The sequence below is a fragment of the Telmatherina bonti genome, assembly GCF_933228915.1.
Source record: "Telmatherina bonti genome assembly, chromosome: 16".
NCBI classification, from domain to species: domain Eukaryota; kingdom Metazoa; phylum Chordata; class Actinopteri; order Atheriniformes; family Telmatherinidae; genus Telmatherina; species Telmatherina bonti.
In genome coordinates this window covers 26,287,191-26,422,377 of record NC_136614.1, presented here as the reverse complement: position 1 = coordinate 26,422,377, position 135,187 = coordinate 26,287,191, and the positions used below count along the sequence as shown (strand labels likewise).

At 39.2% G+C, this 135,187-nt stretch overlaps 9 protein-coding genes across 15 annotated transcripts; 3 read left to right on the top strand and 6 right to left on the bottom strand.

Moving 5' to 3' along the window:
* The first annotated feature begins 1,738 nt into the window (after window positions 1-1,738).
* On the top strand, window positions 1,739-6,716 carry yy1b (YY1 transcription factor b). 2 transcript variants are annotated; one of them, XM_079255026.1, is made up of 5 exons: window positions 1,739-2,437; window positions 3,946-4,096; window positions 5,636-5,696; window positions 6,132-6,290; window positions 6,458-6,716. In XM_079255026.1, the coding sequence occupies exons 1-5, from the start codon at window positions 1,897-1,899 to the stop codon at window positions 6,638-6,640; spliced, it is 1,095 nt and encodes a 364-aa protein (XP_079111152.1). In that variant the 5' UTR covers window positions 1,739-1,896; the 3' UTR covers window positions 6,641-6,716. The 2 variants fall into 2 exon arrangements, with proteins under 2 accessions (XP_079111152.1, XP_079111151.1); XM_079255025.1 differs by having other exon boundaries at window positions 3,934-4,096.
* An 11,429-nt stretch (window positions 6,717-18,145) lies between these two features.
* On the bottom strand, window positions 18,146-24,451 carry lrfn5b (leucine rich repeat and fibronectin type III domain containing 5b; the record flags this gene model as incomplete). The annotated part of the gene is made up of 5 exons (XM_079255896.1): window positions 18,146-18,841; window positions 18,969-19,269; window positions 20,126-20,459; window positions 22,877-23,051; window positions 23,561-24,451. The coding sequence occupies 5 exons, from the start codon at window positions 24,449-24,451 to the stop codon at window positions 18,146-18,148; spliced, it is 2,397 nt and encodes a 798-aa protein (XP_079112022.1).
* Window positions 24,452-35,506: 11,055 nt separating this feature from the next.
* Window positions 35,507-49,660, top strand: LOC306767052 (methylmalonate-semialdehyde/malonate-semialdehyde dehydrogenase [acylating], mitochondrial-like). The gene is made up of 12 exons (XM_079254957.1): window positions 35,507-35,666; window positions 35,956-35,997; window positions 37,756-37,830; window positions 38,267-38,428; window positions 38,525-38,603; window positions 43,425-43,727; window positions 43,994-44,115; window positions 44,216-44,405; window positions 44,571-44,752; window positions 45,466-45,645; window positions 47,856-47,954; window positions 48,058-49,660. Exons 1-12 carry the CDS (start codon window positions 35,628-35,630, stop codon window positions 48,160-48,162), a joined length of 1,578 nt encoding a protein of 525 aa, XP_079111083.1. The 5' UTR covers window positions 35,507-35,627; the 3' UTR covers window positions 48,163-49,660.
* Window positions 49,661-49,936: 276 nt separating this feature from the next.
* On the top strand, window positions 49,937-59,538 carry entpd5b (ectonucleoside triphosphate diphosphohydrolase 5b). The gene is made up of 14 exons (XM_079255003.1): window positions 49,937-50,036; window positions 52,829-53,049; window positions 53,448-53,527; window positions 53,807-53,950; window positions 54,420-54,495; window positions 54,929-54,964; window positions 56,278-56,366; window positions 56,460-56,542; window positions 56,875-56,981; window positions 57,278-57,379; window positions 57,643-57,786; window positions 58,071-58,127; window positions 58,312-58,427; window positions 58,805-59,538. The coding sequence occupies exons 2-14, from the start codon at window positions 52,836-52,838 to the stop codon at window positions 58,886-58,888; spliced, it is 1,332 nt and encodes a 443-aa protein (XP_079111129.1). The 5' UTR covers window positions 49,937-50,036; window positions 52,829-52,835; the 3' UTR covers window positions 58,889-59,538.
* Window positions 59,539-59,626: 88 nt separating this feature from the next.
* znf410 (zinc finger protein 410) lies at window positions 59,627-70,774 on the bottom strand. The gene is made up of 12 exons (XM_079255001.1): window positions 70,555-70,774; window positions 70,330-70,404; window positions 70,193-70,244; window positions 69,963-70,095; window positions 67,251-67,436; window positions 66,272-66,493; window positions 64,045-64,204; window positions 62,709-62,890; window positions 62,135-62,224; window positions 61,864-61,983; window positions 60,706-60,825; window positions 59,627-59,759 (listed from the first exon to the last, which is right to left on the bottom strand). The coding sequence occupies exons 3-12, from the start codon at window positions 70,223-70,225 to the stop codon at window positions 59,659-59,661; spliced, it is 1,347 nt and encodes a 448-aa protein (XP_079111127.1). The 5' UTR covers window positions 70,226-70,244; window positions 70,330-70,404; window positions 70,555-70,774; the 3' UTR covers window positions 59,627-59,658.
* A 5,876-nt stretch (window positions 70,775-76,650) lies between these two features.
* On the bottom strand, window positions 76,651-79,830 carry cipcb (CLOCK-interacting pacemaker b; the record flags this gene model as incomplete). The annotated part of the gene is made up of 4 exons (XM_079255137.1): window positions 79,701-79,830; window positions 78,907-79,093; window positions 78,634-78,818; window positions 76,651-77,550 (listed from the first exon to the last, which is right to left on the bottom strand). Exons 2-4 carry the CDS (start codon window positions 79,013-79,015, stop codon window positions 76,651-76,653), a joined length of 1,194 nt encoding a protein of 397 aa, XP_079111263.1. The 5' UTR covers window positions 79,016-79,093; window positions 79,701-79,830.
* Window positions 79,831-81,040: 1,210 nt separating this feature from the next.
* LOC306767553 (snake venom vascular endothelial growth factor-like) lies at window positions 81,041-90,377 on the bottom strand. Of its 5 annotated transcripts, none has more exons than XM_079255619.1 (7): window positions 90,254-90,377; window positions 85,677-85,710; window positions 85,388-85,584; window positions 85,223-85,299; window positions 85,089-85,118; window positions 84,945-85,013; window positions 81,041-81,444 (listed from the first exon to the last, which is right to left on the bottom strand). In XM_079255619.1, the coding sequence occupies exons 1-7, from the start codon at window positions 90,317-90,319 to the stop codon at window positions 81,408-81,410; spliced, it is 510 nt and encodes a 169-aa protein (XP_079111745.1). In that variant the 5' UTR covers window positions 90,320-90,377; the 3' UTR covers window positions 81,041-81,407. The 5 variants fall into 5 exon arrangements, with proteins under 5 accessions (XP_079111745.1, XP_079111748.1, XP_079111746.1 ...); XM_079255622.1 differs by having other exon boundaries at window positions 84,959-85,013; XM_079255620.1 differs by having other exon boundaries at window positions 84,945-85,010.
* Window positions 90,378-94,255: 3,878 nt separating this feature from the next.
* actr10 (actin related protein 10) lies at window positions 94,256-103,264 on the bottom strand. The gene is made up of 13 exons (XM_079255790.1): window positions 103,091-103,264; window positions 100,956-101,028; window positions 100,775-100,857; window positions 100,444-100,552; window positions 99,880-99,987; window positions 98,540-98,607; window positions 98,313-98,392; window positions 97,730-97,765; window positions 96,703-96,782; window positions 96,538-96,611; window positions 96,283-96,364; window positions 95,198-95,399; window positions 94,256-95,113 (listed from the first exon to the last, which is right to left on the bottom strand). The coding sequence occupies exons 1-13, from the start codon at window positions 103,165-103,167 to the stop codon at window positions 94,932-94,934; spliced, it is 1,254 nt and encodes a 417-aa protein (XP_079111916.1). The 5' UTR covers window positions 103,168-103,264; the 3' UTR covers window positions 94,256-94,931.
* A 7,196-nt stretch (window positions 103,265-110,460) lies between these two features.
* naa30 (N-alpha-acetyltransferase 30, NatC catalytic subunit) lies at window positions 110,461-120,651 on the bottom strand. 2 transcript variants are annotated; one of them, XM_079254967.1, is made up of 5 exons: window positions 119,656-120,651; window positions 119,011-119,134; window positions 118,716-118,771; window positions 116,827-117,002; window positions 110,461-110,584 (listed from the first exon to the last, which is right to left on the bottom strand). In XM_079254967.1, the coding sequence occupies exons 1-4, from the start codon at window positions 120,481-120,483 to the stop codon at window positions 116,865-116,867; spliced, it is 1,146 nt and encodes a 381-aa protein (XP_079111093.1). In that variant the 5' UTR covers window positions 120,484-120,651; the 3' UTR covers window positions 110,461-110,584; window positions 116,827-116,864. The 2 variants fall into 2 exon arrangements, with proteins under 2 accessions (XP_079111093.1, XP_079111092.1); XM_079254966.1 differs by lacking the exon at window positions 110,461-110,584 and having other exon boundaries at window positions 113,376-117,002.
* Between the last annotated feature and the right edge of the window lie 14,536 nt (window positions 120,652-135,187).

Sequence of the window (135,187 nt, the reverse complement as noted above, 5' to 3'; positions counted from 1 at the left end):
CAGTGAAATGTCATGAACTGTATTAGTGTAAAAATGGTAATATGGGGAAGTGATAATAAGAACATGATAGTAATGATAATGATAGTTTTATTATCAAACATTATTTTAAGTCACTTTTTTATATTTTATAATTCTTGTTTTGACTGGGTGATACTTTCAGGCATATCCCCTTCTTTTCTCTCATCATCTGACCTAAACAATTCTTTTTTTTTTTTTGTTAAATAATCCTTTTATTCAACACAGTTATGTGTGAAACCATGGTAAACAACAACAAAAACAAAAAAACATGAGCTTCAACTTGAATTCAAGTGGAATTGACTCCTTTGGATATTGCAATCTTCTAAACTAAAAAAAAGGGAACAAAATAAATAATACATCAGAGTATTTGTGATCATGTTGTTAATAAAAAATGTTTATTGGCTGCAAGGATATGGTGAAGTGCTGTTCATTTCATTCTCCTTTTATGACAAAGTGTTTCCTGTTTAAAGTAAAATGAACGAACACACCAAATTTAAAGTGAATTTAAAAAAAACTGTGAACAAAGTCTTGGATAAATTAAGCAGTCTCTTTCCTTCTGTTTTTTTTTTTTTTTTTTTGTTTGGTTTGTTGGTTTTTTGTTTTTTGTTTGGTCAGCACCAGAACCAGTTTGGTTCTGGTGCTGACCAAACACAGCTGGAGATGCAGAGTAATTTGTTTTGCCAAATAGATTAATCGATGGTTTTTTGTTTGTTTGTTTTTTTTTTATCAACAATAAAAAATTTCTAAGTACATTAATCACAAATTGGTTGTGAAACCATTTAGTGGAGAGATTTATCGATTTACAACAAATTATATGCAACAGCGTGAGTGAACTTATAGAAATTAATTATATTTTATTTGGATGCGTAAAACTTTTGTATATAAATGGAGAAGTGCAGTTATTTCTTCAACTTTATGTTTAGCATGCTGAATTAACTAGAACATAAAAACCTGGGGAGGTTGGAACTGCAAGCAGACCTGTCAAGCACACAGAATCTGTGTCTATGAAGCTACACTGTTGTTAGTCATGCAACATTAGGTCAAGCATTGTCCTACTGACATAACAATTTCCCTCTTGGGAAGACTTCCCCTTATTGGAAGTAAAAAAAAATTATACACCCTTGCATCAGTAGTGCCTGTATTTTGTATTGAGAAACAAACACACACATTTGTATGTAAATATATATATATATATATATATATATATATATATATATATATATATATATATATATATATATATATATATATATATATATGTATTTTTTTTTTCAAGTTAGTTAGAAAATAACCACTAAATACAGAATAAAAGTAATAAACCAACGTTCCTACACTAGACATGGTGTAGGAATCTGCGTTGGATGTAAAAAATTAAAAAAAATAGAAGTCTGCAGAAGCTATTTTAATACTTTCTTGCATAGCTGCTATTGATAAATATAACAGCAAATGTGATTAAATGTGAAATTGCTTCATCTGCTTGAAAAAAACTAACAAATTACTCGGAAGTTCTCTCTACTGACGACTATACCATTTATCATTTAACGCATATGTGCACATTTGTTTATAAATGTTCAGCAGATGAGCGCTTGTGAACAAATGTGTTTAATATATCACGTCTACAATGTTTGGAAACCCCCTCTGGAACCTCCAGCGACACAGCAGCACTAATCTCGCCGAAGTCTCGCGGTGTTTGCATGACGGAGCATAGTGGCGACGAGAGCTGGTGTGGGACGGAGTGAGGAGAGTTGTTATCGAAGAAGAGGGTGAAGAGAGACAGGCAAGAGCAACGCCGGGGGTGTGTGAGTGTGTTTGTAAGATCCACCAAAAAAAGGAGCACAACACGGCGTGAATGAGAGAGGCAAACTGGCGGATTTCAATATGGCATCCGGAGATACGCTGTACATTGAGACAGACGGCTCGGAGATGCCGGCCGAGATCGTGGAGCTCCACGAGATAGAGGTGGAGACTATACCGGTGGAGACTATCGAGACCACCGTGGTCGGCGGGGACGATGACGACGACGACGGGCAGCCCATGATCGCGCTGCAGCCACTTGTCACGGACGACCCGAGCTCGATCCACCACCACCAGGAGGTGATCCTGGTGCAAACCCGGGAAGAGGTGGTCGGTGGGGATGACTCGGACCTGCATACGGACGGCGGTGGTGCATTCGAGGACCAGATCCTCATCCCGGTACCGGCTCCGGGGGTTGAGGACGAGTACATCGAGCAGACTTTAGTGACTGTAGCCGGGAAGAGCTCGGTGGGTCGAATGAAACGGGGAGGCGGCACCGGTGGGAAGAAAACGGGCAAAAAGAGCTATTTAAGCGGCAACGAGGCTGGTGGAAGAAAATGGGAACAGAAGCAGGTGCAAATAAAGACACTGGAGGGGGAATTTTCTGTGACAATGTGGGCATCGGGTAAGTAGCGTCGGCCCGACGGTGTCTCTTCAGCTCCGTTGCATGAGGCCTCTCATTACCAGGGCGTTGTCCTGCTGCACCAGTCTATTTCCTGGAGTGCTCTGTCGCGCCGTTGCAAAAAAAGCGGCATATATTGCAATGTTTCGATGCAAAACCCCTGTCTTAGCATATCAAAATGTTTTTGTTTTGAAGGGAGGCCATGTTTAAGGTGTTGCTGGGCGCCGCCATATTCCCAGAGACTAGTAAGTATGGCGGCGGCCCCGAAAAAATGGCGATAGACGCGGCCAGGCGGAGATGGCGGCGGCGCTCCGGGTTGAGAGGCAGCTGGCTCCGCTTATATCCACAGGCCTTACACTGAGGCCCACTTACTTCATATTAACAATTGATATTGCACGGGGGGTTTCTTATAAGCTTGTTAAATGTTTATCCTGGTGCAATTTAAAGTAAATTTCTGTTTATTTTTTATTTTATTTAGCCGCTAGCTCCGGCTATTGCTGGTAGTGGGATCAGGTAACTTTACACTCCAACAGCTGGCTACGTACAGCTGTATGGTAGTCATATGTTAACCCTTTACCATTGTAAATAACAAAATAATAATAGTATGAGAGCTTGTATTTACGTTGTATTCTGTTATATCACAACACTGTAAAAGAGCGAGTGTAACCTACTTAGTGAAATAAGTGTACCAGTTCATGTTGTTTGTCTATTTTTAGTGCTCTCTGCTGGTTGATTGAGAGTAATGTTTACACGTGACTGCATTTTGTTGCTAAACACTACGTTAAATATATCTATAATTTCGCCTAAATGCTCCCTATATATACTTGCTTTACAAATTTGATTTAAAAAAAAAACTGGATTGGAGGTCTTACAAATTACTTTGTTGTAAACCATATATTTATTCCCTTTATGCAAAAATAAGTATTCTTCATTACTTAATACCCACTGAAAAATTTAATATCAGTCTTTTAAAGTTATTGGTTACAATTAAAGTTCTGCACTGAAATCAAGTAAAACCATTTTCAGGAACCTCTCTTGCTACAAGTTGTGATGCATGATAATTACAGTCGGCTGTCTGATTCGTGCTAAATTAGAATAGCCCAGTCTGGAGAATAAACAGATTAAATCTGCTGCTGTTTTTTCCATTAATCAATTGATTGATGAGAAATAATGTGGAGAAATTGAGAAATATCACTGCAGACATTGGGCATTTGAATAAGTGGCAGACCTTTAACTTATTGATTAATCTACATACATTGTGACACAGTGGTTTGATAATCTTGTTTTAAAATCCCCCCCCCCCCCCCCCCCCCCCACTCTCAATATCACTGAGTAATGTGTGCAATGTTTTTTCCCATGTATTCCTGAAGTCAGTACAGAAGTGGTTCTAAATGTAACAGGATAGCCGATTCTGCAGCAGGTGTTTTCAGCTCCCCCGGGGTTTATAGCCAGGGTACCACCAATATGTTATCGGTTCAGTCTCTGTAATGTGTTTTTAGATGACAATAAAGACATTGACCATGAATCGGTGGTGGAGGAGCAGATTGTGGGGGAGAACTCCCCTCCAGACTACTCTGAGTACATGACGGGAAAGAAGCTGCCCCCTGGTGGCATTCCAGGCATCGACCTGTCAGACCCCAAACAGCTGGCTGAGTTTGCCAGGTGAGTAAAGGATGATGTGTGTGTGTGTGTGTGTGTGTGTGTGTGTGTGTGTGTGTGTGTGTGTGTGTGTGTGTGTGTGTGTGTGTGTGTGTGTGTGTGTGTGTGTGTGTGTGTGTATGTGTCCCCGTCCAAATCTTTGCATCCTTTGCTCCTGGCAGTTAACAGAGTTGTGTACACTATCAACAGAGTTCTGATTAATATACACAGGAACCTGCTCCTTTGTTACTGGAGTTTTATAGGTCAAAGCTAGGTTTAAAAAGGTTTTGTCAAATGTTTGAACATCGTTTGAAGAAATGTGTGGTGGGGAAGCATCGAGGAAATTAAAGGCAGAAAGATTAAAATAATACATCTTTCTGAAATCTGGTTCATGTTATAGCAAAAACTAAGCAATAGTTACAGCTTAAGTTTGAAATAAAATGTATCCTTACCAATTACAAGGGAGTGGAAAAACAATCTAGAAAGATGCATATTATCAGATTACTTTATATTTTGATCAATTTTGATTTAAATTAATCTAAAACAGAAAGTTCTAACATTTCTATGAGAGTGGTTATTTTTAAGGGAAAGGTGACTTGCAGTGTATCAGTGACAAAAGCAGTCCTTTATAAGCAACTTCTGTAGCCTCAGAAAGATTTTAAAAGGAATTTTATTAATTTATTCTATGAAATAGACCATTTATAGTTTATTTTGAAAATAATTCAAACATTTTTTTTTAAATTGTTGTATTAATTATCAATTCCAGTTTTCATTTTTTACTGTCTCACTTTGATGTAATTTCCAGATTAATTGCGATGCAACCCTTCAGACTGAGGTTGCTTTGGAAAATCTAGCCCTGCATCTGATTTAGGACCATATATTAAATTTGTGCTTTTCAGTATCTCATAGAATAGCAGAAGAAGACCACATGCAAAAAACAAACAAAGAAAAATGATTTTGGCCAATTTTGCTTGCAGAATGTGATCATCGCCTAAAAAATGTATTTTAATCAATTTTTAGGTTTTTGTATCTAACAATAGTGCAAATAAATTTGCTAAACCAGCTGTGACACTGCCAACTCAATTTCAGATAGCATCCATCTTCGTCTGTAAAATAATTAACTTGTACTTTAAACCTGCTCGTCATTGTTGGTAAAAATTGTACACATGACCCACTTCATCTCTGCATCAAATGCTATTAATACTTTTATATTTCCGATTTCTCATTCGTAAAATATAATAGTTCACCAAGAAAGCCATTAAACTAAAACCTTTGTTGTGGGGAAATTGAATTGAAAATAGTAATAATTTGTTCGTATGACTGGCACCACTGCTGTAACCAGCAAATGTGACAAGTCAGAGGATTGACGTGTTTTTCAAACTAACGTCCTTCACTTGCAGAAATAAATTCAGGCGTTTAATTGTGATATTTTAGCTGCAACAAGTTGTCTTCTTTATTTAAACAATCATCTTTAAACTTGAGCTTGTTCCTAACATGGGAACTTTAGTTAGAAGAATACTGTTGCTTATTTCTTGCTGATTAAAACCCTCATACTCTCTTCAGAATGAAGCCCAGGAAGGTCAAAGAGGACGACGCTCCACGGACGATAGCTTGCCCTCATAAAGTGAGTCTTGCACTGCCGTCCCACACTGGAATCCTGTCACTACTTTAGCTAAATTAAATTAATCCTTCCTGAAAGGTTTAAATGTGTCACCCATTGTTGGTTTGTCACGTTACACTAAAGCTTATTTAAAAGCAAAGATAACACTTGAGTGCATTGATTTTGATGTTGTACAAGAACAATCAGGCCTTATCTGAGCTAGTCAATGTAAATTGGTTTTTCTGTGCTCTTTATGGCTGCTAACAGTACATCACCAATTCAGAATGGATTTTTAACAAAAAAAAAAAAGCTTCACGAAATGCTAAGAGCCTTTAATACTGATACAGATACAAAACAATGCAACCCCTTTGCGTACCACTTAAAGCATTTACAGCTTTGCTGCAAAGAACCTTACATTGTATGTCTTGTCTTGTCTGTGCTGCGCGTCTTTTGATTCAGGGCTGCACAAAGATGTTTAGGGATAACTCGGCCATGAGGAAGCATCTTCATACCCACGGACCCCGTGTGCATGTCTGTGCGGAGTGTGGCAAGGCTTTTGTTGAGAGCTCCAAGCTTAAACGTCACCAACTCGTTCACACAGGGGAGAAACCCTTCCAGGTAGGCCTCATTCTCTCCGACACTTCTACTATATATCATTCGAATTATGCCCAGAAGAAATAGACAATAAGCGCTACTGTCATGAAAACATGATCTTAAGTGCATAAATCAATTATTTTTGATCCATTTGAATCTTTTTTTGGCTCACTGGCATTTTTCTTTCCTAGTGTACCTTCGAAGGCTGCGGGAAAAGGTTTTCTCTGGACTTCAACCTGCGCACACATGTGCGGATCCACACTGGAGACCGGCCCTATGTCTGTCCTTTTGACGGCTGCAATAAGAAATTCGCCCAGTCAACCAACTTAAAGTCTCACATTCTCACACACGCCAAAGCTAAAAATAACCAATGAAAGCCCCTCCATCAGCATCCAGCCACAAAGACGAAAAACAGAGCCCTCTGGCGGCACATGCAAAACGTCTTTTGCAGATGGAATGAAAAGCTTGAGACTTTTTGATTTTTATATATATATATATATATATATATATATATATATATATATATATATATATATATATATATATAAAACATTCTGACAGATTAAAAGACAAAACACTGAGAATCAGCTGGTTTTCCTGAGCCCCTTTTTCTTCTGCTGTCATTGGATGAGGAACACAGTGAATACTCCCCAAAGCCACGGCCAACATAAGTCCCTGTTTATCCAATGGCACTCAGTTGCCAGAAGATGGAACCCATGGACATACATCAGAGACTTATTTTTACCAGAGAGATCAGAGAAGCGGCAGTTTATTAGTATTTTTATTTTGTTGCATTGCTGTTATTTCCCTCCAAGTGTGCATATTGTACACTTGCCTCAGGCTGTGTTAAGTAAAATTGTAATTTCTTTTTTTTTTTTTTTTTTCCCTTCAGCATTATAAAGTCATACTGAGATGAAAAAAATGGCCTCGGCCTCGTTCAACCTGGTTTACGCGTATGAAAAGTTGAAGAACAGTTGTATGTTTGCATTTCCACACCTTTTGGTTGTATTTTTCTCTAACCACAAAATAATCTTGTATACCTGTATTGTATGGCTGTATTAAAAATTAAGTAGACATAGATAGAGGTGTGATTTAAAGTGTTAACCAATTAAACTTTTAGTCATGAGTTGCTTTATATTTTCTATTAACTGTCTTTACACAGCTGAATGAATAATATAAACGTACTCGGAGCCTGTCACAGTTGAAGTATGTGAAGCTTACATCGAACCGACTGCGAGACCATCACCTCTTTGTTTAGAATGTAATGTACAGATGTCAACCATTAACTTCCTTCGTTGATATTTACACCATGTATCTCAACTGCCCACAATAAAATGGGTCATTCCAACTCTGTTGAACGGCATAAAAAGTTTTAAGTGCATCCTTTTTTCTTTTTGACAAGATCATCTTACATGTAAGTTGCATAAACTGCACACTGCATTAACTGTGGATGTGGCCGACTGTATTCTGTCACTGCTGGTTTATTTTTTTCTTTCATTTGAAGCTCTAAAACAGGTTTTTCTATCTTTACTCATATTAATGTTCTTATTAAAGCTCTTTAACCATAAAAATTTTTTCAGTAGATAGCAGAAGACACGGAAGGAAAAAAAAAAGCTGAATAATTAGCAGGGAAAATAACTGAAATATAATGTTATTGTTACTGGACAAAACATAATCCCAGCTTTCTTATAACCAAATTTCATTCATACAGATAATATGAGAGATCCCTCAACAACATGTTTAAACAAGCCTCTCTTTAAATACTAATAAATTTTAACTTCATAATTTTCTCCTGTGAAATTTATAAGTAATTGTGGGAAATGAATCTGGTTCCGCTGGGATCTGGTCTTCTGCTTGGGGAGATCCATTGGAGCTTCATTCTTTTATTTTCTTCTTAAGCATAGAAAACACTGGAACATGCTTTATAAAGTAATATTCTGTAGACCTACAAAGTAGTTGGAGCATATAAAAGGATGGATGTTTTTGCTTCCCTACTTAGACATTTACCCCCGCGAACAGACCCCAGATAAGCAGTACACTATGGATGGATGGAATATTCTGTTCCACAGTTCCTTGCAGTCACAACCTTTAAAGCATTGCTGCATTATATTTATCCAGTTGTGCTAACTGGGATTTGAGTGAATAAGCATGACTTTTAGCAACATTTTAAATTACCACATTTGATTGCTTTATACAGAATTAGGAATGCAACAAACAATTTGGAGAGTTTAATGCAGGGATCCTCACCCCTGTTCCTCAAAGGCCGATGACCTGCAAGCTTTCAAAGTTTCCCCGCTGCAACGCACCTGATTCAAATCAAAGTGTATTTAGCAGACATGTGGAGAGCTTGTCTGAGTCAGAGTCAGGTGTGCTCCAGCTGAGACACTTGGAAATTCTGCACGACACCAGCTCTCGAGGACCAGGACTGAGGATCCCTGGTTTAACATCTGTAGTTTGATTACTACAGACAACATCACAGACTAAATGTTTGATTGTCACCCCAGCATCATCAAGAATACAGAGAAAATCTCCTCCCGTCTTTTCTTAATCCTGTTACCTTTTCCAGTGAGGAATGAAGTTTTTAAACAACCCGACTAAACCCGGATGTCACTGTTTTGCAGCGAGGAGATTCTAAACTCCAGCCTGCTGACCAACAAGGACTTCGGTCATTAGTGTTGCCAGAATGGGTTTACTCCTGATGTTCTGCCATCTTAAATTAAATCGTCCATCCTTGGATTAGTTGGCCCCATTAAGAACAACCAACCTGGTCAGATTTTACCTTTTCCCTTCCCCAGTGTCTTTTAAGGATTGCTATTGTTGATATTTCAAGAGCTGCTAAATTTTAAGACTCTTCAAATGTTATAGCACCAAGAACTTCTTTAAGTAACTGCTTTGGCTCTGGCCTGCAAAGTACTTGGAGCCTCTATAAAGAAACCCAGAAGCCTGCAATTTCCATTTAACTGTCTCCAAAATGTATGGTAAAAAATGCACATCTGCTGTGCAGAAATGCAAAGTAAAACCTACGATGACTGCAGAGGAGCTGCAGGGTTGTTTGCAAAAAACATTCTCTGCAAGCTATCACCACAGGGAAACCACGACTGCAAACTCATCACAAAACCCAGTGTATAAAGCATGCAAAGCAGCATCTCGATATGTCAAATATGTCAGCATTTGATGAAAATAATATTGTTTCAAACTGCACTGCGTTGGAGTGGTGTGGCAGCTAGTGGAGCAGCGCAGGAACGTCTGTGTGGAAAGCATCAGAAATGGATTCTACTAAAGAGCACCAAATTCTGGGTGAAACTGTCACATGATATATAGAGAAAAATAAACTGAATAGATGCTGGCTTTAACAACAAGACTCCCCTCTGAGGTGCTTTTGGAACCTTCAGAGTTCCCCTGATTTAAACATCATTAGAAAATCTACAGGTATGTCTTTAAAATGCTGAACACACAAAGCAGCCTAAAAATATCTCAGAACATGACGTGTTCTGCAAGACGGTGACTGAATATTAAGCCAACATCTTGTTAAACTTTTGCACAACCAAATGCAACTGATACAGATATGTCAATAGTTTATACAATAATGCTATTAATACAGATGCATCCCATAATAATATAGAATATTTTTTCGCATGCTACTGCTATATATTACTAATGTAATGATCTGATATATGTTTTAGTTAATTGAGTTTTGTATTGTGGCTTAGCAGCTTTCTGTACCCCAGGATATTAAGGCTTTTCCCCTTTGAGTCTCTGTCTTGTGAGAAACATATTCCAGAGACAGACTGCATACATATTTCAATTAGGAATTAGAGAAACTAGATATAACCATCCACAAAGACATCCTGTGTCAGTTTTAATTCATATTTAACTCAGGATAATGTTCTAAAAGCTGCATCTCTGCAGAAGGATTTCCTTCCTCTCCTCTCAGATCTCCACTGGCAATTTTTAAGTTCCTTCCTATAAGTCTTTCCCCTTTTCTGCTCAAGCAGCAGGATTAGCACAACTGTCTATGTCAGCGTCCTCCTAAGATCCTGCTCTTTGGCCTGATCCCCCCCTGCTGCCGACTCCCAGACCAGCTCCAACAACTGCCCTCTTCAGGCAGCAGTCGGTACTGACCTGATAGCAACGCTGTCCATGGTGCTGATCAGCAGGCAACTTGTGTCTGTCTTTGTAGTTTTTTCTTCAGTCTCCGTGGTTGAAAACTTCTATCCTGACTGAGGAAATCAGGCAATGTAGCTAAAGTGGATTATTTATGTCTTATTGTGTTTTTAGACTCCAAACAGGTCAGTGTTCCTGCTTTAAATTCAGAACGAGGGTCACCTGTTCTTTTTCTTTTTGGTTTTTTTTTAACCTGAGAACCAACTTTGACTGAAACGACATGTAAAGCCACCCTCCTTGTTTTGTTAATGTGACTAAAGAAGAGAGTCAGGGTATGTTAAAGCTTTTTCTCCCTCTGCTTCTTCTCTAAGTCAGAATTTATTTACAGCACTGCTTGTTTTGATTGACAAAGGCAGGGGAGAGTGAATGCACTACTTGTTATGCAGCTGAAGTCTGTCAAGCCTCCAACACCTGCTCTCTTTCAGATGCTTATTTCATTATGGCTTTTCTCTCCCCCAGGAGTCGAGGCACTTGTTTCTTTTTTAAATCCTGAGTCGCATGTTTACCTGGATGTTATTCGCTTTCTCCCCGTCTCTCTTCCCATATCTCCCTGTCTCTCTGCTTCGGCCAAGTCTTGGCTTATTTGCAGCTGAGTGGGATCTCACCCACCATCTCAGAGCCTGAATTTTCTTTCATTAGCTTGCCTGTCTCTTCTGTGTTGCTCTGACTGCAAGCAAACAAAGGTTTATCACACTGCAGAGTACCAGGCGGACTGAGCAGCGAGATAAGACTAAACCCCTTCGTCTGTGAGTGGAGACTAAATCAGGAAATCCACAGATCTGTCCACAGCTCTCTTCAGCTTAACATTTATTTTACATTTCTTAATAACACCCCTGAAAGGACTTTGCTCCTGCTTGTCAAATGCTGAATCTGATCATTTATCAGTTGAAGATGTGACAAATGTGAATAATTTATTCATTTTTTTTGCAAGAAGTATTCAATTATAGGTACATAAACTCCATTCTGCTTGTACAGAGCTGTACAATTGGGCTTTTATGTAGGTTATACCTTGAAGTACATCCTTGATTATATAATGAAAGCCTGTCAGTGACTATCATGCTTAACTCCTCCAATTCTCCTTCGCAAGCCAATTTGCTGCTAAGACAAGCTGAACAGTGATAACTCCATTCCATCCAATCTGTAGGTCAGATCTGTTCTAGACACATTTAAATCTCTTGAAGTGTCTTTTATTCAGCACTGGGCACAGCAAGAGATGCTATTTCCATGCAGAAAATATGTTGCCAAGGTAACAGAGGAGAGAGTGAGAGCATGTGAGAGAGAAAGAGGCTGAGATACCCCCCGAACACCAGGACTGCTGCTGCAGATGTTAAAGCGCGACGCTCTGCCCTGCTAACATCCAACATGCCCACAACCTCACATCTGAGGGGCCCGTGTTTGAATCCTTTTAAAATGTCAAGGCAGCTGGGTTTTTTATTTATTTATTTATTTTAATTTATTCTTTTTTTTTTTCTGCTCAGGTGTCACAGAGCACAAAATGGTACAGGGTGTAGTTCACCTTCCAGTTTCCAGTTCTTCTGTCACACCTTTATCAGTTCTCTCTGAGCTTGTCTCTGCCTAAATATAGAAAGCTTTCCTCCCCTCTGCCTCACTTTCACTCTTTTTCAGTCAGTGTACTTCCTTCCTTCCTTCTCCTCTCTGCGCCTGACGGGCTCAGATTTACAGTAGCTCACGTACAATGTTATGATTGACTACACTACACTGATGCCAAAACAGATTGTACAAAGACTACAATGGCAGATTTTCAGATCAGTAAATCGTTGCATGACTGCACTTAATGCTATGCTTAAATTGATATCCATATATTTTGATAATCAGCTCATGTCATTGATTCTTTATGTGAAAAGGTCTGAAATTCACTTGCTTCTGTTGCTAAAATGCAAAGATAAGATTTCTTTTATATCAATTTTTTCCTTCATTTTTCTCTTTGCTTATTTATGTTTTTGGGGTGTAGAAAGTTAAACTAAGCAAATTTACTTTGTATTTCATGCAGCTTTATGCTTCTAGTTGACAAATTTCTGAGGGAACACATTTATCCAACATTTATCTCTTTAGTTTTCACATTCTTTCCACATCAAAAACATACATCTGATCAGAAAAACAAACCTGTAAAAGGGGTTGAAGGCATTTTTCTATGGTTTCTTAAGTTTTATTTGGATAAAAACAACCTGAATTCTTCTATTTATGAGTGCCAGAATTTATTGTGGACTTATTTCTATTGTGTAAGTCTCTTTTCTCTTTTTCAAAATGTGTCGACAGCATGGAAAATGAGAGCCAGGTTTCAGATATACAACCCGGCTTTTTTAGTTTCTGGTCTGTTCTTCGCTTTCAGTTGCTTTGAGTTACGTCTGCCTCGGTTTCTCTCACATCAGATATGACCTGCCAATCACAGATCGACCTTTGTTTGATTAATGTTTCATTTCAACATCCTCATCACGTCCTCTTGCCTCCACCAGGCCACTGAAGGTGAACTCTTGTCAAAAACAGCAAAGCCATTCCATCTCCAGTTTTTAAATCACCCAACTGCACGGCTGTGTGGCGATGCGATCGTCAATGCAAAGGCTGTCGAGGTTTAATTAATATACTTTCACACCCTTGTATATGAAGAGCTGCCTGACATTCTCAGTTTCTCATATTGCGGCTCTGTCTGATCAGCTGTAGCGGATGACAGCAGCTCAGATGATCGCTGTGGGCGCCCCTGCACCATTTCTCTTTTCTTTCCATACCCTCAACTGCCAACATGGGAGACATATATGACCAATCAGTGTGAAATTCATGTCTAACACGGACTGATATCTCATCTTAACAAGCACACTTGCATCACTCTGAGCAATAGATAAGATTAGCACACATAAACACTGTCATTTCTTAATCCTTCTGTGAACTGGTTAAGGAAGACCTACAGGCAAGCAGATTACTCTCAGAGAGAAAATGCAGCCATTCATGCAGTTGCATCTACATGTTTGGAGCTATTTGGCGTCTTTGTAATGGGAGTCAAAATAATGTGGCCCTTGACCTCCCAACAACTTCCCATCCTCTATTATCAGAAGGCTGAAGTGATAACAAGATTAGCACTTTGAGTAAATCACTGTGATTGAGATTTTAAGTGTCCCCCTTCACCAGCTATTGATAAATAGTTGAGAGCTGACTGGCACATCTGCTTGGCAGCTGCACTGGTGTTTTAGTCATTTCCAACTCTGATAAATCAATGAGAGATCCATCATTCCGGAGAAGGAGAGCAAATCATTTCTATAAGAGATAGCAGCTATCAGGCAAATGGGCAGAAAATGGTTCCTAATGGTGCCTGGTACGTCTGGCGTAAACTGCAGCCAGCCTCCTTGCCGTCCATCACCCTGAGGCATATGTAACAGAAAGACTGGAGGTTGCTAGAGAGGAGAGGAAGAGGAAAAGGCATCTGTTTGTTTAGCGTGGGAACCCCTCCAGGGGGCAACATGATAATCTGGCGTCACGTCAAACCAAATCTTCTGGGATGATGCTGTGATGAGGGAGTCACTCTGCCAGACACTCACTCCCACCCACCCACCCTGTTATTGTGTGACCTTCACTCAGCACAATTTGTCCAGTTTCTAATGATATTCCAAAAAAAAAAAAAAAAAGAAAAAAAACTTGCTCATTCTCTCCCTCAGCTTTTTCAGAATCCTGCTGGTAATTGACTCAAAAGCTGAGATCATAAAAAATGAATGACTCAAACATTTCTTCAAACCGCTGAAATGAGCAAAGCCGTGAAAGGAGTGGGAGAGGAGAAGTTTTCAGGGTGAGAAGTTAGCATCAGAACAGGATCTTTTGGCAAAGCCGGTTTTCAGCTTGGAGTTTGACGTGACAGTTGTTGCTGAGTAAATGGGAATAACCTTTGTGACCATTTCAGTTGTCTCCTCTCTTGTCCAGACTTCTGCGTTCCCAGAAACGGTAATCACATTCACTATTAATGAGCCATGATGTTCAGTCTAAACCCATTTACTCCTCTCAATAATGCATAATCTTTGGAATTGCCTGTGCATATTTTATACAATACCACCTCCTCCTCCGTGCTCTCCCCTCCCCAAAAAGATACCAGTGATGTTTAGGTTGTGTTCACTACACAGCCCTGGGCTCTCTTCATGCATTCTCCCAGGAACAATGCTTGCCAGAGAAATGATGTCTCATGTGTGACTTTGACTAACACTGCCTGCTGCATGGAGATAATAAAACACTGAGCTGTAGCACAGAGAGCAGAAGGTGCTGACACACTTGTTCAAGATCCTCAGTTTTATTCAATTAAGCCTTCCTATTACCCCTCTCTAATGATGACACTAATAGGCTCTTCAGTATGTTGAAGTGGGCACAGTGATTTTTTAAATAAGACAATTGACCACAAATTGTATAAGTCAGTGTCCAAATGTGATTTCCCCTCACATGATTGTCACTAAAGTTCATGTATGATTAAAAAAAGAAAAAGTTTTAAATCTTGTCCACATGCTTGGTATATGTATTATGCTAAAATTATCAGTTAAATTAGCCATCAATGTTTTCTCTGTTGATATTTTATCTACAGATCCCCCACCTACTTTCCTAAGAAAAGAAAACTGAAATAACCAGTCTTTTCAAATTTACTGTTAAGTTTGTGGAGGTAATAAAATGATAAACTAACACAAGTTGCAAGGAGAAGTCAGCAAAAGCTAGTTAGAAAAAAAAAAAACATTAGCTAAGGCAGCAGCTCTCAGATAGCTGGAGCACACTGGCTACTTGCTAGATGTTAGCCAAGAAGCACACTGAGCAAGAACTGGAAGGTAGTCAAGGAGCTACCCGGGTTAGCTATTAGCAGATGAGCCAGGGGCTCGGGAGTCATATCAGCACGAGACTATGGACATTAGCTGCTTGGCTAGCTCAGGAGGTAGGACTTTGTATTCCTAGAATCTCCATCCACATATGCTCCATTTCTAGAATTATGGCAAACAATAGAAAGTGAATAAGTCACTATCTTAATACTTCTATTTCATGACATTTAACTTCCCCATCTTGAGTAAAGCTGTCTGGTGTAAACACAGTTGGGGATATGTATGCAGGGCCAGATTAACATATTTGCAGAGAGCAGACTCATGAACAAATCATTTTTAGGCAATGATTTTTTTATCAATCTCAAAAATCTTGGAAATTTTGAAGATGGTGGGGTGATTAATGCAGGAGTGGGGCATAAAAGCGGTCAGTTGTTGCATCAGTTTAAGTTGTTTAGATGGGAACTTGTCCTGTCAGAACAAAGTGAAACTCACACCAAATAAAAAGCCTGTTAACAGCAGGAGCAGAAAATGTATCTGGGATTAGAGGGGTGGTAATGGGAGGGATTTTCTGGCTTGATCAAAAGCATGGCAAGACCCCTGCAGTTGAGAGTGGTGAGTCAGTGTGATGCAAGACAGTAGACCAGAGAGGAGAAGGGCGGTGCCAGGAGGAGGAAAGCCAGACAAAGGCCCGGAAACACATTATTATGGTTTTAAAAATGGGTCAGCTTCATGCAGTTTTGTGAAGGGCACATTGTGGTTGGATGTGGCCAAAAGGTTCACTGCTCTGCTCGTTGCCTGACCTCCAGCTGAGGTCTATCACCCACACTCACCCCATTACTGCCTCCTCCCCATCGCTACCATCTTTGTGAGGGTTTGCTGAATACTAAAGTGCCAAAGGCTGCGCGGCTGCCTTTCAAAGGATGCTCTTTTTGTTGCACCCTGCTCTACATACTCACTTATTCCCCATGTTCTCTTCCTCTCTTGTCTCTCTACATCTCTGAGCATCTCGCTTTCTTCTCCACACCTCTATTTTTCCATCCTCACCCCTGCCTCCCATCCTCCTTGCCATATTTGTTTCACAAAACCTTCTATCTATTCCCCTCTGTTTTGTCTCCTCTCCTCCCCATGCTTCTTCTGTCTCACTCCAGAAATGCATCTATTATTAACAGACACCTATGGCTCTAGTCAACAACTGAACCAAGGTCCAGGCCAAGCTCCCAGCATTTTAATCACTTGTAATGAACAAAAAAAGAATGAATAAAAATGTTTCAATACAGCCTATTTAAATTAAAAGAATTCTTACATAATGTGTGTAGCTTATTTCAGCTGTATTTCTAACCCAACATGCTGTATCTTTTGCAGTATAAAATTGTGGGAGATCCCACTCTATTTAAAATTCAATCAGCCAACATCCATACACCAAAACACAAAGAGAACCAGAGCTTGTATTCCAACAGATAATGCATATCATGTCATTTCTATGATAATAACTGTGGCATTAGTTGCACATGAGTTACCACTGCGGAGGTTGTGTTTAACATATCCTGTGGCAGGTTTTTTTGCAGCGACTGCTTTTGGAGGGAACAGGCACGCTGCTGTTAGATGAGCGCTGAGATGTGCAAGCGAGAAGCATCCCCAGTGACTAGCACGGCCTCTTTTCATCATCTGCTTCCCTGCTCTCTTTGAACAAACACGAGGGCTCAGGGAGCTGTCAAAGGTCCACCACTTGCAGAGAAAGGGAGAATTAAGTTGCTGAAAGACTACTGAACACCTAAGTTTACAATCACTTTGGCTGACAAAGCTTGCACGAATGAGAAAGGGACGCAGCTATTGTTTTAATCTGAAACATTACACTGGACAGAGGGCTCCTCACTAATTTGTGATGTGGGAGAACTTGGGAAAACACACAAGTCAAGTTGAAAATGAGATAAATCTCACTGTGTCCCTTTTATCACTGGTTTATTTATACTGGTAAACATCAAACAGAAACAACAGCAAAATCAAGAGCGGACGTCCTCTCATTCCTGTAATTACCCTTTTTCGCTTACATCCACAAGTTATTTTACAATGGTTGTTTTCAGCATGACATAATGTCTGCAAGTAAAAAAATGGAAATGAACCATTCCGTTGGATCTTACCCACACATAATATCAGATTACCTGCCGCACCTGTCATGCCATTGGTGTTGCCTCTCAAATCAGTCATGACAGAAATCCTATCAGAGTTGAGTCTTTATGTAATTATGTGATAAAAATGTATTGATTCAAACCGGAGGGCAGTATTAGGCTGAGTCGACTTTGTGCCACAAAAATGCTGCATTGTGCTGTGTCTGGGAGGGTCGGGATGAAAAGCTGGAGCTCTGTCTGTCTACAACATTCTGGTCCCATGTCTCTGGGATAAAAGGAACATTCTTAATCTCTCCAAACCACCACCAAAGTAATTAAGTCACATCACCATCCGTCTGTGGAGCAAGAGACAGAAAAAAGCTCAGTCTTCAGAGATTGTTTCACCTTGAGTTACAGACAACGAGACTGTGAGCAGGATAACTCCATCCTCTGCGTGATGCTTTCTTTGTTATAATACAGTATGTCCAGGTTACTGCATTCAATACCACATGAACACTTATGGTTGCACTGAGATATATAGTATCTCACACAACTAAACATTTTTGTACATGACGTTTTATACATTGTGTTGTACCTTTCATCAAAGTTTGATCCAATGTTATAAAGAAGACTTTGAGAGGTTATACGGTAGAAAACCAATGTGAAACATTTCCCATCACCCTGTGTACCTGCCTTCCACAGGTCCCTCAATAAAGAGCACTAAAGCTCAAAACAAGGCATAAAATTCCTGTCTGTTCCACAACCGGCCGCAAATCCAATCCAAGAATACAAGAGGGCGCAGGTCATTAACTTCAAATCATAAAGTGCTCTCCAGCAGCCACTCAGACTTGGAGAGTTTGTCCCTGGCTCGGTGAATGTTTGTTGAGCTGTCAAGCTGCGGCAGCTCTCCGCTCATCGACAGGCTACGCTTTGAGCGTAGACTGGCTCCAGTTTTGGGGTAGGCCACATAGCAGCGCTCCCTGTATGAGTCTGCGTTGAGCGAGTGCCTGCGGTTCACCCTTACTCCGCCTGCAGGCACAGTCATATAGTGTCGTGATGCATGGTGGGGGCGTGGACCCCTGGGAGCAGCAGTCCATTTGGTAGGCTGCCCTGGCACAGCAATAGGGATGCCGGTAGCCATTTTAACATCTGATGAGTTATTCCGGTTCATGTTATTGAGCTCAACATCTGCCTGAGCTTCAGCTCGCCGTGCCTCTGAGGGTTTTGGTGGAGCATTGGAACGTTTGGGCCTTGGAGCTCCCGGGGAGGCTGGGTGCCAGCTGTGACTGCCAGCAGAGGTAGAGACCGTGCAATCAGGGACACAGGGTTTTGTGGTGGGTACAGTCACAGGTGGTCGTTGCTTGGCTGGTTCTGGGGGAGGGAGCGCAACTCTGAGGCAGTCTTTATCATTCTTCTCTGGACGCAACACCTGCTTAGAGAGAGACTTGGGTATCCCACAGCCCTGTAGCTGTCCATCACTGCTCAGGGATCGAATATCTCCCATCTCCAGTGCCTGAAATAACAGAAGACAGGTACAGCAAAAAGAAAGAATGAAAACTGATTCATTTCTAAGCCCTGATTAACAACCAATAAGAGTGTCAAACAAAAGGAAAAAAAGTTATGAATCCCGCCAAACTGACCTTATCCGCATCTCCTTGGTTACACACCCGATAGCGCACAATGAGGAAGATGATAAAAGCAAGCACAGAGGCCACAATAATCCCGCCGATGATGACCACAATGGTGCCACCAAGAAACTGGGACTGCATGAAATGGCATCTCAGGTACTGCGGCTCGGTAGTGAAGTGAACGCAACCTATCACCCTGGTAGCGGTCAGTGAAGTCACCTGATCATCATAGATGGCCAGCACGCACAAGTCATAGTGGGTACCAGCCGCCAGGTTGTTCACAAGAATGTCCTGACTGGCTGGGGGTATCATTCTGCGGAAGAAGAGCTTTGTGAGTTGAGGCATAGATTAGGGAGGTTTAAATGAAAAGGGACTGAAGCAAATCAGATTATCCAGCTTACTGTTGTAAGAATAAAATGACATGACAATCATTTATCTCTCAGGAGACTATTTAAGATGTGTCTAGACACAATCTTTTGTGACATTTGATTTATTCGTTTAACAATACCACTGATAAAGGGTTGTGTGGGAACATAAGAAGTCTCTGCTTGTTCCACAGCATCAGGAAAGTTGGAAGTCTTTCAAGTCTTCCAAATCCTGCCGCTAATAGTGAAACACCATATGTGCTACCTCAAAGTTATTTCTGCAAAAAGGCATCCGTGCAACGATTCTATCATGCATTAGAGATTATTACTAAATATGGCGTAAAAGCAGGTAGGGATGAAAGAATGCAACATGCGACTGTTCTTAAGAAAAGCTTGTCTGAAGCCTCTGGTGCTTTTTGTGAAGCACAGTAAGATGACTCTTTCATCTCTCTAAAGGGCCACAGCTTAGTGCTGACATTATGTTTTGATTTTGTTGATTAAGCATTATCAGGGTCTTGCACATAGTAAATAACACACAAAGGGGGGATTATGAGTCTAAGGATGAGAAGTCAGACACAGTGCATTATGTCTTCCTGATAGGATCAACAGATACCACAAATCATGCCGACAGTCTGGCCTAGCTTTTAATGATAAAAAATCCAAAGAGATTTTAGCTTTCACAGTAGACTATAAAGGTATGTAAAGGGTCATGGGATTAGAATGTAGTTCCATTTGAGTGAGTGCACTCCAGATTCACATTGTATGTTTCTTCTTTTTATGTCAGGTTACATCTTCTTTTCTTACCTGTACACCAGTGAATCATCATAGGTCCCATTATACTGGATTTGAAACATGCGGATCCCAGGAATACTCCTGTGGAAGTTAAATTTGACCAGGGCTGAGGTGGAAGTGGCCTCAGCAATTACTACTTTCTTCTCTTGGATTGTCTTTGCATTCCCCAGGGGCACTCCCCCAGCTTCTGCCCCCGTCTTGGTTACAGTGGCAATATCTGAGGATCCAGGGTCAGGCTCCTGCTCTCCGAGTGTGTTGTTTGTGATATGAGGGAGTTTAGCAATGACCAGATCCACTGTCTGCTGAGCCTCTCCAGCGGGATTGGAAGCAACGCAGGTGAAAGAACCTTAAAAAAAAAAAGTGAATTAATGAGATCAGCATCCTGCTCAACCATCTATATGGTGCTCATGTTACTGTCTGCACTGAAACTGCAGCAAATACGTCTAAACATAGCCAGTAAAGTGTTCTCTAATAGAGCAAGGCTGAGTTGAACTTACTCTTTGTGTCTTAATATGTATGTTTTATTGTTTCTTCTGTACAGCACTTTGGTCAACTTTGTTGTTTTTAACGGTGCTTTATAAATAAACTGGATTGGATTGGATTAATATTCTCAGCAAATTTATCTCCAATTTTCATTAACTTAGTATCGGATAGCATTAAAACATTTACCTCATAGCATGTTTGAATTCAGTAACCTGTCAACTTAGCTTCACATTTAGGTTTTTTTTGTTTTGTTTTGGGAAGGGAATATTGCATGGTGAAGCTCAGCTTTTTGGGGGGTACGTCCATTTAGGTACAATCATGTAACTGATACTGGTACTTTTTTGTACCACTACTTTTATATATACAGGGATGTTTTATCCACTATTATGTGTCAAGTTTAAGAGAATAAACTTGCTAAATCTGCAAATAGCCAACTGAGGCCAACTGAACTCCTTTTGTCAGATAATAAAGTGTTGACTAAAGTTATTGTCACTAGAGTGGCAAACATGATGTAGAACCTAGAGCTGATATTTCTAATATAAAGCTTTAACAGTCCTGCTCTAAATGGCATGCCTTCTGATCATATCCAGTGGATGGTTAATCATAAATCTAATGGGCCAGACCTCAACCCTTGAGCTTCTATTGTTCCACTTAACAGTGTGTCTGTCAAACATTTAACTGTAAAACTTGGCTGCTATATAGAACTGTTTGGACTAGGATTAAAGACAAAGAATTTCCCACCAACAGGACTGCTGTTAATACGTCAATTGTTCCATTTATATATACCTATAATAATAAAAAAGGCTTTAAATCTAAGAAAAAATTATGGCATGAAGTTGAAGTCACAAAGTGTCAGCACGGATGTATTCTCCTTTGAGTGGGACACTAAAGGACAGGATTAAATAAACAGTGCTAGAAAGCATGAAAATATTTATGGTATGTACAGTTTTTCTAAATAGGTGTGCATGGCACAACTGTAATGATACATAGTCATGGAGAAGATTAATAGCCCACTCTTGTTTTCCAAACAACTGTATCTTTAATTGTATCAGGAATTAAAATTAATATTAATTTTGGAAAACAAGCTTGGTCCAAAAAATGTTTCTGTAAGTGTAAGAAGTGTAAGGATAGGTAACATCCTCTCTAAAGTATTTCATAATGCATGAAAACATAATTCTAAAGGTTACATCATGGCACAGAAAAAAAAACTTTGAAAGCAAAAACAAAATGGCAAATTGACACTGACTCATGTTTTCAGTAACGGTGACATAGATTTGTAATGCCTCTTGTAGGACTAAATGAAATTGTAACTACCAATAATATTGTCCTGAATGTCCGACAGATGTCAGGAATCTTTATCTAGAACTTATTGCATAGACTATCATTCTAATTTAAGAAATAAACTATGTATTTAAAGATAAATGTCTTTCTATTTGGAACTCCTCAGGTTGCTTCATAAGGGCTGCTGAATGTATGAACTCCTTTGAGGTGGGGGGGAGAAGACTGTGGAGGTGAGATAAGCCTTACCTGATTTTTAAAGAATCAATAGCATGCTTTGTCACAAGTTCACAAGTTTATTTTATTGGCTTATTAGAATAAGATAATTTCTCTTCTCGATTAGAAAACATAGTTTTTCTCATATTATACTTTACTATGTCACCACTCATCACCTTCGGTCGAAAATACTTTGTTTTAGCTCTTGTGGCTTTAAGACCCCAAAAGGCCCCAAACTAATGTGATTGGTCAAGGCAGCTTTTTATCTTTCATTCAAAATGCAACAAGACAGGTAGTATGCTAAACCTCTGCATGGCGATGAAAACATGGCCAAGACAAGCTGAGGACTTCAAGGCTTTCTGTGGGGGATAACTCACTTTGATGAGGAGTTATGGATTTTTAATTTTACAAATGAAAAATTTTACAAATAAAAAATCACGTAACACACTTTAGAAGGGAGAAAACCTTCAAAAAGTTTCATATGGTACATTCCAGCTACAATTTTTCTATAGTATTTAATATGTTAACCTTTAACACAAGAAAACATGAGAGCAAGCATGTTTATAAAGGCTGTATGGCGGACATAAAACAATTCATAAAAGTTGAAGTCACCTTTCATTTCCTCGTGACTTTTATCAGCACGTAAACCTGCATGCTCCAACCATCTCCACTTTATCATCTGATGTCAAAAAAGTGCTTCAGCCCTATAGACTTATGTGCACACAAGCAAACAACTAATTTTGTTCAGTCAACAACACAAGCGCAGCCACCGGGATGTAAACAGACCTGAGTCCTTGACAGTGCTGATGAGGATGTCCAACGTTCCATCTGTGTGGACCGCGGCCCTGGAGGAGTTAGACATAAGGCGTCCGTCTGGTGCGATCCAGTGGATAATGGGGTCGGGGTCGCCCCTGGCTTTACAGCGCAGGGTCACACTCTGGCCCTCCAAAGCTCGCAGCTCCTGAGGCAGACGCAGCAGAGGCAGTTAAAGTGAGGACCACTTCACACTCATATGTTTTTTTTTTCCTGGTAAAAGTAAATTATCTCAGCAATTATGCAGAGAAGGTCTGCTGAATCTAAATGAGTTTACATGGCAAGAGTTGTTTGGCAAGATCGTTCTGTTTGGATGCTCAGCGACTAAATCACTACAAGCTCCCACTGTGTATCAAGAGCTTCACCTCCAATCCATCATAAACACAATAATAGCTTTATTAAAAATATAACTGAAAATTTAGCTATATAACTTCTGCAGAAGGTCTGCTGTGGGTCTTTTTTCAAGAGTTATATTCATCACAATAAAGTCTTAACTTCAGTTTCCCGGTGTGTTTAACAGCTGTTGTAGGACTGCTGTTTAAAAGCTAATATTTTTTATGACAGTCCAGGCAAACAAAACGTGCCACCCTGGATTAACTAAGACAGTATCTGTCTTAGACGATGTATCCGCTTGTGTAATGTCTTTACAGGTTATACCTGAGAGTGCCTGGTGATGAGAGGAGGGTCACAGAGGAACTCTTCCTCTGACACAGTCCAGAAGTAACGTCCAGCAAGATGTTGTGGTGATGCACACGTTTCCAGATCATCCTCCCTCCGCAACCTCCGCAGCCAAAGCAGCTCACAGTTGCACCTTAGTGGGTTCCCTCCAAAGCTTAACGCGAACGATGAAGGTCCCATTATCCCAGATGTAGCCAGGACCCCTGCCCTCTGGAAAACCGGGTCAGGAGGAAGCTTCTGGAGCTTGTTGGATGTCACATCAAGCCTTTTAAGCTTCTGCAACCCAGAGAATGTACCCTCTGGGATATAGCTGAGCATGTTATGGTCTAAATTGAGCGTATGGAGATTGGACATCCTCTGAATGGCAACCCATGGGGCGCTTTCCAAGTTGTTGTAAGATAGGTCCAGCTCCTCCAGTGCTGTTAGATCATTGAAGGCCCCGATGTGGATATGAGTGAGCTGGTTGTTGTTGAGGATGAGGTGGTGCAGCTTGGACATGCCACTGAAGGTGTCGTTGGTAATGCGGGTTAGTCGGTTGCTGTCAAGGTGAAGGGCTCGTAGGTTCTCGAGGTCTTTGAAAGCATAAGGCGCAATGGAGCCGATAGTGTTGCGAGAAAGGGTCAGGTCTACCAGCTTGGTCATGTTTGCAAAATCTTTGCGTTTAATGCTGGTTACAAAGTTATCCCCAAGCCGCATCTCCACCGTGTGTCTGTCGATGTTAGGGGGCACAAACAGCAGACCCTTCTTGTCACACAAAGTAGCCAAGTTGGGGTTAAGCATCTGGCAGACGCAGCGTTTGGGGCAGATTTGAACTTTGTGTGCCTTTATGGCCACACCAAGAACAATCAGATACACCAAAAATGACTCCATTTGGCTTCAAATCAGGTTAACAAACCTAGAAAAGAAAAAGAAAAAAAAGATCAGGGCAAACAGAGAAAAAGAGAAGCGTAAGTTAAAAATGCAAAGTGTAAAATCTTAGTCAGTATCGTTGTTAACAAAGTGCAGTATTTCTTACTGCACTTTCAGCAAGAAACCACCCTTTAAATGAGAAATTGGGACTTTCTCCCCAGTAAAGTTCAAGCTTTTACGCTAGATTTGAAACACTATCTGCCAGCTCAAAGCTCAGAATTGAAGTGAATCCAAATAGCGAGCAGGAAGCTGAGAAAGTCAATGCCTGAACAAACAATAAATGCTGTGCAATTAGACATGAAACTAATTAGTCACCTGCAGACTTGAGAGTGAAACATCCCCAGTAATCATGTATGGTCTTTGTGGCAGCTTTCCCTTTAAGCTTCTGCTCCCCTGATCATACTTTTTTGATATGATAATACCAGTCCTTTTATGTTTGTGTACAGAAGGATGAAAGTCTAGACTGGCAGTTCAGGGCCTCATAAGAATTAGACTGATATCTCACAGGATCATATCGCCAATAGGAAGGAATGATTGGGCCTGGTGCCTCAGTGAGGATGTGCTATGCCTTTCTATTGATTTTCTCTCTGCTCTCTCTGCTGCTACTCTTACTTATGACACAACTGAGATGGGGGATAAGAAGGAATCCATTTGAGGAATCCTAAGACATTGTCAGGGATATCGAATGTCATAAAACTAAGACCTCGGTGATCAGATCACAGACCTGCAGGTGTACCACACAATGTGTTTGAGGATGAGTGACATTAGATGTGATTATATTTACAGCTGAAATTTAGTGCCATTGTAGTTAAAGCATGCAATATTCACACCCCTGGGTATCCAATTACAGTACACAGACAGGAACGGCAATTCAAATAAATACAGAGAACAAGAGATCCAATCCCTCAGTTCTTGTAAAATCACAAAAGCCAGCTTTAAATACCAGAGAATGGCTGATTTATGATTACAGCTTCCAGTGGTTTGCTCATAATACCTCCACTGTCCATGTTGGGAGTTGGAAACTGTGCATATAAATCTTGCCTCAGTAAAAGCAAGCCACTTGAAAACCTTTGTGCTTCGAAAATTTCTTCTGCACCTGACACCGAGCTCATGGTGCGATAACCTTGCCAGTTTGATTATGAGGAAAATCTCATGAAGAAAAACCGCAGAGAGGACAGGAGTGACACACGCAGCCATGTGGGGGAGTAAAGGAAGTCTGGTGGCATCCGCTGACAACGGCTGCATTTTGACAGCTGGTTAAAAAGTATCGCAGCCTGACAAGGAGGCAGGAAAGAGGTCGCCTTTAAACTGAACATAATAGCAAAGGGGAGGATTATTATTGGAGAGCACGCTGACATTTTTATGAGCACTGCTGATGAAGCAGCAATGAATAAATGTCTTTTCCCTGACCCATTTTCTGTACGGGACAACTTCACCAAATCGGGAAAGATTTGTGGATTTTATTTAGCTGTGCAGTGGCGCATGGGGATGAGTTGGTGAGAAATGGAGTGTGGAGTCATTACCGAGCTTCGCCATGACTCTTCTTGGCCCGTCCGTGGCAAGTTTAGTATCTACTTTTACAGTCATGTAAAAAAGAAAAGAAAGAGACAGCACATCCTCCTTCAATTTTAAGGTTTTATGAATCAGGATTATTACAATGATTTTAAAAAATGAACTTGTCACTAATAATGCTGAAATTAGAGAAATTCATTCTCTGATAAACAATACATTACAAGGTTCACTGAGTCAGTCTTTAGTGAACAAAAAGTGTGAGAATACAGGAACAGTGAACAGAACTCCTGTTCTCAAGGGCCACAGCCCGACAAGTATTAGGAGTTTCCCTGCTGCGGCATGCTGGACTCAGATCACTGGGTAATTATCAGACTTGTGCAGAGCTTGCTGTCAAGTTCTGCACAAATATGCTAATTAAGTCTGATGTGTGTCAGGTGTGTTGCAGCAGGGAAACACTTGCAGAAGTTGCCTGCTTCTGTTTAAGCAAGCAGCAAAAACTGGAAGTGACCATTTTCTGTATGGCGTTATTCATCTCTTACATTTTTGTTTAGTTAATTTGCCTTTTTTACAACGTTGCTTCAGATCACTGAGTTTTGTTTGTCAGACTATTCTCATATGGGCTTCCACACAATGTAAGTATAGACTTTAACTGGACCATTACAACACACTGATTTATAATTGTCATTCTGTTTTGGATTTGTTGGTGTGTTTGTGATTATTATTTGGTAGCATGACCAGATTTCAGTCAAGCTTGACCTGTTGGACCGACAGCCTAACATTTGACTCTGGAATACTTTGGTACAACAGAGGAGTTCACAGTGGTCTCAGAGACTGCAAAGTGTCCAGGTCCTCTGGCTGAAAAACCAGCCCAAATGATCAGCCTTTCATCACCGTGCTTAACAATTGGAATGAAGTGTTTTTGCTGTGTTGGTTTGCAGTGCTGTGCATTATGACTAAGTTTTGTGATTTGTTCATTGGCGACTTTGCAAACCAAAGCTGCGTTGCCTGTTTTTTGTTTTGGTTTGTTTGTTTTATCCCTGGCAACTCTACCAAAGTCTGTTTTAATCATACAATCACAAGCTCTAATATTCAACATGCTAACTGAGGCCTGTAGAGTCTTAGATGTATCTCTTTCGATTTTTTGCAGATTTTCTGAGCATTGCAAAGTCTAACCTTGGGTTTAACTTGCTGGGATGCTCCCTTCTAGGAAGATTTCTAACTATCTTTAACACTTCAATCTTTTCAATGGTTGTTCTTACTTTAAAATGAAGGACTTCCAGTAGTTTGGAAATTACCTTATAAGCCATAAAAGACTGATGAGGAGCAATAGTTGCTTCTCTAAGATCATCGCTGATGTCTTTCTTCCTTGTCATTGTGCTTACATACACCTGAATGTTACAGGCTAGAAAATGGCCAAAACAGCAGCATTTATAGAGGAGGTCACAATACTAATTATCAATTAATCAAGTATTTGATTGGCTGTAGGCTACCTGGTTGCTACATATGCTCTCAATTAATTCAAAGGATGTATTTAAATTTTCTGGCACCTCTTATATGTTTTGGCTCAGTTTTTTGTAAATGACTGTAATTTGTTTTTATACAGCCAACATTTTATTAATGTATAACCAGATGATTATTATTTTAATGTTGGGATGTGTCAAATATCAAAATAAACCATTTAAAGAGGATTTACTTGTTAAATTTCTATAAATGTACACGCATGCATGTCCAATGACAGGAAATCTGATATGTTTTTTTAAGTGTGTGCATGTCTGTGTGCCAGTCACTTTCTATGACTGATTGGTACGGCTTCTGGTTGTGCAATGAGGCAGAGAGGACCTGCTATTTCTCAATCTGAACGGTTCTGAAAATGTGATATTAATTCACTCTGTGTAGATGAGACTGTTTTTCTTTCTTTCAGCTGAAAACTCAGCCAAACGTGAAAAGAGTGGTTGAAATGGTAATCCTTCCAAAATTCACTCTGTGAGGACAAAAGGACAACCTCCTCTGCACCTAGCAGCCCCTCGCTACTGAGACCTGGCAGGAAAGAAAATATCTGTTACCATCTCCTTAATTTGCATTTAATTATGGGGGCTCCACAGAGATTTGCATAACAGGTTGCACTCATCAGGTACATGAACAAATAAGTAGATAATCAATTAATGCATTCATCAATCACGCACTTCATCTTTAAATGTCACACCTCAAAAAACCATTACCATCCAGGTTGTGCTGTTCATTACAGTGAGTTGACTTGAGAGACTCAAGAAACAGACAATACATTGATGTATCAGCTACAATCTCATTCTTAGTCAATCAAATGTAGGTTTACTACCTCAGAGAAGGTATTTCCGCCCTCAGCGAAAAGGAACAGACTGACAGCCCACACCCACACTGGCACACCGGTGGGTGGATTTGTGCCTAATGGAGGCAGCTCACCACACAACAACCTCCAGCCACTGAGACATATTATCGCATGCAGCAGTGGTATGCTGTAGGAGAGGATATCTATGGCCTCCCTGGGGTAACATTCGCCAAGAAAAGCCTTATGCAGCATGTTGTTTGCCAATCGGCCGATGAGGTCATAAGGGGGTTTGTTTTCAGATGGTATAACTTATGCTGGAGCTCATATGAGGAAGCTTCTGCAATCCATGTCTGGGCAGGAAATCAGTGAAAGCAGTCTTGTGCAGGGAAGTTAATGAGATGTGTTTGTGGCTCCACGCAGGTCGACACAACAGCAAACTGCTGCGTCTCGGGAGCGTCTCACCCAGGTTAGTCAGAGAAGAACAGCCGGATGTCTGCTGCTGCCAAAAATAAGCTCCGTTGTGTCAAGGAGGTAAAATGATGCTGCAGCGGGATGGTAGAACGGTATCGACAAAGCAGTGAAACAGGTCCTTGGCCCATCTCCTTTATGAGGCCAAATGGAGCTGCTGCATGTGCTGAAGTGGATCATATTTTGACTGAGCGATAGAAATCCTATTTTGTCAAGTAAATGCTTGTATAGCCCAACTCCAAGCATCTTGGCCAAACACTGATGCTGTTATGGACCTTGTAACTAACTGTGTTTGTGATTTTTGCTTATGTGTTATGACACGGTTTTCCTGCAGTCTGCCAATGTTCAAGTGCAAAAGCCATTGGATGGCAGTCTTGATGTCATGGCAACACAGAAAACGTCAGTTTTGGGTGTGATGCAATTGCTGGCTGAATTTCAGACAACCTAAACTGATTTGAAAGTTCTGGTTGAGGTCCATGGCAGATCTCTAGCATCATTTATGACAGTCTTGGTGAGAAGAATGCACATTCAGATAATTTTGTGTTGAATTTAATGCTTCAGTCATTACACATTTCCCTTGTCTGGCATGTTATAAAAATCCAAATGAGTTGGTGGGAAATCTAATGCAGCTGAAATTATTTTCCAGTCCGAAAACCCTGCGTGCATTTGTGTGTGTTTGAGCCAGGGGGATAGAATACTAAGCAGAGACCACTGCATCAATAGAAGTGCTGTTCATCAGAATCTACATCTCCCCCCTTTAATTCCAAGTGCTTCCCTTCACACTGCACCACAAGATATTCAGTGCTGACTTGATCTGCTGGATATCTTGCAAGAGTTGAAAAAACTCTTCATCTTCTTCATGATGTGGTCCAGCTGAGCAGGCGACAAATTTACAGTCTGACATTGATATAAATTGAAGATCTTTTATGGTTTTTCATTCTTGTGCCATTGTGCTGTATCCTGGTGTGAAATTCCTTTTTTAGATTATTTTATATCACTGTTAGTTTTATATTATTTCCATGGCTTAGACTAGACAGCCATCTTCCATTTCCATGTTGGAACCATGTAGGAAAAAAGACTGAAAAATATGTCACCTTGTGGGAAATTGTCCACAGGGTTTAATCAGATCCAATAGTTCTTGTCTGATTACACAAGTCCTTTTATACGTTTCTCCATTCAAACGTTAAACACAGATGCATCCCATTGTAAATCCATGGATTCAATTTCCTCAATCTAACCTATGCCAGGTCAATCGGACAAGAGGCTTCCTATAAGACCTAATCCTAACTCCCTACCTTGGCCCTCCTCCCCAGTTTTCATGGATAAAGTGTCCATTTTCTTTTGAGGATCAAGGTATAGCAGTCATTAATCACTTCAAGGGTGATGAGGGCAATTTGGATGGCTAGATTTCCATGTCTCCCCGAGCTCCAAAAGTAACAGGTCATTGTATCCTTGCCAAAAAAAAAGCAGGTAGAGCCAAGAGAGGGAACTGAGATTAGGCTCTCTCCTTTTTCATTTGTCTTAAAACCCAAATGAGACCACAGCAATGCAATGAAGTGGATGCAAGTCGATGACCATTGGAAGGCAGTAACGTTAATAATTTAGGTTAAACGCCTCAGGATAAATGTTTGTTGCCATTAAACCATACATAAAAAAAGGAGACTAAATGTTGATAAACAATTGCGAGACAGAAATGGAAATTTGATGATTTTGTGAGGTTCACCCAGTAGCTTTTATGTAGTTGACTGGACGTGTTTCAAAAACTGCAAAAGGATCTCCATCCCCTGATTATGATCAAGAGGTTTTAATCTTGCAGCAGATGTTAAATATGTTAAATATTAAGTGCAGTTTTGAATAAAAAAAGAGTTAAAAACCATAGAGAAACCTCCTCTTTTGTTGATAATATATATGACACACTCCACAAGCAGCCTTTCTTGTGCTTACACATTACTTTATATCTGTAGGTTAACAAGGGCAATCAAAAGTACATTTATGTCTGTACATACCTGTTTTTTTCAGTGATACAAAACCCTTAGGAGATAGCCCTCTCTACAGCAACAAAATAGCTTAATAATAAAAAGAAAACTAATCATGAAACATTTCTCATATGGTGCACGCACAAGTGGAGCAATTGCACGTCTGTGCAAGTACGCATCAGTGATATCCCAGTTTCAAATCTTAATGAACGCACTTCTTCAGCAAAAAGAAAAGCTTATTTTGAGGAGTTGTGCAAATTTAGGTCAGTGAATGCAGAGCTGGTGTGCAGAATAGCCTGCTGCTGATGATCCACCTATCTCTTCTCTGCCATCAGTAAAAGGTAAAAGCAAAGGAAGCACCAGCACTGAGCACATTCTCACAGCAGCAAGAGCAAACAGGAGCAGCAAAATGAGGCGTGGGCTTGGTTTCACTGGTGTAGCAGTTACAATGGTGCCTTGGGCACTCATGAATAATGAGATATGTGATAAGTAACACTCCACAGAACACATGACCATTATCTGTCATTAGAAATAATGATATACATATATCCATCACATGAACCATGCTCCTCTCCTTAGAGAATTAATATCAGTTTAGCTATTTAAGTGGACTCTAACACAGCTTAGTGACTGTGTGTAATTTGCATATCAGCTATAATCACAGCAGATTGCATCCTCTGGGCAGCTAAACATACACAAAAACAGCTGAAATCAATAATATCCTGCATGTATCTGAAAGTAGACTGAATAATGGGCACATCAGTCACAATCCTCACTTTCACCTGTAGGAAAAAAAAAGACAGAAAAAAAGCAGCATAGAAGGCAGCCAAGTGGATACTAAAAATAAAATCGCTATCTGATGACGTTACTCTGCAAATAAGGAGAATTTTTTGACCTTGCGGTGCAGGTCCTGGACTGGTGGGTTACACAGCCACAACCCCTGTCATGATGAAGAAGTGGTGTTGGTGGTGGCGGGGGGCATTCAAATGGGTCCTGGGAGAACTACTTCAAGTCAATATTACGGCTCTTCATAACCAACCCTCCCCTCCTCCCCCCTCAAAAAAAAAAAAGAAAGAAAAGAGTTCAGAGCTGCAATTCCAAGTATCAATTATTGAATTTACCTTGCAGATGAAACATCAAGCCGAGTCAAAGGAGGGTGGGTTTGAGCTTATTTCCTCCCAGAGGTGCTGAGAACATACTAACAGTGGCTTGTTTAAAATGGGACCGACGGTGGCTCTTTGGAGATAATTCAGGTGTCCCGAAACAAGCGTCTGGGGTTCCTATAATAAATAATGGCCTGCGAAGCCAGCGATGCCCTTCAAGAAATCCATAACCAACAGATAAAGGACGATTCCTTTGCGATCCCTTCCCACCAGTGAAATGTCACTCAGACTTCCTCATCTGGAAAGAAAGAAAAAAAAAAGAAAGAAAAGAGAAAAGCGCAACCTGGAGGGTCCCGTTCTAGCTTTGAAGATGCAGCTGTGCGGGATCGCCTCTATTGCGCATCCGCCTGTGTGCGCCTCCGGAGAGAAGAGAAAACGCCTTTTGTAGCGACAGGCTGCCTTAATACACCGTGCTGTGAGTGGCTGGTGTTTGCGCTGAATCCGACCAGATGTTCGTCTCGCTTTCACGGGCTTTTGTTGGCGACGCGGAGCTCAGCCTGAGTTAATCCAGATTGACTGAGAGGTTGCTGCCATTGTCGGCTGTATCTTCCCTCTTTTGCCCCCGGACTGCTGTCAGCCACCGACCCAGCTCCATTTCTGACCAGAGGTGCTGTGCTCGGAATGGTAATCGGTGCGCTCTGAGCTGCACAGAGACCATTTGTGTGCATAGGCAGATGCAGTGCCTCCCAGCCTATCTCACAGGCAGGCATCATAATTTATTCATGTAGAGTGAACTCTGCTGCACGAAGATGCAGTGGACCTATAATATTCTCTAAGAATTAAAACGAGGGCTGGAATGGTGATCAGATTTAGAGATGCAGGCAATGGGGAAGAAAAGAAGAAGAAAAAAGAGCCAAGCAATAATCAGGCTACTAAAATCTATTCATTCCTTTGGATAAAACTTGAGCCTTCACATCTGGTTTGGGCAAAGCCAGAAAAAACAGCTTACAGTTCAACGTCCTTGTATGTATTATTGATTTTTTGGCAATAAAGTGTGGAATTGGCTGAAACTGGCTCCTGGCTCATTTGAGGTCTACCTGGAACACAACCAACAATTATCTGATAAATTCATCCTATATTGTTATATGCAAAGTGTAGCCAGTACATGCACAAGTATATTACAGTAAAGCAGCTCCAAAGTAATTTTGTGGGACTTTCTTTAATCTAATTTCTGAGAAATTATGACCAAGAACACACTAGGGGCCTCCACTTTAAAACAAGTGATTGTTGTCATCAGAGAACTCCCCCCCGAGGATTTCTACTTCAGATCAATAACTCAATCCAGTTACAACACATCCACTTTAAATCAATCAAAATAGCGTGTGGTTAAAGCATTTATCCAGAATTGGAAAGGCGTGAGCTGTTGAATAGCTGATTATACAATATGCATGTGCACAAACTGTGAAAACTGCACTCACTCTTTATTGTCTCACTCTTGCTGGGAGATCACTTGGCAGTCAGTAGATTTCCAGTGATTTATGAACATATTTTGACAGCCAGTAAAACCCACTATATTGAAAGATTTTTCCTCTGCTTTCTTTTGCTTTCTTTTGCAAAGTAGCGCTAGTATTCTGCTGTTAGAAAGTGTTAATGTCAAGGCCTGCATATGACCTCCTGTGAGTGTCTCAACAGCGTCATTGCCAGCTGACAGTTGGTGATATGAAATGACACTGACATGTCTTGCTTTTTCTTTCTTTTTTTTTTTTTTTTTTTTGCTTCTTTACTGTCGTAATTCACGCTGAGCCTCACTGAGGCATGTCATCCAAGAATTGCTTGTAGGTGAGGCTGTCTGCATGCTCGCCCGTGCGGCTCTTCTTCTCCAAGAACAGGGCCATGGTGTCCCGCCGGGGGTCAGCAATGCTGCGACTCCACAGGCTCTCTGTGATCCCCAGCAGCTCATGCACACCAGCAGAGATGACCTGCAGGATACACAGCGGGGTTGAGGCCTTTGATGAAACATGCTTAACGCTCTCAAACTCTTTTTAATAATGTAGCCCCAACTGAGACTGAGAAAATCAAGTCAAGGAGATCTTATTGAGACTCTTGTATAATAAAAACAGAGCAGAGTAATACATTTTAAAGCAAATTAATCAAATGATTTGTACGTTAAACATACAGTAAACAAGAATGTTATGGGATCCTTTACTGTCAGCTCACACGTATCAACGATCAGTGCTTACACTAAGCATAGCTGAATATCTCAAGACACTAATGGTCAATTTAGTCTTACCTCAAGGACATATATAAGAAGAATAACAGTTAACAACAGAGTAGGCTGTGATCTGGGGTGTCCCTGACAGTGATACTTGGTTATAAAACACAGCTTAACTGGATGTCACACTTTCAAAAAGTGCCAAACAGGATGTGTTATAGTACTGACTGGACCCAAAGAGAGCAGCTTTCTGCCGTCTCAAGTACAACACACTGGAGACTTACAGCTCAAGTGAAAATCCAACAATTATTTTCTCTAATTGACTGAAGTTGTCCAAAATGACATTTTAGGTGACGTACATCAAATGTTCTGGTGATTAAGCATAATGGTGTATAAAATGTAAAGTTTAATATGTGAACCAATCTGTTTAATAAAAAAACTCAAATTTGAGTTTATGTAATCAAATCAATGTAATCTTATCAAGCTGATGAAGATGATGGAGGATTCTTCACACCCTCTCCACAACACAGTGATGAAACAACAAAGTGTGTTAAATGACAGGCTTCTTCAGGTTCGCTGTAAGACTGAAAGATACATAAGATCATTCCTGCCAGCAGCCATCAGCCTCCGGAACAAGACCTCTGCTAGTTAATTATTATCTACTACAATATTGAATTAACCTTTGAGGATTAATAAAGTATTTTTCATTTCATTTCATGTCCTTTCTCATTACCTGCATGTCTTTGAAATCTGTGATTCCGAGTTTTGGTAAGTTGTTACAGTTCACATGAATCAGCTTCCTTCCAGTAATGAAATTCTTGGTGAAACAGGCCTGCAGCAAAAATGAAAAATCAACAACTGGAGGTGGACTGGTACTCATACGGTTTCTGGATTAAACCAACCAGTTTCAACCTACTTTGTAGTGAGAAAATCCCAAAGACTCAATCCATCTTGCAACGTCAAGGCAATCCCACTGCAGAAACGCCATGCTGTCCTCAAGCACGTTGCTATGGAAATAGCCAGGCACTGACCTATCTTTCCTATCACTAAATAGTGTTTTTTTTTTTTTTTCAGCCACTACAGCGAAATGTAGTCAGTTTATAAATTCTCTACTATATTGTGTAATAATTCAGTTTTAGATCTTGTTGTGGCGACTTTAAAACATTTTAAAAACTAAATTTCCAAATAAGAGCAAAATAAATAAAATAGAACTAAGAGCGCTACTCTTCTTTGCGTTCCTCACAGCAACCAATCAGAACTTCCTAATTTGGGGCGGTTAGTGAATTTCGTGCAGTGATTCGCTATTAAAAACGTAGGTCCCGCCTATAATTAATGGAATCAGCCAATAGGACAACGTACCATTTTCACAGATCAAAACATCATCTGCTGTGGTCTCAATTGATAAAAGACAGTGCTGTGCACATTTGTAGATCTGATAAAAGTGCAGCTTTGCATCTCTCCGTCCTGTCCTTTGGAAGCGTTTAGTGCTGAAGTTCTTCGTTCTCCGGGATTGTGGGTCGGCTGAAGGGCTTCAGAACAGACACCAGACTGACTCACCACAATGGCAGCAATCCTCCTTCGGTCCATATTAAACAAGCAGGTACAACAAATGTTTGCTCTTTTTACAGGACCGTAGGTTTTGCTTGTTGCTTATGCAACTCGGAACAGCTAACAAAGTCACACGCGTTGCACATTGTCCACTCCCCCTTTCTGCAAGAATTTATTGTTTTTCATCGATAGTAAGGTTTTATTGTCATAATATGCTTGCACTTAAGCATTGGTAGAATGTTTCTTGATGATCCAGAGTGGCCTAATTTGAGACTCTGGATATGACTTTAAGCTGTGTAGGAATTTGAGTTGGTAAATGTTATCATGTGTTTTCCCCCCAGGCCCCCCTTCAACTGGGTCGCATGTGCTACTCCTCCTCAGTGGTAAGAGGCACTGCTACATTCAACTTCTTTTGTAACTTCGCCATAAATAAATGTCAGGAGTTCAGCAGAGCCTCTGTGTTTTTTATTTATCTGTTTGGGGAAGAATAAATTGTCAAGTAATGAGATATGACAATTTCTGCAGTTTTTTTTGTTATTTTTTTTTTTTTTATATATATACTAAGTTGGTGGCTGCTGCACTGTTGTATATACAGACTATTTGGACTTCTCCATTGTAAATATACAATATGTTTAACTGGGAGTTAGAATTGTAAAGGACGGTCAGTTTTAGTTGGGTGGCGTTAAATGTTTTAACCAAAACCTTACTGGACCTCGAGTGGTATGTGAAACCTAAAGACTTGATAAACAATATAAAGGACCAGTATCTCTAATACTGATACCATTACATGTTGGCAATTCAGGTGGGATTTGATGCATCATCACTTTGCTCAGTATGAAGGAACCTTTCTTGACATTTAAGTGTTTTTGTCGTTTTGCTTTTTGATTGTTTGTTTAAACTCAGGATTGTATTTGGGCAAAATGTAAAACTAAATAAAAATAACAGTAACAGTGACATGACAAGGTTTAAATTTCACCCAGTTAATGCAAAAGAGTGATTACACTGACTCAAGTGCAATTTCTTTCAATTGCATAAAATGCATTAATTTAAACAGCACATTACAATAAGATAAAGATATTATGCTGTGGTCTAGCACTGTTAATACTTACGGAAATGGTAAAAGTAATACATAAACAGTTTAATTTAGAAAGTTAAATAAATCAGGTAATGACAAAGATTAATAAAATAATACTTTTACCACCATTATTTATGTAAATAGTCTTTAACATGCTGGTGTCAGTTGCAATAACCTGTGCCTCTGGGTTAGAGGTCTGGTTCTATAGGAGTGAAAGTAAAACTAAAATATCTGTATTGATATCAATACCAATTTTGTAAAATTATTATTAATACTTGGATTGATGCACCAACCTCTACTCGATCCCTGCTTTTGCTTTTGTCATTTGTTCTGTGGTTTGTCTTTGCAAATAAATTATGTCAATGCCCATCAAAATGCAGTTGGCTGAATAATCGAGATGATGAGGTCCGTGATAAACAACATATTGCATTAAACCACTACAAGAGACTGGCTTGTAAACTGGGGAAAATTACATTGCATTACCAACTCTTTTAGAATACTTATGGACTTTTCCATCACCCAGCTGAGTCACTAAATGCAGGTAGTGATAATTTATGCTCATTAGTGATATTACGGGAAACAGACAGTAATAAGATTATTTTGTATTGAAAAAAATGCATTAGAATAGTAGCCCACAGATTACCAAGTAAAGACCTCTTTACTATGCATCATTGTGTTCATTGTCTTGTCTCTGTTTTTTTTTAGCACATCCTCTAGACAAAATCTGTGACGCTATTTCTACATTACATTAAGCATCTTACCCAGCATTATGACCAATAAATCTTTAACAGGCCATCCAGCCAATGTATGGAAGTAATCAGCAAAATTACTATTAGTTCATCTGCAATCAGTCTGATGTAATATTTTGTTGAGTCGTTAGGCTCTGCTTAGTAATGTCTCCTCAAGCAAATGTTTGTGGGAAGTGAACACAACTCATTGCATGCACAGTGAAAAGCTTCAGAAAGTCAATGCGCTTGTTGTGGCGATTAATAGATAAACTCATTGAACTTATCAACGATTTAGCTAGTAGGAAGGGATTTAATTGTATTCTTCTTTGATCTCTCAGCCCACCACTAAGCTGTTCATCGATGGCAAGTTTGTGGAGTCCAACTCATCTGAATGGCTAGACATTCACAATCCTGTGAGTATTCATAGACCCAATGTTAAAACAAACTTCACAGGGGCTTGGAAATCAAGAAATGGCTGCAAATTACTTATGTAGTTTTGTGTTTGTGGAAGTGAATCTGGATTAAGATATTTATTCAAACAGCTTCATTTGTAAATAGATGAGGAAAAAAAGTCTACTTTTCACCACCTGCCATGTTATATAGCCTCTAAGAGTTCATCCTGGTGATGAACTTGTCAAGTACTGGCCTGTAGCAAGTCAGTAATGGGTAGATTCATAGCATGTACTAATATGCATTGCTCATCACACACTCTTTCAATGCAGTAAAAGACAGAAGACAAATATTTTGTAGTTCAGCATTAATGAAATGATGTCCTGGAAATGATGCCATGTAATTGCTTCTCTTCTTCTCAGTCAACTTGTCTGTTTGGACTGTCTCCTTGTCCTTAAGGCCACTAATGAAGTAGTGGGACGCGTTCCCAAAGCTACTCAGGAGGAGATGCTGGCAGCTGTGGATTCCTGCTGCAGATCCTTTAAGTCCTGGTCCGAAACCTCCATCCTCAGCAGGCAGCAGATCTTCCTGCGCTACCAGCAGCTCATAAAAGACAACATTGTAGGGAAATTTGTTAGTTTCTCATAAGTGTTTCAGGGTAAATGACTGCTTATTTTCTGAAGTAATCCTTGTTTGTATGTCACTCTAATATTTCAGAAAGAACTGGCGAAAATAATCACCTTGGAGCAGGGAAAAACTCTTGCTGATGCAGAGGGAGATGTATTTAGAGGACTACGTAAGTAAAATGATACATGGAGTTGAATTTAAGCAGTATGATTGGGTCTTGATGGGCCGGCTGGATAAGAGCGCTGCTGAATACATATCAGAAATTAAAATTCCCCTGTTGAAACTTTTGTCTGCAATATCTGAATGTACCAATACAAAGAGTACCTGTTTATCTAGAAGCCTGGGTAAAGGCTTGAAACTTAAGTAGTTTCTGGGCATCCATTATTTGTGTGTGTAACCACACACTCACAACAAAGGTGACTTGCACTATTGAATTAGTAAATAAGAAAGTGACTGGTTTGATTTTTGTCAGCATATAGAGACTTACTGTGCCTTTCATGGGTGCATGCTTGGATACATACACTGAACAGCCATTTCATAAAGTACACCTTAGAACAGGGTTGTCAAACCTCCATTCCTAAAGGGCCGGTATCCGGCAGGTTTTTGTTGTTGCCTTCGACCAACACAGCTGATTCAAATCAAATGGATCCAGCAGCTTCTTGTCAACATATTTATGGATTCGTTCAGGTGTGTTGGAGCATGGAGACAACAAAAACTTGCTGGATACCGGCCCTCGAGGACTGGAGTTTGACACCCCTGTCTTAGAAGGATGAGGTTCGACTCACTTTTTCCTTCAGAACTGCCTTAATGGTATAGAATCAGTACAATGTTGTAAAATACTCCTGAGAGATTGCTCCATTTTGACATGATAGCATCACAAATTTACTGCGGTTATGTCTGCTGCACATCCATGATGAGAATTTCCAGTGGTAAATGTGGAAGCCATTGTGTTATGTTCAAGAAACCAGCTGAAGAGGATTTGAACTTTGTGCTGGAACCCATCAGAAGATTGGTAGACTGTGGTCATAAAGAGATGGACATGATCAGCAGCAATAATCAGACACACTATGGTGTTTAATACTCAGTTGGTACCAAGGGGCCCAAAGTGCACCAAGAAAACATTCACCCTACCATCATCAGCCTGAATTGTTGGTACAAGACAGGATGGCTCCATTCTTTCATGCTAGTTTTTCACAAACTGAAACAATTGAAAGTATGCTTAATGACGTTTCTTTGCTTTAGTTGAAGAAGAAGCCTTAAAGTACAACAGCTCCATTTGCAGCCATATCTTTACGGCTTTGTTTAAATTAGCAGGCTTTAATTGGGCAGTGAGACAATTCACTAGGTTGGGCATCTTTTCCTTTCCAAGTTCAATTATTGCGCTTCGCACTTTCATGCAGACATAAACTTGGATGCAAATTGCATTCAATAACCCTTAAGCATATAATTATACACTGCCTGGCCAAAAAAAAAAGGTATAATCTGGATTTAACTAAGCAAATGGAGAAGAGCCTCCTATTGGATCAACAAAATTACTGGACGGGTGGTTATCTTCCTAGCTGGCTGGATGAAAATTATTTAACCTCAACCAATGCAATGAGCTGCGATGGAGCTGTCGAGGGTGTACCCCGCCTTTCGACTTCAATATTCTTCAGAAACGACTAAAATTGGGTCAATAACTGTCCATTACATTATTAATATTGGAAGGATAGTGGGGAACCAATATCTTAAGGAAAAAACGTGGTTGGAAAAAGATTCTGAAGGATCTTGATTGATGATTGCTTAAAGGTTTGGTGAAACCAAATTGAAGAGAAACCATAGAACTTAAGGCTCTGCTTAATAGCGAAAGTAAGAGCGTTGCCACACGCACAATGCAAAGAGAAGAAGGTGATGTGGTCTGATGAGTACAGATTTACCCTGTTCCAGAGTAATGGGATGCATCAGGGTATGAGAAGAGAGGCAGGTGAAGTGATGCAGCCATCATGCTTAGTGCCTACTGTACAAGCTGATGATCTGGGGTAGCTGTAGTAAGTCACGTCTAGGTTCAGCAACATCATGTGCCCAAAGAACGAGGTCACCTAATACCTGAGTATATATACTGACTGAGCAGGTTATTCCGTTAGTGGATTTTTTCTTCCTAGATGGCAAGGACATATTCCGTGATGACAGTGCCAGGATTCATCGGGCTAAAACTGTGAATAGGGAGCAAGAGAAATCATTTTCACACATGGAATGGCCACCACAGAGTCCAGACTGAACCCCATTAAGAATCTTTAGGATGTCCTGGAGAAGGCTTTGGACAGTGGTATGAGATACTGGTAAAAATGAATGGAACACTGGACAGAAATAGCTGTAGTGACATTGCAGAAGGTGGTTCAACAAAATATTAATAGTAAATGTACTTCTATAGCACCTTTTCAGTCATATTGACCACTCAAAGCGCTTTACATTATATGGCACATTCACACACACTCATACCACATCGACTCTACCATACCACTGAGACTCATCAGCACATCAAAGGGGCAACATGAGGTTCAGTGTCTTGCCCAAGGACACTTGTGCCTGCAGTCACGGGAAAGCCTGAAATCAATCCCCCAACTTTCCAGTGGAAAGATGACTGCTCTTCCTTCTGAGCTACAGCTGGATGTAACCTTTTTTTTTCTTTGGTGCTGACTTTTATTTGGCCAGGCCATGTATGCGAGAGCTCATCTGCGCTGGAAACTTAGTGGAAAACACTTGACTACCAGTTTTATTTTCAGACACTTAGATTTCCCTGCTGTATGGTCAGTTTGACCATAAACATATGGCACTGATCCTTTTGAAGACATCAATCCATCCCAAGGGATGTGTTGAACTGGTACAATTTATTGAAACCGTACAATCAAACCACTGACTTGCAGATGAGTCTGAATCCTGTAATTCCTCCATCATGGAACAATAATTACTGGGCTTCGCTATTGAGAATTTTAAAGTTTAATTTTAAGAACTATTCCTATTAAAGTCAGTGTTTTTTCATGCATACGAGTGTGTTTTGTGCTAAGGATGAAACATTTGGCAAATAGGACCTTGAAGTTTCTAAAACATCCAAAATGCCCAAAAGATGCCACATTTCCTAGCTGGAGACATGAAACATAAGACAAAATGCTGGTAAAGCCTGTTAGTTTTATATTTTTATTATTTTTTAAGTATATACTAAGTATTTACTGAGGGGTGGCAGTGGCTCAGGTGATAGAGATGCTTGTCTAGTGACCTGACAGTCTGTGATTCGAGTCCTGTTCTCCTACATCGCTGCAGCCCCAAAGCAGTCTGATTGTTCTCTGAAGGGTCCCAAACCTGAATAAGTGCAAAGAGTTACGTCAAGAAGGGCATCTGGCATAAAACAACAAGATGTATATATTTACTGATACTAGGGATGCACCAATACACTTTTTGTGGGTTCCGATCCGATACCAATATCTGAAATTTAAATATCTGCAGATGCCGATATTTACCAATAGCAAATCTGTTTATGTGAACATTATTGTGACTATGCTAATTATTGCTGTTATATCTGTGTAAGATTTCATTAGGTTGTAATAAATTACCCATCCTTTCTTAAGTTACTTCACCAATAAAGATATAATGCACATCTACTTCAGATAGCAAAGTAAAGATGTAGGGTTTTCTATTCCTTGAACTCTTAAAGCGTTCAAGGTCTAGAAAACTCTCAAAGGGAGGGAAAAGTAAACTTTTCTTTTTTTTCTTTATTTTTATTTTTTATTCATAAAGAAATGCTTTTCTCATTTAACATAGATAAACAAATGGGTAACGGCATTCCTGCAGAATGACACTGTTCAGTTGTGATGCAGAAGATTGACTTTATAACTTATTTTTCTATGCACTTTTTCAGTCATTGTAAAATTAAACATAATTGTCTCCCTCCCTTATTTAGGGGGACTTGTTTGCTTAGGCATCCTCAAGTAAGCAATAAGCATTTTGAGAAATTAAGAAAGTACTGTCGATTGCATTGAAAGGATCGTATATTTTGGAGACTAAAAGTCTGAGCTACTAAAGATTTTTTTTAATTAATTATTTTCTTCTTGGTGCATATCCCAGTTTAGGGATGCTCTAATTATTCTGGCTTGCTAACTTTTTATTATCAGCAGAAAGACAGACTGTTTGCAGGTGCACTGCCAGCATTGAAGATCTACTGCTGCACAGAGGGAAATGATGTTTGAAGTTTGTTCAAGTATTACTGCCGTTTGCCAGCATAAATAGATGGTTTGGCTTATCTGTTGAATAAGAGACTGTAAAGACATTAAAGAATGCATTCTGATGTGGATGATCAATCCTTTTACTGAGCAAATATGGATTATTATTACCATGTTACCTTTTTCTTCATTGAACATTTAATAATCTAAGCTTTGATGTATTTATTTTTTTGACAGGTCTAGACAATAACTATGCGAAAGTTACAATGTTATGGGCATTTAAAGGGCAGAAATATTACATTTACTTATGTGTTAAGACCATAATCTTAGTACATATCACTTTTAAGCATCTTTTGCAGCAATGATAGCCTAAAATCTTTTAGGGAATAATGCAACTCCTCATGCACTTAATAGGCTGCAGAAACTTCCTTTCATCCTTTCTCAGATCTGTGACTGAACAGGATCCTGCCTTACGGGTCCGCAGACAGTTCTTTTGATGACTGTTCTTTTGATTTGGCTTTTACTCTGACATATCAAGATTTTTTATACTTGAAATCCAAGCCCAGATGCTCCTTTACTGTTATTTGGGTGTAAGGTGACGACACCAGAAGCCTAGAAATACTGGCAAGTTCTCGCTGAGTCAGAGGTTTGGTATCACAGGACTAAAAGTTTTATTAGTTATTCTCTGAGGCTGAACATAGTAAAACATTAACTATATTTCTGTTACATTTTTCGTGGATGCACCCATTAGTTAATTGTGTAACTTGCATCTTTTCCATTTTATGTTTGCCCATCAGAGGTGGTTGAGCACGCATGCAGCATCACATCCCTCATGCTTGGGGAAACCTTGCCCTCTATTACCAAGGATATGGACACGTACACATACCGTCTACCACTCGGAGTTTGTGCCGGCATTGCCCCTTTTAACTTCCCAGCCATGATTCCCCTGTGGATGTTCCCCATCGGGATGGTGTGCGGCAACACATACCTGATGAAGCCCTCTGAGCGCGTCCCAGGTTGCACAATGCTTTTGGCCAAACTGCTTCAAGATGCTGGGGCACCAGATGGTACACTCAACATCATCCACGGGCAGCATGCAGGTAAGCGCACAACTTCCCATTTATTCAGAAGGTGTACATAGAGTGCATTTGTGGTAAAAATGTGGGGGGGGAGTTGAAGGTGTTATGATGGCTGAAACTAGATAGGAAATTTTTATAATATGTGCAGCTTCTATTAGAGCATTTTACAGGTGTTTCAAGCCGGGAGATTGAAGTCTTTTTATTTGTGCTCATATATTTTGCCTTAAAGGCCGAGGCATTGAAGAAAAATGAAGGTTTTACTACTTTTTCTTGTATCTTTTATGCAGCTGTGAACTTCATCTGTGACCATCCGGCAATCAAAGCCATCAGTTTTGTGGGCTCCAACCAGGCAGGAGAGTACATCTATGAGCGTGGCTCCAAAAATGGCAAGAGAGTGCAGTCCAACATGGTACTTGCTCTAATCACAATAAAAATATCATTTAGGGAGCTATTTTTTATGATAACCAACATATTTTAAATGATTATGTGTCCTAATTTTTTTTATTTAGGGGGCCAAGAATCACGGTGTGGTCATGCCTGATGCCAACAAAGAGAACACCATCAACCAGCTGGTGGGTGCTGCCTTTGGAGCGGCTGGTCAACGCTGCATGGCTCTCTCCACAGCTATCTTTGTCGGGGAGTCCCGGGAATGGCTTCCAGAGCTGGTGGAGCGCTCCAAATCACTGCGTGTAAATGCAGGTAATTTAGGATGCTGCATCACAACAAATAAATGTTTTGTTTTGTGTCTTTTTTTCTCCTCAACCATTTTAGGATGATATGCATTGTTAAGTATGGATTGTTTCATTTAAAATGTTGCCCTGAGATATGGCACCTTTTGTAACAGGCTAAAATGTTGTGCTTTAGGCGATCAGCCCGGGGCAGATGTGGGTCCCCTGATCTCACCTGAAGCCAAGGCCAGGGTGGAGTTTTTGATCCAGACCGGGGTGGACGAAGGTGCCAAGCTGCTGCTGGATGGGAGAAAGGTTCACGTCAAAGGATATGAAAACGGAAACTTTGTAGGACCCACCATCTTAAGCAATGTCACGGTACGCTTAGAATTTGAATGTACGTGAGAAAAAGAGTGAAATATCCACATCGTGTATTTCAGATATGTGTGCAAAATCTCCCGATAGAAGCAACAGACAATTTTATTCCTAAACTGGAGATCACAGTAGGAGGCAGAGAAAATGGAAAGGAAACAATATCATGCAGAACTTATTTGCAGATGGAGCAATAATACAAAACAATATCATTTTTTTGTTAGCTCAGTGTCTTTTTGAGCTTTTTCTCATTTAAATTAAATGTTCATTGTTTTTGCTGGCTCTTTTATCTGAATGTTCGAAGGAATCTCTGGGAGATGGAAGATCTTGTCTTATTTTAAAAAAAAAAAGCTGGAGATGATTTCCTGTTTGAAGTCTAACAGTCTAACCTTTCAGTGAAGTTGGGGGGTTTATGTAAATAGACAACTTGGCTCTCTCTGTACACTACAGACTTATAACACATAAATCTGAATAACACAAGTTCTCGCAGCGTGACTTCTTCCTTCACCCTTTAATGTTTCTACTTATAAGTGTTGTGTGTCAGGCTTTGTGGCTGTTTAAATAAAGATGTTCTGTTATGAAATGCATGTAATGTGTTTTTCCCTTACCATACTGGTGCTGCATGCTCTGGTAATAATACCTCAAAGAGCTTTGGTCATAGATTTTGGTTATTGCTGAAAAAAAAAATCCTGTTCAAATTATGCTTCTGTTGTTTTCAGCCGGACATGAAATGCTACAAAGAGGAGATCTTTGGGCCTGTTCTCGTCATCCTGGAGGCTGACTCTCTTGATGAAGCCATCTCTTTAATAAACTTAAACCCTTATGGAAATGGCACCGCTATCTTTACCACCAACGGAGCCACGGCACGCAAATACACACACGAGGTGGACGTTGGCCAGGTAATCCAATCCAATCCAATCCAATCCAACTTTATTTGTAAAGCACTTTAAAACAACCACAGTGGACCAAAGTGCTGTACAGAAGAATAAGACATAAAAGGTAAGAGATGTTTATGCAGGTTGAAGGTTTTGGGGGAGAGGGAAAAAAAAGCTTCCAGTGCCTCGAAGGCATTCTTTAAATCGGGAAGTAAACTTGTCACCTTTAGTGTTATTTTAGCTCTCAGTGAGTCACCTGTGTTAGACTGAATAACAGTTTTGTGTGTGGGACGTGCTCTATTTCAGAAGGAGGAAACGGAGTTCATTTGAGGTGGGAACATTTATTGGACTAACATCCTGTGGTACCTTGCTGACCTGAAACTGTCACAGTTATGACTTACCAACACCAGGCGAGGTTGGGGATTGCCAAAGCCTGGGGCAAATGTGCAGCAAGAGACTTATTTCAAGACTTATTTTTAACTTGTTTAAATGCGATAACTGTATTTAACTGTCGTTGTAACTGTGGGATTAATATTTTCCAGGACCTTATCCAAAATAAGTTAACTTTTTTTAATGACTTTATTGAACATTTTTGGCTGGTAGACAGCTGCTTGTCAAAAGCAAGAACAAATTTCCTATGATTACCACAGGATGAAATTATTTTGTGATTTTTTTTTTTTTTTCTTTTCATTATTGTCATATTGTTGTCATTTTTCAACAAAATAACTCTAAACAGAGACACTGATTGTCAGTGATTAATGACGTAAAGCTTGTTACTGTGTTTATTTACACTGCTGGTTGTAATTATATACAAAGCACCTGCAGTTTTATAATTTGTTGCTCATTTGCGTCAGCATGGGTTGACATGGGTATGACCCAGGGTTGGCCATATATGGCCCATGAGGGGTTCTGCCATGCAGGTTTTAGGTGTTTCCTTGCTTATGTTCACCTGGCTCAAATTATTGAGTCATTAACAAACTTTTGGAGAATTTGAGGATAAGTTGTTGAGGGGATCCATTTCAGTGGAGTCAGGTGCATAATAGTATGAAAACACTTTTAAAACCTGCAGGGCAAGTAGCCCTTGAGGACCACCTTTGGACACCCATGTCCAAGCAGGTCAAAAAAATGTGTTACTGCAAATCAGTCTGTAATCTGGGTATTTTTGTAGTTTCAAAGGCGCGTTACTAACTGTATATAGACCACAAAGTCTCTCGATGCAGCTAGATAAAAATCATTGCAGTTTGATTGCATAGTTTAAACTATGAAATTCTGTCTGTATGAGAAGTATGGTTGTGATTGGCCCAGGTGAAGAGGTTTTTGAGAGGAAGGTCAGAGGAATTATACTGGAACATTTTCAACAGGATTCATCTGCTTTTTCAGCCTGCAGCATCAATGTTTGCAACCAGTCCTCAAGTCTAAATGCCCATACAGGTTGTCCTTTCATACCCTGAAATATGATGCTCTTGGGTGTTTTCAATGCATTATGTAACAACAGCAAATGGATCAATGCCTGTATGATGCGTTTACTTCAATGAACCACAAACTCCTTGTTAGGAGGAAAGGAGGGGGCTGATGGTTCCAGTTTATGCAACACTTTCAGCTGTGGGACTCCAGTTCTAGACCATGGGAAAACCGGGTATTTTTTTCAGTTTTCATTCATTTACTTTTTCTTTCATTTTACTTTCACTCACTGTTTAAGTGGTTAGGAAAAGATCATAGTTTGGACCAAAATACATTGTTTACAAAACTCATGCTGCACCAAAGATCACCAACTCAAGTCGTGGAAGTCTACCATCCAGCAGGTTTTAGTGTTTTCCTGATACAACACACCAATTCGAACAAAGAGATTCTCCAACAACTGTGCTACAACATGGCATATTGTGACAAGGTGACCCACCATCACCTTGTACTTGTTCTCACAATTACTGCTCAAAAAAAAAAGTGATTTTTTTTTTTCTTCTTCATTGGAGACTAGTTACAATGTTTAAACTGAATTTTGTTCTGTTCTCATGATTGAGGCTGTATTTGGTCACAGACAACTTTGCTTGTTATTCACGTAATGCACATAGTGAATTTGATGCTTGTTCAGTTTATCAACCACTGCAACAATGCAGACAAGGAATTATAGCTTCAACTCTTGAGTTTTAAAGTTTTACAGACCAAATTATGTTGTTTTTGATCTACGTCTAATTTTTCTAGTTGTGATTTCTTAATAATATCTTGTCTTTGTACAGATTGGAGTGAATGTACCCATCCCCGTACCTCTCCCCATGTTTTCCTTCACTGGCTCTAGAGGTTCATTCAGGGGAGATACCAACTTCTATGGCAAGCAGGTAAATGGCTAAAGTAGCGTGTCTCAAATTAGAATTCTTTGATTGCAATGTTTTGTGATGTAAGTACTCGCCGGCTCATTGATGGTTCTGCTTTCACCATCAGGGAATTCAGTTCTTCACTCAGATCAAGACTGTTACATCCCAGTGGAAAGCTGAAGATGCAACTCTAAAAAGCCCTGCTGTTACCATGCCAACCATGGGACGCTAAGCTAAAACTGACAGGTCATCCATCATTGTTTCCGTCCATGCCTTAAGAAGAAGCAAAAGGAGAGATTGGAAAAAGGTTACTTGTCCTTTTCGCAGCTGACAAACATTCAAACTGGAGATATTTAGAGGGAAATTGTTTGAACTTTTAAACATCCTCTTGCTACATAAACACAAAAGCACACATGACACCTTTTTTTCTAGTAGTCCCGAGGAAGAGAAACTGCATTTATGCACTGGATGACACTGAAAGTAACTGTGGGTTTGTTGTATTTTTACACTTTTTTTCCTTTAGTCATTTCCTGCGCTGCCCATGGGGGGTCGTAAGTTAATAACGGCCAATTTCCTAAGCCATCAAGTGCTGCAACATCAAATTTCTCTAAAGGGTCTGGATTCTTTCAAGCAGCAACAGAAATCATCTCCCACAAGTATGTGCTAAGGTTGCTTAGCCTGTTGCTTTTATTATACGATGGAGTAGAGCAGGGGTGTCCAAAGTCGGTCCTCTGGCCACTGTCCTGCAGGTTTTCAATGTATCTCTGTTCCAACGCATCTAGCTTACATTGAATGGAGCCAGCAGCCAAGCAAGTTCTGCACAATGACAGATTAATTTGAGTCAGGTGTGTTGGAGCAGGGATGCATGAAAAACCTCCTACAGAATTGTGGCTGTCGAGGACCAGAGCTGGAGACCCATGGTGTAGAGCACAGGTGTCAAACTCCAGTCCTGGACGGCCGGTATCCTGCAGGTTTTTGTTGTTTCCCTGCTCCAACACACCTGACTGAAATGAATAAATAGGTTGATGAGAAGTTTCTGGATCCATTTGATTTGAATCAGCTGTGTTGGTAGAGGGAAACAACAAAAACCCACCAGATACCCGCCCTCGAGGACTGGAGTTTGACACCCCTGGTGTAGAGACTTGGGAATGGAGCAAATGTTACACCAGAATGTGAGCACATCTACCTCTTTACTCCATTTAAACTGAAAAAAGAGGTTGCAGCTCCTGTCCTGTAAATATCTTTTTTTTTATCCTACTGAATACAGTCCAGCACAGGTGTCAAACTCCGGTCCTCGAGTGTCGGTATCCTGCAGGTTTTTGTTGTCTCCATCCTTCAACACACCTGACCAATATTCATAAGCAGGTTGACAAGAAGCTGCAGGATCCATTTGATTTGAATCAGCTGTGTTGGTAGAGAGAAACAACAAACACCTGCCGGATAACGGCCCTCTAGGACTGGAGTTTGACACCCCTGTTCGTCTCTTGTCAGTGTCAAATCTACAGTTGTTTTATCCAAGAAAAATACTACTTTGGTGTATAAAAAAAAAAAAAAAAAAGAATGTTATTAACTTGAAATATATGAATCTGTATAAATTATGATCAAATATCTGGGATGAAACTATCAATAGAGGTGCAGTTACAGTATGTACAAGACATATTTTCCATGTCTCCTCCTGTGACTTCTTGAGCTAACAGTGAAGTTACGGTTGTAATAAAGACTCCTGAGTGGATTGATTCCTGTTTTTATATTGTTTTTTTGTTGTTTTTTTTTTTGTTTTTTTTACTTGAATGCAGTGACCACTTAACGTTGAGACAACAGTGTTGCTAAAAAATAATACCCTGAACTTTAAATCAACTCTACTGAATGATGGGCGGTCATGTCGGTGGCAGAATCCCCGCTGTTTCGACAGCTTGTGAAATGTAGAGATGGTGCTTCTTCTGGCATAAAACCAACCACGACGGACTGGACAAGCTGTTTCATACTAACCCCGGACGTTGTGTTCAGACAGCTCGAGACGTATCGTTATAAAGTGTACAGTTGCACGAGACCAAAAATACTCTGTGTGACGTCGGGATGTCGGGGCGCTGCTAACAGGACACAATGGTGAGCCCCGGTGTTTAGCATCATAGTGTCACAACATTGAATTAGCTGTAGTTTTTCTGTCACTGTGGAGTTCATTTGCAGGGCGGTCAGGGCTGTTTCTGCTCAAACTTTGTTGGCTTAGTGAACTCGCTGTATCAGCTAACAACCTAACATTAGCTTGTCAGACATCACCATTTACCGGCGTTTGTAATGTAGCAGTCGTGCTAATTGTTGTCAGTGCTCGGTCTGTTATAACTCAGTTTTATTACACCAACTTTAGTATTTTACACCGGAGCGTTGTTAACTGGAAGTAGTGGGGATTTCAGTGAGGACAGCTCTGTTGTAAGTTATATGTTTAGTGGAAATGAAGTATAAGAGCAAAGCAAGCAGTGAAAACAAACTTCCGTGTACTGAGCTTTTAAAACCTAGTAAACTTAAATGGGAAGGAGTTTTACATATCAATGCTTTCCCAGTTAATACCTCAGAAATGAAACGCTGTAGAGTGACAAATGACGTGTAAACACTGCAGGGAAGTAGACAACCAGCAAATGTGTACAAACGTGACGTCACGATACCGACACCAAATCATCCGTCTGCGCATGCTCCGCTGCGTGCACAAAGTGCAGCACTTTGCGAGAGACATACTTCAACTTTTATGTACGGGCCAGTCACACAATTGAACAATTTAAAAAAAATATATATAGAGTTATACAATTAACTTTTATTTGATTTTAAATTAAGTTGGCAGGCCATGTAAAATAAAGGACAACATGAACGTTTTGTTACAACACCTACTTTTTCAGCAGAACCCTAATATGGTTTGAGAGTTGAAAGGTAGTTAGTACTGGACAGATCTTTCCCTGCTCTGTTTCCATCCGTCCAGTTAGAGCCGTCCTGTTATATATCCACCTGAATTAGATTTGGCACTGTGTTGCAGAAAAAGATAAAGTCTTCCCTGGGGGTTAAAAAAGGTAAAAATTACAGTTTTAATCTAGAATATCCAGAAAAGGAATCTGTGTGATATTGGCAGCAATAAAGTCTTTAATATCATGCTTACTTTCACAACTTCTGCAAATATTACTGAGACTGTTATTTATCCAACTTGGAGATTTTTTTTTACTTTTTTGTTTGACTTGGGGAAACAAATCTGAGTAGTTTTCACTTTTTAACAAACTCTTCAAAATAACCTTATGAGTTCAGATTTGTTTGATATAAATACTGACAAACACCAAGCTTGAACTATGTGATTTATTATTAATTAACTTCTTTTCTATACTGCTTAGTTAAATTGAAGATCAGTAGGAAGTTGGAGCCTATCAAAGAATGTGAGAGGCAGGTTACACTATGGACAAGTGTCCAGTCAATCATGTGGCCAATACAGAGAAACAAAAATCATCTAAGCTTACACTCAATCCTAGGGAGAATTTAGTGACCAATTGACTTAACAAGCATGTCTTTTGGATAGTGGGAGGCTGGTGTAGCCAGAAAAAAAACACACATACATGAGGAGAACATGCAACATACTGTGGAGGTTGTGGTGCTAACCACCACACCACTGTGCAGCCCTGATCTATAACTGACCTGTGCTAAACTGGACTCACAGCAATCTGACTACCCTCCTGTTTGATTTCTTCCTTGTGCAGTTCTTGCTCTCAGAAGTAAGTTGCCTTGGAGAAAAGCATCTGCTAAATAACTGTAGAACAAAACATTTTTACATTTAAATGAACAATATCACTTACATTTCAATGTGTTCATTAGAAAAAAAGATCAAGACAGTTATTGCACCATGCACTTAAACTTTTTTTCAGGGACTTTATCTATAGTGTCAGTACTGTCAGTCATGTTTTACACTTCACTTTTCTATATCTGTATGATATTTTCCTGCCACTGTGTCAGCATAAATTACCTCAGGGTAACTCGTGTTGATATACAAGTGTTATATTAGAGAAAATGCTGTTATTTGGAATAGTAACTAATTTCCTTTTAGTGGTGTACACAGACAGATTCTGCCTTCAGCACTGATTACTGTAATGTAACATTTCTGTGTTGGGATTGTTATATACAGTGAGCTTCATATAAGCGAACCTCAAAACAACAACATCAAATTTATTTGATTTAACAATCACAATAAGGATAATTATTTGGAAATATGTTCATTGTAGTAATAACCTTATTTTCAACAGTGACATTTAGCTACCTGAACATCTCAGTGACAAATAAAGAAATACAGAGACTGCGCTATAGGGGACATTTAGCAGATAAGCCTGTAACCAGATCCCATAGGGGTCTCGTACAGTTTTAGCACCGCTGTTCGTTGGTTGGAACTTGTTTCTGACCCAAGGGCAAGTGAAAAAACTTGATATTTAAAACCTGAGTTGAGATTCATAAGAGGTAGCATTTCTGAAGTTAAACGCCCCCAGTCTCTTATATTTTTCTGTAAACACTGTGACAGTCTCTCAACAGGGATTCTTTTTCAAAGCAGCGCTTGACTGATGAAATAAAGATTTTATAATTGTGCAGCGAGGTGTTGCGACATGCACTGATCAGATCATCCAGACCCCACAGATTAAGTCCAACACAGTGAAATTGCTGTTTGTTTAAATTCTCTACAGGAGTTGACTTAGCAGGTTAAAAAGATGGTTTTGAGACACTGACAGGGTGTGGTCAAGCAGGATGCTGTAAACAAGATGATTGCTTCTTATTACAGTTGCCTGCCACGTTGTAATTTCAAACCTCTCAGCATTAGTCATAGCACCTTAAGCTGCTTTTGAGGTCTAATAAGAAGAACGACTGTTTATTTGCTGTTACTCCAGAGGGAAGATGAAGCCCGTGGTCCAGCTTCTCCTTCTGGTCCTGCATGTTGTTGCAGGACTCAACGAAGCCCAAGTCAAGACCTCTCTGCTGGATTTTTCCTGGATCCTTCCCAGACTCAGCCGGCCAGCGAATCAAAGCCGCATTTTCTACGCAGTGATGTTTGATGCAGGGAGCACAGGGACACGCATTCATGTCTACACCTTCATCCAGAGTGACTCAAGTAAGACTGCGAAGTTGTCTCAGATTTTATTGTTCAAGCTGTTTACTGCTTTTTTCCCTCTTCTTAGGATATCACAGTGTCAGAGGTGTGGAAACGACTAAAAACACATAAGTGCTGAAAAGGTTGACATGTAATTTATGCAAATTGCCTGTAAAAACACCCGACTGAGGCCAATTGTTGTTGAGAATAATGAACTTTTTTTTCTTATATGATTCTCTTCAACATTTACTTTATTTCACACTTCTATAAACCTGCAAATTCTCACTTTAGAAGACATTGGTTGCACTTGACTTCATTTGTCAGAACTATCATGCATATGTATGCTAAACGGATTTAGACCTTTTAAAGCCTTTAATGGCTCCTTCATATTTGATGTGGGTGGATCTTATATCTTTCAGAGCAGCTGCCTGTTTTGGACAATGAGATGTTCCATTCTGTAAAGCCTGGTTTGTCAGCATATGCTGACTTTCCTGAAATGGTGAGTTCATTGTCAAATACAATCAATTATATTGAGCTGAGGGAAAAGGTTCGCTGGCTCTATATTGTAGTTTAGAAATGCTGCTAATAACCTCCCTCTGTGGGAATCACTTCGCTGATGAAAGTAAGAGGAGAATAAAGCAAAATGTAAACACGGGGAGAAATTCCAGCAGAATTAATTAACATTTGGAGAATAAACTCACCTTTTACCTGTCAGCCTGCTGTCAAAAGACCCCAGTGTTGAACGCTGCTTTTACCCAAAACTGTATTCGTCTTACAGGCCGGTCAAACGGTGAGCATGTTGTTAAAAGTGGCGAGGAAGACAGTGCCTCATCTGGACTGGAATAGAACGCCTTTGGTCTTCAGAGCCACAGCTGGATTTCGACTGCTGCCCACAGAGAAAGCCCAGGCTCTTCTGGACCAGGTCAAATACTGCACTGATAATGAGAAGTGATTCTGTTGTAACAGCACTGAGACTCTGCAAAGTAGGGTGCAGTTCTTCATCATAAAGGAGTTGTTAGTCTTAACGCCGTCTGACACTTTCACAGGAAATGTACAACCTCTTATCCAGTGAAGCAGCAGGCAGAACAGGAAAGAACATTTTCAGTGCAGTGGCAGGTAGTGCAGAGACGAGAGGGAAGTATTGCCTCCAGAGTGGGGTGAGCACAGTATGGAAGGCTCTTGTTTAGGGGATGAGATAATAATGGATAGCCCTGGGGCACCTTGGATGATAAATGATACTTTATTAATCCCCCTGAGGGAAGGAATTAATCCCATTCTGTGGAGGGCACCTCTGGATGAGCCGCCATTACAGTAGATAATGTTGGGGCTATTTGCCTGCTGCTCTCATTCACCCTCAATCTTACTCTTCTCCCTCCTTCTTCTGCTCTCAGGTTCAACATGTGTTTAACAAATCTCCTTTTTTGGTCCAAGGCAACAGTGTCAGCCTTATGAACGGCACAAACGAAGGTAACGTCAGCCCACGCTCTGTCCTGACAAGTAGCACATTCATCACATTATCCCAGCCTCTCATCCTCTGTCCTCAGTTTGGTATTTCAGTTTGGCATCATCATGATGCCGTATTCGTGTGCTGCACATTTTTTTCTGTAAAGAACTCCTCTTAATGAAGGCATTTAAGTAAATTACAGTAGATTATGAATGTTATTTATAATGACACTTACAAAAATTACGTCCTTTCAGCCACAAAGTTATTTTGAAAACTAAAAGCCAGTAATTATGTGGTGAAAAATGTTAGTCTCTTGTGCTATGGTGTAATTGATTTGTCAGCATTTCAGCTTTTCACAAATTTGTTGTCAGCTTTTTTTTTTTTTTAAATGAGCTTGTGAGTTCCACCTGAAATTATTGCTTTCTGTTTCTTTGTTTGCTTGTTTTGCAAATATAGGAGTTCTGGCCTGGATGTCTGTAAACTTTCTGACAGGTTAGTACTGTAAACACAAATCTACACACCAAAAGATACGCTGCATATTTTTCCTAATCATAAAGTTGCTTCTGTTTTCTGGTGTTAGGTTAAATAAAATATCTGTGTCTTTAATGTACAGTCAGTGTTCAAAGTTCAGGTGACATTTTAAAATGCAAAACAACTTTATTCTGTTTTTAATGTATTTGAAGCATTTTTAACAAGTGAGTTCAAATGACTTTTTTTGGTGTTTCCAAAACCAACTTTGTGTTAAAATTTGATGTCAGCAACACAGTAAAAGTTGGACATGAACAGTGTTTTTTTCTTTTAGCTTTTTTTAAAAAATGGTTTGGGAACTAGGAATATTGTTATCCAAAAGGTATTTGCATCTGTTTTTCCTGAACACGTGATTTTTAGGTGCTCAGTAGTCTTTTGATGTTTGATCCTCCTCATCAAATGCTACATGCATTTCAGTCGGAGAGATTTCTTAACTGCAGACGGGCCAATCAATCACATGTACTCGTGTCACTCACACACCTGCAGAAAGAGGAAAAATATCACCACAGTGGTTGCATGTCTAAATAAGTGCAGTTGAACTGTTCACTGATAACAGCCTGACAGCATGAACTTTCTTTTCTTTTCTTTCTCTGAACTCAATGGTCATGTAGGTCATGACCAGCAATTGTTTATATTATGATATGCTGCAGACATTTTGTAGACCAATAATTTTTTACATTCTTGCATTATACGTGGGGCAAAGTGTTGAGCCACAACCCGTCCTTGTTTAGAAAGACTACATTTTTGGTGACTGCTTCTTTTATAGTAACAGTCAAAAGTTTGGATATTGGAAACTTTTGGGAAAGCACACCCAAACATTTGACTGACAGTGTTACAGATTCTTCGAAAATTATGCTTGTGTGTTTGGTATTAATTTTCTTTATCTATTTATAGTGTTTACTAGCATCAAGTACAACATTTATTTTATACTGTTTTAAAAACAACAAAGATAGTCAGTAAAACAATGCTGCAGACCATTTGCTTGAATTTGTCAGTCTAAAAACAAAACTTAAACAAATATAGTAATAACACATTTATTAAGTTTTAATGGCAATCCAAATTTTGGGCTTTTTTGTTTCACAGAAGGTAATAGTAATATTATATGCCATTGTCCACAAATAGAGTCTGAATGGGCATATATGAATGCCTTGCCCATAGAGCATGGCTGTTATCTGAACTGTAGCATAAAACTGAATGCTACAGTTTTATGCTTCTTAGATGTGTACCAAGAGGGCCTTTTGGAGATAGCATCTTAAATGTGTGGAAAATGTTTTCAGGTCATCTGGATGCAGCTCTTAAGAAGACAGTGGGAATATTGGATTTGGGAGGAGGATCCACACAGATCACTTTCCTGCCCAAACACAGGGTCAGACACTCATCTGAATCTTCCTATCAAAATTAGTTAACTAAAAAAAAATGCAGGGATTTTAAGTTACTGTGTCTTTAATTTCCACTCCAGAAAACCATTGAAAGTGTCCCTGTTGCTGATTATGTTGCCAAATTCAGCTTATTCAACTCAACGTTTGAATTGTACTCTCACAGGTAACAAATGTGATGGTCAATGCATGGTGAAATTCTGTGTGTTCTAAACCCCTTATTAGACTGTTCTGACTGCATGAAATACATTTTTGATTTAATCTCTATTCAAAGTTACATTCATGTATATCTAAGCTGGCCTTCAGTAATGTTACCAATTCCAACTACTTTTTCTTACTTTTAACTTGGTTTGGATATTTGTAATTAGGACAACTTGCTTAGTCGTGAGGATGTGAATAATGGGATCACCAACACTGGCATGCCCTACTTTCAGGATGACTTGCTTTTTGTATGAATTCTCTGCTCCTGATTTGTGTGAATCCTTTGTTTTTCTTCAGCTATCTTGGAAGTGGACTAATGACAGCACGAGTTGCCATACTGGGAGCTCCAGTCGCAGACAGCTCCAATCACGACGTTAACAAGCTTGCATTACAACAAACTTCGGGTTTGTGTTTTCTTAGTGTCACTGAAGGATACTGAGACTCTAAAGCAATTTGCCAGCAAACCTCCTACTTCTGCAAATTACAAAGTGAAGATAATTCTTTTTTTTTTATTTTTTTTTTTTATTGTTGGATGTCCGTAAAATCTCCTCAAGTAAACATTTCAAGAAATACCCTGAGATTAATCACTTTAGTGCTTTATCAAAAAATTGTGCACTATCATAGTTTCTTGAGTCAAAGTCAAGACTGATAAGCTTTTGTGAAGCTGGCAGGGGGAGTAATTATGTGTGTACTGTGACAGGGTTGGAGGGGCACGTTTTTAATAGTTCCTGTCTGCCAAACAAGTTCAGGGATGAATGGAGCTTTGGAGGGTTGACCTATCAAGTGAGCGGAAAACCAGATGGTAAGTTTTTTTGTGTTGACTAAATCCAAAGAAAACTTGAAAACTGATGAGTTTTCCTTTGATTTTAATTTAGTTTGTGTTAAATGAACAAACAAAACTGATGACCAAGCTTCAGCATACATGAGGTCATGTGACTGATTTAAGCTTGAAATGTGACAATTTTGTCAGCCAGAGCTATCAAAATTATTTGAATTACATATAGTTTTATACCATTTTTCCAAGAGTTAATGAATAATTCACATCACTGTCTTTGTTTCCCTCAGGTGATACAGGATACAAACATTGTTATCAGGAAGTACTGAAGGTGGTGAAGGGGTTTATTCATCAGCCGTACAAGCTTGAAGACGGCAGTGTTTTCTATGCATTCTCCTATTACTTTGACAGAGCTGTGGATGCAGGCCTTATCGGTAAGCACGCACACACTTTCTGTCCACACCCTCTATAATTATACAATGGCAGCATGTCAGCACAGAGGCTGAAAAATGTGAGTCATCTCCGTGTGTATCAGGGGATTTGATGAGCTACAGCTGTGTAGGTATTATAAAAATTGCTATCCTCTGCCAGTCTACACAGCAAGGCCATAAGCTCCATCATTAGCACTGTGAAGGTGTGCATGTAGATCTGCTGTGCTGTAATGAATGTTTTAGCATTTTAAATGTAAAATGACCCCCAAATCACCCCCCTGTTGCAGATGGTATCCAAGGCGGGATGCTGCAGGTCAGAGACTTCAAGAAGAGAGCCAAAGAAGGTGAGTTGGGCTGAGGAATACATCATTACTATGACAGATCTGCAGCTCCCTGTACTTCAGATACAGTGTGCATCTCAATAGACTTTAAGTCGTATCTATGTGAAATGCTGACCTCATCTGTCAGCAGAATACAGATGACTGATTATATAGCCTAACAGACATGATTTGTCTTCTCCCTGCTCAGTGTGCAAGAAGATGACCAAGCATCTAACCACCAGCCCATACTTGTGCATGGACATGACCTACATCACTTGTCTTCTCAAGGATGGGTTTGGTTTCAAAGAGAACACAGTGCTGCAGGTTAGATTGATTTATACAACATTAAGTGTGAGTGGCTGTCTTAAGAATGCAACAAAAGAAAAAGACTCAAGCAATTTCATAGTTTGTAGGGATTTTAAAGTTACTATATTAAAATCTGTATAACTTTAAGGTAAGATAAATAATTCATCGAACATGAGCATTGCCATGTTTGATCAAGAAGTTGAGCATGTAAAATATAATTTGAGGACACATAAGTGAGGTTTAATCCTTTGGTCTTGTGGCATTTTATTTTCAGGTGACTAGTTGTTGAAAAATTAACATAATGAACACAGTATATTTAATTTTACACAAACATTTTCTCTTTTATTTAGTTAATACAAAAGTCATTTGAGTGATTTGGTTATTTCCCCCCACAGCTGGCCAAGAAAGTAAACAATGTCGAGACCAGTTGGGCTCTAGGTGCTACATTGGACTACTTCCATGACCTGAAGATCTACTGAGAAGAGTCGAAGAACAGATGAAGGCGATGAGATGCTAATTCACGTGGTACTCGCTAACAAACACATGGAATGCACACTGCCTCTTCTAACAGACCCATACATTTGCAATTGTTTCATACAGCCAGAAATAACCTCAAAATTCATTTTTAATTTATTTTAATACAGTTTTTCCTCATATGTTAATGTAATCTGCTGTAAATCTGCTATGTTGCTTTACTGGGATCAAGTGATGCATTGGAGGCTAAGTGCAAGATGTTAGCTGGGTATAACTAAACTGAATATGTAGTTGGTTTCAAACAATCATCAGGCTGTTTGGCTTTCTTGGGCTGGTTGTGCTGTGCATGACCATGTTTTCACGCAGCAAAGTAGTATACAGTGTTTTATCAGTTTTTAATATCAAGTGTTTGTTGTGAGCATAAAATGATGCATCTGATACATTTAAGTCTACCTAACAGCCATTGAGGTTTCAGTTGTTCATTTTTCATCAGCAAACAATATAGGACTTACTTTCACAATCTTTTACAACCCGTCTCATTATTTCTTTGGGAGTATTTGTTTTCAAAAACATGAGGAGAAAATGTTGCTTGTACAAACTCTGCAGTATCACATTTCTCAAAATAAAAGCATCATAGATTGCTAATTATAAAATATCTACAAGTGTTAAAGTCTGTGATTAATCTCTTTACAAACATGTCTATGTTTAGTCCTCTGTGACTGGCAGTCCAGAGCTGCTGAAATAGGCAGTATGTGATGTGCGTCATGATGGGAGACTACAGCAGAGCAACCACATCTTCGCCATAAGCATGGCCTTCCGTTGTCATGGCCACCAGTTCATGTGGCTGAGAGAGAACCACCACAGATTCAGCAGAATCTATAGGGAAAGAAGCAAACACAAGGCAAGTTAAACAATTACCAAATGTCATTCAACCTTTTAGCAATTACAGTGGAGTTCACTGAAAAAAGAAAACAATCACATTCTTCAGTTTGCCCTCAGTGTGACCCAAAAAACTAAACTTTTTCCTACCCACAACCTCCTGCTTTCAGGCTCCAACTAGGTAATGGTCACAGATGAGAAAAGGAAGATGGTTTGACTGTCTACTTTCACTCATTAATATGCTGCAGCCTCTTTACTTGGGCTAAAAAGTGTCATCTAACCATCTGCTTTTTGGCAATTAGCAGTTATGCCACAAGAAATTATGATCAGCGCATCATCACCTGGGTTTACATGGCTGCTTCTGATTCACGCAGCAGGAAAAAAAATGAGCACAAATGTTAAAACTGCACCATATACTTACTGTCGACGCCTGTTTCAGAGATGATATTATCTACTTCAGGGGAAATTTGTGTCATTATTACAATCTATAAACGTAGCTGTAAAACTTGTAGTGATTATCATAATCAGTTATTGTCTGTACACTTGGTTTTTTGTTGTAGTCCAACAATTACGAGCAAATTTGTATAATATAAGAGGAGTTTTAACTGATGATCACTGTTTCAGATAAAACAAAGTTGCAAGTGCAGGTCGAACTGTTCAAAGACCCAGAATAAAACCATTTAAAAGACGCAACTGCTGTGAACACCAGAAATTTAGACAGCCAATGACTCACACTGCTTAGAAGAACTCATCAACACTGACTGAAAAACACTTAACAGGGCATTAGTAACACCACAAATTGACTCAGTGTCGCTGACATCAACACAACATTATGAGCTTCAGCAGATGAGTGTTTTTACTGCAGGGTTGTTACATGGTCAGAACTGTTGTTAGTCTGTCCACCCTTCACATGTTTTGTTCTCACTCGTGTCTAAATGCATACCTGGTGATCTAAGCATGGCATGATGAAGATTCATTGGTTCCACAGTAGTTGTCATGGTGACCATACCTCCTCCATTCTCACCATCTGCCTCCAGAAGGCTGCTTTGTGTCAGAGCCTCTCCTGTTGGTTGCAAGCAGAGGTTGAAACTTTTGCTTTTCCAACACGACAGATAATAATGAAAAAGCCAACCGTGGAGCAATAAAACACATCGCAACAGTAATTCATACTGGAACTACTACACCTCAGCTACACCGATATTTGCTCAAAGTATATGGTTTTAAGTATAAGAAAAGTTTGGACGCATATAAGCTGTTGAAAGCTGCAGGTTTTCCATCAACAGCAACTCTATATCAATTAGAAATTATCCGTCTCTTATTCGACTGCATCTTGCTTCGCTTTTACAAACAACCAGCCTCTTCAGGGACGCTGACCCAAATAAATCTGCTGTTTATAATTAGAGCTTTGGCAGCTTTTCCACTGTGGTGATTCAGCTGCGTGGCTTCCTGATCGTTACAGAAAAATGACAGAGGCAAGGATGCACTCTGTCTGCTGTCGTTTGTGCATGTTGAAATTGAATTGAAGCATTTGGTACAATTAGTCTAAAACATGAAGTGCTCGTTGAAAGATGCTTGAAATCTTAAGAGGTGTGAAAATGACACTGAACAGGAACAGGAGTGTCAATTTTTCTCATCTGCAGTAGGAAACTGCAAACTAATTAACTAAGGGAGCCTTTAAGATGTGAATCTGAGTTACAGTGCTATTTTTGGTAATTACAAACTTCTTAAAAGAATCTTATCACATCACAGAAAAGCCTAACAGGCCTCATTCTGCGGGAGAGTTGTGCTTTCTCAGCTTTCTTTTTTTAAAAGATGTGCTCAATTTAAAACAATTATGCTGCTGGCCTTTAAAAGAAAGAGCTAAAAATCATTAATAATTAAAGAAATGTTTCAAACTTTAACTTGAACCAATAAAATCTCGATGTAGATTTTTAAACTCTACGGGCTGCTTGAAGCTACATCATCCAAAAATTAGCATATCGACCTACCACACTGAGTGTGTGTGTGTGTGTGTGTGTGTGTGTGTGTGTGTGTGTGTGTGTGTGTGTGTGTGTGTGTGTGTGTGTGTGTGTGTGTGTGTGTGTGTGTGTATGAGAAGGACCTGTTTCTCTACTTTCACTACTGAGCCCCTCCTCTCCATGCCTCTTCCTCATGTGAACATTTCTGCTACCCGACTGGGAGAAAGTCTTGCCACAGATCCCACACACATGAGGCTTCTCACCTGAGAAACGAGGGTAAACATGCAATGAATGAAAAATCTGTTTTATGATCCTCTCTGAACTGACATCTCTGAGACGAACAAGATATATCTGCAGAACGCTAATTATAAAGCAACTGAACTGTTGTGCAGCTGTGAACTCTGCACCACTCACCAGAGTGTACAAGCATGTGTTTTCGTAGACTGGAATACTCTGCAAAGGACCTCCCACAGCCATCTGCTTCACACAGAAAAGGCTTCTCTCCTGAAAATAAGACATCCACCACACACATCCACGTTATTCACCTTTATATACTTAAACCTCATTAAACCCAAACTAGTCTACAACAAGGTTGTGCAGCATTTTTCTTTTGCCTTTCATGAAAGTCATAAACAATAAAAACTCACTAAAAGAGCTCAGCAGCAGTCCTAAAAAGCTACTCCTCCAGACATAAGAGCAAAACATAAATAAGCAATGTATATTATAGCTGCTCTGTTGGCCGATCACTAGACACAAGAAGCAGACTGTAAAACTGACCATCAAAACTTTTAATGTCACCCTAAATAAAATATCAGAGTAATGTTACTGCTTGCAGCAGTGAAATGGAGGCGCCAGCTCTGCTGACTCTTCAAATCTACGGTCTTCATTGCACCAAGGAAGCATTAAAAGAGCAGAGTCAAAAGGCCCGAGTCAGTTATTGCCTCCTGTGTGTTTGAGCTTTCAGACGTGATTATCTACTGCTTCTCACCTGTGTGAATGCGTCCGTGATTCTTCAAGTTTCCGGCGGTGGTGAACTTCTTGCCACAATTTTTCTCTTTGCAGATGAAGGGCTTCTCACCATTATGAGTCCTCATGTGGACCTGCAGCCTCTGTAGCACGTAGAAGCTCTTCCCGCAGCCCTCGGCACCGCACCTGAACATACGATCATTCCTGGACAACAAGAAAACCAAACAGACCAACTGAGGTTTCTCTCGTGCAGATATTTACACAGCTTTAAGAGTACAAGGACACACCTCTAAGTTGTGTACTGTTGTGACTGAGTCAGTCTAACTGTACAGCACCTTAAACCCAACATCCATGGTTTATTGTGATGGCTGATTGCTGTAAATTAGGGCTGTATTTCTTTTAAACAGATTAAATTACAGCCTACATATGAATTAATCATAATTTATCATCATTCACAGCTACATCTGAAATATGCCTGTTTTCACTGTATTGTACCAAGAGAAAAAGCAAGACACACATTAAACTACAACACCCAGGAGAGACATGCTTAGTGATTACAAAGTACCTGAACAACTTCAGTGAAAATCCTTGCAGAGTATGTAAAATTATTTTCTGTTTATTGGTTGTTTGGATGTTCTTTTTATGCTCAAATCCATCCTTGGCCCATCTAATGTTTCATCTTAGCTGAAGATGCCTACATGTCCTGCTGTTGTAACAGAGAAATGGTGGATGTATGCTGCACATGCATTAAATATGTCAATACAGAATGAATGAAAGCTTGATTTAAAACATGTGCAAGTAACACCAGTAAAATGAAGAACACACAAAAAAACAAAACAAGTCAGAATAGTTGAAACAACAAAACAAACTCAACATGTCCAAAGAAGAATTGGACAAAGAACAAGCTTATTTAAACCTACTCTATTTATACATAAATTAGTTATTGTTGTTAAGGGGTTATTTTTGACAGCCTTACTGTAAACATTTTGCTATTTCTACACTTTTTAAAAATATTTTCCACCAAAACTTTGGTCTCAAATTCTGAAAGTTGAAAAGATTTGGATGACTGTTTTTTCATTTTCCTTGTTCGTATCGAAGTTAACAAAATGATTTTGTGGTGTTTTTTGAGTCCCTTTGAGCTGGCTGCGGTTGTTTACATCATTTTCATGCACAGGAAACAGAAATACTTCAAATGTCTATTTTTGCATTGCCTTTTGCAGGTAATACTAGTTCAGATGGGAAATAATTGTTTAACAGCTGGAAGCCTGCACGCTTTATCCAGAAATTACACCCTTTGACGAGGGCACTGTCCGTATGACTACTGCTGGACTCAGTTATGTGTGTGTGTAATGTGTTACCTGTGTGTTTTGAGGTGGTATTTGAGATGAGCCGGCCAGGTGAACGTCCTGCAGCAACCCTCAAATGAGCAGCGCAGGATCTGCTTGGAGAGGGGGCGGCCGCTTCGAGCCGGCAGCTCTCGCTTCTCCACATCTGCTATCAAACTGTGTGTGTGGTCACCTAGGCAACCAGAAAGGAGGGAGGAAGTGAGCAGGGTTGTGCAGTAATCAATCCAAGAGTGCAAGGTGGCCTGCCTCTGGAGCCTGACTCTGTAAAATCATCAGTTACTGACTGAGACCTGCTGAACAACTGCAGGAAAAAGAAAACAATCTGAAACTGAATGCAATCACTCCCTTTTAACCCGACCCGACTCCCCGCTTTGAACGGCTTTAACAGCTCCCACTTTGCTTGTGGTGAGGCGGCTATAATGCACCCATAGCTGGTGCCCCGCTGCTGAAAGAAACATATCTAATCTAAAGCAAGTCAGTGGGATGGCAGCAATTACAGCAGCTTGGATCTGGCAGTTTTAGCTCCACAGAGAAGAGAATTGCTCTTTAACATGTACTATACCATATGACCATACTATATATGACCATGAGGGAATACACGGATTTTTAAAACTTTTAATTAGGAAAACATTTGAAAAACTGCAAGTATAAAATTCAAAACATTGATTTATTATTATTATTCCATAATATTAATAATAATAATAATATCCATAAGGATATTGCGATCATTTCTGATGCTAAAGGCTGTGTATCTCTAATTGCATTGTGCCTAATTGTTGATGTTGAAAAAGATATAGAAGACACTGAAGACTACAGCCATTCAGACTTAAATCAGTACACCATCAATGTCTCCAACTTGATCTCAGTGGATAAATAAAGTGGATGAAGACAGATCTGTTGAATAAAGATTTGAATTAGCTTTGCGATAGCCTGAGGGGAGGGTTGCTTTATCCAGATAATGTGAAGAATTGTGGTAGAATAATAGATTCTAGTTTGTTTAAGGAGGAACTCACTGGAGGAGCCTTTTTTCTGCCATCACTGTGTCATTTTAAACACACTGCTGACTTTTCTCATTTTATTTAAATAACTTAAAATATGATTGAGTTTTTAAATGAATAAAAATAAGTACCAAAGTAAATAAATAAAAAGCACAAGTGCACTCTTGCATTGCTTTTTGTTTTGTCTGCACAGATAAACCATATTTAAGAGATCCTGGCTGAGGCTTATGAACAAACCTGGAGCAGGCAACGAGGAAGAAAATTTAATATCATTTCTCTACCATGGCTTCCAGCTGCAATTCGACTCAGGAGGGGTTCAAAGATCAGACATGTAGCTAGGAGTCACAGTGCCTTAAATGTCATGGGTAAATTCTCGATCTAACAGGGAGCCTGTGGAGAGACGGCGCTTAAGATGGTTGGCGTTGGAGTCCAGACTCCTGGCGTGGGTCAACGGTTTGATACGACTATGTGCTGCGGGAAATGCATGTTCGTTTTGGATCAAAGCAACAGTTGTACAAAAGAATAAGAAAAACTAATAGAGACACAGCTCAGAAAATCTGCAGTCCTGTAAATGATTTAGCATTTTCTGGTCTTTGTGCTGAATTAACTGGCGAGCTGGTGTTTACTGTACAGACATCAGAGGTATTGATCCAAACAAATAATATTTCTGAACCATTGGCCATTATATAATCTATATCAAAGTGTTTTCCTGATTGCATGATCACCTGACTTCAATGCTACCTCTCTAAATGTTAAAACTGTCTTTGTGCTCAGCAGCTGTGTCTTGCATCCATCCCTTAGTTCTGCATTGATCTGATTTCTAAATACACACGAAATTACTGTCAGAATCCACTAAATGATAATCACTGCTGGTAAATCCTCGCTTGATCATCTCTGACAGACTTGTAAATCTATCAAGGCAAAGTTGCAAATGAATTTTACTTTGAGACATCTGATGGTTTGGCACAGTTCTAGTCATCACTGATTATGCTACATTTTCATCTCATCAGTGATCGCATTTCTCGTCCGTCTTTGATTCTGAGCTATTGCCTCACAAATATATTCTGCTTCCTGAAAAACAGATTGATTTATAGCCATTTACTAAGTTTATACTCAAACTTATTTGCTCCGTCCATACTGTGCATATCTACAAACAGCAGTACAGTGTGAGAGTATTTAAAATTATTTTCCAATGTAAAAAAAAAAAAAATGTGATTGTGTTGCTGATAACGTCGCTTTACCATTAGTGACACTTGCAGCTCTGGCATCCTGGCTGGCTCGGGCGTCTCTTGCAATTTGGGCTCGTGTGGCAGCAATCAGACTGTCGTGCGCCAGCTCCTGCACCCGCAGATACCAGGGAGCGCTGCCATCTATTCCATAATCCCCTGACGAGACCCCCTCGTCTTCATCCTCGCCGGCGCCATCTGCAGCGAAGATCAGGGACTCTGAAGAGGCTGATATACCTGAAAAGGACGAAAAGGTTAAGAAGGAACTCAGGAAGACCGCTGTTCTGCAAGGCAAATTGTTTGAGCCCCTTTAGGTCATATTTCTAAATGTATTTTTTGAACAATACACACATACACACATTAAAAAAAGAATAATAACCATCTTTCCCCTGAGTCACAGACAGAGCAGCACACTGTGCAAAAGCTATAATTCAAGAGGCAAGAAATAATTTTTCTGACTCTGCTGCCAACGGCTGATGAACCAAGAGAATGTGCCTGCCAAGGATCATTTATTTAAACCAAAACACCTCTTTTTTTCTGCATCAAAATGTGTCACCTCTTTTTTTTTTAAGCTCTGTGTGCAAAATCGGCCTCTGTGAAATCAGAACGATAGAAACGAGAACAGATTTAAGACTTATCCTGGAAAACTTTTTCCCCCCACATGGGGCACAGCCAAATATGCCTTTAATTATTGATTCAGTTGTTATTTTTTTATTCAATGTTTGAGCTGGGAAAAATAAATCTTTAATCATACAGTCCAGAACCTTTTATCCTTGTTTTCTGAAGTCTACAATAGAGCTGTCAGCCAATAAGGACTCTTAAAAGGCAGAAAAAACAACTTTGTCATTTTGACAAAACACAGATCAACCAGAAGACAAAAACTGATGAGAGGAACATCAATGGAAAAGAATATGTCATTAAATTTAAAATGCTGTACACTTGGTGATTGATTTGCCTCTGACAAGTGTTCAGCATCAACATGGTGTTTGTTTACCTTTAGCGAGATTGAGCAGGACGTATGAAGTGCTGTCTGGCTGTTGAAAGTCATGTAGGATGGTTGGGGGACTCGGTGAGGCCCTGGGTTGGGAGTGAGTCTGGACCACTAATGTACGCTGCTCTGGCACACCTCCAAACTCTGACAGGGAGGGGGAAGTCTCCGGCTCGTGGCTCAGGCCTCCATCTGAGGAGGAAGCTGATGTTATAAGTTTCAGTACTGAACATTTCATCAAATATGACCAATTATATTATTTTGTTTAGTAATAAAAAACTGCTTACACAGTTCAGAAGTAATGACAGTCATGATTTGAGAGTATAATTGTAAACAAAAAGAAATGGATGCACTATAGGTAATGCAGATTAAAAATGGATATAAAAACTAATATTTGTGACAAGCAAAAGATTTATTCAATATGTTTAAAGGCTTAGATGAATCCATACGATGCATTTTGATAAGCAAACACTGAAAATAAACACTCAAGTTTGTTTTCCACACTGTGCCATCCATCCATTTATGACTGGGATTTCTGTGCTTTCTAGTATCTTTTTCAAAACAGATTTATCAAATAAATAAATAAAGTAAGTCAGACACAATTTGTCAGGATCCTGTACATTGGTGAGGAAAAGGTGGCGCATGTGATCAGTGCGGCGTCTGCAGTAATGCGAACTGTTGTGGTGAAGGAGGAGCTGAGCCAGAAGGTGAAGCTATCAAATCTGGCTATCTATGTTCCTACCCTCACCTATGGTTATGAGCTCTGGGTAGTGACCAAAATAACAAGTTCACGAACTAAAGCGGTTGAAAAAAATTTTTTCTCTACAGGGTGGCTGAGCTCTCCTTTAGAGATAGGGTGGGAAGCTCGGTCATCCGAGAGGGGCTCAGAGTAGAGCCGCTGCTCCGTCAGCTGAGGTGGCTCAGGCAATGGGTTAGGATGCCTCCTGGACACACGGACGGACTCTTTTACAAAGCAGATTCATCAAAGAAATGAATAAAGTCATGAAGATTATTTGTTCTGCAAGATATAAAATCTGGATAAGCAACACTGGTACAAAGAGCATCTTAATCCAATGTGTGTGGAAAGATTGTAAAATTTGATGAACCAAAGACACACAAAAAAAAATTACGCATAAATGAAAATGTGCATGCGCAAGCATAACATTTTGACCTTGGGGAGGAGGCACTAAGGAAATGCAAAGTTCATGATGTTTTAGTGAAAGTCAAAGTTGTCATTTTTACGAAAACAGAAAGTTTGTAAATATAAAGTCTATACTGTTCAACTGGATGGTGCCTTGTAGGTTATTTAAACAACTAATACTGTTTTCCAAATTTAATGCAGACCCAGTTTGAAATGCATACATTTTTTAATAACAGACAATTTTTTAAGTAGGTTACAATGTCACCTGTGCTCAACTGAGTGAGCTACCTAGTAGCCTAGTTCCACTGATTCTGTTGACATTTCTGACCAATGAGTGCATCAAGGTTTCTGCAACATTATCACAGAAGTGTGACTGGAGATAAAACTTGTGCTCAACCAGGTTTGTTTGGAAGAGCTAAGTTAATACACAAAGATAACAAGGCAGTTTACCTTGCCTAATGACAAAAACTATGTAAGGCAATCATTACGATCATTCAGATGAAATCAAAGTCTTCCATCTAGGCCAGAGAACAAAAAAGTCGACTGATGTCTTATAAGTCACAAAGGCAGCAAATTTTGTGCAGCATTTTCTGTGAGTTTAAAAATACCAAACAGATCTCGCTACACTACTAGAAAAGATACACACATTGAAGCATGCAGTATTTTCTTTGAAAAAGCATTCAATGAAATATTAAAAAGTGTTATAATTTACTTACATATATGACCTATGGCTTGGTGATATGACCTTAACTTCTCATGATTAATTGAACAGGTTACCTTAATTTACAATTACATAACAATTATTTCAGTACAATTTTATTTTTAGCAAATATTGCAAATATTTTCACATCGGAGTACCAGATATTGTGAAATTAGTTCATTTAAACACACAGTTTAAATATATATGGTCACTCAATTGATAATTTTAACATTTATTTAAGAAAAGTTGTAACCTTTCCAGATCTTAATAATACACATGCACAGGATTACATTGATAATTAATTCTTTTTTTTGTGTGTGTCTTATCCAGCATTTACGCAAGCAGAGTGATGGTCTGGATGCTGTGTTTTGTTGAGCAAATTTACTTTGCCAAGGGGAGCATTACTGGTATGATCATCCCCTTGATTTTCTGCATTCTTATTTTATATCTTGCTTGATAATTAATTCTCAAAGTCAGTTTTGATTTATTTTTAATTGCCCAGCTCAAAGATATACAAAACCCAGGCAAGGACAAAGACATCACATTGTCCACAGATAGCTGTGTGTGTGTGTGTGTGTGTGTGTGTGTGTGTGTGTGTGTGTGTATATATATATATATATATATATATATATATATATATATATATATATATATATATATATATATATATATATACACACACACACACACACATACATCAAATGTTTTTGTTTTTTGTTTTTTTTTTATAAGCAAGACGTCCATGGATTGAAAATAAATTCAAATGTCTGTGCTAAGATTCTTGTTCTACTGCATTTCTGTGATCTAAGATAAATGGACATGTAATATGACTAAACAAAACAGAAAAAAATCCCAGTCCCAACAAATGTCTGCTGACCTGTGAGTTCCAGTGGAGTGCAGAGGGAGCTGTCAGCTGGAGCCAGCAGAGGCAGGCAGGAGTGTTTGGACTCTGAATCCTCCAGACTCTGGACCAACGGGATGGACGCGTTCTGGACAAACTGCACCAGCAGCTGAAGGGAAGAGAGACACCGTATGAATAAAAAAAAAAAACAAAAAAAACACCAATTGTAAGGAATGAGCATGAATGTTATTTTCTAAATACATTACCTCTGGTTTGGAGTCAAGCTCATCAGAAAGCATGAGTCTTTCTGTGTGGAGCCTGTAAAATAATAATAGGAAAACAAAGCAAACGTAATAAATAAACAGCAACCGACCACGACCGTCTCAAATCTAGCTATACTTACCTATAATGTATTAAATGTCAGATTTATTGTTGGTCAGCAGCTGCAGGTCATCTCAAACCCATCACATTAGCTGTGCTACAAACATCAAATATCGGCTTTGTTAGCTGACAGATTTAATATCAGGACAAACATAGTGGTGTAATACCGTAGTTAAATGTAGCTAGTTCAATGGCATCGTATTTGTGAATTTCTGCTGGAAAAAACATAAAACACATAGTAAATTACCTTTTTAGCTGAGCTAGCAGGGTTAGCAGCAGAAATCAAGCTACCGGAGCTAGTTTCCTAAAAGATGGCAGCCTGCGGTGAAAACTGAGTCGTTGACTGTACTCGTGTGAGTGTATGCAATGTGTTTAGAGCTTCAGTTGAATAAATGTAATTATTATACTTGGAAATAGACGAATAAATGTAATACAACGTGAGAGTAACTTAGGTTGACAATTGTCTCAAAACACAGGGCAGCTTTACACTACGGGGTCTCTCATGGAACAATATTAGAGCGCTTCCGCGTTTTTGGGCAAAATTATCACGACTCAACACCGCCACCCAGCGGTCAAACTTCAAAACTGCACTAAGTTGTGAAGTAAATAACGTTAGGAAGAAAAAAAATTATATATATATATGTATATATATATATATATATATATATATATATATATATATATATATATATATATATATATATATACATATATATATATATACATATATATATATATACATGTATATATATATATATACATATACATATATATATATATATATATATATACATATATACATATATATATATATATATATATATATATATATATATATATATATACATATATACATATATATATATATATATATATACATATATATATATATATATATATATATATATATATATATATATATATATATATACATATATATATATATATATATATATATACATATATATATATATATATATATATATATATATATATGTATATACTGTGTATAATTATATGCCGTCATAAAATATATTTTTTTTTTTTTAAAAAAGGGATTTAGACATTTTTAGAACAAAGCAAGTACAAGAGTTAATTATTAAAGAAGTTGTGTAATCAAGGGGCAGACTTACCATAGGCAAAACTAGGCGGTTACCTAGGGCCCCCTGTTCTTTAGGGCCCCATAAAACTTGTCATACACTTATGGTTATTAATTACTTAGTTACTTATTACTAACAAAAAAATATGTTTTTGATTAAAATGCATTTGCTAAACTGTCAGCAGAATGATTATTATGTATGTAGGGCCGCGCACTAATACCTATATGGATATAAAAACTAATATTTGTGACAAGCAAAAGATTTATTTAATATGTTTAAAGGCTTTGATGAATCCATACGATGCATTTTGATAAGCAAACACTGAAAATAAACACTCAAGTTTGTTTTCCACACTATAAACCTAAGATACCTGTGATCTGTGTGTGTGTGATGTGGTCAGTAAGTTGATCTGTAACTTAAAGAATGACTCGTCACAATAAATGATCAGTTCGTACAATCGAGTGAAGCAACCCTTCCCTGTCACTATACGCGGTCCTCTCAGTCAGCAAAGAAACTTTTACACTGGCTGTTTGTTAATAACGCAAATAATATACAGTACTGGAGTAGAAAGTGCAATTTTTACCATAGGGCCCCATGCCTGCCTTTCTTGGGGCCTCAAATTTCTTAAATCAGGGTGGCCCTGCTTTTCATCCAAAGACTGTTTTTTCCAATGTGCAAGGTTTCTCTTTTCTGTTAGCGATTAAGAAAATTTGTGGTGCTGAGTATTTTATGATGTTAACTGGTGGAATAAATTAAGTTTATTAAACAAAACTGAATTTCTTTTTTCTTTTCTTTTATACATTTTCCCTCGAAGATGTTGTTTTAAGTTATTCTTGCCATGCCAGCAGCTGGCATTTGGGTACATTTCATGACAAAAATAACAAATACACCAAGGTCATCTTTAAAATATTTATTACATAAGCAGTGAGCTTCTATCCTAAAAATGTACAAAAACACAGAAGCATTTTAAGTTAAACCCGTTCTCAATTTTAGGTTTCTGATGTGACCGACTCAGTTGCATCACAAATCTCCTGTCTTTGTGAAGTTTAACACCAATACACCAAAGTTTTGAGATATCTTCTGAGGTGGCAACTCTCACAAGTATTTTTTTTTTAAAGAAATTCCATTCTTTCTACACTACCTCAATAAATGATGCATCCTTTTTGTACACAATATATATTAGGGTTGACAACTGATGATATCTCTATTGCTGGTGCACTGCTTTAACATTTAACATTCTTTTTTTGACACTTGCAGCATTTATAAAAGAGAACAACAGACTGAGAACAAGACAGAAATTAAAGCTGCCAATAAACAAACAGAAACCTCAAGTCCAGAGAAAAATGACCTTCTCTGAATGTGCTAATAAAAAGAAAATAAAAAGTTTTTACTCTTTCAACAGACACCATTTTGAAAGCCACATAACCTGCCACAACATCGTGATACAGGATGTAAAATATACAGTTGCACAATCAAAGGCTTTAATACAGATCTGTTCATGAAGAGGATCTGGTTGAAGCAAATGAAGAAAGCTATTGGTAAAGGGCACTGTAGTTTCCATGCTATTTTCAGCCAGTCAGTCTGACCTTTATTTATTCCACTGGTTGCTAATATTGATCAGAACAGAAAGTTTTAAAGTTAGCAGAAAACCAATAAACCTTTTGTCCTTTTTAAGATTTGCTAAAAAAAAAAAAAAGGTCAGCTGTGTCTGATTAAGGACTCAGTGGACAAAGTTTAAATGATCTACATAAGCTTAGGTAAGAGAGAAATATGTTATTGGTCCAAGAAGTAAATAAAAAGTTTATTTGCTTATTTTGTCAAATAAGTTCACAGAGCAAAGTGTTGACAGCTGTAAGAAGTTTTATGTCTGTGTAAGGCTGTCTTGTAATGTGGTATTTTAACCCTCTGAGTTCTCATAGTAGAAACAGCAGATATTAGTCATATGAAGCCATTTTTATGCAAAATAAAAGTGACTAACAGTGGCTTTAACAGCTTTGCAGATGGAGTTGGAGTTTAACATAACATATTAAGGTAATTACATTTAAATAACTGTATACATTTTTTCCCCATTTATAAAACATACAATTAATGCACAAGCTTATAGTTCATGTGGGCTCTTCAAACATTAAAACCATAAACATTTAACTTGCTAGTCAGTGTGCAACATCAGTGACACTGCTTCATTATCCTGCCCATTTTTATTACTGAAAGCTGAAGCAAACCTATCTGTGGAGGCAGACGCTCTTCAGTTGTACTCAGTGTGAGCCAAATTAATTTAAAAAGGAAGACAGCAACTCATTTCAAATGCAGGGAAAGTGGATGACAGATTATACAAGTTGGGAATTTCATTTGGAGCCAGAGGAAATTCACCGCCCCCAGATTCATCACCGGAAATAGTCCTCTCCAGCACGAGCCTGGAGCAGTTTGCTAAAAGGTCGGGATAAGACCTGGGACGACTTCATGATCAACTGGGGTGAGAGGGCATAATTACACAGCCATCAGACAACATGTCAGAAGAAGTAGGATTATGTAAATTGTTGAGCTGTGAAGCAGATGTGCAAGAAAGGATTTTTTGCCAAAGGCCAAATAAAAACCTTGAGGGCTCACTTGAAGTTTGTGGCAGTCAAAGTGAGAGGGAGATAAGCATTAAACCAGCCTCCAACAGATTTTACAGTGTGTGTTAGGCTGGTCTGTTGACAGAGGAATTGGTGCACTGCAGTAAAACAAATGGGAGGAGTAATAATGACCTCAAACTTTTGCAGCACAACCTCAACCATCAGCCCGAGGGGCTGAATTTTAAACACTTAACTTATAGTAACTTTGGTTTCCAGAGTGGAAAACATGGAGCAAACCAGTTACTAAAAATAACAGGTTAATGAATCTGCAACTATGCCTCCACTGAGCTCTGCAAATGAAAAAAGGCTAAAGTAATCTTCAGAAGATCCACAATTAGTTTACAAAAGAAACCAAAGTTTTGTCTGTTTCTTTCTATACTGTAAAAACAAACAGAATCACTTTATGTACACAAGTTTAGGTAAGTAATAGCATGATGTATTAAGTATCCCTTTCTTGTGATTTTCCTTATGAGCCACTTAAACTCAACGTAAGCACAACATATACAGAACCATCACATATCATTACAGTGAAAAATACAGAATATGTAAAAAGTTATTACTGAAAAACGACTAAGAATACAAAAACAGGTTCATAGTATTAAAAAAAAAAGAAATAAAAATCTGTCCATTTTAGTGGAGCTACAATACCAAAGTCACCATAGCTGCCTGCAAATTCTGTTCACAATTTTCTTTTTCAGAACTTTTTAGATTATCTTGCCGCAACTGTACCATGACATACAGTAAGTTTAGGTTATATGACAATTATCACCATCATTATGAGCATATAAACTTAGACAAAGTAAAAAAAAAAAAAATTAAAAAATTTTTATATATATATATATATATATATATATATATATATATATATATATATATATATATATATAAATAAAATGAGTTAATTTAGGCATAGAAAAATCCAAAATAAAATCCCACCAGGAATTTAAAAAAAAGGCCCAAACTTGAAGCAAAAATACTGGTTCTCATGTCAAAATTTGACTGTTTTTGCCCTTGCGGACAAAAACATTTAATATAGACGTAAACAAAATCAACACATAAAACAAAAAAAAGTATCCACGTAATTCCACAGTATTGCAAAGTCAAATAGGCTACATTAAAAAAGCAAAAAACAAAATAATTCCTGAGCCACTGACGACTACAGTTTAGCTACAGGAAATGCCTGCATACTGGGTTGTGATCGGGGAAGCATTTAAATGGTTATTGGGAGTTTTCTTCTCATAAGTTTACACAGGAACATTTCCATTATCATGATGGAAACGCTCCAGTCAAAGCCACTGACAGAACTTGCCAAATCAAGCTTTAAAATATTGAGGGGACTCAAGACACTTAAGGCCAATGTTTGTCTATTTAATGATAAGAACCAGTGAGAGGCTTCAAACACATTCAATATTGCATGACTGCACCCTCACTTCTGTCACCTCCTATGACTTAAGTCATATTCAGAGATTTGTAGAGAAATATAAGGTCATCTGGATGTTCTTGCTGAAAACTCAGCATTTGTGAAGCAACATATCTGTTCAAGATCTAATAAATTACACAACAGAGATGTTGGCCAGATTCATTTTATATAATATCAAACAAAAATATGAAAAGAATGGTCTGAGGAAACATTTTTCATGCCATGGTAACATTTTAGAATCCACACCATACCTCTTTAGAGGGAAAAATGTACATTTTTTCATTCCTTCATGACTGAGATTTAACTCTATCAGATTTTTTTCCAATTTATTTTTAATTTTTTTTGGTCTTGACTCCCGAAGAATTTTAAGATTAATGTTGCATACGGAGGCAGTTTCCACTATGTGAGCCGTGCTTTGGTCTTATTAGCCCCCAACAAACCAAGCTGTTAAGTCTGTGGCTGTCTACTACTTGACCCCACATTAGGGTCAAGTGAAACAAACAGCAGTGTCCACAGAGACGTTTTGGAAGAAGAATACTAACATTCCTGATTAATAATCTGAACTGAGAATTAGACTACATTACCACATTTGTGCCAAATAAAATACATATTTTTTTTACTCTGCTTGCTCTCACAAAAAACAGACCATTTAGAGGAGAGAACTGAAGGAAAAGGAAATCAGAACCTTCCTAAATGCCACAATCATATTCTTTGTCTAGCACACATTCAGAGGATGGTTGTTTCCACATTGTTTACTCACCCGTACTCTGCATCATGTGCATCTCTGATATACCCCATGTCATCAGAGGATTTCTGATGACAGTCTCAACAAGCTGTGGTTTTGTCAGCCAGTGAATAATCTGGTTGGTTGTCTGATCTGGAGTCTCAGATATGTACATTCTGGGAGTCATCTGGATTCCACCAGCAGAGTGTTAAAATGAACATAATAGTGCAACTTTTATCTGGAGAAAAGGATCTAAATATTCCTCCCCTTTTTTTTTTTTAGGTTGGCTTTGTGCAGCAAGGCCCTAAGGCAGCCGGAGTCAAAATGTAGGTCACAGCACACTATCTGTCTGAGAGTCTGGATGGGGGTGGGGGGTTGGTGTGTACTGGAGAGCACATTACTTTCAGTCCATCTGTCTTTCCATTCACCTATCCCCCACCCTGGTCTTCCTCTCTATCACAATGTAAAGGATTACTATCTAATACTAGACCAGGTCTAATCTACTTTTAAGCTGGTCTGACCCACGTTTCTGGTCTTCATTCTGAAGACTGGCCTGCAGCTTCACACAGATGCTGGTGTCACCGCTCTGCAGAGCCTGCAGGAAGAGGTCTGTGTCCTCTTTGAGTTGGTCTAGGTCAGTCTGGGTGCGTCGGTTCTGCCTGAGGAGCTCCTTAGTGCGCAGCGTGATGTCGAGGAGGCCAGATTGACTCAAGATGTTGTATGTGTTGCAGAAACGCTTCCTCTTTGTGTCAGAATCACTCCCACTCAAGCTGCAGTCTCCTGATGAGTAGTTATCCTGTGCGGCTGCACGAGAAACTGGAACTTTTTGGTTTTCGGAGCCAGAATTGTTAGGAGAAGATAAAGAGGTTATAAACTCAGTCTGGCTGATAGCTGATGAAGGCCTCTCCCTGCAAGGACTGCTGCTGTTTCTGGTATCTGTTGCTGGGAGTGAAAGTCTGCTCTGAAGCAGAGGAGACATGGCACTGGGGGTAGCTGGAAGACTAGGTGTGCTTGAACCAGAGTCACTTGTGCTACCACACAGGGTTTTCCGGGTCTTCTCTCTCTGAACATTATCCCACTGGCTGGAGGTCAAGGTGCTACATCTCTCTGAGCCTGAGGATGAGGAGGAGGAGGAAGCAGTTCCTCTTCCTGAGGAACTTGTGTTGTCCCCAGGATGAGGGGCAATTTTAGGATAGGATTTCAGAATTGGAAGATACTTCTTGGAGCGTCTGTGTTTAGAGGAGGTCTCTGTGGAGGCAGGGGAAGCTTGCCGAGAGACCACAGGCTGGATGAAAACCACTTGGGGCTGCTGGACAACCGGCTGCACCACCTCCACTGTGGAACTAAACCCCCAGGGCTTTAGAGGAGGAGGATTGTCAACAGGCTGCAAAGAAAACAAAAGCAAATTTAAGATTTAAAAAAAAAAAAAAAAAAAAAAAATTCACCAGCAAAGCCCACAGCAGATATTTCCTTTAAAGAAAACAGGTTACAGGCTTACCAATTGCTCAACATTTCTTACATAAAGCCCCCACAAATTCTCTCACTCATTCTTTATTTATCACTTCTCCATGCAAATTTTCAGTTTCTCTTTCTCTGAATATGCCGAATAGATTCTAAACAATTCTGAATAATTTACAAAAAAAATATGTATATTTGATCATTCTATCGGATCACTTACACATTGGTATAAGCTATGGCTGATATGTACTGACATTCAGCTCATGTGTTGAGAGTCTGTAGACTCTCAACACATGAGATAATCAGTGTCCCTTATGACTTCCTGATCACAATCATTTACCTTTAATGGGGTCATTTGACTTAACTGTGAGTTTCCATTTACCTGTATGAAATATTTAGAAATAACTCATGGAAACAACATATTTCCAGAACCAAATACCATTCCCCCCCCCCCCCCCCCCCCCCCCAATTGTTTTGCTTTTATTGTTTTAGATTAATGTTGCCAACAGTTTAACTGGAAGCACTTAATTTAACATAATCAACGAACTGTTTTTCTATACTAATCAACTGCATTCATAAATTTAGTTGCAACAAAGACAAATACAACATGATTGTTGCTAACACATTCTGATTTTAAGCAGAATGCACAAAAAACTAAAAACGTCTGCATAATAATAATTTTTTTAAAAAAAACAACTAAAAAGTTATTTTAGATTAAATGAATTTAAAGTTAAAAACAATTATAATACTTTTCTGCAAATATCATCATCTTACAACAATAACTTATAACAAAACAATAGCAAATGCCTTAAAGTCACAAAAATATTTAAACTCCAAATATTCAATACTATTAGTTCAGACCTTCGGAGCTCTTAGCATTTGTGACTGACACTTTGCCAAGTTTTATTTTAACGCCTATTTCAGTAATCTCATTGTTAACTCATGCTCAATGCCATCAAAAATCTGTCCTATGGATTCAGCAGTAAACTTGAGAAACAGACTGTTTTACCTGCTTCAATAGAACGTTGTTCATTATTATCATGGGAGAGAGGCCAGAGTAGGAACCTCCTACCACAGCTAACTGTGAGGGCTTGGACGCTGAACCAGTAGACTGTGGTCCCTGCTGTGGGACAGAATGAGGTGAATCCTCTGAGTCAGTGGTGTCCATTGCGCTCATGTGCTCTGAGCCAGCATCTGCAAGACAGACAGAAAAGTTAAACAAGATTCAGCTTGATTTCAAACGATCTAACCAAAATCAACTGTGTAAAGAGCTATACAGCACCAGAAAATCCAGAGTCTCTCTCCGAGTCCGTCCGGGAACCTCCATACTTCATCATACGTGGACGGCTTGATGCTTTCAAGTGATTCTCTGCCTTCCTCTTGGTGCTCATTTCTCTTCCTGTTGTACTGACAATGTCCTTGGATCCACAAGCTCTCACAAAACTACGTAGGCATATCAAAGGCTAAAGCTGTGAAAGAAACAACACTAAGTAAACCTTCTTTCCACATCAATGTCAGAAAACAGATAAACTGATCTGGACCACATTTAACAAATAAGCTGCAAGTTTATTTCCTTTTTACAGCTTCACAGCATATCAAGATGGCAGCGTGACAAAACAATAGTTTAGTCTACGTTTTGTTGCTTTTTAGTTGATATGTCCCTGAGTTAACAGTGAATACATTTTTTCATAATGATTTACTCAAATACACTATTTTTCTTTTAAGATTACTATGAATAAACGTAAATACTAGAAAACTTAGCAGTCTCAACTAATAGTATGGTGTACATGATCCTGCATAAACTTTCTTCAAGGAAAGGGTAGTGTTTCTGTAAGTTATATGTTCACAATTACAAAAACTTGACACACCATGTTAGCTGGTCACGACATTACCAAGATTTATAACATAACGACCTAAATAAGTCAGTGAAACTAAACACTTTGTTGACGCGAAAATAACTAGAGACTGTGGTTAGCAAAGCGCTTACGAAGCTAATTAGCGTTTCCTCCCAGGAAATATAACACGCATAAAAACACTGCAAAATGGCCGAGAACTAAACAAAATTCATATGCATACTTTTTCCAAAGATGTTGCTCCGATGATGCAGACTTAAAAGCTTGGGAACAGGACCATGACTGTGTTCAAGCTGCGCCTCGGCGACGTTTTTCCTTTTTTTTCCGCCCGCGGTGTGGCCGTCGCTGCTGCTGCCGCCCAGCTACGTTGCTGCCTGGATCGCCTTGCTCCACGGTACCGTACACGAGACAAACCGCTCCTCCCTTTCCACTCGGTCACATGCAGACCACGGAGGCAGCACTCATCCGTGGATGTAGTTTAACTGCCTTGTGAACTTAAAAATGGAAAGTAAGTCGTCGAAACTCTCCCAGTTTTTGTTCTTAAATCTGATTACTACTGTTCTGGAGCACCAAAAATGTAAAGTAAGACCTAGACGATACAGCCAGAATGCCATATTTGGTAATAAGGGTGTGGCCTTGTCTGGAGTATTGGGCACGTCACATTCATTAGGATGCTAATCCCACCCACTTGACTCATGCCGGCTTGTGATTGGCCAGGGCAGCCAGCAGCTGAAAAACGTGACTACAGCCAAATGTGTGGCAAGTTAAGGACATCGTGCTGGATGTGTTGGAGGAGGCATACTGTACAAAGCAGGCGTCTCAAATGACCGCCGGAGAATCCAATGACGAGAGTCTGGTGGATTACATAAATGTTTGGCCTGAAGTTAACCTAAACGGAGCAAGTTCTCTTTGCAGCATGTTTCAAATAGTAAACAAACATTGATCATAAGAACAAACCGTCCTCACGTGCAGACGTGCTTCTTTAATGTTTACATTTATATTAATCTCAACTCAGGGCAAGTGGTTGCAGGTGTATGATAAAACTGTGAGTACGGGGATAGAAAATGTGAAATATGTCACGGGAGAAACGTCGACACGATAAAGAAAAAGTTACGTGAAGCAATGTCGCATAAAGTGACTGACACCTTTATAAGACTTTAATAACTTTTATCAAGCACCTTCGATCCAGACTTTTTATGGCAAGTCCCGCCCCCTCCTTTATTTTTTATTTATTTTTTTTATATGAAACCCTATATGCGGAAGCCTTGTTAAATCTTACCACACCCCTATCATCTCACATGTCTGTGCAAGGCTGGGAATAAATGGATAACAGCAACCCTTTGTGCTGCACTAACAGTGTTTACTATGGAGTCTGATCAGATGAGCAACTGCAGTGTCCTCACATGTTACAGACATTAATGGTCTACAAATGCAAATGCAAAAACCACAAAAGTATCTTTATATTTGAAGTACATTTTTTATTAAATGAACTTGTCATCTTCATGTGTAGTAATTGCATTTAGTGTTTATCAAAAACACTGAAAATGAAATCATACATATGCGTCACACTAATCATGAGGTTCATTGTCTTTCTGTCTTAAGCCAGCTTCATGTTAAAGATGAAAGATGAAATACACATTAAGTCCTTTTTTTCTGTTTCACACAAAATACACATTTTTCAAATCTCACAGAAGAACATTTTGATACAAAAGGCTGAACTGATTTTTTTTTTTCTGGGCCAAAGAATGGCCGGGTCAAAAGGAATTTGCAAACACATATCATGTTTTGTTTTCATAACCAATAAAAGGGAAATAATTGCATGCACAAGATGGAAAATATCACATTTGCTGGGTATATAACGAAACTTGGATTAAGGATGAATTGTCACATGGGCTGTTTTTTCTCCTCCAATCTGAAGTTTTATGTCAGATCAGTGAAGATCTAACTCGTTTGGAGGAAACTGGCACCTGAAAAGAAAGAAATTTACATGTGAAGGAATTGGCATTAATCATGTTTTTCTCCAGCAAATTTCATTAGTATTTGGTGGTCACTGATTGCTCCCCATTCTCACTCTGCTGGTGAAGCTGTGGCCATGCAACCAATTAAAAGACATTAATGGACAACATATAAAACAGATGTAGGCATGGTATGAATAAATTATTGAATATGATGTTTTATGTGCTTGCTACATCAGAGGAGTCTGTTTCATCTCTGAGCAGAAACCAACCATTAGACTTAAAATCTTTGTTGTTGACCTTTTCACAGACATATGCTTTCTAAAACTGCAAAATTCTGAATTGCAAAAAGACTCAGATGGTTTTGAGAGCCAGTAAAGTACTAAAAGTTATTTCAGCACAAGGAATCATATCCAAAATTATCATGCTGATATAAATGGTTTACTAAACAGGTTTACAAAACACAAGCTGAAGAGATCCTGGGTTTAGAGGTTCATTAAAGGTTCCTCGTGTAGCCATGATGACAACATAAAATCAGTTGTTTTTCCTCCTCCAATTAAATATGCAGTTTCTGAATCTGACGGAAGACATTAAAACCCGGCTGTGTGGTCCTTCCACCACTAAGTATGGGTCATGGGTTTGTGCTTCTAAGTTTAGTAGTTTACAAAGGAAATTAAGCCAATTGTCACTTTTCTGTGACTGGAAAACAATAAAACCACACACATTCCTAAAATGCTTCCATGGGCAAAATTACTGAAAACTGAACTCAAACTCCCCCACAGTGACCTCACGTAAAAAATATATGACCTTTAACAGATGTAACAGATGAACAGATATTTCTTTCTGTTGCTGCATTGTCCTTCTTAACAGAGGAGAAGGAGACACCCTGCAGGCAGATGACCTGGTTACTTCACATCACCAGTTGTTTGTCTCTTTCTCATGAAGGACAGCTTGAGTAGAAACATTTCAGATACTGATAAAATAACCACGGGATGATTATTGAATGCTTAAAGGACAGGCTGACATTGATTAAAGTCAGAATACACCATAACATGATAACAGTGCAGCACACAAAGAGGGAATAACAAGTTCATGTGAATTAACTGGTTCAGTTTGACAAATAGACTGATATCTTCTAACTGTAGTCTTTCACCATTAAATGGACTATTACAGTGTTTCTTTGCTGAGCTGAGGTGACAAAATGAATGTCCTCTTTGTAAAAATGAGGCTAACTCTCAGAGACACCCAAGTGTTTTGAGTGAATGAGACTGCTGTGCTATATTTGTACATTTCAGCTCTTATGAGTCTCTGTCAAATATAGCAATGCTGTTTTGCCCCCAAAAAGAGTTTTTAGAGATTTCCACTGTGTAATATAAATGGTTTTAAAGGAACACTTCCTCTAAGGTGATAAATATAAACACTACAGCAGGCAAATTTAAAAAAAACATAAATCTTCAGAAAATACAGCAATAAAACAGAAGTCATGTTTCACAGGATAAGATGTAAATAGAAGTTAAACACATGGTGCATCGAGCATCTCTGCTCTCTTCTCTTTTTACTGTCAGTGTGTAAATATATAATTATCATCCTTGGCCCAGCTACTTATTGCCAGAGGTGGGAAAATTTAATCAAAACATTGAAAATTGGGATTTTTTTATTTGACAATTTTAAAGTAGATTTTTTTTTTGTTAAAAAATCGATTTTGTTTCAAATAAATAAATATAATCCTATATGAAATTTTTGTCATTTTTATTGATCTTTTTACTTGTCTTCAAGGGCATTATAGCAGCAGAATGATGAAATTAAAAAAAAAAAAAAAAAAGACTAGCAAAACAAAAAGTTTTATACTTTTTTTTTTGTTGTTTTTAATCTACAAAAATCAGCAATATCAAAGAATTGTGACGATCACATTTTAAATCGAATCGGCACCCAAAAAAAAAATCAGAATCGGGGCAAAAGCATATCGTCTAAGCCCTACTTAGTTTCCCCTCTTACTTGTCTTCTCAAACCTAATTGAGAAATTGTCAACCCTCCCTGCTTCTGCTGAAGGTTTCCATCTTTTAAGAGGGAGTTTATCTTCTCCACTGTCACTAAATACATGAGGACAAAGGATTGAATCAAAAGAACATTCAATGTAAACTATTGAATTTCTCAGCGATCCAACTTTTATAGACTAGTATTATATAAACCCCATAGTGAACTGTATTTATGCATATTCTAATCCGTTTGATTTGATTGGATTATAATTTGATTGCAGTGAGTTTTACTGAATTGGGGGATAAAGGGAATGGATTTCATTTTTATAAGTGTCTTCTGATTACTTTTGTTGTGAATTGGTGCTATTCAAAAAACTGAATTGAAGTGAACTGAGCCCAATCCAATCCAGTTCAGTTCAATTCAATTCATTCATTCATTTTCCAAACCGCTTATTCCAATTCAGGGTGGCGGGGAAGCTGGAGCCTATCCCAGCTGGCTATGGGCGACAGGCAGGGTACACCAAACAACCACACTCATGCTCACACTCACTAGGGGCAATTTAGAGTGACCAATTAACCTATCATGCATGTCTTTGGATGGTGGGAGGAAGCTGGAGTACCCGGAGTACGCCTTGACTGACCAGCGACCTTCTTGCTGTGAGGCCACAGTGCTAACCACTGCTCCACCGTGCAGCCCTCAATTCAATTAAATTCAATTAAATTCAATTTAATTCAATTCAATCCAATCCAATCCAATCCAATCCAATCCAACTGATTTAAATTATACTACACTGAGCATCACAATGACATATAGAATATTCCCTTTTACTTATGTATTTAGCATTATATTAAGTTCTCTCTCTCTTTTTTTTTTAATGTGTCCTTCCTAATCACTGTATCTCAGCAAGTGGAAATGAGCCAAGTCTAAAAACACTTTCACTTTCTGAACAAGCAGCAAATATAAGATGGGACGAAGAAAAAGCCTCGAAACAAAATGAACACGACCAATAATTTTGCAGCGGATGCAGAGACCTCGTTAACAGTGTTGCTCACGTTGGTGGCCTGCATTTTGAAAACTCCACAGCACCCACTTGTGACACACTTTGATGCTTGGAGATAAGACGGATAAAAAATGGTCAAAATGTTCCTTTAACAGAACTATTTCGTAAGATTAAAATGCTTCCTTTATTCAACCTGCTTTTTGTTGTAGCTCTGATGGTATCATTGGCCTTGGATTATTGCATTAAAAATGGGCTATGACCTTGGCAGCAGAACTGGCTCATCAGAAGTAGTTTGTATTTAATTGCTCAGAAATAAAGAGCAACCCAGCAGACAATATATACCTGTGGAATAATGATGTCAAATCTTTTCTGTCCTTAGTTATCTGGCTGACTGGAAAAACGCTGATTAATGTGGCTGTAAAGATCCAAACATCATGAAACTGTGTGTGTGTGTGTGTGTGTGTGTGTGTGTGTGTGTGTGTGTGTGTGTGTGTGTGTGTGTATAAATGCCACAGGGGAGCAATCAGTCTCTTACTTTCCACAACCGACCTCTGGCTTCTTGTGTTTCCTTCTGCGAGGTCTGTTCCTGACAGACTCGCTGCTGCTGTGTAAAAAGAGAAACACACAATCAAGGTACTGATGTGTTCAAATCTGGTAGATAAAATGTTTGTTCACTGACCTTTTGTTATTTTGATGTCTCTGGTTGAGTCTGAAAAACAGAATAGAGCAAAAGGCAACAGGTAGATGTTATAAAGTCATAAATATTTACATCAGCGGTTTATTGGAATTACTTGATGTTTATTGGTAATCGACCTGCAGTCACATTCTTGATGCTCCACAAACGTCAGTTCCACATGTTCAGAAGATACCATGGGAAGAATCCGCATCACCTGAAAAATCAAGGCAAAACACAACAAAGTGGTAAATATTTAACATAAACAGAAAGTGCATTTGTGTACATTAGGGATCTTGCCATACCTGCAATGTTATGTTCCGTTCAATGGTGGGGCGGCACTCCAGTTTCTCATCTGTACAGCATCCAGAGCACCGCCACAGCGGGACACATGCAGGTATGTAGATGTACTCCACATCTTCTGGGAATTCGTGCTCTACATCCACCAGCTGCTCCATGGGGTGACACATGCTCCTTGTCAGTACCTCCATAAATGGCACTGCTAAAAGGGAGATTGCATCTAAAGTCCTTGCATGGTATGCAATAGATGGAAAACCTTTTCAGAAAAAATCTGATCCAGACTGTCATACTTACTCTTAGATTGTCTCTGCTCTGGAAGGTGTAACATCTGGAAAACAAGTTGACATTAAATGAAAACTGGAATTTTCTGTCTGGAGATCCACTTTTCACTTTGTCTTGCTGTGAGTATCAACATGTATGCAAAATATGTTTGGAAATGACCCAGGGAGTCTATAGTGATGGAAAAAACATCACCATGTCTGCAGTCTCATGAAAAGAGTTGCATAGCTCCCTCTAGTGGTGTAATAAAGTTATTTATGCACACTTTACTGTAATGCAGTGATGGCTTCAACAGGGCACCACAGTGGGACAGAAATAAAAAAAAAACCTGTAAAATAAACCGTTTAAAAGGGTAAGGTTTGTTGTCTTAAGAAGTAAAAATAATCAAAGTAGTCAAAGAATAGCTGCTGTTATCACTCATGGTATTTTTACATACTGTGAAAACAGTTTAAACAAAGGTAATACTATCATGAAACAACATGAATTTAGATAAGTTCTCACAACCCAACCTCCTAACTCACAGTGGCAATTTTCTCAATTTTCTTTGAGCAAACTGAGGAGAAACATCCCAGAAACACTGATATTGTCTCTTTTTTTCCTCTTTTCACATCCCAGCTGTCTCTTTATGACTTTTCACCTCCCTGCCTGCATGCTAATATAAATAGGAAAATTTCCCTCAAGTATTTAGTTTCATTGGCTGGTTGTTAGCTTTGAAGGCGACAGGTTTTATGGTGGCCTTTTTATTTTAATGTGCTTTTTTCTAAATACAACAATCATCAAAATTACTGTATTGATCTCCAACAGAGCCAGCTGCACGACATAAAAATGTGCAGACATGCATTTGTAAAACATTGCAAACTTTATTTAAAGGCAAACTTGCTGAAAAATGAAAGTAGGATGTATCAGGAATCCCTGTTGCTCATAACCATCAAATCACTTTTCCATTTCAAATACATGGACTGAATTGGACAAATTATGGCAAATCTAATTATTTATTTTGATCCATGACTAAAAGTTGATCTTATTCTGAAATCTTGCTGAAATCATCAGTAGGCTGGAAATGCCATCTACACAATAAATGCATGAAAAGATAATGTTAATGCACCTAATATATGAGCCTGACTCTGAAGTAGCAAAGCTAAAGATTTATATAGATTACATGTTGTTTTATTCTTTTTTGTTTGTTTGTTTAGAAGATTATGTTTCGTTCTTGTTTTCCCAGTTTAGGACAGATTAATAGGTTTTGTTCTTGTTCATTTGCTTTATTTACCAAATGAGATCAGGACCAGTTTGCAGTAGCACGCTTTTTGAATTGCTGATATAAGTCATAAGAATTCCATTTCAAATTATTACACATAATCAGCTCAGTTTTAGTAAATCTTTTGTATATTAGTTACTTTGTAAAGTTCCTCTACTGAAGATGAACGCTGCTGTCAAGTGATGCAGCAGGACAGAAACAAAGCTGTGAAGTGAGGTTGTGAAGGTCATCAACAGCTCCATGAACTTAAATAAGACAATGTCCCATCAAAACAAGACTGAAGCATGTAACTTTAAAGTCATAAAATTATGTTGTACTTTAATATTAGTCATTTTTTAAATTCATTTTAATAAATTCAATGCCATGTATTGATTAGTTTTCATTTTTTTTTTTTTTTTTACTTTCTTTTTAGGTCATCAGTTCATTTGATCTTTCATGTAGCTTGTAATTTTAAGAAATTTTCCATTTATTTTTCTAACCCCCTTATTCCAGTGCAGGGTTGCAGGGGACTGGAGTCTGTCAAGCCAGACGCTCTCGCTGTCCCAGGGTAGAGTCTGTGAACTCACTCGCATCAACAGATTTTTAGGACAGGACTATAGACTGTATATAAAATGGGCAGGACAAACAAGCGTGGAGTAAACCAATCAGAAAAATGGCGGACATGACGTCAGTAAAGCGGTAACCTCCAATGTCCGGAAGTGTTCAGTAGAGTGAATGCAACAGAAGAAAATAAACATGGCATGCAATACAGATGACATAAATGACCTGTGTCATTTTTTGCTGTAAAAACCTGAAGCTACATGACATTATTGGCAACTCGGTGTTGCTTTTTGAACCTAATCATAGAAATCATAGAAGAAACAAACTCCTGCTACATCCGTGTGCCATCTTTTTTTTCTTTTTTTTTTTTTTTTGAAAACATCGTCCTTTTTTTATTTTCAAACTGTAGAAATAATAAACATGATAGTACACTGAATAAAGGGTTTGACGATTGGAACATACCATTATACAGACCAATACAAATAAACATGTAACTGAAATTAAGAAAAAGAAAAGGGGAGGGAGGAAAAGAAACTATAAAATGAAAACATTTTGACAAATCTCAGATGTTGGCTGAATGACTACAATTCAGCCAACAAAAAAATGTATTATATTCATACATCTAAGGCATTTCTTATCTTCTATTAATTCTATAGACTGGCAGAATTTCTTGAAGTAATTAAATTTAACAAAGGAAGGACGTGATTTGGAGAATTTAGCTTTATGAATATTGAATTTAGCAATAAGAATTATTAGGTTAACTATATTGAATATTGGGCGATTTATTTTCATTATATAGAAGAATATCTTTGGCTCTCAGATGTAGAGTAAGATTTGCTTTTATTGGAAGATAATTCTCTATTTGTTTCCAGAATCCTGCCGTGTAATGACATAAAAAAAAAATTTGTTAAATTCTTTCTTCTGCAGTGTTGCAAAACTGACATTTCCTATCAATGTTTACAAACTTTGCCAAAGAGGCATTTGTTGAATAAATATGGTTTAGTATTTTATATTGCATATCTTTTGCTTAGTTTGAGATGTCCATGGTGACGCAAGGCAAGAGGCAAGAGACTCCTCAGATCGACCAATCAGAGTGGCCAGTTTGTTTAAGACCGATGCAAATCTCCATGAAGGGGAGGGTTTCCAGACTGAGTTGCTCTGTACTGAATGGAGCACTCCAGTCTGGTGTGCCAGGCTAGGGGACTGGAGCCTATCCTTGCCTGGACTAAATGAGAGGGAGGACACACCTGGATAGGTCAGCAGTCCATTGCAAGGCCAACACGCTTGTATTGACTCCAGTAAGTCCTAGACCTGAACAATACTACCTTTGTCTTTTGTTAAAATAACTTAAAAAGTTACTCATTGCAAACTGGTAGATTTATAGCATGATAGTGCTTTCTGTGATCCTCAAGTGGGCTGATACTTTTGATGGGTGATGTCCAGGATAGAGCTTTTTTTGTTTTTTTGCTCATTTTTAATATTTCTCGTTTGAGCTTTGACAGTAAATTTAGCCATGTGCTCAATTCACTTTAATGTTCAAACCTTAGACTGTATATAAAAAGATGGAGGGAGCCTCTGTGACATCACCCATAGGTTTCTAAAGAGCTGAATTGAAGCTTGGTGGGCGGTTCATACCATCGCCATCTTGGCAGGGGCATGCGTGTCATCTTGCCGGAAGAATACAAATATGGACAAAAAGGTAGTGCTGAGAGAGGGGCTGTGAGCGTCACAGTGGATGACTGACATTGAGCAAACTCCGAGCTGCCTGTAGCTAAGAACTTACTGAGGTAACCCGTAGATAACAGGAGCTAACCAGCTAACGAAGGTAAGCTGGCTAAAGCTATGTCACGTTGTTAACCAGCTAAAAAGCGTGGTTGTTCTGTGTTCTTCTTACTTGAAGCAGGAGGCTGGGTACCTGTCAATCAAAAGGAGACGTCCCTAAATATGCCAAATTTTGAGATTAAATTACTTTTAATCGGGCGAGTTAGAAAAAAATTCATTCGCCCCACAGTTGTCATGAAAGTAAATCTGACGTATTAAACCGAAAATGGATTTTTGAACCAGGCTGTAAACATGTTTATTTCTGCTGTGTAGTCGGCCTTTTTAACATAGGAGTCTATGGGGATTTGCTCTGTTTTGCAGCCAGCGCCTAGCGGATGAAGGGGAAACTGCAGTTTTATTCACTTCCGCATAGGCTTCACTTTTCACCGCCAGAGGTTGCCGCTTGGTTCAGACCCTTGGATCCCTTTAGTTTCTGTGGGGTGGTGCAGTGAATGGTGCCCGTGGGCACTCCTTTCATCCGCACCTGGCAACTCAAACCAAAACACAGAGGCACGTCTGGCTGAGCTCCATCTGATTTAGATTTTCCACACCTGTTCACAGAAACAGTCTTCTGGCTGTAAATCTCAGTTTTAACCCTAAACATGACCATGAAGCAGCTGCATCCGCGACCTCTTGCTTGAGCCAATATTTACACACATGCACATCATGGAACATGGATGGTTTTTCATAATGGGGCTCAAACAGATGTTTCACGATCAGAGCTCCATGGTAAGTCCACAAGTCACATGAACCTTAACGTTTCTAGAAAATGATAGTCTAATAACTGCTAAATATGCCCATTATAACCCCATATTAAGGTCATAGATATTCGAAACTAGTTTACATTTAAATAGTTGGCCTAAAATGTCGATTACACTTTTTCAAATTATGTTTTTGTCTTTAGGAAAAAAAGAAGGGTTAAAACATGTAGTCTTCTGCACAGACTCGGGACGAGGAGAAGAGGTGAACTCACCTGCGCAGGTACCAGCTGCAACAGAAGAACCAATAAAAGCCGCGAAGTTCCAATGAAACCTTTCATGCTGCCGAGGATGAGTTTCCTCCTGTCTTCTCTGGTCGGTCAGAGACAAATGAAAATGTCAAAGATAAGGGTCGAGGAGCCACTGGAGGCTGGAACCGTCCCACTGGCTGCGCGTGAGTCCAGCTGGGATGAGAAGCGCGCGCATAAGAAAATATACGAGCAACAGCTGATGATTATTAACCCGTCTGCAGCATGAAGCTGCAGATGATGATGATGTAAGTTGCCACGGCTTGTCTGTCCGCATCGGCTTGCCTCTCACACACATATTACACAACATCAACCTCTAATCACTAAGACTAAAAAAGAAAGAGTTGAATAAAACCACATTTTGTTTGTTTTCTTTGTTTTTACCATCATAATGCAGCTGATATAAGACCGCATAGTCAGGGCCGGATTAGAAGTGCACAGGCCCCTGGGCCCAGAGTTTCCAGGGGCCCCCTTCCCCACAACAACATTGTGAAAATTGTTAATGATACACTGTGAAAAGACATTTCTAACATCTCTCTGCCAATGATACCAATAGCAACACACTGGACACTGTGGTGTGACTATCTGGCTTTTTATATAAATTTTATTTTATGTACAGACTGCTGGTGTTTTCATTACGTGGGCCCCACATGAGTGAGCCCGGGCCCCTGGGCCTGTGCCCGTAATGCCCATTGGATAGTCTAGCCTTGTGCATAGTTGTTTTAAGCATTTTATTTAAATGTAAATATGTCTGTGTAATAAATAAGTGGCATGAGTAATTAATCAGCTGGTAGTATTACGCATAACGTTTTTATTATTGACAAGGGAAGCCATTGCATGGAAGTCACAGAATTTGTCTGATCTGACCACTTTTTCTTCCAACACATTGCAAACCCTCTTAGACAAAATTTCTTTCTCTCAAGGACTTTCCAAGGACATTTTTTTTTTCTTTTTGGATATTTGCTACCATTTGTTCTGTTATTCTGTTCCCAAAATGCTTCAATAATGTTTTATGGTCCATAACGCATAGAATTTGTTGTTGCCACAATTTTTCAAATCGCAAGTGATTTGCCATTTCCTATCCTTTCCTCCATATTCCCTTTTATTAAAAATGGCTTTTTTTAAAAAAACAAATATCTTTGCATATATACCATTTGTGTTAAAGCTTCAGTGAACAGTATGAGTCTTTTCTTTTCTTGATGTTTTTGTTATTTCTTAAAGAAATCCCCTTCAGATATTGTTGTATCTGCTGTAGATGTTTTCTTTAAAGGAGTGCTATGTCTTTATCACAATTTAATAATTTGCTTTAAGGACACACTGCACTTTATTCTGGTATAAGTTGACAGCTAATAGTTTGGTGCGAGTCACCTTATTGGTGAAAGGTATTTTTTCTGCCAATAAAATGGTATTACCATTGACATATTGTGGATGCAGCTTAAGAAATGGGAACAAATCATGTGTCTTATAGTTGGATACAAGAGCTGGACAGAAATGAGTGAAGAAGCTGCCAAACTCAGAAAGATCTCCAGAAATACTGGAAAACTTGTACTTAAAATTATCTTCAAAAGATCAAGTATGAAATGAGTAATTTCACTGAAATTACATCGTCGACTGGCTGATCAAGCTAGTTTACTGTTTGATTAATTTTTAAAAATTATTTATCAGATTAAAAGAAAACAAAGTTAAGGAAATGTTAGATCAGACTTGGTGCTTGCATGATCAAAATAAATGGTTATTGACTGATGTTGATATTTGGGGCAAGTGAAGGAACAAAAACACAGAAATGTTGCTCTTTGATGCTGACTATGACATTGAAACTGATCTCTGCACTAACTGACAACATACAGATGATTTGACTCCACATCTGGATCAGGTCATTTGTTTAAGCCGGACTGTTTAGTCACCACAGCCTCCAGTTGCTGCCTGTTTAATCTTAGCACAAACACAGCAGGCCTGAGGTTATCAATACTGATGTTAAGAATGAGCAGAATGCCTCTGAGCCAACCTCCTTCATTCCTGACTTTGATACTTCATGCACTGTCATGTTTCACTGCAGATAACATTATGTGTAACTACGTTTCCTGGGTGGCCTCTTGATCACTGGGCTGATGTTTTCATTTTCAGTTTGTGTTGATTCCCGTGTCGGTTCATGTCTAAAGATGATGTATATGGACAGTGAGTCCAACCCTAATACGGTTCTTGTTTCTCATTCTGCAGTGCATTGGCAACAAACACTGAGTTACCCTCACATCTATCAGGTGGGCTCGGGTGTGTTTTTGCAGCCAGTGTGATTTACTGGATAATTGGACGGGTGTGGGCTGAAAAACAGTCTCTGTGGAGAAGATAACCAAGATGGATGGGCCTTTCCATCCAAGCACAATATGCCTTGTACTGTGTGCCAGCTTTGATGTTGGGGTCAGTTGTTGTTGTTCATCAGAGGAATTATGTTTATGCATCATCATTTGTGACATTACTGGTCTGCTATATACCTTTTATAGCAGAAAAACTGTTTGATGTTGTTTGACTAAAAAAAATAAAAAACCTTTAAAACAGTGAGCCAACTTGTCCAAACTCTGTAGTCTTTTTAAATATTTTCCTGATTCTCCCAACAGGCAGGACTCACCCACTTGTTGGAGAGTCTCCTTCCCAAGTTCCAAGTCAGACAGCCAGAGGTCAGAAATACAGCTGCTGCTTCCTGTCTCTGGGAACCTCACTGTAGCTCAGGTCCCAGTTCCAGCTGAGGGAGGATGGGGTTTCCCTCAGCCAGAGCAGCAGGTGGGACTGTACAGCTTCATATGTGAGCAAGGACATGGCTGTCTTCAGTTAATGTTTAAAGAAAAGGGTCATCTGCTAAAGGCTGCAGTTCACACATAACACTAAAACTTTGGCATGCATCCATAACCAGGTCTCCACTCTCTACTTTTCAATATAAGCATTCACATGACTAACAAAGCTTTCACTGTTCTCCAAATCCCTGAGAAGTCTAGAGGCTCTTAACTGTAAGATACATCCTTTTTTTTTATTACATAACACAGGAAAAGACGAGGCTCACCACCACATGTTGACCTACAAATCATCAAAATCATGACCACATGGGAATTTCTTTCCCGTCCACAATAAGAAGGTATTGAGTAATTTCTCAGACCAGTGACTGGAGAAAGGCACATACCTTCTGTCATCCATCACCGAAGACTTTGACTTTCTCTACCCAATGTTTATGCCTGTGAAAAAAATCCTAACATTATCTTTTTTCCCACACTTTTTTTTTTTTTTGCCTGTCTAGAGCTGCCTTGGTTGCATTGTGGGTAATGAAACTGGTTCCCAAGGGCACAGTAGCCAGACGGGGCAGTTCTGGGTGATTAATGTGGCCCAAAAGGCCAAACAGATGCAACTCTGTTACAGGATGCAAACCAGGATTTACAGCAAGCTGAGTGCTGTATTCTTCAGCACTGTTTGTGCCGACTGTTAAGCAATAAAAAAGGAAAAAAAACAACAAAAAACATTATACAAATCAGCAACATAAAATCAGTGACAGATAAATTGAGCAGACTCGTTGTTGGAGGGAAGTTATGGTTTTGTAGAAGTACCGGTAGATGGTTGTACATCTCTTTCCAGATGGAAACCAACTAGCAGCAGAAGAAGCAATTTTTAACTTTAACCCTCCTGAACAGACTTTACTCACAAGTTTGATGCAATTATAGACAGCACTAATATTATGGAAAGTTTTAATTTCATGGTACAGGACATTCCTTCTCTTTACCCATCTTTTTAACACATCTACATGAATGTCATAACATATCTCGCTTGATGGATGGTTGTTGGAAGAAGCTCTGGATCGCTTCTCCCTCATTGATTAGCCTCATTTTCATAAGCTATATTAACACATATCTGTTCGGTTTTTAACATAAAATAACTACAATAAAAGTGGCACAAAAACACATCAGATTCAATGAGTATTTATTTGTTGTAATGAGGGTTTGTGGGCAAACAGCAAAATGTCAACAGGATGTTTAAAGTGACCCCAAACAACATGCACAGTAATGTCTGGATCTTTTTTTCAGGATTCTGCCAGCGTACACATACCTGACCGTCTTAATGCATCTGTTAGTGCAGAGAAACAGACACCTGGAAAACTTTGTCTTTGTGCATTTAAAATAACTTTGCAAGATAGAGTACAAATAATAAATAAGTGCAAAAAAGTTATTTTGTAAAACCTTATGGGCAATAACTGTTAAAGTGAACATGAATTTCTTCAGAGTAGCATAATTTCTGTATGTTTTACATTTCCTTTTAAAGATAATACGACGGAACAAACAGAGTAAGAGGACACAACAGACTGAGGTTCTTGCTCAACAGCAGTACAAGTCTGCACGGATCACGAGCTATTTGACATTTCAACTTTGCAATAATCAAATTAATGCAACTTTCTAAAATTTAGATATTTGTTCTGTCTTACGCTCTGATTGGCTTTGCCCTAATTTAACAGTCCACAATCAGTATTACAAGTTCGACTACTGGACATTTAACACATCTTCAACTGTGTGTTTAGTAAACAGACAGATGATTGTAGTGATGTTACATTAAAGATTACTGGACTGGTCGGTCAGGGCTGCAGATTACTGTGTAAATTATCTGACATTGTAATCTATTTCTCAGTGGAAAAAGCTCTCTTCATCATTGGAGGAGGGGTTTTTCCTGCTTCATACAAAGACTCAGGAGGAGGGGAGCTCAAGCAGCACCAATCTGGGATCCGGCCTGTCTGGTTGTAGTAGTCGCGTGACACCGACCTGCTGCCGAGGATGTCCTGAAGGGCCCCGAAGATGGCTCCTATGGGGGACAGATTAATTATGTCATGAAATCTTTCACTTTGTCACTCTGTCAAAGATGTTTCAAGTAAATCTCATGCTGCACCTCCGAGCCACGCGGTGCAGTTTGGCTTGGCAGGTGGAGCGTGAATGCGGAAGCTCTTGCTGGCCAGCACTTCGCTGTACTTGGGTTTCTCCACCAGGAGGCGTATTTCTGCCAGCAGACGGTGCAGGAAGCCAGGCAGCATGGCCGTGCCTCCGATCACCACCAGGTTTTCAGAGAGCACTTTACGTGTGTCTATGGGGCACTGAAAGAGAAATAAAGAGACACACACTAACTTCAGAACAACTTATCCTGATAAAAACTAAATGATGCAGAACAAAAATGGCTTGCTCATAAGAAAAACATTGTTTTACACCATATGGCTTCAGCTGAGTGTCACCCCATGCCACACAAAGTAACTGCATAATAAAATGTGCAGCTTTACAATGTGGAGATGCATGCAAGGGATGGTAAATTCTTGAAGGTAATGATACTGAAAATTTCAAGCAAAATAAAATAGTATAAACTATTCCCCCAAAACAGAAAGACAGAGGCAAACATACATATTTTGTGGCATAAAACAACATTAGCACCACAGAGCATCAATGTTGACAGACCTGCTAAGCTTCCATATAAACTGAAGATAAAAACTTTCATTAAGATGGAGCTTAATGACTGCATTAGACTGTCAGAAATCCATTCAACCATTTTCTTAACCGCTTAATCCAATTCAGGGTCGTGGAAAAACTGGAGCTTATCCCAGAAATCATTTGGCGAAAGGCAGGGTACACCCCGGACAGGTCACACGTCCATCATGGGGCCTGTCAGAAATCACTCTCTCTTTTCAAATATACTCTGGCCCGAGCAAAATATTACTACCCGCATCCTTTGAAAGAAGTCTGAACCTCAGGAGGCTCCAGCCTGCAACTACAAGGACCCAATATATCTACCACCAACACTCCTGTTCCCCCATCCAATGTCTGTGACCTCACAGAAGAGTTATCTTGGTGACATAATGGAGATGAACATATTATCTGGCAAGAAGTTGATCTGTGTACATCTCCATTAATTTTAGTCTATACTGGAAAAGTGACAAATCATAAATAAAGCAAAATAATAGTACACATGATATAATTGTATGACTCTACCTTGACCAGAGCATCAAGTATCAAAGAGGCAACACTCTTCTCTTCGTTGTCCTGTTCAAATAGGATCTCCATCACAGAGTCCCTGGGGAAAAAAGGAAAAATTCCATATTGACATGAAAATAATGCATATGGCCAGTATGTCTAAAATGATTATGCAGATTGATAACACAAGGAAACTGACTGTGGAAAGACTGAATAAGAAATCTGCAGGAAAAAAGTAAGGAATGGCAGCAGGTAAAAAGATAATCACACTACCTGATTGATCCTTTAATATGTAGGATTTTCTCCCCGTCCAGAGGGTAATCAACATCTGGAGGAGGGGTTGGACGCTGTAAACACACACGTTACAATTCACAACACTTTCTACTCACTCGGTTCAAATTTTTGTTCACGACCAGACAACACAATAAACAAATTTACCTCTGCTGTGCCATCCAGGTTAAATTTGGCTTCCTGGATCTTGAAACCTCTTTGCAGGTCACTGACGAAACATGTTCTGACTGCAGGAGACAAAACAAAGCTGGGTGTATCCTACATTTTTATGTTATAACTAAATTTATCATGTGAATGACAATGATAAAGAAACAAGCTATTGATAAACCTCTATCCAACTGATAAGGTTACTCTAAAATTAAAAAACAAAAAAACATCTGCATCTATATAACCAAGTTATGCAAATAAAGTTTCACAACTAATCATTGAATTAATAGTCAACAAAAGTTTCTGTCAATTAAATTACGTATTAAAAAGTTTCAGGGTTTACTTGTAGACAACTTTAATAACGCCAGATGTTAAGGCATTAACTTACACACTAATCTACCAAGCCAGCTTTGTGTTCTCAAAAACACAGCAAGGTTTTCTCGCAGCTGAAATGCATCCTTTAAACAAAAGATTAAGGCAGATATAAAATTGTTTCAACCGCTAACAGGTATGTATATGTAATAGTGCTGCAACTTATGATTATTTTAATAGTCGACTAATCTGTAAATAATTTTTTCGATTAGTCGCGATTATTATTTTTGTAGAATTGCATTGAAATGATTTACAACTTGAAAAAGCCTGTTTTCTTAGGTAAACAAGGGCCAAAATCTTTTTAAAAATTCCTGAATCCAAAAGATGATCCAGATCACCACCAAAATTAAAACACTTCTTCCTATTCACATTTCCAACAACTTCTGAAAATTTCATGAAAATCTATTCATAACTTTTTGAGTTATCTTGAACACAAACAAACAGATAAACGCTGGTAAAAACATAATCTCTTTGGCAGAGGTAACAACAGCACATCACTACTCGCCAATGCTAACTTTGCCTTCCAAAATGCTGAAAACCATGATTCCAGGATAATAATAATAATAATAATAATAATAATAATAATAATAATAACAACAACAACAGGAGAAAATCAGGAAGTGCAGAGATTAATGTTGAAATAAGTTAAACTTACCCTTGATGTCCTCCACGGTTTCTTCAGGGATGGTCCCTGATGAAAAGATTAAAGGGATTAAACAAGTTACATAGGCATAATTTTTTACTTGTATATATTTTTCAATTTAGCCAATTATTTAGAATTATTCCATTTTCACAATCAACCAACTGCATTAGTTATACAATTAATGTATGGTTTAGTTTGAGCAATTTTCTCAAATTCCTGTGAAGGTGTTCATCCCTGCTCTGCAGAAAGCACAAAGTAGTTCAACAGTCCAGTGAAGTAAATCAGTCTGCTTTTTGTTAATTATGGATGGGCTTTGTGTAGAGTCACAGTTTGGTTACCTCCGTGAGGAAAAAGTGTGGAGGGAAAAAGTTTTAAATAGACTGTATGCATATGTATAATTCACACATTGAGGAAGGAATACACTCAAAGAAGTTCTTCTTATGAATAGTAAATGATGCATAATGGGTCAAAGCCACATTTTTTTCCTGATCTTGACTCTAAGAGTCAAGATCAGGAAAAGAGTCCTTAACAAAGTTATGGCTTCATAACTGTCCTCATTTGAAAGATATAATATATGACGAGAGTCCATAATTACCAATAACAGCTGGTATGCTCTGCCCAGAGGTGGTGTCTGTGTCCACAGTGCACTGCTCTGTGAGAAATCCATCTAGTTCTCTAGAACAAGCAAGCAAATGAGCTCAAAAAGACTGCAAGGTTTTCTACTGCCACAAAAGAAGATGTGAAAAAGAGGCATAATTTCTACAGTCAAGAGTGTTTAAAATAGAACACCAGCACACTGCACACGCTCTCCGTGCTACTTACTTATGGATGGCCTTCCCTCCCAGAGGCAAAGCTTCCCAGGCTGGAAGAATAGGAGTGCACTCATAAACCTGATTTAGCAGTTAAGGTAGGCATTGTAAACATTTTGCACTGAAAAACAACATCAAATCCTCCTTTGTACTCATACAGAAGCACAGAGAAGTGTGAAAAATAGAAAATCAAAAGAGAGCACAAATACTTAGGAACCATATGAATGGTGTACTTGATTGAACATTATTAAAAATTGTATTGTGAGATATCTGTTTAGGACGTATATCTGAAAGCAGTCGTACTAATGTGCGGAAATTAAAGTCATTTTACTATGTTAGTACGTTTTTTTCAGCCACAAATGTTATGCCTTTTTGCATTATATTGGGTTTTTTTTTTTTGTTGTTGTTGTTTTTTTTTTTATCTAAAACAGATTCACAAAAATTCTACATATCTACAGGACATGGGATGACCAAGACTAACAGAATCCAGAAAGATCTTTGCACACAAGGAAGGTTCTCTGACCCCTTTTCATGTTGAGCCAAAAAATCCTAAAAGAAATCGTCCGAACTGTCAAAAGTTTCATGCCTCCCCCTGCAGTACCTCTGCAGACCCCCTGTGAAAGACCTCTGTCCTAAATAATGTGGAAATAATAAAGAGATGAGATCAGGATGAAACTGTCTTTTGGTCTAAATGAAGGTCGCTGGTTTGAGTCTTAAAGGGAATGTTTGAACAAGGGTATTTCTATGAGGAATTTGCATGTTGTCATGACTCCAACTTCTTCTCACCCAGAAAACATAGTTAAAGATTAATTACTATGGTTAATTGATCACCTCTCAGATGTAAGTCGTTTTGGATAAAAGTGGATAAAATTCTATAGGACAGAACAAGGCTGGTAATTTTATTAAATGGCTCTAATTTCTGTGCCTCTAGGCAGAACTACATTCAATACAGGCAAGATTCTGCATGGTCCCAACTCCCTGCATCTATGTGCAATACAGAATCACTAGCAGGGTACTCAAATTATCACTGAAAGAAAACAACAACAACAAATAAACAAAATAAATAAACAAAAACACTAATTATCATGAAACAAAAAGTCTCAAACTTGCAAGCAACTAAAGATCAACACTGAGTAACAATGGTAAAACCTCCTCCCTTTAAAGCTTCAATCATCAATCTTTTGGTTCCAAGACTTTTACAAAGTTGCCTAAACTTTCTATGCTAGATTATAAACACATCCCAACCTCAACTTTCTTTAAAAACTTTTGGGACCTAATTTATTTCTAGATCTTTTAAATTTCCATTTGAGCTTTTCCCCAATCTTTCAGAAAACCAGCAAAGTAAAAGGATACAGGCAACACCAGTGTCTCTGTGTATCCGCAGTCCATCACCAGTGCAGAGTTAATGCCCAGAGTCATGACGGCCATAAGGTGACTTGGCGCAAACAGCACAGAGGGGACCTGGGGAGAAAAAAAAACATCAAACATGGAGTACAACCGCACAGCCCACATATCCTTTAACAAGTCTGTTGCAAAAAAAAAATGTTTATAGTAGTTTACTTTTGTAAGACTCAAGTCTCTTTGAGTTTAAACTTGTGGAAAATACACATTTGTATATTAATTGGACAAGGAGTGTTTTCATATATTTACTTTGTCTTCTTTTGATATCAAAAAGAAGAAATAACTTCAATACATTTAAACATTTCAAATAATTAAAAACTGCCATCTAGATAAGCAAAAAGTTACGTTACTTATGTAAAATAAGAATGTATCCCTCTTTTGCTGTGTCCTGGGTAGGAAATTACTTCATTTCTAACCTCAGCAACGTTAAAAAAACAAAAATACAAAAACAAAATAGACTCTGCAGTCGCATTTACAAGGTACTTTGTAAAATACAAACTTGCTTCCTTGTAATACCTCAAACTGTTTGAAGAAAACCTTGGTGAGGGTCTCCCTGAAGTGGGACGGGCAGAGGATGGACTCGATGATGACCACTCTTCTGTCTCGAGGGTTCACCAGGAGGTGTCTGATTGAGGCAAACAGAAGGATAAACGTTGTTTTTGATGTGGTTGCATTATTCAAGAATTAAATGAATAGAAAAAAATGCACTTGTTTAACTCATCCGTGACATAACATAACAACACATAACATAACAATACATAACAACAATGCATAACATTGTATTTTTTAATCACAGAATTATTGAACTCCTCTCTCACAAAGGTTTTAGCACATGCTAAAGACTTACCTGAAGTACAGTATGTGGATAAACTCTTTGAGGATGACATAAAGTTCTTCTGTGTTGATATTGTACTGAACCACTTTGATGGCCTGAAAATGGAGAAATCCCATATCACATTAGCATTTCATATGCAATTCGATACATAACTTTGTATATTTACATGCAGCTGATGACAACTGAATCTCACCTGCTGCTGTCCCGGTTTCCGGATCTCGCTCGGAATTATGAACCTGGGCCCCGTTTCCCCTGCAAAGCCACATCTGCAAGAAAAGGATTCAGTCAGCTGTGTTGCTACGACATGTAGAATGATCAGGATATTTAGAGCAATTTGTGACTCTTACTTTGACATCACCAATATGGAAGTATGTGCTATTCTTTACATAGTCACATTTTGAGCGACCAGAAACAAAAAAAAAAGATTCAATTCAGTTCAATTCAAATTTATTTATATTGCATGAAATCATGGCAATGCCATCTCAAGATGCTTTACAGACAGGAAGAAGATATACCCTTCAGTTCACTTTATCTGAAATCTTGTTTAATTAGTCACCATCCCTACTACCATCACTGACTGTAACTATCAGGACTAATGTAGTGAATATTATCTAGTGCTGTAGTCCAAGGTATACGCAGGTATATCACTTATTTTTCAGTCATCATTGAGTGTCACTTTTATGCATGCTTTTACAGTTACAAATGTCCCAAATGTACCTACATCAACCAGCAGCTCAGCTAATGGTACTGATGTGACAATGTTGCTGTTAGTAAGCATCTCCGTTAACTTTAGTCTGACCATAGACATAATAAAGATGTATGTATATATGTCTCTGAGCCTGACACCTGTGCCCACTCCACCCCTCAAACTCTGTCTAAGAGGATGCTCACTGGAAAGAGATGCTGTCTCTTTACCCACAACCTAAGATGCCAGTGTCGTGTCAAGACCCATTTTTCCTCAAGCCCCAAACCTTCCATCAGCACGTTACAATTTCTACCCAGGATAATGAAAATTTCAGGATTTACCAAGTTAAAGGAAAGAAGTTAGTAGTATGAAGTGCAGAACTGTGTGAACCTGTCTTCCTTCTAAACACAGGAGAATAACACAGTGAATTTCCACCTCTAGGATGTTTTCCCTCTGACAAATTATATTTCATATGGATGAAAATATCAAAGTTTCTTTTTCAAGAGCAAATAATGAATAGTTTGCACGGTCGTTTCTCACTATTCTGTGGGCCAGTACTGGTTTAGTAATGCTATAACTCTTCCCCCAATGAGACCAAAGAGCAGAAATTGTGTGCCAATGAGCAAATACTAGTGATAAATATTTGGGGTAAACTAAATAAGAGTAGTTTTTCATGTCACTTCTTTTGGGCTTCCTAAAAACAACGAAACAACAACAAACAAAAGAAATGGGGCAGATATATCCACTTCTCGAGGCACCACTACACTACTTATAATATCCACAGTCTTATCAAAATATTCCCAACATAAACTAACTGTGTCTCTCTGAGTGCAGAACAGATATGGTGGACAAAGGCGTCATTATTATAAATGGTAGATCAGCCCTCTTGATTTTCATGTGAATAGCTTTAGGTGACTTTCTCCCACAGAAAAACATTCAGATGATCATCTTTAAAAGACTTTCACAGCAAACCTCTGAGGTTTATGAGGGATATGAGGAATAATAACAGATGAAGATTATTGTTTTAATACAGATTGTCTAATATCTTTGCTTTTAAATAACCATACAGGCCAAATAGCAGTCATTATAGGGGTGAAACTTGGATTCCGCAGTAGCAATTTGCACAAATGTGGTATCACACTAGATTTGATGGGAGTGATCTGATGAAATGAGCCTCATTTCGAGAGAAGCTTTGAATTATGTTTGTATTGTTCAATAGAGTTCGTAATGTGACGATGTTTATAAAAGTTACTTGCTGAAAACTGATTCTTTGTCTTAAACAATCCAGATGAAAACATCTGACAGTGTTCAGTATTGTTGTATCAACAATACCAGAGGGTTTTATATCTCAGCATATCTGAGTTTACCTCAAGCTTTAGCTTACCGAGCTAAATATTTACAACCCCGTTTAACATAGCATTAGCCCAGTAGCCTAAAAAGGACCAGCATTTAGCTAAATATTAAAAGTACAAGTTTGAGAGAAGATTGCACGTGAAACATAAACGCGAGTGCCTTTAATACACCCATAGGTGAAATTATGGCAGCAAGTTACAAAAACAAATGTAAAACCTAACACGTTAGCTATGTGTTAGCACACCATGCTAACCTGATGTTAGCATGGTGTGCTAACGGCTGGTACTTACTTTGTATATGCTGCTCCTAAATCAATGACAATCGCAGTCTTCTCTCCTCCACTTCCCAGCCCATCAAATAATGGCATTTTATTGATCTATTCCTATTTGAATTTAAAATTTCTACTTTCAACTAGTGGCGAAAGCTGCAAGTTCGCATCTTATAAGTCTGTATACTGTCTTCCTGTCAGCCTGGGCTGGGTCTTAAACGGGACGTCACATCTGGGATGGGTCTATGCCTGTTGTAAAAATAAATGAATAAAATATTTCATAAAGTCAGATTTGGACAGAAATTTCATAGAGTTTTCAATGTGATCATTAAGAATATATTAGAATATATTAATACAATACCATCTTAAAAAAATATATACAATGAAAAAATAGATTAATAAATGAATAAATAAATAAATAAAGTACAGTAAGTGGATGATGCAATATCTTCCTATTATTATATTTTTATTTTATTTTTCATTTATTTAATTTATTATTATTATTATTATTGTTGTTGTTGTTGTTGTTGTTATATATTCATAGTCATGGATAGAGTAAGGAACATTAGTTAAGGCAAAAAGAAAGATTTTTAGACCAATCCCACAAGTGAGGAAAGAAAATTAAACTTAACAATGAAACACACAACTTTACAGATGCAGCTGTTCCTGCATTAAAGAAAAGCTGGGAAATAGCATCTTCAGAAATCTCTTAATGCAAAGATGTGTGCTGGAGTCCAAGTGAGCTTCTCAACACCTTTGGATCCACAAAAACTCAACTTTATGGGGTCCTCGCTTTTGTACCACTTCACAATTACATTTACTGGTTTAAATTGGTATTGTTGTTTATTATACTAGTCTTTATTAACTTCCACCCTGACTATTTTTAAAAATGTATTACAGGCCTTAAATGCAGCTTTTTTTTTTTTTTTTTACTCGACTTTTTTTTTTTTTTTTTTTTTAATGAATTTACTCATTTGTCATACCGCCTATTTAGTGGACTCCTAAAGATCATCCCCTCTGAGTCATTTAGGGTGAGGAGAGATTTGTTACTTCCAGTAAAAAGTAGTAAATAACCCAGAAGAGTATCTAGAATTATACAACTTAATTGAATGTCTTGCTTTATTGTGCTCCAGGAGACATTGGGGAAGGCATGGTTGTCATTCAAGGGTGTTGAAACTTTTAAAGGGTGGGAAGTCTCTTAAGGGGAAGCTGAATTGGACCAGGATACACATGGGTGTACCATTTTTGGACCAATATTAGAAGGTGCTGGAGCAAGTCAATAAGCACAAGAGAAAAGATGAATTAGGGATGTGTTGCAGGGCCGCCTGATGACAATGCTGTGGAAGCTGAGGTGAACTGCACATATTATTTTTTAAGAGCTGCTTTAGTGGTGAGGCTGGTGATCAACAGGTGTGGGATTGAAGTTTACTGAAGTCCTGAGTCCATCCAGGAAGATGATTTTTACAAAATACTCAGCCCAACTTGCACCTGAAAAGGGTAAAAACACCAAAAAACACAGCACGTGCACAACAATGACACATACTCAATTGAAACACGAAACTATCACATGGATTCAATTTTGCATTAAGATTGCAACATACAAATGACACGCAGATCTGCTGCATGTCAGCAAAATCACTTTCTTTATTGGATTTTCTTCTACTCTCTGTTAAGGACCTCTTTTTCATATAAACTATACACTTTTTAAAAAATACTGAAGACTTTATGTTTGATCCTTTGAATGTCCATTTTCAAATTACAAAAAGAGATATCCCATTTTTCTGTTAGTATTTGCTTGGATTCACTTTGCAGAGGACGTTTATATTACCTTAAAATGAGTCTTGGGCACTTTTTGCAGGTGCAACAATATAAACAACGTACCTATTTTGTTAAATGCATTAAAATGTTTGAATAAATTTAGAAAATATTAAAGTAATAACAGACAAAGCAAAGCTTTCACACATATTATTGTCGCATATTATTTTTGTACTTACTGGGCAAAGAAAACCAGAGGAGCAAACAACCTTAAGTTGAGGTAAAGGAGCTGTTCTTTCAGCACCACCAGCCGCACCGACGCAGGTGGTCGCCATGAAGGAAGACCATTAAAGAGGGATGTCTGTGCTTGAAGGGAAACGAAGACTTAAATATATCGTCTGGCAAGTTGGAAATCTTTCGTGGCAGCACTCCAGAAGTACGCGAGTGCACGCACAGAGACGGATTTTCAGTCAGTGACGCCGAGCTGCACAACAAGCCTCTCCTCCAGCTTCATTTCCACACTAGACTCCCTTGAATTTCGCAAATATTCATGCGACTTGCGTGTTCTACAGTTTTTTTTTTTTTTGCGCATCTTGGTTACACGAGAAGCTTCACGCAAAGAATCCGTCATGAACTCTGAAAGGTAACATCATTTATTTGTTAGTTAGATGTGACTTAAATGGCTCCTTATTGCGACTGCTTCGATAACCAGAATGTGATGGTTGGCGGTGGAGGCGTTGTGGGGTTTATTAGGCTATGAATAGCTCCCGCATGGTAATTATTTGCAGTCACATTGGAAAAATGTGACTCAACACCGCAGTGTGAATTTGTTTACAGTCCAGAAGCTGGTCATGTTGTCAGGTGGTGGGCTGCACGTGCACACTGGTGGATTGATCCCATGGGGTTTGCAAAGGTAGAGAAGTGGGTCCTCTGGTAACGCTGTTCAATGTGTTCGTCGTGGGGATGGTTTTCCTCAGACGCTAGTCTCATCCAGAGGGGTGTCAACCTGTCAAAAGCTGGCGTGTGGTTTGATTTCAGTAGCAGGGCTAAATTACATGAAGCTGTGAAGCAAAGCATGTAAGGTAGGTTGCTTCTGATTTCATGTTGCCTTTGTTCATGTGTAAATATTCGGCTCAATATATCATGTACACATTTTACCACTCACTGAGCCACCTGAAGAGGATCCTGGAGGATAGAAACCTAGTGCTATTTATAGTTGAAGTGAAGGGGTGCTGAGGATTGCTGTGTCAGTTTTCCTCTCTCTTTCTCCTGCTGTGTGTGTGTGTGTGTGTTTCTTGCGTTTTCTTGTGCTTGCAGAAAATGAATAGAAAAATCTCAAATGAAAGGGAATTTCATTCAAATTTCAATGTTGCACCTAAAACCTCAAAGCTAAGGCTGGCAGAAATTCTCAGTTAATCCCATTCTCTGTGGTTCTCATATGCTGAGAAAGCTTTCAAATGAGAGTCCCCTTTGCATTTTGACCCTTTAATGTGAATTTCTTTGTCACCTATCTTCCTTCCTAAGCATCATTCCTGATTTGTTTTTCACATGCACATCAAACATCTGCTAAGGCTCTTAGCATTTATTGTTTGTGTCCACTGTCAGTAGACACTGAGACGAGACAGAGATGCCAATGTCGTGGATGCTCCGCCACCCCCTCCTGGCTTGGACCTGCCTCTGTGTCTGTGGAGCTCCTGTTCTTCAGCCAAACTTCAACCACACGCAAGACAGCTCTGGAACGACCCCTGGGTTAACACACAACACAGACACTGAGTTTGTATCTCCAGATAAGGAGCATGTTACTGGCCTCTTACTGAATGTAGGTGCAGGAGGAGGGACTGACCCACATGGAGGACTTGAGGGGATAGATTCAGTGACGCAGGCAGAAAATGGGGACAGTCTTGATGGAAGATTTGGGCTGAGCGAGTTTGGTGGAGAGGCATGGAGCCAAAGGAGTGAGCTTAAGACTGAGAGCACGTCTGAGATGAGAGATCCAGAAAATGAAAAGGATGTATCAGTTGACTATGAGCCTTTAAGTCCTACAGGTGGAAAAGAACAGCTGGATATTGATACGAGTACCACTAAATGGACAGCAGAGACCTTATTAGCCTCCACTGCATTATCATCGCAAATGGATGCGTCATACAGCCAAAACAGCAAACCAGATGGATTGGACAGGACCAAATCATTGATTTTTGATTCCATCCAGGACAAAAACCCAGCAACAAGCTTGCAATCTTCCACAGAGCCACCAAACCCCTACACTTCCTTCTGGACCCAGAAACTGACCTCTCACAGCGCCATCCCTCCCTTTATGTTGATCACCTCTCAGACCTCTACACCTATGACAATTTGGGGCCACAATGTAGCCACAAAATCACCTCTCACAGATCCAATTTCACCTGAAATTGGACCAAACTCGATGCCCAGCGATGATGGCCTGGAAAGCCTTTGGACAGAAGCAACGAAGCCTTCTGAAGGTAAGTCTGAAAAAGTTAGACAGGCATAATTAAACATACGGGGAAAAAAACAGGCAGGAACAGCTTTGGTATTGGGGTGAAACTTTCTTTAATCCCTTTGCTGGTCTTTAATTGCTCTTCTCCAAAATTAAAAGTAACAGAATGCCCTCAAAACAGCGCTCTGCACCTTCTGTCATTCGTGCCACATGCCCTAGCTTGTTGGATTTCGCAAGGCTCTGGGAAGCTTCATTAAAAAATGTGGCAGAAATGAATATGATCTTTCTAGAGGCAAAGATTGCCTTTGATGATTGGCACAGAAGGCTGACTGCTTTTCCACGCTTCACTTTGAACCCCAGCTGGGACCCGTGGTAGTCTAATTACTTTCTATTCCTGACTTGGAGTTAGAAAAAAAGAGAACATCACGTAAGAGCCAGGAGAGGGCTGGTGGCAAGATTTGTTATACAAGTCTTTGGAGGATTCAACACCTACCTCTTCCTATCTACATACACCCTAACCTCCACTCTTTCTTCCCCACCCTTCACACTTCCCCATCCAGCCAATTGCAAAGCACCAGGCAGGTTATCATTCAGTGAGTCAGGAGAGGCAAATGGATTAAAGCAGTCTGTCTGAGCCAATATGTGTCCATATGGGGATTGTCTGCTTGACGAGGCTTTTTCCAAATAGGAAATGAAGCTGACAAAGAGGTGCAATTCCCAAAATGGTATTATGTAAAAATATTGAGCCTTTTTCAACCCACATCAGAGGTGCTTTGGAATAAAGGCAATGCAGTAACAGCTTCTCTTGTGACAACTCCCAGTCTGCTGGTCTCTTCTCTGGAGAGAACTTTTTTTTTCTAGCTGTTTGATTTGTACCGTATCTGCAATGTGACTAGTACAAAATGGAAGGTTTCTTAATGAGATAGCTGCAGAGAATCTGTTTTTAAAAGCTGCATTCTGCTATAAATACTAAATAAGCTACAGTATCTGCTGCGCCGTGTCTGCTTTCCAGTGGAAGACGTACATTTTTTATTTCAGCTGCCTGATGACTTGTGATCAAAAGATCTTTACTTCCTGCCATTGCCCTTGTTATATGACGCTATCACGATACATCAGCAATTAACTGGATGCAACAATCAGTTCTGCCCTTTGGAAATTGAATTCACATGCTACATATGATGACTTTTTTTCCCCTGTGTCTCTGTGTTTGACAAAAATTCCAGTAAACACAGCAGTCCCGCTGTCTCAAGATGAAGCCACAGAGGCCACCATGTCATCAGAGGCTCTCCCTCTTATCTTTGAGCCTTTTGAGGATGTCAGAGCAGAGGGGGCAGCAGCCGCCCGTGTGCCAGGCAGCGCTCAGCCTCTTGGTGCCATGGCGACTAGAAGGCTGCCCCTATCAGAGGTGGATCTCGACCAGCTGGTCACAGTGGAGACTGACAGCGATGGTGCCTCGCGCGACCCATCCGTCCTTCTGCCAGACTGGACGTCACCTTGGCAGACATCTGGTGCCGAGCTCCTGGAGCCAGTCAGCGCCTCAGGTCCGTCTGTCTCACAGTGGCAAGTCGAAACAGGGAAAGGTGAAAGAAATGATCTGGTGGCATGGATGAATGAGTCTCAAAGTCAATGTGATGCTTTATGGAGTCATGAGCAAATTCATACGCAAGAACTTTATGCAACTAACCAACATAAGTTTACTAAATTGCACAACAAAGGACATGCTAAATCTTATATCTTATATCTTCTTACTTATAGCAGTACTAAATCAAATGACGATTTGTCTTTAAAAATTAAATTTATGCAAATTTTCTTGATTTTTTTTAGTGATAATTTTAATCTAAGCGTCTGACCTTTTCTGGATTATATGCTGGTTAGTAAAAGTCTTGAGCTACCCCATATTTGCTTGAGGTCTGGTTATGAACAATAGTTCTGCAGAATTTCTGAAGGTCTTTCCATTTTTCCACAAAGTTGGCTGCTTTTTTTTTTTTTTTTTTTTCTTCACTAATTTTCAGTTTGGTTTTATATAATCTTTTGAGAAATGTGTTTTCATATTCAAGCCATATAACACTGATTCATTCAAACATCAGCCATTTTGTATTTATAAAGTATTCTGGCATTGTATACTGTTTTCATTTGAGTTTTCACAGTATTTTGCTGTTGCATTTTTTTTTTTTTTTTTACTGGCAATACATACAGAAATGAGCTTTGGAATAATACCTGAAACTAAATATTCAGAGTATAAATAGTTTTTGCAAATATTTTTCTTTCTTAGTGTAAAACTTACCCCACTACTGCTTAGGCATAATACAGGTATCACATCTTAATGTGTTACACGGTCACTGAAATTGCCATTGGCAGTGTGCCGATGCAGAAACAGTAGGGAAAAACCCTTGTTACTTTGAAAAAAAATCTCTATAATCTTTATCTTTAACATAGGTGTTGTGAAGACTTCAAGCCTTGGGGAGAACATGCCCTCGACTGGCCCCTCCCTCTCATCCCTCCAGTATGCTATAACAACAGTAACCATGGCAACCCATCAGCTTCCACACAAATCCAGATCTGGGTTGGAGGAGACAGAGTCTGAGGGTAAGAGAGGTTTCCACATTACCTGCAGAAGGGCACCGTTTCCCCAAGTATTCAGTCCAAATATAGCAACCCTATCTGTCATGGCTCCCTTTCTATTGGCAGAGGAGGCAGATGAGGATGAGGATGAAGACAACTCTGAGGAATCGGAGGAAGAGAGCGAGGAAGACCTAACAGGAGCACCTAAAACATGCTCAACGGAGCCAACATATAGTCTGATTCCTCCACCTCCTGTTTGGGTTCAGCGCAACCAGGGACTGAGTACGAGCACATGAGAACATGCATGCAATGTTACAATGAAGCCTACACTGTGTTTATTTCCCAGCTATTTGTGCTTCTCTTTTCTTCCAGTGCGTAGCTGGGTAGAGCTGATCAGAGAAAAGGTAAGACTGCTCCCTGCTGTCCGTACTCTGTATTGCCAGTAAGGAATGAAACAAATAATTGAAAACCTTCTGGTCTGCTTTAAAGGTTCCTCTAAGTCTTTTTCTTCACATGGATTCTCAAATTAGCTGCTGCAGCTATAATTTAGAGTACTTATAGTAGATGTAATGGGAACAGACATGCTTACAGTTCAGCTCTGCTTTAACCTTTATGTCTTCGTCTTGGGTAGGCTGGCTATGTGTCTGGAATGTTGGTCCCAGTAGGCATCGGCATCACAGGAGCCCTGCTGATTGTTGGCGCCCTCTACAGCATCAGGATGATTCACCGCAAAAGGAGGAACAGCTTCAAACACCAGAGAAGGAAAGTGAGACAGCCTGAGGTCAGCCTATCAGTTTGTTTTTTTTTGTTTTTTTTTTATCTGTCACAATTTATCCAGAACAGATCATATTTTTTAACATTAAAGTTCTGTCTTCATCCGCAGCAACCTCATGAACCCGGCACCAGCCGTCAGGATCAAGCCATGCTCCTGGCCGATAGTTCAGAGGATGAATTCTGAGGTTTCGCTTTTTTTGATGGTGGAGTTCGAAGAACTCTCGTGTGACAAATGCCTGGCAAACACCCCCATTACAATGACTACTGCATCTCCAATCACCCTAACCTGCTTGGGTATGACTCATCTGATTCACAGAACGCTACTGAAAAGAGGGCACAGTTTGCACAGACTGCACACAGGTCAGCTTTATATTCCCTCTTTGTTTGAGGACAAATGTGGGACTTTTCCAAATGTTGGGAGGTAATGTTAGCTCAGCGGATTTGTGGAGAGGAAAGGGATATGAGGGCCAAAAGGTGTTCTGTCGAGTCATGAAGGGGCTGCAGAGGAGTTATATCAACAATGTTACTCTAATTGTTTAGGCCAAAAGCCCATGCTTAATATTCATTTGTAGTAAACTTCTTTGTATTAAAAAAATTATGTGACAACGGGGATACATTTCAATATAGACGCTATCAGTAAACTTATCCTTTTCATTAGTATTTCAAAATCATTACCACCCTTTGTATATCTCCAAAATATTTTTTACAATGTCACATGTTTCAAACTATATTTGAATGCTGGCTAAGACCAAGTATTACTGCATACTGCCTAATGTTTACCTCCATGATCTTCATGTAGTAATCTCTTCTCTAGGTAACATTTACTTCGAAAAAAGTTGATGGAACAGAATATCATGTTTCGTTGTGTCCAAATAGGTCAGTTCTCATTTCACCCGACCACAAAATTGATAACTGAAGTATTTCCTCTGTCATGGAAAGGCTAAAGGTCGAGGAGATAGTTTGTATTTGTCTTCACAAAAATAAATACTTCCTTAGTACATAAAGACAAACCAAATTGTCTGATAGGGTCTTACAATGGATGATGGTATCATAATTACATAATTATATCAGGATGCCCTTAATGGTGATCTTTGGATTTTATACGGTCACTGAAAATGATCATTTAAGAAAACATCTGGCAGCATGGAGAGAAATTAGATATTTGACTGTAACATTATAGTCTGGTCTATAGTTATTCATCATCTGTTATTTTGCAGAGAAAACCTGCTAGTCAACTTAAAAACACCATTACTGATCTAATTTTGTCTGGGTGTGAATAATTTAGGCTAATGTTTACACCATTTTAGCTAACAGATATGGTTTTGCTCCAATTTATGTAAATAAATAAAAAAAAAAAAAAAGATGTGCCAAAATCTTTTGAAATATTATGCATAATATATATAATATATAATATAACCCTAACACTAATAGGTATTGTTAAAATGGAGAAATCAACCAAACAAATGTTTTTACTTTTTGTAGTGGACACTTGACATAGTTTTGGAAAATAACTTTTGTTTGTTTTTTCCTCTTTTATTAAAAAATGGGGGTTGAAATCAATAAAAATCTTTAGGCTAGTTGCCTGAAAGCTGAAGCTGAAGCACAGCATAGGCTGTCCAAAGGTACCTGAAAAAGTAGTCTTCTAAGAGTACCAATGTGATTTTATTTTAAAATCTTTCTTACAAACTGTGGGGGGAAAAAACCTCATGCTAGCAGTTGAACCACCTCTGTGCTGGGTTTAATGACTTCTGGTAGTCTTTATGATCTCTTTATGTTACACCCTGTAAATGAGCTGTAAACTTCGCTACACATTTAACTGGTGAAATTGCGCCTCTTATCTACAGAACTTTCTCTTTTCTACCATCTTCACAGAATGCCACTAAAAGATATTCTCACCATTAGCTGTTACTTTCTGGTCAATTAAACTGTTGCTTGATTTTAATGAGTAATTAATATGAATGCAAATATTTTATTCAGTCATTTGTTCATAGATGTTGCTGTGTAGCACAAACAAAATAACCTAGAAAAAAATGTAACAAACTTGTGCAATATAAATCTGCAATGAATTCAGTTGTTGATTTTTTTTTATGCATGGACCTAAGTGTAATTTTTTTTTGTTTTTTTAAATGAATGACATGCCTATGGGCATAAGACACGCCTGTACACCGAGGAACTTTGAAAGAAAGGTTAATTTTACCATTTACCAAATTAAAAAAATCTATTGTTTTATGTGGTCATTTTCCTCCAACAAGTTTGCATGCCAAATTTGGCCCAAATGCAATATTCCCCCTTTTCAATGAGCTTTGTCAAATTAAGTTGTGATTAATGAAGTTTAAAAATATATATATTTTTAATGAGAATTTTTTTGTGGTACAGCAGAGGAGAATATTCTTTAACAACTTATCTTCAGAAAATGTTCAACTCCTTTGTAGGCAGGTTACATTGAGGTGTTTTTTGAAAAAATAAAAATAAATGCCACTATGTCACCCATCATTTATGCTTACTGTATAAATACCTGTCTGCGTGCAAAAATACTGTTAAGGTGAGTGTGATGTAAAATGGCTCAACACTGGTCATGGTTTCTTTGTGTAAATATTTAAAAAAAAAAAAAAGTTGTGAAAAATAAAATGATCTTAACTGTGACTTTTTCTGATGCACCATGTTTTCTTTTTGTTCAATAAACTCCAAACAGCACACACTACATCTCAGTTTTACAGCATTAAAATAAAAAAAAAAAGGGGGGGGGGGGGGGGGGGGGGGAATCAAATAATTTATTTCTGTGTTCTTTTTCCACATTAAATAAAAACTATTGGACATTTCCAGATCATAAATCAAGAGATGGGACGGGGAAGAGGAACAGAGGGAAACAGACATGCAAAAGAACATTTGCTCTCCACTTTTCCTGCTTTGCGGATCTTGGTGAGGGTGGTGCTGGCCACCTCAGAAAATCAGCAGGAAGCCCCTGTAGTTGGTTTGTTGGCGCGTTGCGTCGTGAGAACATTTTGTGGCACTGCCAATAAAAATCTGAGTGACGTGCCAGTTTCTGCACAGAATTTATAGTCGGTAATGTAGGGTGGCAGTTGCCCTAGGTAAGGACAACACAGCCGACGTCCAAGATGAGGAAGTAAACAACTTCTGACATCTGCGAACACTGAACTGGCATGTCATGTCTAAACTGATTCAAACTGTGGAGGAGTCATTGCTCTAAAAAAGTGAGTAAAGTCTGCAACACCACAAGCCATAGATATGAACTGATGACAGAGCCCTTCAGTCTGTGATCGTGATTTTAATAGAGCCACTTGGCTCTCTGTGGCCGGCTGTAATGCCCATTAACCTCATGGAACTGCCAGAGTTTCACAGGATTGAGACAAAAGAGATGACATACCCATTTCCTTCAAAGATCCATAACAATCTGCTCTCACTGATAACTGGTCTGAAAGGAGGAGATAGCTTGATTTGTCAATCTCTCTCCACTCATAAGGGTCAGTGTGTAACAGAAGGAAGGCCAAGCCAGTGACAGAACATAGAAAGGATAAAACATGCCCAACAAAGGGACAAATTTAATCCTCCAGGATGAAACGGGAGGACTTTGAACAGGATCCTTATAACAGGAAAAAAAAAAAAAAACCCCACAAAAAGCATTGATGAGCAGCGAAGAAAAGATTTGATGTTCAAGGTCTAGGATTGTTTTTGTATGCTCATCGTTCTCACCTCTGGACAGGTGAAAGTTGCACAGAAATTAAAGATAAAAATATAATCTTGAAAAATCAACCCCTACCCAACCCGACAGATGATTCACAGAAAAAAAACCCAAAATAACTCAAATATAACCAATGAATAGAAGAACACTCATATACAAATCTGGGGGAAAATAAAGGGAGAAAAAAGTCATCTGATCCATTGCTCCAAACGCACTCAGACACACACTTACACATCGACAGGACGGCAGCTCTGTTCACATCTCTCTCTTCCACTTCCTGGCTCCGAGCAAGTAAAACGTCAGCCAGTGGAGGTTGAAATAATCTCAAAACATGATCAAGAGCTTATAGTGTCATTCATTCTACAATCATGACTACCTATGATTAGTTTTCTTGTCAGTTTTTCACGCAGCAACACCTTGCAGTGCTCTGAATATTGCAGACAAATGCAAGAAAAAGTCCAATCACATGACCTGAGATGATGCAAGGAGAACAAATCTGTTGATCAAACATCACAAATTCATCCTCTGTTACCATCATGCTGATCCTTTTCCTGCCTTTACAAAAATCTCAGTCACTTGATCCAGTCTTGAAAGATTAAAATGAAGTGTAAGATTTTCTTCCTCCCTATAACCAACAAGTCATGTTGTCTTTGATAGGCCAGATAGAAAAGCAGCATGTTAAAAGCTCAAATTTTTCTCATAAAACTTTGAGAAACTGGAGTCCAACAGAGCAGAAAAGAGCTGCACCGCTGTCGGAATAGCAGAAAACACACTCGGACATATTCACACATACCCACTGCAGCAATTTTTAAAGAAGTGCATCTGACCTTTGTTCATCTTACTGTTAAAACAAAAAAAAAAAAAAGCAGCTGAAGCAAAAGTTTTTTGCCAATTAGTGTGTACTAGAACATCTGTGTGCATCTAAGATGCATTCCAGGATGGAAATCTCAAAACATAAGTGAGGTTGGTTGTGTATCGAGTTAGGTAGGGCACCGGGGGAAGTGCATTGTGGACATACAGGTGTAGAGATGACGAGTCTAAACAGACTGAAAGCAAGCAAAAAAAGAAAATATAATCTGCTAAGAATACTTGTCTATTTTCCTTTCTTTTTTTTTTTTTTTAATCAAGCAATAAACACACACAGCATACTCAAACAGGAATCCAGCATTTGTAACACTTTTTGCCTTGAGGCAGACCAGAAGTGCTGCCCGTCAGCAGGCAGATCACTGCAGTCATGGCTGTTAGTGCTGATGGATTTAGTGGCACTTGCAATGCGAAAAATCAGACCAATAATGTGAATTAGTAAACACAGAGGGGTTGGAGAATTGAACACGGCATCATTAGCAAGGAGTCGCTGAAGGACGCCATTTCTCCCTTTTTAACTTTTTTTTTTTTTTTTTTAAAAGACTGGAGGGGGCAGGGTGGTTCTGCAGAGGCTGGCAGTGCATTTGAGGAAAAGAGGTTTGGATATACGGAGGAGGGAGCAAATTAAACTTTTCAACCAGACCCTGAAATGATTCGATGAGATTTAGTGAAAGACACAAAAGAGTAAAAGGTATTACATCCACAATGTGGGCAAAGTTTGAGGCGATAATGGAGTGATTTGTTTCGATCAGCTGCTCCGCGCTCACACACCAAACTGAGGAAGGGCTTCAGAGGGTTTTTGCCTCCGATTCGTTTCATCAACACACTCTTTACTTCTGTACTCGCATTAAAAACACATGCACGCGTATCTTTAAATGCTTCAAGTCCTGGAGACTGGCGTGAGGGTTGGGGGGGGGCTGATGATGACAGGAGTGGCAGCAGGGAAGTGCTGCACCCGCTGGACAGGATGGGAAACAAAAACAAACAGTGTGCAGTCACACACAAACACACTCACTTGCTCACACAAAAGTCAACCAAACCACATCGAGACCAAAAAGAAAAACAACCCCACAAGGATGTAAAAACACAGTCATACCATAGTGCCCTCCCAAACTCCTCCCAACTAATAAGGTTTTTATAAAAGAAACACAAAAATAAACTCCACAAATAGTTTCTTCCCAGTCGGTGTGTGCCGCCACGCTTCCTGCTGTCGTGTGGTTTCCTGTCACTCCGTTTTGTTCTGTGTTTCCGCAGGATTTCATCCGCTGCGCCATCTTTGCCCTCTCAGGTTGTGGATGCAAATCCTCAACCGAGCTGCCTCACACCTCAGAGAGGGCCCTCGCAGCCACCATCCTTCCTCGGCTCGTTTCTTTTGCCACAGAAAGAATCACGTGGCGCCTTCATGTTAATGTCTGGTGGCATTTCGGTCCATCTCTGCCTAAACGACGCTTGTTCAGAGGTCGAGGAGAAAAGGAGGGTGTGTTTCCGTGTCTATGCATACCTATATGCATACTCCTCGCTTTTCAACACAGGTGTGTACTGTGTATGCATGTGTGTGTGCTGTGTATGCATGTGTGTGAGTTTAAAAGCAAAATGACCAGGGCAGAGCTGAGGCTGTTGAGCTGATAGTGTTAGAGGTGAACAGCACCTGCTGTCCCGACCTCCCCCGTCCCTTCTGCTTTCCGTTTAGCGGAGCCACAGTTTGAGTCGCAGTGCGTCCACTCCGTTCAGGTAGTATCTGAACAGCCGCTTGTCTCTGACAAAACCCAAGTTCTCATACAGCTTCAGAGCTGATTTGTTGGTAATCTCAGTCTCCAGCACAACCTGGGGGGAGGGGAGGGGTCACACAAATGGACATGCTGGTTAGCAGATAAAGTTTTGTGAAGATGACTACCTACCTTAACATTTTCAACTAAGTTTATGTATCACACAGCAACAACATGACAAATAATGAACAAAATTATGCACAAAAAACATTTCAACATTTGAAATCTCTTTCTGAAGCAGACATTAAAATTCAGTTATCTTGTTTCAGAAACATGATTTATACGTAGCTGCGGTGGAGTTGATATAAAGGGAAGGAAAGGTTCAATATGACGGTAACGGCGGCTGTAACTCCAGAGGTTGAGTGGTCCTCTTTCAATCAGAAAAATGTTGGTCTGACAAACAGACAAAGTGTACTTGGGCAAAATACCAAAAGCAGCATCACTGCCTGCCAATGTGCTCTTTACTTTGAAGCATCAGCTAAATCAGCGCAATGAAAAATCTCAAGTGTTTGTGGTTGTTATTTTTGGAGGAAATGTGTTCTCATGTAGCATTTAGTGTCACCAAAAGTTTTTACATATTAAAAAAAAACAAAAACAATGTAAATAATAATGTAAAACCGCTAGCCGTTTAACTGGCAACAAGTCTGTAATGTGATTAGGAAAAGAATTTAGGGATTTCATCATCTGCAGTTCATTATATCATTAAAAGACTCTGAGAATCTCGATACACAAGAGAAAAGACCAACAAGAAATATTTCAGGCCTCTCAGGCAACTGTGCATTGAAAACAGACATGATTCTGATTAAGTTGCTGCGTAAAGCTCGAGGACCTTCGGAAATAAATACAAATGCAAATCTCAACTCCAGCATGCAAAAAAGAAAGAAAAAAAAACCCTGCATTTAAATAAGATCAAGAAAAACATCTGCCTCCTCTGTGTCCGAGCTCATTAAAGTTGGACTGAGACAAAATGTAAAACAGTTCTGTTTGTTTGAGATTCATTTTTAGCCATCTTAAATGTGAGCTTGTGTGATGGGACGTGGTGCATTAGTTGCAGAAGGCATGGCTAATGCACATCCTTGTATAAGCAACATTAATGCAGAATGATGCTGATGGATTCTGGATATTTTCCAGGGAAGATCTCGCCTTTTCGCTTATTTCAACAAGATGTATGTTTAACAATGGCTGGACTCTGTGGAAAAGTAGCCTAGGAGGCAAACTGGTATTGGTAGAGTCCAGATCTGCCACGTACCAACAACATTTTTAAACCTCTATAAATACAACTAAGAGATCTTTGAATCATTAAGTAGATAAAATATTCTATTGAGCATCATGTGTGATGTTGAAGGACGACTTTATACGTTGCAGTCTCATAGTTGGCTGTCAAGTTTGTGAAACCACATTTATTTATTTATTCCCTTTAGCTTTCAAGTTATAAAATAAGCTCTTTTGGGCTTCATAATAAAATTTATTTCTGACCAACACATTTCTCGATTTGTGGGGATATCAACAATAATTACAGTTAGAAAAATAACAAGTAAATTAGTTAATAGAAGAGAAGAAAATGTTGAAAGGCTGAAATTAAGAGCAGGAAAACTAAACCTTGGTGTAATAAACAGATTTTTTTTAAATCTATCAGTTTGGTTTCATTCACACCAACATAAACACCTACAAACACATATGCAGACATCACATTACTGACTTATTCAGCATATCTATCAATGAGGACACATCTCAACATGTAAATCAGCTACTTGCATTTTAGTAAGATTACCTCATCACAGTCCCCTTCCACCATGGCATAGATGGCCTTCTTCACCAAGTTCGTACCTGAAACAAAACAGAGTCAACTGAGTAACTCAGAGACTTCAAGTATGAAACTAAATATAAGTTTTATCAAGGCAACATTAGTTGCTTCAGCGATATGAGATATCGTTCCCAAGTTTTAACAACTGTCTGACACAAAATGTATTACTTATCTCCATGCTATATTTGCATAGATCTGCTTTTCAGAGACTCCTAAACTTGGCCACACCTCTTTAAAAAAAAAAATTGTTAAGAGATCTCACCGATGCTTTTCCTTCTGTGTTTGGAGTCCACAGCCAGCATGGCAATGTACCCCCGACGAAACATCTTCTTATGCATGTCAAGCTTACATACGATGGCTCCAACACACTCCTGCTCCACCATTGCCTGTGATACACACAAAGCTCAAAAGTTAAGCCCTCTTGAGTGTCAACTATAGCAGCTGCAGAAAGCCTAAAAACAGTCCCTGTTGTCCTGCCAGATCTGCTGGCTTCCTGAGCTGACCTCTGACCTTCATTTCATTGTACTTCCTCTTGTGGTATTCAGGACTGACTGGGAAGTGTATCGCTTTGAAACTCAATAGATAAACACAAAAATAAGTTATTTTAACCCGTTATGTGGACACAGGAAGCTCAAGAGGAACTGAGGGTTTTAGGATTGTTTTTGCTCCACCTACATCTGCATTTGGATGTAAACTGATGTGTACGCCTATGTAAAACTTGACTTGTGTACGGCTTGTTTATCTTCCCATTTGAGATTGACTACTATTGAGACACTGACAGCAGTGGGTCTGCAGCCACACCCATCCCAAACAGTGTTATGTAACTTTAGGTATACTCAGTTGGTGAACCAAATAAGTGATGTTAGTAAGTTTAACATGGTGAGGTGGGTTCCAGTGTTGTACTCACCAGAAAGCAAAGCTGCGGCCAGTTATGGATGAAGTACCTGTAAGTGTATATTGAATAAGGCTCAGACAAGTCCTTGGTGATCAGTCTCATAATCCAGGGCATCTGCAGCTCAGACTCGTAGCGGACATAGCGGATGCCGTGACTCTCCTCCTCCTCCTTTCGACCGGGAGAGCTGCTCAGGTCAAGCCGAGCCAGCTCCGCTGCTGGCGGCTGCTGCGGGTCAGCGGGGCTCTCCTCTCCGCAGGGCCCGTGGGCGTCCATTGGCCCATTGCTAGGCAGTCTCGGAGGCTCAAACTCCTTTTCCCCTTCGTGGGTTGCGTCAGTTCTCGTGAAACCAGGCATCCCATTTACACTATTGTTAACCAAAGAAGAGTGACCGCCGTTTTTGGAGAAGGGGCGATGGCCTTCGTGTTGGCAGCGCTCATTATTGTCTCTATCGGCCGCAGCCCCCTTGCTACTGTTGTCACAGTTGTCCACGGACGATCTGAGATTGTCAGGCAGGCTTCCTGCGTGTTGGTGGTCGTCAGGGTCCCCCGGAGGGCTGACCAAGCCGTTTAGGTGCTGCTGCTCTCGGGCTTGCATTTTGAGGTGCAACGCCGCCGGGCTAGCTCGCGCTAGCATGTTTTTCTGTTTCTTCTTCACCGACCTTTTGACCTCGCTTACCGGCTGAGACTTGTTCCCTGTACCGTCGAGCACACAGTCCTCCTCGTGGCAGGTCGGATGTCCGTCCTCCACCGCCGGCTCCGCGCTCCCGGTCCCGGGGAAAGGAGGTATTTCAGCCGGGGATCCAGGCAGTGCGCTACTAGGCCCAGGCGGCACTGTGGCCATCCCACTGCATTAAGTTGGAGATTCACGCTCGGAAATCGTTGAACACAATTTCATCAACAAAGCGAATTGATACACTATCAATATATATGATAGTTTGCCGAATTCTGTTGAAATCCAAGGACTTTTAAGGCGGAAAGATTTCCGCTGGCGACGCTTGTCGCTGCTTTCTCCTCGATTTCCCTACTGCCGCAAAGTGTCGTCGCAGCAAACGCCATTACAACAAAAAAAAAAGAAGCGTTTTACGACAGTAGTGGCACATGAAGTTTTTAGGTAACAAAAAAGTTAATTTACGTTGATCTCATTGAAAAAAAGTAGATTTACTAGCTTAAGGCTACTTTTTTAAAGTACATTTTTTTTCTTGGGGATTAAAACAAGAACAATCACAATAAGATGTAGAAAGCACAGAACAACAAAGAGGAGAACTTTGAATGGAAAATTAAAAAGACAAAGCAGGAACACTAAAATATTAAGATATAATTACTTTAAATACATTCTTAATCTATTTTAGTCCATGTATATTTTAGTGACATTTTTATTTGCATTATGATTCCAACCAATGTCATTGGGGAAGTCACGCTCACAAATTCAACAACCCTTGTTTACCTTTTGACCATCAGGTGGCGCCAAAATGAGGTTTTTCTTTTTACACCAACAATCCTGCACTTTCTTCAGCAGGTGTCGCTATTAGATCAGATAGCAGCTTCATCCTGCAAAGTAGGCTATGGACAGGTTTGAGACGCGTATGTATATTTTCTTTAACATCCAGGTATTCCAACTCTACTTTTCTTCAGATCACATTTTTACTTCATAATATCCTGTTTCCAGCATCTATATCTATGTTGTATCTATAAATAAAGGCTTGAATGTGTAGCTTGTGTTATTGCATGATTTCAGTACTCCTGTGCAGTGGACAGCGACACACGCTTTTTAAAAAAATAATGCAGTATATTTTAGATGATTTTTTATAATTCTGTGGCTCTTTCTTAATATAGAATATGGAAAAATGTTCTCTCGTTGATATTAAAAATAAAAATAAACCAGTACAATTAAAACAATTGGCTTTGAATTTATTTGTATATCCTGGCTTGCAGTGAACTTTCATGTACTCTAGCTGGTCTATGTAATGTGAAGCGATTGACTCTTTGGTTATAACATTTTTATGACTTGAAAGTCCAATTAAAGAAGAAGAAGAAGCCTTATTTCCTTCCTCTGATGCCTTCCTCTGCATTTAGAATAGCACATGTAAGATTTTCTACAAAAATACAAAATAAGAGTCATATTTTGTTTATAAATATATGTTACAAAGAAAGAGACCGTGATACAGAAAGGGAATCAGATGGCTCCTTTAAAGCTAAGCCTTGGGGCTGAGAACTCTCAGAAGAGCTGGAATCAGACATGCACAATCAGTTCCCCTCTTCAAATCTCCTTTCCAGGCCTATCTACTTGAACAGGCTTCTCTTAATTACTTTCTCTATCACTTAGAGAGCTGTGCTTGGGACTTGCCAGCGACATTTGGCTGGTTTGAGCCCATATTTTTATATGCCTATCTTCTTTCTCACAAGCGGGTTCCATACCTTCCTCCACCCCCCTCACACTCCTCTTTCCCCCTCCTGCTTTCATTATGCACTGGTCTTGTCTTTCCATGTTCTTCCCATTCTGTCTCTACTCTCTTCCAAATATCTCCAGGGTGGCAATTGCGTCATGTGACTGTTATGCTTGTGATTACAGTGGTTGGCAGACAGATTGAATTATAAAGAAGAACCCAAAATACCTTGAAGAACGACAGCATAGGAACAGTATGAGGTCAGCACAGAGTTCATGTAGCAAGGAAGGGCATGGTATGGACAGCCAGGCTGGCACTGAAAGATCCCTCTGCCTTCAGATTTCTGCCTTTTTGTGCATCTGAACCAGCCTCAGAGGCTGAAGTCCAAACTTTGGATCTCCACCACCCTTACCCCACCTCTTTTGCCTGCCATGTTGGCCTACTCCCCTTACTCACTTCCCTGTGTCCTCCTTTTTTTTCTCTTTTTTTTTTTAGTCTGGCGTCTGGTCCACCAGAGCTGTATTTAATTAGTTTCTGTTGGGTTAATTAGGGACTAAAGTTAGGGGGTCGGACCAGAACAAAAGCGGGTCAGGCTGGACTGATGCAGGTGCTCTGGAGCGGTTGCCAGATTCCACCGTTAAGATGGTTGCAAATTGCCTAGAGTACTGGAGTGAGTGAAAGAGCCACCAGTAAATAACAGGGGAGGAGGTTTGCCACCACATATGGGATGGCAGCTCTTTATACACCAATGCTGGCATTGCTGGTCTTATTATGTGATGAATTTCAGCATCCTTTCTTTTGTTTTTTCTGCATGGAACCACCTCACAGTCATGCAATTCAAGCATGCTTTCATGCCTTTACCTCTCATATTACACTGGCACACATCACAGGGTAGATACAAAGTAGGTGTGTGCAAGTGATGTCTTTGCTAGTCTGCTTTCTTGTTGCAAGGTGCTGTGTTGTATGTTCTCTTTCATATCGCTCCCAGCACTCAGAGCCGTTTCTCATCTACGAGTGGCAGATATACCCCTTCCTGTTTGCTTTGTTGCGTGACTGTGCAGAAAGAAAAAAAAAGTGAACAATCCAAACACGTGAAGTATGCATAAAATGGTCTGTGAGGTGTACATCAGTTGCACAATTTAAGTAATCACATAAATTAAATGCTTGCTGCACTTTGAAGATTACTGGTACTCATTTGTCTTTTTATATCTATTTGCAGTGTACAGTTAGTGCATGTGGATCAGGCAGACTATAACTTGGATGATGAAGAAGAGAAAGAACTGAAGAAAGTGCAATTTGACCTTTTTATCTATCTTGTGGAAATGAAGAGGAACCAGATGAACTGACCTATCAGAACAGAGGAAGGGAGAAGAGGGAGAGGAAACTCTGGCATGGCTGGAGCTCACTCAGTGTGTGAGGGTCCTAGGGCCCTTTAGACAGGCGCCAGCCCAGCAGGAAACCAGAGACAATCACACAGCACCAGATTCAATGCACAGAGATGGAGGGATGGAGGAAGATGACAAGACGTGGAGAGTAAGGCTGAGGGGGAGTGAGTGGTGGGACAGGGAGGATATGAGAGGAAAAAGAGTGAAAAAGCTCAGGTGGGAATAAAAAAGAGCATTGAAACTAAGAGTGGGAAAGAGATGGATGGAGAAGGGAAGAAAACAATGTTGCAGATGAAAAGAGGCAAGAAGAGAAGGAGAAAAGGGAAAGAAAGAGGAAGCTTAGGAGAGATAGCATATATTCTCTCTGTAACAGTCTTTATCATCAGCCCAGATCGTGGCGTATGAACAGTGATCCAAGTCAACCATCTGCTGAGGCTAGATAAGCCTGGGAGAGCTGGGTATTGAGCTGTCACTCAGGGAGGAGCGCAGAAAAAGAAAGAGAGGAGGGGAGAGAGAAACAGAGAAGAAATGAAGACAGAATAGGAGAGAGATGAGACGGAAGAGGTGTTTGCATGAGGTAAGGAAAACTGAAAGGAAAAGATTTGTGCAGAGCAGAGAGCATCCGTCTTGTTAGAGGAAGACTTAACGTCAAATAGATGTCCAGTCCTGTCCTGCCTCATCTTCAAATAATCCCTCAGTTAACATGGGGGGGGGGAGTAATAAAACTGGGCTATTTAACTGTTTTTATTTTTGTCTGCCCACATAATGGACACACACGTTTACTTGCATCCAGTCACATCACTTCTGAAGATGAAACTGGGCTGACACACCAATAGTCACACCTGCTACACATGTCAAAGGAGGTTGTTTGACATCGGAGATAAAAGTGAAATTCACATGCATTTACACACTCAGGTGAATGTGTGTGTGTGGGAGTTGCATTAATTAGACACTTCTACTGTTATGAAAGATCTCCAGACTGGTTGATTAAGCCCACGTGCAGGTGATTAACTTAAATCCCCCTCAAATACACTTTCCTAAACCACTTACTGCATCCATACAAGTGACAGAATTCTCTTTTACATCTGTCTGAAAGTGCAACAAAGTGAGAAAAACAGCAACAATCACATAATTCACTTGTTTTTGTCTTTTTCAAAGTGTATTTTCAAGGCCAGCTCCATATGCATGAATATATATTATAGTGTGAGACTGGTACTGTGGGGGCGTGCATGAAGGCCATGAGGGGGGTCAGGCCAGGGAGTGGGGGTTAGGAGAGGATTAGCCGAGGCCAGTTGGATCATTTTACAGCCGGAGGACCCCCCTTCACCCTCTGCAGTCTCCTGGACAATGAGGATTAAACTCCTCTTGTTCCCCAACTCCGAAAAACGGCAGGACGACAAAGACACTATTCCTCCTGGGTCTCCTGGCTGTGGCTGGGAGCTAAGTTGAGGGGAGTGGGGTGGGAGGGAAGGAGGGATGAGAAGGAGGAGGACGGGAGGCAGGAAGAAGCAGGGGGTCTATCAAAAAATTAATCCCTTCACAGTTTCCTCTGGGTGCAAAGTGAGATATGAGGCAGACATGTCTAATGAAATGCTACAGTCATCTAAGGGCAAGGCGATAAAAGCATATATTAAACTAATGAAGCTCATCATTAGTAGCTCTATTAAGCGGATCGAGATTTTTGTGCTCTCCTTCGGTGATCTGCACAGAAGATGAAACACTTCTGTGAAAAGTCCATATTTCCATTTTCTTTCATTTCATTGCTCTTGTTCTAGTTGGCACAACATTTGCTTCAGCTCACCAGGACTGGTATTTGTGCGTTAACAGTTGTACTATTTCAGAGTGGGGGGAAAAAAAGGAGAGGAACACTGTCTAAAATGTTTGTCGCTTCAAAAGTCTGGAGTAGCAATAAACGTCAACCTTAATCAGCCTATTCAGCCTACGGCGTCTTCACAGTCCTCATAAAGAAAGGCTCATTTTGAAACTTAACAAAAACTTTAATTCTTCAGATCTTTTCTCAAAAATCAACAACCATTGGTTTCTCCAAACAGCTACATTGTGCTCTGAAAATGAAGGAAACCCGATTTCACAAACTAGGAAGTGACTGAGAAAAACAAATGGTTTTTATGAAATCACTTTTACTGTTTATAATCTGACTAGAAAAAGGTAGTTTACAGGAAGAGTAGAGGCCCAGCTGAAGTCTTGAAGATCAAGTAAACTTCCAGAGTGAAACGTTTTTGGAATCTTCTGGAAACTCATCTTTTTTCAAACTCCAACTATCAAGCACGGCAGTGGACTGAATAAAACATACTTGATGAAACTTTTGAAACATTGCACCCAGAAAAATGAACCAGGAGAGATTTCATCACTTCATTTTTTTTTTAAAGTGAATAACCTGGTTTTTTTGTCCCAAAACATTCTTGTGCACAAGCTGATGACAAAACTTAGAGGTAAAAGACGCAAATAAAACTAGAGGCCATATACAAGAGAAAACTGGAAAGACTGGTTGAGGTGTTTATTCTTTTATGATGAGTGGGTGTCAGAAGACAGAAAAGCTTAAAACCACGTCATATTAACATTTCCATCTCTGCCGATGTGCAGAAACTAATTTTCAAAAAGTAAACACCAAGTGAGGATTAAACCTCTCTGCAAGGAAGAGAAAGTCTCTCGTTTCCAATTTATCCAAATCCATCAACGTTTTTTAAAGCTCATGTTCAAAGAATGCATCTAAATACTCACCAGGAATAAAAATGCAGAAACATTTCACATGTAGACGGAAGAATGGATTCAGTTTAAACATGGTTACTTCTGAAAGGAATCACAGCATCTGTAGAAAAAAAAAGAAGAGGACATGTTTGGTTTATAAAACAGCACAATGATATGAACAAACCAAAAACATTCTACTTATCGAAATGCAAACTTTCTGTTTCATTGAGGCCTTCTCAATGAAACGTTATATCAAAGCGCTTTGAAGCCATCAAATAATAATTTAGCCAAATATTTATATATTTCTTATATATTTCTTATATATTCTTATATATGTCTTATATATATATATATATATATATATATATATATATATATATATATATATATATATATATATATAAAAACCAAGTATATATATATATATATATATATATATATATATATAAAACCAAGTATATATATATATATATTTTTCCATCCTTTTTGCAAAATGATTAATAAAACGAATGAAGAAATGGTTGATTTTTATTATTATGATTGTTAACATTAAATACTTCTTTGATATTTGCAAGCTTAAGATGTTTGCAAGTGACTGTTTATGTGTTTACAGTGATGTGCCTGTTGGTCACAGTTTTAACAAACTGATGAAAATGCTTGCTTTTAGGTTGGTTTTGTTTAGAGCCATGCAAGTTTTGCAAATTTGTCAAACTTTTAAGATGCAACTAAATCTGCATGACACAAACTGCAAGTGCAATACATCATTAACAACTTGTGTAAACAAAACTTGTCCCACGGTTAAGTGAATCAAGGATAAATTCTTTGTAAAAATCCAGTCTTGTGTAATATGTGAGCATAGCCTTGAGAGTAGTAATTAGAGATGCTTTATCCATGTCCACCCAAAGATGTTACAAAGGACTCGATATGTAGCAAAATGTCTTTTATTTTTACAGATTAAACAGATTAAGTTGCTTCCAGCGTTTATAGCTCCATTAACTTAAACAGTTACTTTTTTTTTTTTTTTTACAGGGATGCAGGATGAAAATAAAAGTTTAAAGATATTGTGATGCAGAGGATTTAATTTATTGGTCAACATCCAAGAGAAAGGGACAATGAAAGAGGAAGACAAAAGAAACAGAAGTGCTCTGGACTTAATCTGAGAAATGAAAATGAGGGACTTGCAGGAATGTAAGGAGAGGAGTGAAAGACAGAGGGCTGAAGAAGAGGGCGAGAAACCCAGCAGAAGCAGGAGGAAACAGGAGAGAGGAGAGGAGGGGCATTTCTTACCCCACAAAAAAAGAAAAGTTCGTTTACATATAGGGTACAAAAAAAAAAGAGCAAAAGAAAGGCTTCTTCTTGCCTCCTGGACGCAGTGTCAAACCCAATCAGTGTCTGTTCTGGCAGGGCTGCTCGTTTCCAAGGCACCAGCTCACAATGGAGGAGAGCCTCGGCCGCTACACTTCTCGCTTCCAATCTGCCTTCTCCAGTACTGGCCTGAAAGCAGAGGTGCCATGAGGAGGGATGACAATGCGTCTTAGATTTTCACATTCTCATAAAAGTCTCTGTGTGGTGAGAATTGGATTAGCTGAGAAAAGTAACAAAACCAAGTCTTCAGCAGCTTTAGACGAGCTCATGTTGATTTTGACGGATAATATCAGTTTTTATTGTTAAAAGGCTGGAATAAGTGTGGCTAAGGATGGTACGGCTGAGCGTAGGCAGCGGTATTGTTCTTAAAGATTCTCAACAAAAGAAGGGGACTTAGTGTCGGAGTGTAAGTGCATGCAGCCAAACGCAAACATGAATAAACTACACAACGATTACATCAACCAACAATCACTGAGCTGCAGAGTCCTGCTCTAATAAGTGTGCACAGCAAGGCCTGATTCTTAAAAACCTTGCCACTTTAAAAAAAAAAAAAAAACCGAAAGAAAAAAAAAGAAAAATGTCTGTCTTGAACAGACAACCCCCCCCCCCCCTCCCCCCCCCCTCCCCCAATCACATTGTTGGGCAAATCCTGTGTTAAAAGGAAAGGGTTACTCTGCATTTATACTCCTGTGCCACTGCCACTTCGCAGCGCAGCTTCTTTAAGCCTGAGTAAATCCGTCTCAAAGTGACAATTGGCTAAAGCTAGAGAGGCCATCTTTATATTTAAAAAAATAAATCTTTTATTTTTCATACTATTCAACACTTACCCCCAAACACCACCACCACCCCCACCCCCTTGGCCAGTGTTTACCCGTCACCAAACAATGGGCGGTTACTGGCAATTAAACAGCATTTTCCGAAGAATCCGTGGCACTGGGCTAATGGCATTACTGTTGGATGATTCAGTCCTTGAATAGTCAACAGGATTTTGCCTCTCACCAGGAAAATACTGCTTCATCGAATTACCCGTATTACATAGATTTACCCAAAGCTTATGATTCAGGGTTCACAGATTACCACTCTGTTAAAGAGTGGTGAGAAAAAGGAGTGATAGGCCGAGAGGGATGACTCCAATGGCTCAAAGCTGGGCACATCTATTAGTTACTGACACACTTTTCCACAAAAACCTAAAGCAGACTTACCCAGAAACCTTTGCAGACTATCAATATAAACGCATGCAAATTTATTTCTTTTTTAAAGTTTGCTTTGCAGTTCTGATTTAAACTTTAATATCAGATGATTGAGTCTCAGACAGATACAAACATGTATGCGATGCAACAGTATAGGAGCCAAACTGCACATTGTGACCTTTGACCTTCCATGGGTCGAGTCGAGTTGGGCAGCTCTAGGAACCAGGAGGATCGGCCAAGTCCATTATCTCACAATGAAGGGCTAATTACTGGGCCTGCAAGCCTCAAATCACACGGCAGCAGACTGCCTGTCTCTGTCCTCCGCTCACCCAACATCTTAATTGCTCTTTTATTCTCTCTCTGTTTCTACTGTGCCTCACTCCCTGACTCAGTTCTCCTCTCGCCTCAGCCATTTCACACATAAAAGCAAGATGCTAATTGCCTACTGTGGAAATATTGGGCCTGTGATTAGCCCGGCAGAAGTTTTGGCTGGGCTGTATTTTCTGTCTGTATGAGGGACTGCTCGCGAAAAAATAGGAAACCGCGGTCGTCTGCAGTGAAAGGAAATTCATTCGCATGCAGAGTGGGGATGAAAGCGCGAGGACTGTTATTGTGCTCCAGTGGCAACTTGTCAGACCGCTATGCTGGCAAAATGTTGACAGAAAAACAGCTTGTGCAAAATTACAGGAAAATGAGCTCAAGTTACTCCCAGGGTGAATTGGGATATTGTTATGTGGTGGAAATTATTAGGAAGATTATTTGGACTTCTGTTAGATGATAACTGTAGTTATTACAGAGATTAAAAACCAGTAATTAACGGAATCAAACAAGTGGAAGCACGTAATTGGCTGATGGATTTCTTTTCAGGTATAATATTGTTATCCATGACAAGTAATTCACTAAACTCTCATTGTTTTCTCCCACTGGACCCTGGTTCATTATCTCAATCGTTGGGTAATTCATATTTAGTGGCCGTATGTCATCATCTAACAAGATAACAGTGTTTTGCTAATGGACTACATTTTGTTATTCATTTACATATGGAAATCAGAACCACTGGGTGAATTTAAAGGATCTACTTTTGTGTCTACATTTTGCCCTTTAACCTTCTTTTTTACAGAACAATGGCCTTCATTTAAACATAGAAAGTAAAGCAACTTGTGTAGTAAAAGTGGATGTACTGAATTTTTCCGTTTCTGAGACTTGTATCTGTAAAAAAAGGAAAAGAATTTTAAAAATCATCACATAAACCTGCTGACGTACTGGTGCTTCAGTGCTTTCTTGACAACTCAAGGTGTCTCCACTTCAGATGTTTACAATCACTTCTGTAACTTTGCTTCAGTAAAAGTCACCTTATTTCTCAACACTGGCTTCATTTCCGTCTTAAGAAACTTGCCGGATAACGAAATGCTCCTTCAGGCCAAGTCTTTCAGCAGTTGTCCTCAAGTGCTTTTCCCTAAAAGTTGGAAAAGATGGAAACCCCAACGGGAGATAGCCTTGTTTTCCCAACAGAAACCGCGTTGGAGTGACTGGGCAGTGCGGGGATTGGTGGTGATGCTGGTGGTGGTGGGGAGAGGGGTGCAGGTCGCCTGTTCAAAGGCTGGCTTTTTACATTGTTGATCAGTTGGGGATTAAGGTCCTCTGTGCAGCAGAATAGCCCCTCTAATTAAAAAGGATAAGAAGGCAGAGAAATCGCGAGAGGCACGGGAGGAAGCAAAAAAGAGAGGGGAGAGCAAATTTGCAGAGAAAAGAAAGAAAAGAAAAACTGTTTTCAGTGTCAGTCCTGCAGCAAGGCCCGTCGATTCAGATGGGATTAACTTTACACTCCTCCTTATTTCTGTCACTCTCTCCCCAGTCTCTTTCCTTTGTGCGCTTTCCTAACTTTACTCTCCACAGCCAATTTACTCTCTTGAAAATATGCATTCAAAGCATTTGCTGACCCTCAAGCAGCAACCTTTTTCTCTGTAATCTTTGCACTAAAGCCTTGCAGCTCAGTTATCTTAGAAAAATAAAACTGATACTAATTTTAATCCTGTTAAATGTTTGCTGCACAAATGAGGTTGTGTGTTAGTATATGCAGCATTGTGTACCTGTGTGTGTGTGTGTGTGTGTGTGTGAGTGTGTGTTGCTCACTGTTTGCCATCACCAGAATGTGAATAGAGCGTCTGTTTGCTGTGCCCCAGATGCTGACTGACAGTAGGTGGGCTGTTTGCTGTGGGGATGCCAGGTTGTGTTTTTGTTTAGCCATCCTCTGTCCCGCCTTTCTCCCTCCCCTTGGCCAGTAGGGGGGTCCTAGGCTCCTGGGGTTTGTCCCTGCTGACCAATACCCAGGTATAAGGCCTCTCAGTTTGGCTAACACTAGCCGCAAGCCGTGGGAGGTTAACGAGGTATCAGCAGGCACAAGACATTCAACCCTACCACGTGGTGGATATATATCTCAATGAAGGGCAAAAGATATGAGCCAAAACAAGGGTTAAATAGTAATACTGCTGACAATGAACTATAAAAGTCAGTTTATGGAGTGTGTTGCAGCTGTCCTGGTGAAGTTGGCTGTTTCAGATGTTAGCCTGCATTTAAAACTGCTTGAATTTGCATGAAAATTAACTCATTCAATGTAATGAGTTGTGGCTGGAGTGAAAAAATAAAAGGGACTAAAACCAATCGGAAGGCTACCTTCACACAGACAGTCATGTTTTCAGTTCATAGTACTCTGCAGAGGTATGTATAATCATATATCCTCCTTTCTTAAAATGTCCGTTGATGTTGTTTTCTGCTCACAGGTTTGTCTAAATCTGCACGTCTGCAGAGCCAACATGCCTGTTTACCACAGTTAGAGGGAGACCCTCAACTACAGATGGCAAGGTTTTGTCACGCAGGCTTTGAGGCTAATGTTGGAGAATTCATAATTTAAGATGCTGTCATTACTCTCCTGTTGTCCTCATAACCTCTGCTTTTGGTCTGCAGGAATTGTTTTAATATATTTACATTGCTTTAGGTAATAACCCTTATATTTGTATTTACACTGCAGGAACTGTATTGTAACTTGTAAAGACATCTTTTTAACCCTTTACTCTGGAGCAGGAGAATCCCCTGCATGAAAGGAGCCTTGTAAAATTATCTTTACCATAACCTGATATTATAAAAGCTTTGATAAATTGTTGCACCATGTATATAGTTCCTGGTGTCACTTTGTAAACATCAAACAAAAAATGAATGGACCAACAGTGAAAGCCAGAGTTTATGAGGTCTATATGCGTCAGAGGGATTGCAATGAAATTTGGAGTCATCTAATCTCCAGCTAGCTTTTCTGTTGCACTATATATAAACGTATCTCCTTTAAACCATTGTTACTGTGTGTGCTACTAGACATTTTGCAGCATTTGTAACCCTAAAAAACAAAGTGATCCCAGAAGTTTTTTGTTATATAGCTATACCGAAGGCTTTGATTGGTCATATAAAATGGAATATCACATTATACAACTCATGGCAACAGCAGAATGAGAATACAGGCTTATCTATAATATGGTCACTAATACTGCTGAAATGTACCCATTGTCTCCAAAGTATAATAGTGTTTGCTTACTTTTCATGAACATTCAGTTCTTTATCAGCTTTTACTAAAGCAAAACAGTATGCGGCAGTCAAGCATGTTGCCACAGAGTTGCTTCTCCCTTTAGTTATACATGATTACCTCACAGGTTTCTGCATCACTGCTGCTATTGGACTAAAGTCGGAGTATATTTGGTAAAAGCATGACTTGAAAGAACAGCTGCCAATTCACATCTGCACATCAACACATCAGCAGAGTAACTTTAGTCATTTTGTAGGCGTTTAACCCATGTTGACAGCAGTCGTTCTGCAGGAACTTCTAAGTTTTTCTGAAAAGATACTTGAGAATAAATGTTCCGCCAACTTGTGGTTGAAAGTGACTCAAAATTGATTGTCTTGGTTTGAATCACAAAGAAGCTACAGACACTGGGAAGCAGATCTGGCCCACTTTTCAGGTCATTTTTTACTTAAGCTTGGACATCTTTCATTTACGAATGGACACAAACTAATACATCTGTTCAGTTCTGTGTAAATGCACACATGGGAACGTGTTACATGATCTGTGACGTGTTCCACTTGCTACTGCAGGTATCCGGATGTTTCAAAAAGAACTTGTAAATGCGGTTTTAACATTTTTATTTATTTTTTTTTAAATGGCATTTTTATGTAAAAATGGGAAGCCTTGTGTTAGAATAAGAATTAACTTAATATACTTTTGTAAACTGACTCCACTTCTCTTGCAGTGCAATATCACTGTGAATCTGTTTAGAATCTATAGATATGTTTAGTATAGGATACTGTTGCTTACTCCATGCTATGCTCAGGTCAAATGATTACTGCTAGCAGTTTCAAAGTCACCAAAAGACCATCAGGTGTTCTGACTTGAATAGCACAGCATGTATAGGTTTATTTCCAGGGACCAAATTCTTCTTCTGCACTTCTGCATACTGTTAAATTCTGAATCATGCAGATGAAAAATTTCCTGATGCCCTCATTTATACACCTGTGCTTCTTCTAGCCTACTGTTTCAAGTAAATATCTAATGAGAAAAAGTTCTGATCATAAAGCTAGAAAAGTGATGTTTTTTGCACTTTAATAACTTCACAGTTTACAGTGCGACAAGTTTACAGTGCGAGGCAAAGAAAAAATACAACCTGAACAACATTAGTGGCTCTAAAAAGAGCAAACGACAATGCACTGCCTGACAATTATGCTGAACATTATTTAGAACCTGGCCAAGGTTTAAATGTGCCAAATAAATGCAGAGTTCATCAACTAAGTTAATAATCTAGCTGGAATGTAATTAGTTAAGTTAGAGAGCCCAAAAAGATGTTTACCCCTGCTCAGGATCTTTTCAATTAATTATTTTTAACTTTGTGAACAACACTGCAGGCAGGACACCATAAAAGCAATAAGACATGTAGACAGCTGCACAGACCAAGCTAACAGTCAATATCCAGAGACGCTGACTTTGATTACTTGTGATCATCAATACATAGCTGCCTTCTTCCATGCCTTTATCAATAAATCTATCAATGTTGGATACATATGGCAAAAAAAAAAAACTATTTTGTTGTCCAGTACAGTTCTCTGAGTGTCAGGTTGTAACAGATGGGGTTGTAGAGAGGGCCAAGCCATTGATTTGACCTTGATGAAACAGTCAAAGTGAAGCTGAAAGAAACAAAAAACGGGTGAATTACAACAGGCAGTGCTGTAATGCTGATTTATCTTTGTCTCACAGCCTAATAAAAAAAAAAAATTCTTTCAGCATATAGCCTCTGAATAGGCCCGCTTCTTCTAAACTGGAAAGAAATGCTCTGTAGAAAACATGAGAAGTAGGCTACATGCTTTCTTCATGCCAGCCAACAGCATCTATAGCGGGAGACTCAATCCCACGATTCTTAGGCTTGGATCCGGCTCCCTGACAGCAGGAGAAACCGTGACTTCGTCGATTCGCCGGGAGACAGGGGGAGGGCATATTGCCACAGACATTAACAAGCGTCCTCACCTTTTAACAAGCACGGCTCCGTTTAGCTGAAACGCTCCCCTGGGCTATTAGATATTTTCCGATGAATTATATATCAGAGCCGAAGATGAAAGGACTCGGTGTGAGTCAAGAACATGGCTGGGGGACAACAAGAGGACCACATATTTAAGCCCGGTTTGGCTGTTTGTTTTGTAATAGTGGAGGGAAAATGGGAAAAATCCGGAAAGGATAATTGTTTAATGTTAATAAATAAACACTACTAAAAAAATTAAATAAAATCAAACAAGTCCACTGATGATGATGAACATAATAAAATGATGGACAATTCAACTATGACAACTATGACTGCTCTGACAATATAGAATATAAGTTGAAAACATTTTTTTTTAAAAATCTGATATAAAAATAAAAACAAGCCATCTATTTATATGAGAACTGAAATGAATGCTGTAGGAATAATAGTCCATATTGGTCGTATTGATTTTAGGCTTGTCGAACAATCCTGCAGCCTCCCAGTCTGTTCATCTGGCATGTAGACTCCTAATTAGTTCTCTAACCTGCTGCTTGTTGGAGAGCATCAATTAAAAGGTTCATTTAAGGTGGCCTACAGGCCAAAGCTTTGTCAGAGAGGAGGCGAATTAAAACATTTATATTAAATCACGGCGATTAAACTGGAGATCAACGACGAGAGGAGACTGGAATAATCCAGCAAAACATGCGAAACAAACTGGGGCTGGGAATGATGAAGAGGCTGTGAGGTCAAATGTTTAAGTGTTTGGAGAGCAATCCAGCCCTTGTTTATTTACTCATCCATTAATGTGTTTATCTCATTATGAAACAGACCTCTGTTAATTTGAGTTAATTCTTTTATTTATGACGATTGCGTGTCGTTTTATAGTATTGAACTTTTTTTTAAATGACTCCATCAACAGGTTCACAGAAAACTGCAGCCTTTCAGTCTGACTGATAAAATGTGATC

What these genes read in the sequence shown, in the direction of transcription:
- yy1b (XM_079255025.1), top strand. Translation starts at nt 1,897, where the DNA reads ATGGCATCCGGAGATACGCTGTACATTGAGACAGACGGCTCGGAGATG. An exon ending in CAGCTGGCTGAGTTTGCCAG is followed by an intron (nt 4,097 to 5,635) that starts GTGAGTAAAGGA and finishes TACTCTCTTCAG; the next exon opens with AATGAAGCCCAGGAAGGTCA. An exon ending in CGATAGCTTGCCCTCATAAA is followed by an intron (nt 5,697 to 6,131) that starts GTGAGTCTTGCA and finishes CTTTTGATTCAG; the next exon opens with GGCTGCACAAAGATGTTTAG.
- LOC306767052 (XM_079254957.1), top strand. Translation starts at nt 35,628, where the DNA reads ATGGCAGCAATCCTCCTTCGGTCCATATTAAACAAGCAG. An exon ending in AGATGTATTTAGAGGACTAC is followed by an intron (nt 38,604 to 43,424) that starts GTAAGTAAAATG and finishes TTTGCCCATCAG; the next exon opens with AGGTGGTTGAGCACGCATGC. An exon ending in AGAGAGTGCAGTCCAACATG is followed by an intron (nt 44,116 to 44,215) that starts GTACTTGCTCTA and finishes TTTTTTATTTAG; the next exon opens with GGGGCCAAGAATCACGGTGT.
- entpd5b (XM_079255003.1), top strand. Translation starts at nt 52,836, where the DNA reads ATGAAGCCCGTGGTCCAGCTTCTCCTTCTGGTCCTGCATGTTGTTGCA. An exon ending in CCCAGGCTCTTCTGGACCAG is followed by an intron (nt 53,951 to 54,419) that starts GTCAAATACTGC and finishes TTCTGCTCTCAG; the next exon opens with GTTCAACATGTGTTTAACAA. An exon ending in AGTGAGCGGAAAACCAGATG is followed by an intron (nt 57,380 to 57,642) that starts GTAAGTTTTTTT and finishes TGTTTCCCTCAG; the next exon opens with GTGATACAGGATACAAACAT.
- znf410 (XM_079255001.1), bottom strand. Translation starts at nt 70,225, where the DNA reads ATGCTTTCTGATGAGCTTGACTCCAAACCAGAG. An exon ending in CCTGCTCAATCTCGCTAAAG is followed by an intron (nt 66,494 to 67,250) that starts GTAAACAAACAC and finishes CGTCCTTTTCAG; the next exon opens with GTATATCAGCCTCTTCAGAG. An exon ending in AGCTGCAAGTGTCACTAATG is followed by an intron (nt 64,205 to 66,271) that starts GTAAAGCGACGT and finishes CTGGTTGCCTAG; the next exon opens with GTGACCACACACACAGTTTG.
- LOC306767553 (XM_079255619.1), bottom strand. Translation starts at nt 90,319, where the DNA reads ATGAAAGGTTTCATTGGAACTTCGCGGCTTTTATTGGTTCTTCTGTTG. An exon ending in AGAGCAGAGACAATCTAAGA is followed by an intron (nt 85,585 to 85,676) that starts GTAAGTATGACA and finishes TCTCCCTTTTAG; the next exon opens with CAGTGCCATTTATGGAGGTA. An exon ending in AGACATCAAAATAACAAAAG is followed by an intron (nt 85,014 to 85,088) that starts GTCAGTGAACAA and finishes CTTTTTACACAG; the next exon opens with CAGCAGCGAGTCTGTCAGGA.
- actr10 (XM_079255790.1), bottom strand. Translation starts at nt 103,167, where the DNA reads ATGCCATTATTTGATGGGCTGGGAAGTGGAGGAGAGAAGACTGCGATT. An exon ending in TTAGGAGCAGCATATACAAA is followed by an intron (nt 101,029 to 103,090) that starts GTAAGTACCAGC and finishes CTTTTCTTGCAG; the next exon opens with ATGTGGCTTTGCAGGGGAAA. An exon ending in GGAAACCGGGACAGCAGCAG is followed by an intron (nt 100,858 to 100,955) that starts GTGAGATTCAGT and finishes CTCCATTTTCAG; the next exon opens with GCCATCAAAGTGGTTCAGTA.
- naa30 (XM_079254967.1), bottom strand. Translation starts at nt 120,483, where the DNA reads ATGGCCACAGTGCCGCCTGGGCCTAGTAGCGCACTGCCTGGATCCCCG. An exon ending in GGCCGCAGCTTTGCTTTCTG is followed by an intron (nt 119,135 to 119,655) that starts GTGAGTACAACA and finishes TGTGTATCACAG; the next exon opens with GCAATGGTGGAGCAGGAGTG. An exon ending in TGGAAGGGGACTGTGATGAG is followed by an intron (nt 117,003 to 118,715) that starts GTAATCTTACTA and finishes CCCTCCCCCCAG; the next exon opens with GTTGTGCTGGAGACTGAGAT.